Source organism: Lynx canadensis, chromosome B4, assembly GCF_007474595.2.
Source record: "Lynx canadensis isolate LIC74 chromosome B4, mLynCan4.pri.v2, whole genome shotgun sequence".
Taxonomy (NCBI): Eukaryota; Metazoa; Chordata; class Mammalia; order Carnivora; family Felidae; genus Lynx; species Lynx canadensis.
In genome coordinates this window covers 16,690,266-16,834,444 of record NC_044309.1, presented here as the reverse complement: position 1 = coordinate 16,834,444, position 144,179 = coordinate 16,690,266, and the positions used below count along the sequence as shown (strand labels likewise).

The 144,179-nt window shown below is 41.6% G+C and overlaps 1 protein-coding gene across 1 annotated transcript; it reads right to left on the bottom strand.

The window, feature by feature from the left end:
- Window positions 1–56,908: 56,908 nt before the first annotated feature.
- SLC39A12 (solute carrier family 39 member 12) lies at window positions 56,909–143,734 on the bottom strand. Its single transcript, XM_030323231.1, has 13 exons — window positions 143,677–143,734; window positions 142,211–142,557; window positions 134,125–134,406; window positions 130,064–130,271; window positions 117,494–117,666; window positions 111,824–111,995; window positions 106,648–106,820; window positions 103,600–103,752; window positions 101,611–101,721; window positions 97,964–98,030; window positions 93,750–93,908; window positions 91,524–91,711; window positions 56,909–57,485 (listed from the first exon to the last, which is right to left on the bottom strand). The coding sequence occupies exons 2-13, from the start codon at window positions 142,469–142,471 to the stop codon at window positions 57,357–57,359; spliced, it is 2,076 nt and encodes a 691-aa protein (XP_030179091.1). The 5' UTR covers window positions 142,472–142,557; window positions 143,677–143,734; the 3' UTR covers window positions 56,909–57,356.
- Window positions 143,735–144,179: the final 445 nt, after the last annotated feature.

The window sequence follows — 144,179 nt, the reverse complement described above, 5'->3', positions numbered from 1 at the left end:
TTAGGGGTTACATTAGAAGAGCTGTAATCGCTGGTCACAGCCAGAGAAGGATGCCGAAGTTTCCCTTCCTAAAATCTTTTCATTTTCTGCATCAGAAAGTACAGGCTGGGCCAGCAGAGGGCAGCGTACAAACTATGGAACTCATTTCCTGCAGGACATGATTGATAAAAGCCCCTAGGACAGCAAGAGGTTGTTGGTGTCTGAGACATCAGGTTATTGTCATTTGCCTGGTGCAGAATATTATCATCCCTCATTTTCCTTTAAAAATAGTTTGACACAGTGTGCCAGTATGCTCTTGTATGACCAGTAGGATGTTCCGGAAAGAGAGAACCCCCAGTTTCTGGCTGAATGCCCAAGTCAAGGGGAGGGCATCCCTTTCTCAAAGTGAGCTGGTTCCCCCTCAAGGGGGTGCACATACAAATAGCCATCACAAATCAACATATCGTAATACGGCTTTTTAACAGAAAGCATTCCCCAGGTTCTCAAGAGAGATTCCATGCTCGTGAAAACAGGACCAAAAATAGAAGAAGTTACTTCAAACAATCCTGAATGATTTAGTGTGTTTCTGACAAGGGGAAAGACAAAGGGCATTTATTTTGCCTGCCACGAACACCAGAAGGCATTAACGTTATTTTTGGCAATGAGGAAGAAAATGCAAATCATTGCCATAGTTTATCCTCAAAACCCTGTGTGCCCATTCATTTTCTAGAACCTGTGGAAGTATCTGGACCATTCTTCTTGGAACTAAGTACCAAAGGTCACTCTGAAAGCAACCATGTGCCTTAAGGTATTAATTTATTATAACTTCTAGTGATTATGCATTTAAAATTTACTTACCATCTCATTTTAATAATTATGGAAATGTTAAAAAAAAATACGGTTTGTTGGAGACCATGTACCTTTCAGAACACTCCTTAACACCCTCAATACCATAAACATTTACTTCTTATCTACAATGTGCGATGCAACTCAGCTGGTCTCCTTTGTTACTGTCTTCAAGGAATTCTATTTTCTTCACATCCAGATCGAGAACATAGACAACAGAAATTCAGCTGATGGAGTCCCTTGTCACCATCTTCCTCCCTCAAGCTTTTATTGTCCTTGGCCCTTAAGAAAAAGCGATTTCAGCAACACTTATTGATTCCTTACTAAGGGCCTCGCATTGGGAAGTACACAGAAGCTTAGGACTTGTTCAGGCTTAGGGAAACCCTGCAAAGTTGGGGGCCGAGAATTAGGAGATATGGTCTAAAGATGTCCCACTACAATGCTGGGAGTGTATTCTAATGGTGGATTTTATAGGTCAGCTTGACTGGGCCACATGGATTTTGTCAAGCATTATTCTGGGTGTGCCTGCGAGGCTGTTTCTGGGTGAGATTAACATCTGAATCTGTAGACTGAGTAAAGAAGGCCCTCCCTAATGTGGGTGGGCCTCACCGAACCAGCTGAAGGCCTGAAGAGAATAAAAGGACTGACTCCTCCCTGAAGAAGATCAAAGTCCTCCTGCGTGACTGCTTTTGAGCTAAGACATCATTTTCTCCCCCCTGCCTTTGGGTTTACACTGAAATATGGGCTCTTTTTGAGTCTCAACCTAGCTGACTTTTGGACTAGAATCACATCACTGCCTCTTCCAGGTTTCTAGCTTGCTAACCACCTTGCAGATCTTGGGACTTACCTATCTCCATAACCACAAGGGCCAATTCTTCTTCTTCTTTTTTTTTTAATGTTTATTTTGAGAGACAGCACGCACATGAGTGGAGGAGGGGCGGAGAGAAAGGGAGAGAGAGAATCCCAAGCAGGCTCCCAGATTTCGGGGCAGAGCCTGAGGCAGGGCTTGATCTCACACACCATGAGATCATGACCTGAGCTGAAGTCAGGAGCCTGATGCTTAATTGACTGAGCCACTCAGGCGCCCCACCTGGGCCAATTCTTTATGATAGATACCACCCCCTTTTTGTATGCTATATATGTACGCACTATTGATTCTGCTTCTCTGGAGAGCCTTGACTAATATATATACCTAGGCCAAGGCTGGAGGGATTAGCCCATTCACTACCCACCCGGGGAACTCTGCACTCTTGTTCTAGATTGAAATTGATAAAGGTAATGACTTGGGGAAAATGGGATGAAGTTTTCTTTCCAGAACCACCATAATGAACCTACTTAAATAATTAAGAATGCCATGTACCTAAATTCCACATCTATCTCTAGGTTCATCAATAAAATATAAAGGAGATTTTGCTCTATTAAAAACGGAAAGGATTTGAAATGGAGTCAACCTGGCTTTAGCAGGTTTTGTTGCATTTGGGTTTTTAAACCATCACAGATTTTAGGAGGCTGCTATTCTTTTTGTTTGGTGTAGAGAGGATGGGTAATTTTAGTTCGAGCAATGGAATGGGAAAACCGGCAGAGTGAATATATTCCACAAAATTTGCTTATGTCCCCAAAGTTGACTATGCCCTCTCATTAAAGTCAGTTATGCTCCCCATATTAGATGCCCAAACAAGATGTTGACATCTCAAGAAAGGATTGTATATTTGTGTGTGTGTGTGTGTGTGTGTGTGTGTGTGAAAGAGAGAGAGAGAGAGAGAGAGAGAGAGAGAGAGAGAGAGAATGTTGAAGCAAAGGTATTAGGAGGTTTTTGTTTTGCTTTGTTTTGTTTTTTCTTTTTCAATCAGCAGTGTCTCTAAAGATTGATTAAAGACATAGAAAATTATCTTAAACTTTACACTCTTCTTATTACTGGAAAGAACACAATATAATTCCAGCTCTTGATATTTCATGTTCTTCTAAGAGAGAAAAACCTTTATTCTTTTAAAAAATTAGTCCCTGCTTCTGAGAAGTTCTAGCTTTCTAAACTTTTCTTGAAAAGTCAAAGTACTCTAGCAATAGTTTTAGACTCTAGAATACGTGTCAGCAATTTCTAACCTTGAGGAATATACAAACATAAGGGAGGCCATACAGGCGGTTGATGAGTCCTGGCACTAGACAGACCTGGATTTTTTTTTAATATGAAATTTATTGTCAAAGTGGTTTCCATACAACACCCAGTGCTCATCCCAACAGGTGCCCTCCTCAATACCCATCACCCACTCCCCCACACCCCCCATCAACCCTCAGATTGTTCTCAGTTTTTAAGAGTCTCTTATGGTTTGGCTCCCTCCCTCTCTAACCTCTTTTTTTTTTCCTTCCCCTCCCCCATGGTCTTCTGGTAAGTTTCTCAGGATCCACATAAGAGTGAACACATATGGTATCTGTCTTTCTCTGTATGGCTTATTTCACTTAGCATAACACTCTCCAGTTCCATCCATGTTGCTACAAAGGGCCATATTTCATTCTTTCTCATTGCCACGTAGTATTCCATTGTGTATATAAAGCACAATTTCTTAACCATTCATCAGTTGATGGACATTTTTTTTTTTTAATTTTTTTTCAACGTTTATTTATTTTTGGGACAGAGAGAGACAGAGCATGAACGGGGGAGGGGCAGAGAGAGAGGGAGACACAGAATCGGAAACAGGCTCCAGGCTCCGAGCCATCAGCCCAGAGCCTGCTGCGGGGCTCGAACTCACGGACCGCGAGATCGTGACCTGGCTGAAGTCGGACGCTTAACCGACTGCGCCACCCAGGCGCCCCAGTTGATGGACATTTGTATGGAACCACAAAACACAGACCTGGATTTTAACTCTACTGTTTACGGTGTGCACCTGAGGAGGCTTCTTGAAGTCTGTGACCCTCAGTTTCCTCTTCTATAAAATGAGCTTATAATAACACACACCTCACAGAGTTGTCATAAGAGAGAACTGAAGTAATGTATCTATGTGTTTAGTATAGGAAGTGACATATGGAGACGTATTCAGAAGTGTTAATGAAGATAATGGTCATGTGCACAAAATCAAATTTACATAGAGTAAAAAGTAGACAACATTATCAAATGTAATAACCTCTCATTGTATATGGTATTCCCCAACATCTCCTTAACCTCAGATATCGCACACCATATTTCCAACGTTACTGTCATTTATTTAGTATCTTTAACTGACAAAGAAATTTAGCTTTGTCGTAAACAATAATATTTGTGGTATCACAGATTTAATGTACTGGTTGAATTTCTCTAATAAGCAACATAAAACCAAAACTATTAAGAATGTTCGTCTGGGGGTGCCTGGGTGGCGCAGTCGGTTAAGCGTCCGACTTCAGCCAGGTCACGATCTCGCGGTCCGTGAGTTCGAGCCCCGCGTCAGGCTCTGGGCTGATGGCTCGGAGCCTGGAGCCTGTTTCCGATTCTGTGTCTCCCTCTCTCTCTGCCCCTCCCCCGTTCATGCTCTGTCTCTCTCTGTCCCAAAAATAAATAAAAAACGTTGGAAAAAAAAATTAAAAAAAAAAAGAATGTTCGTCTGTACATCACTTAGAACCATCTCGTATCTCCCCAGTGGTCCACACATCCATTTTAGGAATCAGGGAAAAACAAGTAAGCGGGTATTAAGGCACACAAGATAAAGCTAAACTGAGGAAGGCTTTGGAGAGAAGGATGAGTGGAGCAAGGGCCTGAAGATAAATAAAATCAGAAGACTTGTACAAGAAACAAGTGATGAATGAACTCACTGATGTATCTATCACTAGGCCCATTAGACCGTCCTGTATGAATGAGGCAGAACACAAATGCTTATTGACATTCTTGACTTAATATGCGTCCCCGGGCTGATCAGAGAGTAACATGTGCAGAAAAAGTTACAGACATGTTACTCTATCCTTTTACGTGGGGTCGTTAAAAGTATCGCAAAACAAAGCAAAACACAACACCAGCCCCTAATTTCTTGTATCAATACTCTCCGACGCTGCCACTTTCTGGAAGCGTGGCCTGGGCAATGGATTTTCTCTCTCTAGGCCTTCGTTTCTTCAACTGTAAAATGGACCTATTCTCTGTTTCACAGGTTATCGTGAAGGTTCAATGAGACCGTGCATGTGAAGTCTTTCTTACTGGGCTGGCGAGTTCTCAATAAATGGTGGCTATTAAGTTATCAGAATAACAATGATTTATCACAAGAGCGCCTTTGAGTTTTGGCAATTAAGTAGGAAGAAAAATGACAAGGCTTCCATACCTGGCAAAGGAAATATTCCTATTGACTGTCTGTAGGTACGTGGGGATAAAACTAAGGGAACTCGGTTGCCTCTGAAAGAAACACACAATGGGGGCCCCCGGGTGGCTCAGTGGGTTAAGCATTAGACTCGGTTTCAGCTCAGTCTCAAAAAACATTAAAAAAAAAAACTTAAAAAAAGAAAATGAAAGAAACACACAATGGTTAATCTTCACACTTCTGATACATCCATGAAATATGAGCTCCTGTTCACTCTCTCTTCTCGAAAGGACCCCGGGCACTTTCATATGGAACTTTTGGTAGACAGTAATAGATGAGGCAATAGAGCGTGTTGGAATTTGCTTTGCCCCCTGGGGGTTCACTTCGTTATTATAACAGCAACACTATTCACTCAAGAAAGGAGCAGGGTGTGTTTCTCTAGAACCTCTCAGGAGCTAAGAAATCTGGGAGAAAGACAGGTGACTCACATGAGCTCATAGAACGATTTCAAGCAGACATCCGTACGTAGGTCTTTCCATTTGTTTGCTGTAGTGTAACAGCAGTCTTATTTGTGACTTGGTTTTACCGGCTGTGATTTTCACAAACCACCATAAACGTAAAAATTCACTTCAAGAGAATCGATCAGAACCAAGAGTGTAAGGCCTTAAAGTCTGAGAGAAATCCACATGTGCAAATATGGTTTAATAGAAAGAGTATTTTCCTAAGATGTTTAAAAAATAACAATCCCTTAGTATTTACAGAGCTTCTCTCTCGGAAGAACTCAAAATATTTTACAAATGAAAAAGCTTTTAATATTCTTGCAAGACAGAGAGGAGGACAGTACTCCCATTTGGCAAAGGAGAGCAATGATGTGATTTTTTTTTTTTTTTTGCAATCTTCACCTCCGTTCAGAGTTTAATAGTTTGAGCAATATGTTGCCTGTAACCATTGTTTAAATCTGAGCAACTTTTAATATTACCAGCAGGGCCTGGACAAAAGACTGTCAGCTCTTGAAAGGGGGTCAGAGCAACTTCCATCTTCTGCCTTCCAAAACCGGAAAGCACTCTGGGACTTGGGCTTTGACCCACCTTGTTGGTGAAAAACTCCTCCCACAAAAATATTGCTTAACATTCCTTTTTCTTCTTTCTTTTTAAAACAACCCTATTCAGCAGATTCCCATGATCACAAATCACTCATTTACAGATGAATGAATAGTATGTGGAGCTAAATCACAGCACTGTTTCAGAGTGTTTAAGGTATTGAGGGGCCCCCACAGCTCCAGTGGGCAGAGTTGTGTCATATTCCCAAATAAGGGGGGGTGGGGGCAGGGGCGGGGGTAGAGTGACCTTGCACCAGTGTTAAAGTGAAGGGTGAATGGAATTGAAATACTGAGTGGTCTTGCTCATGCCTGAAAATCCTTTTAAAATGGGACCGTCTCGTGAACATTCTGGAAATTCTTTTCCCAGCCTTGGCTTTGATGCCACTCTCTGAAATAGCAATGTGTTTACAGACAGTACTATGAAGAGAAAAGGAATGTTACCAGGGCCATGGCATCGTGCTATGTAAGTCAAAATTCAAGGAAAATAATCAGGGACAAAAAGCTCACACTGAGTCATCCTTACAGATTAGGAGGAGTGATTATTCCCAGCTACAGGCAGTCTTGTGGGTAGGAGTCAACCAGATGACTAGTTGTGGGGGTGACAGAGTCTCGAGGCCGAATCTACCTGCCACAAACAAATCCAGAATGTACTCGTGTTGAATAGTGAGTACAAAAGTCAACCCTTGCTCCCTCTTCATGCGTGCTGTAAAGGATGCTCGAAGGTGACAATTCCAGCATCCTGGCGTCTTGGCCAGAGACCTGATCAATAACCAATGGAGGACAGGCTATTGAGTAATCAGGATTCTTTTCTCACTGCAGTAGGGCCCGAAAGAGGCGAGAGAACAAGAAACCTAATCTACTGCCACTGAGAACCAACCACAGATCTGTCCCTAGACAGATCACAGACCTAATCACAGAAAGATGGAAAAACCGAAGCCCCAAACCCTTTCTCATCTTATGTCCCTGAAAAAAATTGTTTGGAAATCTCAGCTTTTTCTAAAACTTTTGTGGCCTCTCAGATCTAGTTCGTTCTCCTTCACTGGTGGTACAGGGGAAAGTGGAAACCACAATGAAGATCCATCATACACCAAGTTCTACGAATTATATTTGTTTGCCTACCTACCTACCTACCTACCTACCAAAAACTAGCCTCTAAGGTGAGCATGATATCTTAGTATTTCATATATGAGAAATATCTGGGGAAGTTAAGCATTTACACTTTGAAGAGTATGGAGGTCGGATGAAAAGTCAAATCTGTGTGACCTCTCACTTTCTGTTTTTACCTCACTACCAGGGCACCTCTGATTTTTGTGTTTGTGGCTGACATCCTCCTAGCAAGGGCTTCAAAAACTTGCCCCTGGGGCAGAGCCGACTGAGGGTGGTAATTCCCAGGGATAATTGAGTGAGGGTTGGACAAAGAAAGTGAGATGGTGCGGTGGAGACAGGGGCAAAAAACCCGAAGTTTTGACCTTCAGAGCAACACCCTCTCCTCTCCTTCCCTAGCACTGCCCTGACTGAGACTCCTCAGAGGACTGAAGCTCCTTGGAGAATGAAACCGTCCTTGCCTCCCTTTCTGGGTATCTTTCCTCCCAGAGGAACGACATTGCTAATTTATTTCCAAAAGAAACTTCTCATATTAGACAAGTGAAGGATTCTCAGCTATTTTGACAATGTTGGACTCTGCCTGGAACACAATTGCTAGTCTGTCCATCGAGGGATGGAGAGACTTACTCTGATAAGAAGGGTCTCCATAGAAAGATACAAAGATGGATGGGTGGATGGATGATTAGATAGATGTATGGGGAAAGAGCTAGACAGATATGGATAGATATTGATATTTCTTCTTTTATTTCTGAAAATTCAACTTGCAAACACGAATAGAAAACTAAATGAAAACTTGGCTGGCATAATCAGCGGGTTTAGGGGTCCTTGCTATGATTTCATGGAATTTGTAAACATCTCCAATCTGACAATTTATCACAGTGTGTTATAATTATGTGTTTACCTGTGTTATATGGTAGCATCCAGGTTTTCCACCTTTCTGGGGTTACTCTTTGTTTTAATATTCAAATAAACTATCTACGACACAATTCCTTTGTGAAAACCCTAACACATACCCCCAAGAATTCTGTGTTGAACCTCCAAATGAAGGATGGTTGTTTCATGGTTTATCTTTTCTTATGAATCCTAACTCTTGATATATTCTCTTTCTAAAAAATTTTTCTTATTTATTTATTTCTTTTAGTAATCTCTACACCGAACGTGGGGCTTGAACTCACAACCCTGAAATCAAGAGTTACATGCTCTACTGACTGAGCCAGTCAGGTGCCCCCCCCATATAGTCTCAATCCTTGCTTATTTACCTTTCTCTGTTGTTTACAATCTATACAGATTTTCTCAAAGTGTGGCCCCATCTTCTTCATATGCTCCTTCTCCTCCCCGCTCCGTCTCCTTTGTTAAAGGATAATTCTACATCTAACTAAGAAGCTTTTGCACCAGGAAGAAAACCATCATCAAAATGAAAAGACAACCTATTGAATGAGAGAAGATAATGGCAAATGATAAATCCGATAAGGAGTTAATATCCAAAATACGTAAAGAACTCATGCAACTCAACACCAGAAGAGACACCCTGATTGAAAAATGGGCAGAGGACCTGAATGGACATTTTTCCAGAGGAGACACGCAGACGGCCAACAGACACATGATACAGAGGTCAACATCACTAATCATTAGGGAAAGGAAAATTGAAACCACAAGGAGATGTCACCTCATACCAGTTAGAATGGCTGTTACTGAAAAGAAGAAATAAACATGTGTTGGTAAGGATGTGGAATAAAGGATCCCTCGTGCACTGTTGGTGAGAACGCAAACTGGTGCAGCCACTGTGGAGAACAGTACAGAGGTTCCTTACAAACTTAAAAAGAGAATAACCACATGATCCAGTAATTCTGGGTATTTTCCTGAAGAAAACAAAAACGCCAGTTTGAAAAGCTACATGTACCCCTATGTTCATTGTAGCATTCTTTATAATATCCAAGCTATGGAAGCCACCTAAGTGTCCATCCATAGGTGAATGGATAAAAGAGATGTGGCATACATATACACAATGGAATATCACTCAGTCATAACAAAGAATGACCTCTTGTCATTTGGGACAACATGGGTGGACCGAGAGGGTATTATGCTAAGTGAATGAAGTCAGACAGAGAAAGACAAATACTATAAGAGTTCACTTCTGTGTGAAATCTAAAAAAACAAACAAAAAAGAAACAGACTTATAAATACAGAGAACAAACTGGTAGTTGCCAGTAGGGGTGGGGGGGGGGAGGGACGGGAGGAATAAAGGGGAATAAGAGGTACAAACTTCTAGTTATAAAATAAAGAAGTCACGAGAATAAAAGCCACAGCATAGGGAATATAGTCCACGATTTTGTACTAACTCTGTACGGTGAAAGATGCTAACTATACTTACAGCGAGCATTTCATAATGTGTATAGATGTTGAATCACTGTGTTTGTATACCTGAAACTCATATAATGCTGTATGTCGACTATATTGAAATTAAAAGTTAAAATTTTAAAATTTTAAACATCAAAAATTAAATTGTGATGGCTGTACTAATGTGAAAGAAAGACTTGCCAAAGATTTTGTTTAACTCACCAATGATGAGGGAACCAGTGAAATGATCCCCGCTGCTTCAAATAAGAAGGTCTAAAAATACACACATAGAGGTGGAAAGAAACTGACGATCAAAGTAAAAGTGGTCAATACCACATGGCAATAATCAACAGCGTCTCTACATAATTTGCATTTTTATAAACAGAGTCATTTGTATCACTACAGCTATTCTACCTTCCAGATTTGTAAAATAGCCCAAAAGACAATGAAACCTGGGGGGGGGGCGGTCACAGAAGGGTACTCTCGACACTGAGTAATTTTTTTTTCCCCATTACAAAACCTTTCACAGTTTTTCTGGATATCTTTTTCTCCTTCATTCTTCAAAGAAAGTTATTTTAAACATAGAGTTATTGGAGTTTAAGATTATTAAAAACTGGGACAAAGTCGGACCACAGCACAATGTAGAAAAGCAGGGAATAACGTAGAATTGAATATTGGGTGTCACTATTACTCCCCAGTCTCTTGTAGCAAAGAGACTTTCTTACTGGCCATCTTCTCCTCGGAGAAAGGTCATCCTCACCAACCTCTGCTTTTCCCTCTATCCTTCTCTTACCTATTAAGAGGACAACCTCTCTCCTTCTCTCATCTGGACTGGCTCTGAAATTTACTCGTAGAACCTAACGGCCTGTTAGGTGTTTTCCCATATAAAGACCATTTTCCCACTGAAGCAGGATTCTGTCCCTCTAGGGAAGTGTGTCCTACACCGGGCCAGTTTTGACAGTAAGAGTATGTTCCCCCTGCTTACCCAAGCATTTAGGCTCTCTGAGAATATCCTTGGGATTTTCAACACTTAGCACACAGTGAGTCTTCAATAAAATCTTGAAATTTTACAATTTACGTAAACTGAACCAAAAGAGTTCGCACTGAACTCAGAAGCCTTCCTTCCTTATAGTCAAGATATTCAGTTCTGCACATCACAATCTGATCTGGTCAGTGACTCTTTCTAAGTCTTGTGGAGAGTGCATCATTCTTAGCCAGGAGAACTTACTCTTGATTAATGTGAAAAAAGACATCTCCTCCCATCTCAAGTAACCTTTCAGCAGCCCGTCTTCCCCACCTAGCCTATGGGTGGGGAAGGGTTAGATAAGAAACCTGGCTGATAATTTGAAATAATCAGAAGGCTAAAAAATAATTCAAACACAACGTTTCTTGTTCTTTAAATCATTGCCATTTGATGTATTTCCAAAATGTAATAAGCGTAACACTCAACTCTGTTATTGTAGAAGTTAAGCTTTCTATTTTTGTATTTAAAAAAAGGGCACCCACTTAGGACAAGATGAGTTCATTTGCAAGATAATTACAGCAAATACAGAGACATTCTTGATAGGAAGACCAAATAAAGGCCTGGTTAGAAGACCCACTGGGACCAAGGACAATAATGCTTCTAGGTTACAGAAGTGTGTGCCTTCATTGTTTTGCTTTTTTAGGTTGCAAACTCTAATATCTATCACGGTAGGGAAAAAGGCAAACAAAGTAAGTGTGCAAAGTGGGGCTCCAGAAAGGTAATTGTGAAGGGCACAGATTGTGTAAGTACTGGGATGATGGCATTGCAATGTGAAGAGCAAACGAGTCCTGAGAAGTCTATGGTGGGACTTGGCAAATCCACGGTCTACAACTTGGGACTGACCGTGCCAGGTGTTCTCCAGATTTGCGTGAGCTTCCAGAAGGAAGAAAAGGAAAGGGGTCCTTTATGCTAGGAATCTTCACCTACATTTAATCTTCACAACAACCTTAGGGAGCATTCTTAATCCTCACTAGCTTGCCCAAGGTCACAACACTAAGAGCCCAGGTTAGAACGTAGGCTCCTGTGATTCTCCACCATATATCCTCATTCTATTTTCTGTTATATGCCACAGCTAGAAGACTGGTTATGAAGATGTAACCTTCAATGTACTCAGGAATTCAGAAAACGTTATGTTTGAGGATATTTAGAGCATAAAATCATAGGGAGAAGGAAACACAAGAAATAATGAACCGTTCTTACATTCAGTCAATATAAAGGATTTCCTATTTCGTTTCAATGACCTGAGCTACTCTCCATTCTCATTGTTAACACCCTTGCCCAAGCTCTCACCACCACATGCCCGAATTGCTGTAGCAACTCCTCCCTGGGCTCCGGGACTCAACACAGGTCATGCATTCATGCCCCACCAACATGCACACGCTACTTGCCTCAGATTACTGGGCCAGCCTCCCCAAGGTACCACATTTGTTTTCATTCCATTCCTCATTCTACCATGCCCCAGCTCCAGCTCGCCATGAAGCCTTCCCAGACTGGCCCATCCCTCATGGATGCCCCTCTTCCTGATTTCCTGTGGCACTTTGGGCTCCCCTATGTGAGTTCTATTTCCTGAATTAGATGATAATCTCTTTGAAGTGACTGAGTCTCAAGACTGGGCACGTAGAAGGATCTACACAGGGGCCTGCGCAGTGCTGACCTCACAGTAGGCATTCGATATGTGCCAATGAACTCGATCATTAATGTCAGAATATTAACAGAGAGGATGCCTGGGCATCAGTTAGGCAACCAACTCTTGGTTTCGGCTCAGGTCATGATCTCACGGTTCATGAATTCGAGCCCCGCATCGGCTCTGCGCTGATAGTAAGAAGCCTGCTTGGGATTCTCTCTCTCTCTTTCTCTCTCTCTCTCTCTCTGCTCCTCCCCTGCTCATACTCTCTCAAAAATAAATAAACTAAAATATAAAAGAATATTAACAGAGGACAAAAAGCCTTCTAAAAGTAAGTAAGTGCCTTACGTGAGGGATACATAGGAAGGAAGAGAAATTTAAAAGGTGCTCCCAGTGTTGGTCAAATGCAACAATATATGAAAACAATTCTGGAACCACTTGACTGAATCTCAAGGATATCAGTATAAAACATCTTAATAAACTCCCCTTTACAATATTGCTTCTCAAAACATTTAGTCAGGGACTCTTCAGAGTTACTCTGTTCCCTCGTGGTCCCACTGTCCTCATGGTTCCCTCGTGGTTCCCTCATGGTTCCCTCCTTCAAGGGCCAGGGAGGGCCTGGCAATGCATGCCTTTCCAAGTCTATCCCTTCCCTCCAGGCACAGTCAAAGAATCCCCAGTACCGCCGATTCACTAAGCCTGATGGTGATGGACCAGAGTCAGTCCCTCTTACGGTAAACAGATGAAAAATGAAGCGTGCAGACCTGAACTAGCTCGTCACTGACTCCATGAGGAGACTCATCCAAAGTGGCAAATGGGACGTTTGGGCAGCACTCAAGCACCTGCTGGATGCAAGCCCACCCTAGGCTGCCTGGGTCTTCTTGGAAGAGCTCAGAGAGTTGATGTTTCCAGTTCAGACAGTCAAGGTATGAAAAGAGTGGGGAAGAGTGAATGCAAATTGCAAACCTGTCCAGGCTCGGGGTACCGGTGAGAGTAAGTTCATTTCCTAGGGATGCTGGGGGAGCTCTTAATAGGACCTTGAAACTCAAAGAGATGTTGACCTAGCCCTTAATGTACATTTCTACCCGTGTTTGCCAGGGGATGTCTGTAAAGTTACACTCACTGTATCCCAGTTGCCTTTATTTAGGAACTCTCAGTATTTTCTCCACTGTCAGAAGATCCCAGGTGACCCCCGCCCCGACCTATCCAATTTCCCACTTCTTGGATGGCCTAAATGGGCTTTGACTCGAGCTATATTGTGTTCTGTCTTTGACTGCTCACAGGTTTACCAGACGGTTTCTCCGTAAGTGACATATCTGAACTTCCTGAACATACAGCCTTTCCAATATTGTTTTAAATATAGTAAGGATTTCGTCTTATAAACCCCCAAAGATTATACTTTCTAAAAAACCAAGTCCCCAGTGTTTATTCCTTTGTTTATTCATTCATTTGTTCATTTAGTCATTCAACACATAGGTACTGAGCACTTATAACCCGTGAGGCACTATACTACGTTCTAGGGAAACCATCCAATAAGACATAGTAATTTTCCTCAAGGAGCTAACACAGTACCTACTGAAGGACTCGTCTTCACTTGTCTTATTGTATTCCTTAATTCTCACTGATCCACAAAGAATCATTCTTATTCCCTCAAAAATGACCCCAAGGTAGGTCACAAATTCAAAGCCAAACAAATTTAGTGATAAGAGATCATTATTGGGGCGCCTGGGTGGCTCAGTCAGTTAAGCGTCTGGCTTCAGCTCAGGTCACGATCTCCCGGCTCATGGGTCTGAGCCCTCCATCGGGCTCTTGCTGACAGCTCAGAGCCTAGAGCCTGCTTCTGCTTCTATCTCTGTCTCTGTCTCTCTCTCTGCCCCTTCCCCACCTACACTCTGTCTCTCTCTAAAATACACGTTAAAAAAAGAGATAACTATATTTTGCTTATCTTTAAAGAATGGTGGCAAGTTAAGGGAATCTCTGAAGACATCAAGTTAAAGTGGCATGAAGGAATTTTAGTTTGCCCCCTCCCAACTTGACACACATCCAAACCAGTCATCCAATCTGAAATCTGCATACGCACCAAGTCAGAATCCTATCATTTGGGGCAAAATTACGTTATGGGAGTTTATATACAACTGCTCCTTTCTACATAAAGCCTTTGTTCTACCCACTCTGTAATTTCTGAAGCTATGACATTTTGTTAAAGCCGCCCCCAAAATACAGCTTGGGTAAAGCTTGATGATTAAAGGCAACAGCCAGGGATACTAGGTTCAGGGAGACTGGCACATTCTGAAATACTTGGAGATCAGGCCACGAAGAGAAGCACCCTAGTCTTCTGGTGACGGCCTTTGATCTCCTGGGACTCGGAATCTGTTCAGAAAGGGAGCTTTGAACTCTGCGTTGGGCATGCTTCCCAAGAACTCCACATATCTTCCTCTGGCCAGCGGCCAACAAAGGACAGCTCCAGGAGGCCGGGCTGTGTTGGTTGGAAATGTTCTGAGCATTCTGGCTTCTCATTCTGGGGGTGTCCACCGTGTGCTGAGCTCTCTTTTCTGCCAATTGGAGGTCCTTCTTCTGAAAACGGCTTTGGCCCATGAACCAGAGTACACGTTCCAATTCTCCCACTTTACCTTCCTTAACAGTTCCTAAGACTTCCAGAGAAAGGAACAGCTGGGTTTCCACGTTAAATTAAGTGCCTGTGAGAAGTTGTCCTGCTTCCCGGTCAAACATTTCCTTTCGAAACAGAGCACATCCTTCAGGTCATGATCACCAGGCGCTACACTGTGAGATTAATGAGCAGTTTGGGCCAAAACCAAAAACAGTGCAGGACTCGGGCCCCCGCTCAAATCCTGAGATACTGGCTTTACAAAAATTAAAAAACAAAATGATGTTTGAAAAACTCTATACGTGAAATGCCAAATTGAATAATACTATTTAGGGCATGTTGTTATGAAGATCTCAGAACATCAATGACTTACTTTTTATGGAACTCTTACAAACAATGCCTCACGTATCAGGGTTTGGTCGACTCTAGAAAGTAAGGTTGCCGATGTTTTGTCACGGTGTCAGACTAGATCCCAGAGGAGGCCCAGGTCTCCGCAGGATTGTTCCCGGCCAAAAATTGCTTCCCTGTATCATCTACCAATTTGCTATTTGTTTGAACTAATAAAAGCTCAGCTTTTAAGACGCAAGCAACCTGCGTGGAGAATAATCATTGCAGATTTTTTACCTATAGTGCCTACAGATTTAACACCCAACAAATTCGGTTGCTCTGAGAAAAGGAGGTTTTGATGGGAAGGTGGGGGAGGGAGGGAGAGAGGAAAAGGGGGAGGCCCCTTTTTTTTAAAGTGTATTTTGTATATTTTGAGAGGGGGGGAGAGAGAGAGAGAGAGAGAGAGAGAGAGTGTGTGTGTGTGTGTGTGTGTTTGGGCGAGAGAGAGGAGAGAGAATCCCAAGCAGGCTCTGCACTGTCAGCTCAGAGTCCACGTGGGGCTCAAACCCACGAACTGTGAGATCACGACCCGAGCTGAAATCAAGAGTTGGATGCTTAAGCAACTGAGCCACCCAGGCATCCCCAGGAAGGCACCTTGGGAAACAGAATGTCTGGGAGGGAGTGCTGAGCCATAAAGCTTTGACTAGTCCAAGGGAGGCATCAGCACCTTGGCGTCCTTTCTTCTGGGAAGGGAGAAAGGGGCATGAGGAAGCAGAGGGGGAGGTGAGCTGTTCCACGGCAAAGTCTGTCTGAAATTCCCCTAAGCCCCTAGTAGCTGTCATCTCCTCCCGTAACACAGCAGGAAGACATCCTCCAAGATCGTTTTCTCTAAGCACAGAACTTCATTCTTTAAATTTTGTTGACTGATAGAGAGCTTCCTCGAGTTCACTGAGAAGGTGACTTCTGAGCCAAGGAGGGAGAGGGAGTGTACCCCTCACGTGGTGTCCTGGGGTATGAGCTTCCCAGGCAAAGGAAGGAGGGCAGAGGCTGTGGAGGGGACAAGCCTGGCAGGTTCAGGGATACGTGAGGAATGGAGGGATCGGGCTGCAGAAGGAAGGTCAGGTCTTGGAGAGCCCCGGATCTGATGATCAGGGCTTGGGTTTTCATTCTGAGTGAGGTGGGAAGCATTGGAGGGTTTTGAGCAGAGGCGTATCATGATCTGACATAGATTTTAAAAGGTTCTGGCTGCTGTGTTTACTTAATAACTGCTGCTTGTGAGCACTTGCGTTGCTCCAGTAAATCCAAAATCAGCTTACGTACACATGGACGATATTATTCTTCAGGAAGTCCAGAATGTATATCTCAAAAGCATCCCAAACTAAGTATAAACCATGTTATAAAATATCTACTTTTATACCTGTTGACTAAAATGTTGGGAACATTAAACACCTGTCATCTGCAGATAGCTAATAAAACCCAGCTTGGCATTATAGACACCTGGACAATAAACTGACCTCAGTTTCCTTAGCTATGAATTGAAGCATCTGAACGAGTGCATTCATTAATTTTATCAAATATTTATTAATAAATACTTCTATTAAGAGCAGGGATTATGCTGAGGGAAGATCCTCTTTCTTCTTAAGGAGTTTGTATTCTAGTGGTGACTGACCGGAAGCAGTCTTAAAGAAGGAAGTTATATTTTTGGTTTTGTTTTGATGGGTTGAACTAAGTATTTTTTTAATTCTGAGGGAAAGGAGCTATAGATAAAAATATATGGAAGATTCTAGAAAGTGGGAAGACTATCTGTAGAAGAAGGTGAGCTGCCCCCAGAGGCCAGAGAGAGAGGGTCGGGTGTTCCCTTGTGATAAAAGTTTTACTAAAGAAGGTCACAGGTTTGCAGATTGGAAGGTGAGAGAATTTTGTCATTAAAAAGGCTTCGATTTTCCTCCTGAAGTCACCTGCTGAGCCATGAGAAGGGTACTATGGGACAGAAGAATTGAAAAAGGCAGTAAAGTCTTAAGATGGCCACTGTGGAGAATGGGACAGGAGGGCCCTGGGACTAATGCCGAGTCGGCAATAGTGGTGCCAATCGGTACTTTTGGTGATTTTTACATCATAAGAGTACAAGTGAGTGGAGAACACAAACAATTCAGCTGGTGCGAGGTTGGGGCATTGATACACAGCATGATGTGGAGACCATGGTAGCCAAGGGCTGGAGGAAATTGGTAAAGACTAGTTGATACAAAGAAGGATTTGTTCTGGTTGGATGGGAAGGTAAGGGGAGGGCGGCAGGAGGAGAGGAAGGCAGGAGGGCGACTGGGGGCAAAGGGATTGGATACCTCACTGAGACAAAGGCAAGTATAGCGGGAATCATGAGAGCGCTAGAAGAGTCAAGGTGTGGTCAGCAAGGGCAAGGTTTGGATTTAAGATTTTACAAAGGAGCAATTTGAGGAGTATGGTACCTGGGGTCTGGTGGGGAGAGTGGACAGTGAGGGGGGTGGTTATTGGAGCTCAGGGGGCCTAAGAACCGGGAGATGGGTCTGCTTCATCTGCTTACATGGCGATGAAGGTGGCTGGAGGTCCAGTAGGGTTTCGGGCAGAGAGGATCACGGTCCCTTGTAGCTCTAACGTCATATTTTTTGGATTTATAAAAGTAACCAATAAGTAAGAAAATGGTGACTTTTAGTGAAGTTCAGTGAGCGATACTGGATAAGAAGTGGTTAAGAATTCCTTTATTTTACCAAAGCAAGTCAATGTTCGTCTCCAACCAAATATTATCGTGTCGTATGTCATCGCGGAAACGGGGTAAGTTTTGATTCAGAAGTCGATCTAACCCCATCACTTATCATCTGTGTGGCGTAACTTCTCCAAGAATCTTTTGTTATTTGTAAAATGGAAATCACAATATTGATTTCCTGTGGTCGTTGAGATTTTCATATACTGTGTCATATATGAAATGGGTCCCGAAGATGATTTGTTTAGTAACCCCTCTTTCAACCCCCTGCATGTCCTGCCCTGGGTCCATATGGGAGGTGCCACATGAAGAGACTATGCCTGTCCCTGGACACAGGTGATCGGTTCCAGGGTGGGCACCTGGCCCAGGGGAAGCCAACATGCCCCCCTCTAACATTTTGTACTCCAACCACAATGAGTATGGTTAGTCTCCCTACCACGGCTGAAATCGTGAGGTGTCAGATGTAAAAGGAATTTTTTTTTTTTTTGAGAAATGGAGCTGGTCTGTAGATAGGAGCCAAGCTATCCCCTCTTTTGCTTGAATGGCAGAGGTGGGTTTCTTAAAAATGGTGCCGACGCAGTGTGTGAAAGTTACCGGCAGAGGACCTAACCCAGTTCACGTGTTGCACAATGGCTTTTATTTTTTTCAAGCATGGCTACGTAGGAGAGGGATTAGGAGTCAAAAGTAACTACGTGATTTATCAGACACTGCAAACACACGCGTGCATGTGACAGAGACAGAGGCGGAGGCAGGACGGGAGGCAGAAGGCGGGCAAACGCAGGAGAGAAGAATATGAGAAATGACCCACGAGAAGGCTTTCCCAGCTACAGGATAAACAAGTCACCAGTGTCCGCCCAAAGTACTGAACATGCTTCCTGTCCCTACCCTCTCCATCGAGCAGCGCTCCTGGGGAAGGCACAAAAACATCAGAAGTCTTAAAACCAGAAGACGAGAGGAGAAACGCGGGTGATCTGGAGCCGAAACAGCCACGAGGAGCCAGAAAACGGGGGAGGGTGACTGTTCCACTGAAACGTGCAGCTGACAATTCGAAAAACTTAGTCACCAGCCTCTGAGAACAGATCACAGAGCGGGGAGGCCGGACTGAGGCACAGCAGGGGGACCATGTCCTAAGACTCCGAGGCGCAAGGCTCTGAAACTCACAGCCTCTGAAACCAGAAACCTAGAAGACCAACTCATGGGGAAAAGCGGAGAAATCCGCTTTGTGTTTCGACGCGCAAATATGACTAACGCCCCTCTGATTGAGGCTTTTGAATGTGGAGACAATTCCAAAAGAATCGTCTACCAGTGAGCATGATTATATTTGATCCTCCAAAAATTCACAAAATGTGCCTCAATTTTGAAAATTGCCATTTTGTGCCTAAATGGCCTTTTTAAAACAAAAAAACAAAAAAACAAACCCGCTTCACTATGTCACTCAACCTAAATTCCCTTATCGTTCTAACCATAACTTTAAGAAAAACTGCATTAATTTTTACCCGTTCTGTGGGGGACGAGCACACACAGAAACAAACGTGGATGGTGACAATGTCAGCACTAGGTTATGAGCGCCCAGATGATTCAATATTTATTTTAATTTTAGATCTCCTCATCAGACCAAAGACACGACCATTTTAAATGTTTATGGAGAAAGTGAGAGATCCCAGAGAGGGTATCACCAAACTCTGCCAAGACCGTGGACTCCAGTTTTAGGGACGGGGAGCCTGAGGGCCAACATGGTAAGATTATTTCTTGCTGGTTCTGGGTAGGGTGACCTGGTTGGGTGAGGGGGAAAGCTGGAAGCGGCACTACCCCAGGGGTCATTGCAACAGCTGAGGAGGAAGGTGAACGGGCTGAAAGACCAGAAGAAAAGGGAAGAAAGGATGGGAGGATTTCGAGAGAAAGAAGGAAGGCTCAATGGCTCCTCAAGGCTCACGAGAGGTGGAGACAGAGAGAGAAGGAACAGTGTAGCTGAATGTAAACCACATAATAGATATATTTTTAGGTCTCAAGGATCCTCTTCAGAACTATATAATGTGGCAACAAGTTTCTGTGCACACCTGACTAAACAAAACGCTCTAGAAGGTATACTTAGGCCCACGTCAAGTGGTGTTTGTAATTAGAACCCATGGGCCCTCTTCTCCGCTTGCCAATTTTGGGAAATTGAGGTCATCACGGTTTGTTCCCTGGTCTGTAAAATGGTGGGTGTGTGGGAGAGAGGACTGGATGTTCAAAAAGAATCACAGAACAGCCTGACAAGAACACCCAGGAGGAAAAAAAAATGGCGCCAGACAAAAATTAATTCTGGAAATCCTTTTGTAAATTGTACCGGCTCATGTGAACTTAGTCTTTCAACGAGAAAAACATGAAGGCAGAGGTAAGATTTTGAGAGGTAATTTCAAATAATTGCTGTGTTCTCTGCACACAGGAGTGAGCAGCCTGGCTTTCTGAATAAATGGCCATTTACAGCTGTCATCACCTGGCAAAGCCCCCAGGAGCATAGCCACCCGGATGGCCCCCACACAGACGAGTATGTTCAAAGACACAGAAGGAATTTTCATACAAAAGAACCTTTCTTCTGGCATTAGTAGCCATTGAGTCAGATTGTGATTGAAGAACAGCGCATTTGTATTATTGTCGCACCAAGGTTGGATTTTTGCACTGGCATAAAGCATGGAAAATCATCCCTTTTCCCTCCAAAGAGTCATGCTGATTTCCTTGAAACATGTAGCACTTTAGTGTTGCTCAGGGCAACTGACTTAATTCAAAGAGATCCTGCTTGTGAGTGACAGCTGAAGCAAGGTGAAGTTTATTTGTGATAGATTTGAGAATGGGTTCTAATAGGTATGCAGAGAGATATCAAGCAGTTAGGAGAACAGCAGCAGATTTCTGAGAAGTTTAGCTAGCTGAGAAGAGCCCGTTACGGAAGTTTGAGTTCTTGCGAGAATCTGCATGCAAGCTACTGGTAACTTCTAAGAAAAAGATTAACCAGAGGCATAGAAATACGTAAACAAATCTGGCTAATGCATTTTCACCCAGGGAACAGATGTCGCTACACAAAATTCCGTCCAAAACATTCTATCCAAAGCTCCCCAGACTGGGTTAGAAGTCAGATAAAGGTATTCCGGACACACATTAGTGAAACAGACAGTCCGAAGTCGACTTTGGAGATTGCACTGAATCGCCTAAGCCCTCCAATTTTATACATTCGTATGGTAATGTTTGACCGGATCTGAATGTAATGGCTGCCATTTTGTTGGTTTACTCTCCTCTAAAGAAAATAACCAACTAGTAAAACTTCCAAAGGCATGCATTTTTAACCAAAGAAACATCTGAAAATGAATTGTTTATTGAACACGGCGTCCGGTGAATTCTAATTTGCTAGCTCAGTCTGCAGCCTGACAGTAGTCATTACTGAGTCACAGAGTGACTGATTTCAGATTGTGCTCAGAGCTCGTGGGAAGCCATGGAAAGTAACTACAATAGTCATGTATTCCTGTATCGTTTTATATGCTTTTCCCAGACCAAAACAGACCATTTATCCTATCGTATTTCGCTGGTATCGCGTACTTATATTGCAGCACCTAGGGCATTATGTTTCACTTAATTTTCTTCCGTATCAGTCTCCTGCTTGTCTGAAATCCTTAAAGAGCAAAGAATATGCCTCATCCTTCTGTTTTTAGCTCCTGGCCAAGTGCTTGGCACAGCAGTATCCGTCAATAAAAATGTAGTGAATGAATGAATGAATGGATGGATAACTGCTTTCTTTAATTTTTATCAACCTTCACACATCAAAACCTAATACCGTTCCAGAAAGCCAATGAAGGGAATCAGAATAAGTCATCCTGAAGTATGCCACTTTGGCATCAAGATTATTTTGAGCTAGAGACAGTTTAAAATCGACAGATACAGGAAGAATTCTCTGCCCTTCCATTTTCTGCCTAAAGGTAGCGCATACGTTTCCATTGGTGATGGTGTCCCTCTCTCTTCCCCACCCTGCCCAGAAAGAGAAGAGCAACTCACATCACCAGAGACAGGGGAGGCAGCAACAAGGCTAACTTGCTTAAACAGATCTTACTAAAATAACCTTTATCTCTCTTATTTCCTAGTTACTTCCCCAATACACATGGGACCCTGAGGCCCAGCCCCTCCTGTTTTGCTAAAGGTGTATATGACCCCTGAGTCTAACCACTTCCTTGAGTTTTGCTTCTTTTTGTGAGCTCCCATGCATGTAAGTATTAATAAAAGCTATGTATCTTTTCCCTTAGGAATCTGTCTTTTGTTAATTTCATTGACAGGCTCTTAATATAAGAGGGTAGAGGTTACACTCTCCTCCCTGACACCATTATATTTCTTTCTTTTTTTCTTTCCTTTCTCCCTTTCCTTTTTTCCTTCTTTCATTCTCTTTCCTTCTTTCCTTCCTTTCTCCCTTCCTTCCTTCCTTCCTTCCTTCCTTCCTTCCTTCCTTCCTTCCTTTGTTCCTTTTCTTTCTCTTTCTCTCTTGCCTTCCTGCCTTCCTTTATTTTTTTCTTAGAGCGCATGTATGTGAGCCTAGGAGAGGAAGAGGGACGGAGAGAATCTCAAGCATAGAGCTCCACGCAAGGCTCAATCTCAGAAACTTGAGATCATGACCTGAGCCAAAAACAAGAGTGGGGTGCTCAACCAACTGAGACACCCAGGCGCCCCTATTGTCTTTATTTCTTATATTTAACATTATATATATTTATATATTTTAACATTTCAAACTATAAAACAAAATCAAAGTAACAAACTTCTACCTTGACCACATGGGACTCTTTTTAAAGACTTTTCCTTCCTGTTAACCTTTCAAGCCAAAAAATTAACTCAAAAGGTTTCCACTTTTTAGCCTCTGCCTTGATTTCTTATTCTCAGTTTCTATACCGTTGGCAAAGCAATTTTCTTCTTTCCAAAGGCCATCCCCAAAGCTCCTTTTTGTTAATGAAGACGCTCTCCTTGAGCAAACTTGAGTCAGGGGGCTCTGAACTCTCTTCTCAATGAGGCCTCAACTTCGGGACTCCTGTGCCCGTCTGTGCATTGCCCAATTTTAGCAAAAACCCTGCTAAGTCAGGAACAGAGAAATTCTCCCACTTGATAACTGATCACTTTGATGTTTGATCAAATTCCTGACCCCCTCCCTTCCCCCAGGTGATGTCTAATCACATGGCCTGCCTTTAGCAAAAGTCCTGTCAAGCTGAGTTAGCCAGAATCCCCCTTATCCCTATGTTTCCTTAGTAATGTCCCATCTGCTGACCCCACCCTGATCCTGGGCTATAAGTCTCCACCTGCACATGCTATCTTTAGAACCAAACCCAGTTTTGGAGCACCTGCGTGGCTCGGTGGGTTAACTGTCCAAAGCTTGACTTTGACTCAGGTCATGATTTCACAGGTCCTAAGATTGAGCCCCGCATCAGGCTCTGTGCTGACAGCATGGAGCTTGGTTGGGATTCTCTCTCTCCCACTTTTTCTACCCCTCTTCTCTTCCCTCTCTCAAAATAAATAAATAAACTTAAAAAAAAAAAAAAGAACTGATCCCAGTTCTATGTGAAGGTCTCTCTTCCCCTCTTGCAGTCATTCCTGAATAAAATCTCTTTCTTCCACTTTACTGTCAGGTTCTGATTTTAACAAGATGTACCGGGACCAGTAGCTCAACAAAGACCTCCAGCAAAGGATCCTCCCTCCATGTGTCGCTTGCTTTGCCCTGCTAGAGAACAATTTTCAAAAATTTTTCAACATGGCTCTCATTCCTTTCATCATCCATCTGGTAAGAAGCACCAGACAGACTAACTAAACTCATCATTGCTGTAACCAACGGTAGGCGGCTTAGTGGCCGTGCACGAACTGGAATCAAAAACAACATACACACGCTCAAAAAACCGAAATCATTAGAGAGGACGGAAGAATCTAAAGAACTGAGAGTCAGTAACAGAAAGTTACAGTTCTGCTTTTTGTTATTCACACTGGGAGCCAAGATGAGATAAGGTTGGGCGTATACATCCCCTAAGGCTTACTTCCCAAGCGGTGCATTTCTCCAGGCTTCCATGTCTAGCCCACTTGAACATCCTTAAGGTACAATGTTTTTAATGTCAACAACCTGCATCTGAGGCATATATCAAAAATGAACATGGGGCACGTGGCTGGCTCAGTCAGTAGAGCATGCGACTCTGGATCTCGAGGTTGTGAGTTCGAGCCCCACATTGGGTGTAGAGATTACTTAAAAATAAAATCTTAAAAAAAACCAACGTAATAATCAAAGAAGGAACTGGTAAGACATGAAGGCTATTTCAAAGAGATTAAAGAGAGCGCCCCAGTGTCACAGTCATAAAGCATCTGATTTCGGCTCAGGTCATGATCTCACGGTTTGTGGGTTTGAGTCCCACATGGGGTGAACAGGAGCCTCGCTTGGGGTGGGCCCCGCTTCTCTCACTCTCTCTGCCCCTCCTGGGATTCTCTCTCTCTCTCTCTCTCTCAGCCCTTTGCTCACTTGTGCCCTCTCCCTCTCTCTCTCAAAACAAAAAGAGAGAAAGAAAGAAAGAGACTGAAGAACAGACAGATACAGAATCAATTACGAATGCTGAAATAAATTTGTTAACAGAGGTAAAATGTGCTAATATCTAATGGACGATCAGTTGTAAAGCTTGAAATTATCTTTTATACCAGCGGGAAATGAACTGTTTCTCTAGTGGAACAATATTCATTTGCATCATTGCGGACAAGAATCATTTGTACGGCTATCAGTTTTCCACAAGCTAACTTCTTCCCTTACACAGATGTACAATTGCCTAGATAATAAGTCAAAGGTACACATCGCTACAGAATCAGATAATCTCCAAAGGGATTGCCAGCCCTTTGTTGAAAGGACACTTGGCAAGCTCTTTTACCCTCTTCAAAGTCTTGGACAATCTCTCCTGACATCCTTTTGGGATTTAATTATCTTCCCTATTCCTCTTTCTTTCTCATTATTATTTCTTTCCTTCTTTTCTCCTCAGGTATATACTGATCACTTAACTGTGTTCTAGATCGGCGCTGACGAACAGAACTCTCCCTGATAACGGAATTACTTTGTGTCCATGCTCTTAAGTATGGTAGCCACTAGCCACACAGGGCTGTTGAACAGTTGCAATGTGGCTAGTATGATGAATACATTTTAATTTGGCTTAAACTTGACTAATTTAAATCTAGATAGCCACACGTGGCCTGGGCCCTTTAAGGGAAGGCACAATTGCAGCTACTATGTGGGATTCATCAGTGTGTAAGGTATCGTACCCCCGATTCCCACCTTTTTTCCCTATAAGCTTGTGTGTTCATAGAGAAGTTCAGGCAGTAGGAAAACCACCGTTTTAGAAGATAGCAGGTGAGCACAATGATGGTGTGTGAATGCAGAGGAGAGACTACTTCTAGCTCGGTAGATCAGCAAACACTTTAGACAAGGTTGGATAAAACTTGCCAAGATGCTAGAGAAAGACATTCCAGAAAAGGGAATGGCATGGCACAAATAACGAGGTGAGTAGGTGCAATGGGTGTATTTAGGGATGTAGGCGTTACCCTGGTAGGCCAGGGCACAGAGCTCAAGTAGGCAAGCGGTGAGAGCTGAAGTTTTCTAGAAACGAAAAGGCTTTGAAAACAGACTACAAAGTCCTTTTGAAAATCACTGATGAGCTTAGGAGTTTGTCCTGTAAAAGTTATGGGAAGTCACTGAATGCCCTACACGGAGGACGGCGTGACCAGATATTTACTTTTTTTTAAGAATCTCCATAAGGGGCGCCTGGGTGGCGCAGTCGGTTAAGCGTCCGACTTCAGCCAGGTCACGATCTCGCGGTCCGGGAGTTCAAGCCCCACGTCAGGCTCTGGGCTGATGGCTCGGAGCCTGGAGCCTGTTTCCGATTCTGTGTCTCTCTCTCTCTCTGCCCCTCCCCCGTTCATGCTCTGTCTCTCTCTGTCCCAAAAATAAATAAAAACGTTGAAAAAAAAAGAATCTCCATAAAGGCACCACAGAAGACAGATTGGAAGGCAGGAGCCAGCAGTGTTTAGGATACCCATCGGAAGGCTGTCAAAACCATTGATGTGAGAGGTGATGGGGTCTGCACTAACATCATGGTAACCAATAACATCGGGGGCATTCATTCGACGTGGCTATAGCCCAAGATTTAGTTTAGTTTTTGATAGAATATGTATATATGCATGTATGTGTGTGTATGTCTATGTGTATATGTATGTATGTGTATACAGCTCTGTAGGCATATATACATATGTACGTGTATACAGGTACATATTTGTATACAGGTACGTAGGTGCATATAGTTACGTATGTGTATATGTATACACACACACACTTTCCAGGCAAAATGACTGTTAGGGGTGAACTTAAACATGGCAACTCTGACAAGAGGAAAAACTATTTTCATTTCTGTACCCAGCTCTGTGAATCCCTATGTGATTTAGGAATAGGCCTTCGATGACTTATACAGGGTCAACCTTGGACAAAATTGTGAAAGGTTTTAGAAGCATTCAGCCCCCCCTTTTCCCTATTTAGCCTGCATAGCTAACATGTATTTATTGATCACTTATTAGTACCTGGACCTTCATTAGGATCTTAAATTATTAGTTTCCTATGTCCGCTTTAACAAATGCACCAGTTTATTGGCTTGAAATACCGCACATGTATTATCCCCCACTTCTGAAGGTTAGAAATGCGACATTCTCACAGGGATACAATCAGGATGTCAGCAAGACTATGTTTCTTGCTGGAGGCTCTAGGGTAGGATCCGTTTCCTTGCCTTTTCCAGCTTCTGGAGGCTGTCTGTGTTCCTTGGCTCAGGGTCACTTCCTCTACTTAAAAGACAGTAATGGTGGGTCAAGTTCTTTACAGCCCTTTGACCTTCTCTTCTGTCTCCCTCTCCCACTTTTAAGGGTCCTTCTGATGACACTTGGACCCACACAGATAATTCAGGAGAAATCCCTGGGTTGAGTCCGTTGATGCGTACCCTTAATTCCACTTGTAACCTTAATTCCCCTCTGCCATTTTCCCATCCCAAGTTCCTTAACTGTAACAACCACGAAGTCCCTTCTGACATATAAGGTAACATATTCACAGATTCCTGGGATTAGCGTGGACATCTGGAAGGGGGTAATATTCTACCTACCACAAATACATTATTTCATCCAATTCCCACCACATGATTACTATGATTATTTCCATTTTAAGGGGGCTTAGGTCTCTAGCACTAGGTTGTAGATAATGAAACTAAAACTTAGGGAAGTTGAATTCAATGACCCAGTGGGATATTTTGAGCTTGAGGCTCTCACCGCACTTCAGGGGCATAGATAGTTGTCTACTTTGCTTACTGTAGGGAGAGCCTGGATCCCAGGCAAGGCTTTGAGGACAGGAGGGACAGGATCCGGAGAGTGTTGTTATCTCAGAGTCAAGTCAGACGGCGCCTCACTGCCTTTCTTGTCCTGGGAGCCATCCACTTGCGGGATCAAAAGACAAATGGGCCACGTACATTCAAAATTAGCTCTCCCTAAATAAAACATTAAGTTTATTTTTTAAATGAGAGAAAAGCTAAAATGTTACTATAAATTGTATACCAAATACGTGCACGGAGATCACATGTGGCCATTTCAGAAATCCAGAAATATCAGGCACATTCGGTGGAAGCTAGTCTTTGAAAAGATACGGTCTGGTTTTACAGCGAAAAAAATGTGTAATTCTATGGTCCCTTTGTTCGTTCTCTCGCCCCGGCCCCAGCTAAAAGTGCAACAAATCCAGCTGCGGGTCTCCTAGGTAGGGCTGGATTTCTTTGTTTGAAGCTGGTTATACACTTGTGTTCAGCCTGTGCAAATTCACGGAGCCGTGCACTTATGATTTGTGTCCTTTCAGGACGTACGCTACGCTAATAAATTTAAGAAGACACTAATACCAGAGAGCGAGTGCAAGGGGATGGTCTCAATGGAGGAAGCAGGACTGCTGGGTGGCCGAGGGCAATTTACCCTGGAGTTTATGCTCCAAGGCCCTCCCCGCTCTGGGTTCCCATGAACATGAGACATGCTGCTAAGGAGCAGCTGGGTGTTCTAGGTAGAGAAGGGAAGCCAGACTCCCATGAGATATCACCTCCAGAAAAGAAGGAAAGAAGGAACAGATTTCTGAGGATTCAGTGATTCCTTTTCTTTTTCAAAATGCATATGCACTTTTTGATTTTAAAAAGCAAACAAAAACGAACGAACAGAGTACTCACTCTCGTAGAGGTCATAGTGCCACGGCAAAGCATGCTGCACGGGAGAGCAGGAAAGACCACACCCAAATCCGTGGCAAGCAGGAAAGACCACACCCAAATCCGTGGCAAGCAGGAAAGACAAATGCTTCAAACTGCTGCTGTATTGACTCCCAAACAGTCAAGTTTCAAAACTTGTGGTCTGGTGCATCTTAACGTCTTTTGAATCCCTGCCTTCATGGAACTTACTTGCTGAAGTGGGGGTGGAGACAGACCGACCACAAACAAACCAAGTGCAACATAGAGTAATGGACAGGGGACAAGTGCTATGGAAAAAAATAAACAAACCAGGGAACAGGAAAGGGAGGGCCATGGCGGTGGTGACGAAGATAAGGCGTGATTTTTAAAGAAGGTAAAGAAGGACGTCCTCGCGGAAATATGGCATTTAAGCAGATACCTGAAAAATCAGCATCCTGTCGGCATCTGTGGACACGCATCAATGTAAGGGGAGCAGTAAATGCAAAGGCCCAGAGGTGGGAGGCTACGAGGAGTCAGTGTGGTTGGGGCAGAGCTGAGTGCGGGGTGAGCGGCAGGAAAAGTGTTTGCAGCGGGGAGGGGGGGTGGGGTGCAGACCCGGCAGGTGTCTTGAGCCACAGCAGGGAGTCTGGCTTTTACTCTGAGTGGATTTGAGGAGCAATTGATCACGGGAGGGATATAATCTGAGTTAGACTATAACTGGATCATTCTGAAACTATACTGAGAAAAGACAATTTGAGGGTTGTTGTAGAAGCAGGGAAAAGAGCTCGGAGCCTAAGCAATGATCCAGGTAAAGACAGGAACGCTGATGGAAGGAAGAGTAGATAAGGAGAAAAGGGATCCGGCTTTGTTTATCCTTGAAGTCAGACCAATATGACTTCCTGACAGACTGGATGTAGGTTAAGGGAGAAGAAGAGTCAAGAATGATTCTAAACTTTTTGGACTGAACAATGAAAACAGACAGCAGCCTCTCACAGTCATGGGAAAACTTGGGAAGTTTGGGAAAGTCCATGGGAAGGACTCAAAGAAAGTGAAAATACAGACCACAGAATGGAAGAGAATATTTACAACTTATATCTAATAACGGTCTAGGTCCCAGAATATATAAAGAACACTTATGGTTCATCAATAAAAAGACAAGTAATACAGTTAAAAATGGACGAAGGATTTGAATGGATATTTTTGCAGGGAAATTGTACAAATGGCCAACAAGTACATGAAAAGATGCTCAACATCATTAGTCATCAGAAACATAGAAATCAGGGGGCGCCTGGGGAGCTCAGTCAGTTAAGCGTCTGACTTGTCATTTCAGCTCAGGTCATGATCTCATGCTTTGAGGGATTGAGCCTGTGTGGGACTCTGCTGACAGTGTGGAGCCTGCTTGGGATTCTCTCTCTCCCACTCTCTCTGCTCCTTCCCTGCTCATACACACACACTCTCTTTCCCTCTCTCTCAAAATAAATAAGCATTAAAAATTTAAAAAAGAAAGAAACATGGAAATCAAAACCAAATGAGGCAAATCTCATACTTAGTAGAATGGCTGTATTCCAAAAGATTGACAGTAAAACAAGCATGTGGAGAAATCGGAATCCCCATACATTGCTGGTGGGAATGGAAAATTGTGCAGTCACTTTGGAAAACAGTTTGGGAGTCCCTCAAAAACTTAAATGTAAAGTTGCCATATGACCACCAATTTGACTCTTGGTATATACCCAAGAGACCTGAGAACTATGTTCACTCAAAAACAGGTACACGAATGTTCATAGCAGCATGATTTATGATAGTAAAAAATAAGAACAAATATCCATTAACTGATGAATGGATAAACAAAATGTGGTATATCCACACAGTGGAATATTATTCAGCAATAAAAATATTCAATACTACTGATACATACTAACAGACAAAACTTGAAAATGTTCTGCAAAGTGAGAAGCTAGTCACGAAAGATCATGTATTGTACGATTCCATTTATTTTTGAGAGAGAGAGAGAGAGAGAGAGAGAGAGAAAACAAGTGGGGGAGGGTCAGAGAGAGAGGAAGAGAGAAAATCCCAAGCAGCCTCCGTAATGTCAGCATGGAGACTGACATGGGATCGAACTCATGAACCATGAGATCGTGACCTGAGCTGAAATCAAAAGCCAGATGCTTAACCAACCGAGCCACCCAGGTGCTCCAGTATGATTCCATTTAAGTAAAATGTTCAGAATAGGTAAATCCATAGAGATCGAAAGTAGGTTAGAAGTTGCCAGGGGCTTGGGGAAGGCAAATGGGGAGTCATCACTAGTGGGTATAAAGTTTCTTTTTAGGGGCACCTGGGCAGCTCAGTCGGCTGAGCATCCGACTTCACCTCAGGTCATGATCTCACAGCTTGTGAGTTGGAGCCCCATGTCAGGCTCTGTGCTGACAGCTCGGAGCCCGGAGCCTGCTTCGGATTCTGGGTCTCCCTCTCTCTTGGCCCCTCTCCCACTCGTACTCGTGCTCTGTCTCTCTCTCTCTCAAAAATAAACATCAAAAAAATATTTTTTTTAAGTTTCTTTTTAGGGCAAGAAAAAGGTTCTGATCAGAGTATAGCGATGGTTACAAATACACTAAAAACCATGGGATTATACACCATTAAAGGGAACATTTTACGATAGGGTGAATTATATCTCAAATTAAAAAAAAAAAGAATGAACGTCTTTGACAGTTATTCTTAAAAGAATATCTATGAGCAGGACATGTATCAGTTATTCAGACTTAGCATAATAACAGTAATAAAAACAGTACAGTCTGGCATCAAAGTAGACTAATAAAATAGAAACTAGAAGTCAGGGGCAGGTCCATGTGTATAGGGAAATTTAATATATAGTCAACGGTACCACAAATCAACGGAGAAAGAATAGATTGTTGTATAGCTACGGTTAGCAAAGCAGACCTACTATCTGAAGCAAATAAATCTGAATTACTAGCTAACACCAGACAGATGGAGTCCACATGGATTAAAGACCTGAAGTTACTGGGAAATGGGATGTTTCTTGTGACTTTCGACGGGGAAACCTCTTTTTTTTAACTTATTTATTCTTTGAGAGAAAGAGAGAGAGCGAGAGAGAGTCAGCAGGGCAGGGGCAGAGGGAGAAGGAGGCAGAGGGTCCCAGGCAAGCTCTGTGCTGAGAGTGTGGCGCCCCATGCGGGGCTTGAACCCACAAACTGTGAGATCATGACCTGAGCCAAAGTCGGATGCTCAACTGACTGAGCCACCCAGGCGCCCCACGATGGGGAGAATTCTTCAAATGAATCTTCAAACAATAAATCTCAAACTTAATGAGTTCGATTACACTGAAGTTAAAAATGTCTGTTCAGCAAAGCACATCGTGGACAAAATTAAGACAGGTACAGAATGGAAGAGTGATCTGCAATGGTTAAAATCAACCAAAGGGTAATATCTGAGCATACAAGAGACACTTTCATATCAACAAAGAAAAAGTAACAATTCCAATATAAAGTCAACAAAGGATACAACAAGGTGATTTATAGCGGAGGAAAGTCACATGACTAAGGAGCATAAGAAACGATGATGTGATAGTGAACTGAGACAGGACACATCCCCTAATAAACAGGAAAAATTAGAAAGATGGAAAATGACAACTGTTGACAGGGAGGTAGGGATATCTGAATCCTCATGCACTGCTGGAGGAAATGGAGACTGATGTTGTCAGCTGTCAGACTGATGTTGTCCTGTTCCGGGTATACGTTCAAAGAAATCCTCACGTGGATCCGTAGGGAGAAGAATTTGAGGATAATTATTGCAACATTCATATTGGTTTTGGTATCGGGAAGCTATAGACAGTCTTGCAATGTACCACTTGGGAGAGGGGATAAATAAAATATATATACTTTCTAAAATTCACCCACCCCATGTGTGCACACATACATGCGTGCCAGATATAAATGCTCAATGGCCTTAAGAATAACTAAATCTCTATTTCTGCAAATCTGATTTGCCTGGGCCTGTTCCTAATTCTAACCACAGAGAACCTCATGTTTTTCTTGGGTCTCAGCTCACCTACTCACAGAGCTTACCATCCCAGGTTGGAATAACACGACTTCTAAAACCCACACTCTCTTAACCCTCAGGCCGAAAGAACGATGCCTTTGCATTTTTTCCATGTTCTGAATTCCCAGTGCAGGCACAAACTGGTTCTTCTGCTTATCCTGTGAGCCCTGCAGACACACTTGATCCATCTCTGTTTTCCTGCCAAGAGACCAGATCTTCTTTTAAAACTAAACCTAAGCAGGAGCTCTGGGTCCACTGTCAGATTCAGACCTCTTGCCAGCTCTTGACCTTGATCAGGAAACGAGCTTGTGGAGTTGTCTTAGACCTTGAGTTTGCCCTAGTACAACGAAGGATTACTAGCACCTGGGCACATTCTTCCATACCTTGCCATAGGGGCTCCCCTGTTCTTAGGTCCTGGCCACCCCCATCTGCCTTTCATTCTCACTGGAAGTGTAGACCATGCCCAATGCAGTAGGATGAATAACGGTCCCTGAGTTGAGTCCTCTTCCTGTTTCCTGGGACCTGTGAATCTTGCCTTGTAGGGCAAAAGGGACTTGGCAGATGTGATTAATGTCAAGAGATTTAGAAGAGGGAGATTATCCGGGATTACCCGAAGGGCCCAATGCGATCACAGCAATCCTTAAAAGAGGGATGATGAAGGAGTTAGAGTAAGAGGAGAAGGTGACCCGAAATGGAAAGAGACTGGAGTGATTGGCTTTGATCATCAGGAAGGGCCACAAGCCAAGGAACAGAGGTGGCCACCAGAAGCTGAAAGTACAGAGAACATCAGAGCCTTCGTGCTGGCACCTTGACTTTAACCCAGTGACACTGATTCGGGAGTTCTGACCTCCGGAACTTTGAGAGAATAAACTTGCGTTAATTTAAGCCATTACATTTGTAGTGACTTGTTACGACAGAAATAGGAAATAAATACACACAAGAAACACTCTCAACGTGTTATACTGAACACCTCCTAATCCTACAACTGAGGGCTCTTTTCCTTTTCCTCTTCCTTCTGAGCCTCTCTTGGGAGGCTGCCAGATGTAGCAACAGCAAAAATACGGGTTTTAAGGGGAAAAATCCAGATCTGGTTCCATGCAAGAATTTCATGGAACCATATCTGGTTCCATTGCAAGTGTTTCCATGCAAGAATTCTTTCTTGTCCTTTCTCAAAAAATTTGTATGTGTTTCTATATCCTGGGGAAGATCAGTTGAGAAATTGGGGAAAGGAGAAAATATAATTCTCCAGCAAAAATGAAAGCTTAGCCATCAACATAGAAGGGGAATATTTATGATCTAACCAGCCAGTCTTACTTGTAGCTGTTGCTATACGTGTGTGCTTCTGACTTGACCTGCTGCTAAGAGTGAGTCATTCTGGTCCATAAAATAAATATTAGTAGGTTTATACACATCGTAGGCTTTATTTAAGTCCTATAGATGATGTTCTAAGAAACAACAACTTTAGAAGCAAATAAATCCTTAAATTGGCAATGTCTACACATGAATTTTATAGTTATGTTCACCTTTTTGGGAGACCCAAATATTACATTATTTGAATACTAGCCAGTGCGGTTTTCTGGCATTTTCCAACATTTGAACATTTGCTGTGGTTTAAAGATACTACTCAATTTAATATTTCTTACTCATCAAACACGAAATTTTAGATACCAATACTAGTGAGTAAAGTGCATAAAGAATGCTGGAAGTATTTTAAGCATAACTTATAGTTTGGGGAAATTCCTGAGAAATCAGATAAATTATTATATCTCATTCTTGAACCCCCCACATTAGTATCTATTAGGAATTTGGATGCCCCAGTTCAAATTCCCACTCTATCACTTTACTAGTGGCACAATCTTGGGAAAATTATTATTTTAAGCTTCAGTGTTTTCATCAATCAAAAGGAGATAATAAATGATACCACATAGGTTTGCTGCAAGGATTAAATAAGATTATATATGGGAGGTGCCAGAGACATAATAAGTCTTCAAAAAAGTTCAAAAACAACATGGGGTAGATTTTTGTAAGGTTGGATTTGGCTATGGATACTGAGATAGACAACAACAACAACAACAAACAAGCAGCTAAAGGTAATGTTGAGGGGCATCTGGGTGGCTCAGTCAGTTAAGTGTCTGACCCTTGGTATTGGCTCAGATCATGATCTTGCGGTGGTGAGAATGAGCCCCGTGTCAGGCTTGGTGCAGAGCCTGCTTAAGATTCTCTCTCTCTCTCTCTCTCTCTCTCTGCCTCTCCCCTGCTCCTTCTCTCTGTCTGTCTGTCTCTCTCCCTCTCTTTCAAAAAAATAATAGAACTTAAAAAAGATTTTAAAGGTGAAGTCGATTCGTTGGACATCAGCAAAATTAAAAACTTGCGTGCATCCACACATATTATCAAGAAAGTGAGAAGACAACCAACAGAATGGGAGAAAATATTTCCAAAATATGTATCTGGTATATACCTGATCATATTTCCAGAATATATGAAGAGATCCTAAGTCACAACAACAAAGACACAAACTTGACTTCAAAAAGGCAAAGGACTTGAGTAGATACTTCTACGGTGAAGATACCCAAATAACCCATAAGTACATGAAAGGGTGCTGAGCGCCCTTAGTCATTAGGGAAATACAAAGGAAGAGCACAATGAGATACCATTTGGCACCCTCTAAGATGGTAATAAGAATAATAATAACAATAAAAATGGAAAATAGTAAGTGTTGGGGAGGATGTGAAGAAATTGAAACCCTCACATTGCTGGTGGGAATGTAAAAGGATACAATTGCTGTGGACAACAGTTTGGTGGCTCTTCAAACAAACGGTCAACACAGAATTGCCAAATAATCCAGCAATTCCGCTCCTACGGGTATACCCGAAACAAGTGAAAGTAGGGACTTGAGCAGACACTTGTGTGATAATATTCATTGCAGCATTATGGACAATTGGTAACATGTGGAAGCAATCCAAGTGTCCACCAGGGGGTGAGTGGATAAACACAGAACAGTATATGCATACCAGAGAATATTATTCAGTCATTAAAAGAAATAGATGAAGGGGATGAACAAGATACAAGAGATTAAGAGTACACTTATCTTTTTAAAAAATATTTAGTTATTTAAATTGTTTTTTAATGTTTGAGAGAGAGAGACAGGAAGAAAGAAAGAGAGAGGGGGGGGGGAGGGAGGGAGAGAATGAGCAGGGTAGGGGCAGAGAGAGAAGGAGACATAGAATCTGAAGCAAGTTCCAGGCCCTGAGCCTGACATGGGGCTTGAACTCACGAATCACGAGATCACGACCTGAGCCAAAGTCGGACGCCCAACCAACTGAGTCACCCAGGGGCTCCAATGTTTATTTATTTTTTGAGAGACAGAGGGAGGGGCAGAGAGAGAGAGAGAGAGAGAGAGAGAGAGAGAGAGGATCTGAAGCAGGCTCTGCACTGACAGTGCAGAGCCCAATGTGGAGCTCAAACTTACAAACCGTGAGATCATGACCTGAGCCAAAGTCAGAGCCTTAATTGACTGAGCCACCCAGGTGCCTGAAAATACACTTAACTTGATGAACACTGAGTAATGTATAGAATCGGTGAATCCCTAAAACTAATAATACACCGTGTGTTAATTATATTTAAATTAAAAAAAAAAAAGATACTGAAGTTCTGACACCTGCTACAACATGGATGAATCTTAAAAACATCATGCTGAACGCAATAAGCCAGACATAAAATGACAAATGCTGCATAATTACATGAAATACCTAGAATAGGCCAATTCAAAGAGACATAAAGTAGACTGGGGTCTACCCAGGCTGTCGCGGGCATGGGGAGTTACTGCTTGATGGCCACAGAGTGTCTGGTGGGGCGGTGGACCAAGTGGGACATGGAAGTGAGGACAGTAGCCATCCTGGGAATGTCATTATGCCTCTGCATTGTACCTCTAAAAATGGTTAAAATGTTAATTTTATATGAAATTTGTTTTGCTCCTTCCCCACCCCATTCCCATTCTAATGGGACTTCCTCATGAGATTGCGCTTGAGGGAAAGGTTTCAGTGGCTGGGAGAATGAGAAGTCACTTTCCCACTGGGTGCTGTCTCTGGGGTACTAAAGTGTCCCTTGTCTTCTAAAAATTTTTTAAGTAGGCTCCACACCCAGCACGGAGCCCAATGTGGGGCTCAAACCCAAGACCCTGAGATCAAGACCTGAGATGAGATCAAGAGTCAGATGCTCAACTGACCGAGCCACTCAAGCACCCCCTGAGTGTCCCCCGTCTTAACAGACATTTTATTCCTTTGCCAGATAGTCTCCTTCATTGTCTGATTTTTCTCATAACTAAAGACCTGTAAAAAGAGAGATGCCTGGATGGCTCGGTTGGTTAAGTGTCCAACTTCAGCTCAGAGCATGATCTCGCGGTTTGTGAGTTTGAGCCCCGCGTCGGGCTCTGTGCTGACAGCTCAGGGCCTGGAGCCTGCTTTGGATTCTGTGTCTCCCTCTCCCTCTGCTCCTCCCCTGCTCACGTTTGCTCTCGCTCTTTCTCTCTCAAAAATAAATAAACATAAAAAAAAAATTAAACACTGTGTGAGGCAAGAACATGACTCTCAGTCTGACCTGAAGTATGGCAGTTAAGCTCAGTGAAGTAAGAAGATGCCAGAAGGCAGAGAGGCTACCACTCTCTTAGTCTCTCCATGTTCACAAGTTACTCAGGACACCCTGGTTAGGGGCAGGAGTGGTAGGGAGTGGGGTGGTTTTGAGGTGGGCCTCACCAGGCAAAGACCACAAGCCCCAAACGCAGAGCCAAGCGAGATGACGTGTGGCCCGCCCCCGAAAGTTGACCGTCCTGTTGGCTTTTCCTGACACCGGACCCACTGCACCAAGAGACCCTGAGCCAGCATATCTGTCACCATAAAACACTACCACGAGGCAAGGCCTACTGCAGAGTTAACCTTATCTGAGAGGCATTATGCGATCAAGGAAGATTTGGCAAGCTTCACGCGCTCTGCTCCGCAGAAAAGGCTGAAGTGCTGATTTTCGCTTCTCCAGCTCATTTCCACTCAGCTCAATGAAGGAACAGCAAACACAGCGTCAGTGCGATGACTGGAAGGACACAAACCAGACACAGGCTTGCTAAGTTAAGTACATTCAAAGAAGAAATATTTATATTTTACATTTTAAATAGTCCCCGAGGGAAGCGCGGTATGGTTTTCATCTCGCTTGTGTTTAAGAACTTATCGTCCTTAAAAAAAGCAAAGCAGGCCCCGCGAGCTACGGATTGAAACGACAGTGATTTTCTTATCGTACAGATCAAAATAACAGGCTTGGAATCCAAAGGAGGCTTTCTGTGGAAATGCATGAAATATGGGCTACGCAGAAGAAAAGGTAAAAATGATTGTATTAACAATGAGCGAACGTTCGGACCGTCACACCACTGGCTGCCCGGACACAGGCCCCTAGGAGGTAATGTGTCCCAAACTTCTCCCGTATGGTTATGTAACACAAATGCACATTTTTAGGAGTGCGTCTTCTGAGATTTGGGGCAAAGAATATAGAGATTTGTGCAAAAGGGGACTTAGGAACATTCTAGAAAAACTCCGGGAAGAGGGCATGTAGATTTCTGATCTGGGTTGCCCTGCGAGATACAGTGTGGATGGAAAAGGTGTGGTCTCTTGAGGGAATGGAGACTTTTCAAGGTCCCTATGTGAGCGGAAAGAGCAAAGGCAACTCAACCAGTTTACGGAAGGTAACCCTCAGTTCCGTCATGGGGTACAAACGTCTACTCTGTGGGAAATGATAGTACCACTTGCTGTGACACTTCAGTGTGACGAATGAAGGAATTAGCTTGCTAGGCTTTGGGTCCCAGCTTCACCTCTTACTAGCCACGTGACTTGGGCGGAGTCACAGTCTCTGGGAGTCAACATCTCTATCTGATAAATGAGGAAAATAATAGTATTTATCTTCTTAACTTTAATAAACTCTTATAGCACTTACTCTACGCCAGTTCCTGGGCTAACCGCTTACTCATATTTACTCCTTGATTCTCATCATGAATTTTAGGTAGTAAAGGTGGTTGTAAGGATTAAATGAGATAATACGAGCAATTATTTATAAAACAGTGCCCAAGATATAGAAAGTGCTTGGCGAATGTCGCTAATGTTAATATCATTATTGCTTTTGAATGAACTCAATTTAGTCTTCAGCCATTTTCTTATATCTGGGCTGATAAAAAATATTATTAACAAAAGCAACAATATAATGGCAGCTATCATATGTGGACCGCTTATTATATTCTAGGGACTATGTTATGTTTCTTCCATATACCATATCAACCTTGCAAGGCAGAAAGTGTTACATCTGCCTCACATGGGAACTGAGGTTCAAAGCGGTTAAGGAATTTGTTCAAGTTACCACCACAAACAAGTGTCAGAGGCAGGCCTTGGAGCCCATGCTCTTTCAATATGCCAGGCTACGGAAGCCAGAATAAACAAATTTCATTATTACTGAACAGACAACATGAAGAAGTAAATTCATTTGGAATGTTGGATGATACCCACATGTGGCTATATATGTTGTCTAAACAACAGTGGACTCATGTAAGAATAACTTCCTCCAAGTAGTAGATCCCCTCCCCCCCCCCGCCCCACCACAGTGCCTGGTACACATGGGTACATCACAAATGAAGGTGGTGGTCCCAGGGCTGGCAGGGGTACGGGGGTTAGCTCTTCCCTTTATGTGATATGATGTAGATGTAGAACGATTCCCCCAAACCTCTCATGCTTTCAGTTATAGAGTTACATAAATAGTATCGTTAGTCCTTCTGCAAGGAAAGCTCTGGCTGAAGAAAGAGACAACGAAGGTCCCAGAAAGAAGACCATACCAGAACATACACTCAAAATAGACAGGCAGCGTGGATGACAGACGATGAGTCAGGAGAGCTGGGCTCTGGGCTCAGCCCTGCAACTCACCAAGTGCAGCACCCTGGCCAGGGTCAGGGTGATGCCCCAATCTCCATTTCCTGGATTCCCAAATCTTCTGATGAGCCAACCGTAGAGTGAGACTTGGGGGTGATGTTGAAATTCAGACACGCTGGTCTAATTCTGAGATGCAGTGACCCAGCCATCAACCTGATCAGAGCCTCAAACCCCAGCCTGTCTGACTCAGGATTCTTTAATGCTAATTGGAAAGAAAACGTCTGGAATTAGGATGGAGGCTGTGGCACCCCTTCCAACATTGTGCCTGGACAGCTTTCCCTCGTTCTTCCAGCTCCTTTCCCCCCAAAGCCAAGTCAGTTTCTCCAAACCTCTTCCTGTAGCTCTCTTTCCCTTGCTGCCAACACTTTTGTCTCCCCCAAACATACTTCTGATCACACCACATTATACTAGCCTCCTGGTATTTTAAGTTCTACCTTTGTAAAATAACAGATTGAGCTGGAAGCTACCAAAGTTTCCTTGCAGGCCAAGCATTCTCCGATTCTGTACGCGGAGTTGTATATAATCACATTACATGTCTATTTCAGAGAGCTCTGTTTAACTTTTAAGGCTTTGACATCAGATCAACAATAGCCCTGATGTAGGATGTAATTAGACAATCAGACAAATACTATTAAATGAGCTCAAATGTGAGTGTGTCTCCTCTTTAAATAAATCGTCCAGAATGAAATAATCTACTGTTTGCATAGATATTTACTGTTTGCAGACACTCTCAACTGCACTCTCTCATGTGCTTCTTACGTGAACCCTAAAAGATAGGTGTGAACCCCTCACCATACCTAAACCGTGATCTTGTCACATGTCTCACCTATCTTTTTCCGTGTTAGTCACGAAGGAAACTCTGAACAGGGGCACACCAACAGTTGAGTTCTGCAGCTAGATGCAGCCTGGGCGGTTGGCAAAAGAATCTCTCAGTGGCCCACTAGCGTTACCTTTCCTGAAAACCAAGGTGTCTTTGTCTGTTTGGGCTGCTAAAATAAAAGACTTGCAACTGGGTAGCCCATCAATACCAGAATTTTATTTCTCACAGTTCTGGAAGCTCGGAAATCCTAGATCAGGTTATGGGAGGATTTAGTGTCTGGTGAAGGCCCGCTTCCCGGTCAACAGATAGTTGTCTTCTTACTCTGTACTGCTGTGGTGGAGGTGAGGTGAGCTCTCTGGGGTCCTTTTTTAAGGACACTAATTCCATTCCTGAGGGCTCCACCCTCATCACCTAATCACCTCCCAAAGGCCACACCTACAAATACCATCCTTGGGGGTTAGAATTTCAACGTATGAATTGGGGGGGAGGCAGGGGGGACACACATAGCGTTTAGTCCATAGCACAAGGCTAACCATTTTATCCATCTAGTGACACTATAAGGATAATAACGAAAAGACTTTCTAAGTAATTTACAAAAACCCAAGGCTAATACTTGTACAACTATAGGTAAGTACTTTGAACATCTTACTTGTGATCCCGTCCAAAAGATTAGGCTGGGGTTTCATTAGACTGGTCTCTTCTACTCAACAGGTTTCCGATATGAAGGGTGATTTATAAATTTTATGCCAGGAGAGAAATTTAAGAGGTGATCCTAATCTCTTGATAATCGAAGCTTCCTCAAAGTCTTGCATTAAAACAATACTGAACACAGAATTATATACCATAAAAACACACACACACAAGAAAAACTCACACGAATTAATTCTTTGGAGCCTAAAGATTTGCAGATCTCCACCATAAATAGCTTTTAAAACAAAGTGAAGCCATATTTCTAGACACACCTCAGCTAACTTAGGAATCTATAAGGTAACCAGATAATCAGCTCGTGAGAAGCAAATGGAGATGGTTCCTTCCTTTCACTGCCATTTAGGCAAATTAGATCTGTTTCTTATTTGTGAAGACAAAGCAATATGGCATCTCTGTGAGGTTTTCTGTTGTTTTTCAAATAGACTTTGAAAACATTAAAAAAAGAAACAACTTTGAAATATTGGTTGAATTTTCAATTCAGTTGCCAAATCACTTTAATTGATTTATGTGCTTATTCACCAAATAGTTACTAAATGCCTTCTAAGAGCCAAGATCACGGCTCTGTAGATATAAAGATGATCAAAGTGTAGTATCTGTTCTCAAGAAGATCGCTGTCCGGTGGGAAGGAGCACTGTCTAAACAGTGATATATAATATGAGTCATGGGTACCATGATAGAGATTCAATGGAAGGAGAAAAGATGGTGATAGGATCCCACTGGATTTGGGGAGACTTAGGAGGAAGAACAAGGGAAGAACTTCTCAAGGAAGTCATGCCCAAGGCTTGCCAGATAGAGGGAACCACCTTGCAAACACATGGAGGTGAGACATAGCAATAGTACAAGGAAAATACACAAGCAGTCTGATTTGGTTGGAATGTAAAACACAAAGAGGGAATGAAAATGCGATGGGAGAAGTCAAAACAGAACAAATCACACATTTATTAAGTTATTCTGTGTTAAGTAACTTGGACGTTTTCCTGAAGGCAATAGGGAGAAACAAAATATTTCAAATAGGGGAATGACGTCCTCTGATTTGTTTTTTAGACGGTTCATTTTAACAAATTTTTAAATGCTAGGTTCTAAGAGTATAAACATGAGTGAGAGAGAGCGTTTTACCCTGGAAGAACTAAAAGTCTGGCAGAAAACACAGACAAGGAAAGTGTCAACTTCAAAATTTTTGCTGAGGGCTATGACAGTAACTGGATATTTGAAAAGACAGCACGCAGGTAGAGTTGGCAAAGCTAAAAGAGCTCCAGAAAGAGATGGGAAAGTGCTTCTCTTCCTTGAGTTGTATGTAGTATGAAGTTTGAGTCTTTGCAACACAAATAGGTTGTCGGCCTCCATTCCCTCCAACAAAATGCCTCTGAACGGCTGTCAGCTCCCAGTCTTGGGTGGGAGGCGCTTAAAGGTCATCTAGCTCCATATCTCCTAATAACAGCCTTGCCCAACTGGGGAATCACCTCATTCCAAAGCAGCTTGTTCCATTGCTGGAGGTAGATGTGTCAAAAAGGGGATTCCTGCAGAGCACATCACTTCTAGTAACGCCTTTTGACTCTTGTCATTCTTGTCTGAGGCAATGTGTGTGATGGGAAAGACCCAAGGCCATGGAATCACAGTGGCTCTGCATTTAGGTGCTGTGTCCTCGTTAAGCTGCTTGAACTTTCTGCCTCAAGTCCCTCATCTCCAAAATGGTCTCATACGGGACTTAAATGACAAGAGAAGCATTACAGGAAAGGCGGTAAGTGCCTTGTGTAAAGAAATTCAATTAAGTCATAGCTATCACCATCATTATTAAAGCATAATTCTCGATATGTCCTCTTTCCTCACTTCATTTGTTTTTTTTAAAGAAAGCAAAACTTCCTTCCATGAACTCTCTCCAAATGTTGGTCTCAGTGTTGTACTTGTTACCTGGGTTCATCACACATAATGCTATCATAGAATACTATGTCTCTTGGGTACAAAAAAGATTTAGGCAATTTCGGACATCTATTCCCACCTATTCTTGTATTGTGACTGTTGATCCGGGTGACTTAGCATCCACAAGAGCATCTATATTTTCCAGGGTGGCCTGATAGCCTGGTATTTCCCTCTGCATTTTTTAAAAGGGAAATGCATTTAAAATTCCAAATGAGACCAGTTTTTTAATGCATAATAAACGCATTACGTGACCTTGTACATCTAACATTTTGCAATTGTTTGCTACATTCCCCAAATCGCAAGATAAAGAAACAGCTTCTGGTTCAAGATGGCGATGTAGAAGGATCCGGAACTTATCTCTTCCCACAGATAAATCTATAGATACATAAGGAGTAATTTCCTCTGGGGGGGGGGGGCCCACACGAGCTGAGGTGATATGAGCTTCCATATCAGGTGCAAGAGAAAAAACCCACATCAAGGTGGGATGGAGAGGGTGAGACACAATTTGACCATAAAACCTCACCCCCAGCGTGACAACCCACAATCGAGAGGGAACTCAAAATCCTGAGCTTTTTCCTGAAGAATAAAACATTTGAAGCCCATATCCCGCATCCCAACTTTAAGGCCTCTACCTGAGAGATGAGCCCCCCAAAACATCTATTTTTGAAAGTCAACACGGTTTGCCTCCCCTTGACCCACGAGGCTACAGTGAGCTAAGAAACAGTTCTTAAATCGAGCCTCATCCATGCCAGGGCCCAGCGCAGAGTGCTGGATGAAACGTGCCCAGACTTTTCGTGAAAGAGACCTCTTTGCTTTTTTTCAAAAGCACCAGCCTGAGAGACAGGCATCCAATTTAACACACAGCTAGGGGCCTAGTGAAATGCTCTTCAAAGACAGAGGCTGGCAATCACCACCTTAGTATTCTCCCCGTCTCACTCCAGCACCAGTGTCTCCCAGAAAGGAGCTTCTATATTTATCTGGCGCCCTGATTTTTGCAGCTGCTGCCCAGGGCAAACCTCTAGATTGCCTGGCTCTGGTGCCCAGTGAGTCTTATGCTGGTAGGTCCCACAGGACGGTCGCAAACAGAGAAAGACTTCTTAACCAGCTCCAATGCACGGAGCACGGCAGAGAGGCGACAGACTGAGGCAACTGGTCTTGCTGTGTAAGTTGTCTTGAATTAGGTTGTCTTTAGAGCTGTGGTCAGAGGGGCAGCCATCTAACTTAACACACATACACACATATAAGGGTTGACAGGAATCTTCTTCAGAGACCTTGGAGGCTGGGTGCCATCTTTGTGTTCTCCCTCTGCTGCGTTCCGGAACACTGGGATATCCCAGAGAGAAGCTTGTGTACAAATCTGGAGCTCCAGTTTTACATCTGGCAGCCCAGCTTTTGTGTGTGCCACCCAGAGGACATACCCTTCAATAGCCTAACTGTGATCGGGGCGCCTGGGTGGCACAGTTGGTTAAGCGTCCAGCTTTGGCTCAGGTCACGATCTCCCAGTCTGTGAGTTCGAGCCCCGCATTGGGCTCTGTGCTGACAGCGTGGAGCCTGGAGCCTGCTTCGGATTCTGTCTCCCTCTGTCTCTGCCCCTCCCCTGCTCACACTCTGTCTCTCTCTCTCAAAAATAAATAAACATTAAAAAAAATGTTTTAAAAATAGCCTAACTGTGATGGCCAGTGTGGCTTGTGTTCAAGGTTCAATGGGATGGTGACAAAAAAAAAAAACAAAACAAAACAGTTCTCATATCGGGGCTCAGTGCTGAGGGAGCAGAAACACCTGCCTTCCACTCTTCCTTTGAAAGACATAAACTTGCACATTTAAAAAGTTACTACCTGAGGATCTAGCTTCTAATCAGCCTGAATCTAGGTGTTGATTGACATCCTTCCCTTTGGGACAGTGACAGACGTCGGCACACCCTCAACTGCTAGAAGTCGCTGAAGTGCAAAGAAGCCTCCTTGGACAATCACAAAAGTTTGAGAGACAACCAAGAGCTACAGCAGGACTGAACAACCTATTTCATCTCCTGCACAAGTCCACTCCTTCAAGACTGGGAGAGAGGACTGTTTCATCGAATGCATAGAAACCAACATGGCAAGTCAAGGAAAAATGAAGAAATAGAGGAATATGTTCCAAATGAAAGAATGAAATAAAACCTCAGGAAAAGGCCTTAAGGCAACAGAGATAAGTGATCTACCTGAAAAAGGGTGCAAAATCACGGCCATAAATATGCTGGCTGAGCTCAGGAGAAGAGTAGATGAACAAACTGAGAATTTCTTTTTTTTTTTTTTTCCAACGTTTATTTATTTTTGGGACAGAGAGAGACAGAGCATGAACGGGGGAGGGGCAGAGAGAGAGGGAGACACAGAATCCGAAACAGGCTCCAGGCTCTGAGCCATCAGCCCAGAGCCCGACGCGGGGCTCGAACTCACGGACCGCGAGATCGTGACCTGGCTGAAGTCGGACGCTTAACCGACTGCGCCATCCAGGCGCCCCGAGAATTTCAACAAAGATATAAAAAAATGTACCTGTAAGAAAGTACCAAATAGAAGTCACAGAGCTGAAGAATATAGTATTTGAACTGAAAGATACACTAAAGTTTCAACAGCACATTAGATGAAACAGAAGAAAGGATCAGTGAACTCAAGATACAGGACAACGGAACTAATCCAATCAAAGCATCAAAAAGAAAAAAGAATGAACACAGCTTAACAGACTTATAGGACACCATCAAACAAACCAACACACTAACATCTGCATTATAGGGGTTCAAGAAGGAGAAGGATAAAATGGACAATTTATTTGAAGAGATAATGGCTGAAAATTTCCCTAAAGTGGGGAGGGACACATAAATACAGATTCAGGAATTCCAGAGAAACCAAAAAAAACCCATGCGAAGATACATTATAATTAAAGTGTCAAATTCAAAGACAAGGAGAAAATCTTCAAAGCAGCAAGGGAAAAATAAGTTTTTGTGTACAAGGGAATCCCTACCATATTATCAGCAGATTTTTCCAGCAGAAATTTTGTAAGTCAGAAGGGAGTGACATGATATATTCAAAGTGCTGAAAGAAAAAAAATTGACAAGAATATTCTATCTGGCAAAATATTTACTCAGAATTGAAGGACAGATAAAGAGTTGAAGACAAATAAGAACTAAAGAAACTTGTCACCACCTGACAGGCCTTATAAAATTGTTCAAGGGACTTCTTTAAGCTGAAACAAAATGGTGCTAAGTAGTGAAAGGAAAACATGTGAAAGTATAAATTTCTCTGTTAAAGGTAAATATATAGTAAAATTACAACAATCTAATGTAAAGGTGATGGATTAATCATTTGTAAAGGCATATGAAGGTCAAAGACAAATGTAGTAAAAATGACTAAAACTGCAATAATTTGTTAATGGATGCATGAGATAAAAAGAGGTAAGTTGTGATATCAAAAATAAAATGTGGGGGAGGGGTATCTGAGTGGCTCATCAGTTAAGCGCCAGCTTCGGCTCAGGTCATGATCTCGTGGTTCATGTATTTGATCCCCTCTTCAGGCTCTGTGCTGACAGCTCAGAGCCTGGAGCCTGTTTTGGATTCTGTGTCTTCCTCTCTCTCCCTCTCTCTTTGCTCCTCCTCCACTCATGCTTGCTCTCTCTCTGTCTCTCAAAAATACAATAAATATTTAAAAAATTTAAAAAAACTAAAATGTGGGGAGGGGATGTAAAAATGTAGAGGTTTAGATACATTCACACTTAAGTTATTAGCAACATAAAATATATTGTTATAAATGTAAGGGTTTCTTTTTTTTAATGTAAGCCTCATAGTAACAGAAAGTAAAAACCTATAGTATATACAAAAAAGAGAAAGAATAAGGAATCTAAGACCCCTACAGAAAATCATCAGGTCTCAAAGAGATCAAGAGAAGAAAGAAAAAAAGGAATTACAAAACATCCAGAAAAGAATTAACAAAATGGAAATAAGTACATACTTATCAATATTTATTTATTTACTTATTTATTTATTTATTTAGAGAGAGAGAGTGGGAAGGCCAGACAGAGAAGGAGAGAGACAGAGAGAGAATCCCAATGCAGAGCTGGAACTCATGAACTGTGAGATCATGACCTAAGGTGAAACCAGGAGTTGGATGCTTAACTGACTGAGCTACCCAGACACCCCAAAAATTATTTTAAATGTAAATGGACTAAATGCTCCAATCAAATGACAGAGGATGGCTGAATGAGCAAAAACAAGAACTCCCATTTATATGTTGCTGACAAGAGACTCACTTCAGAAGGAAGGACACACATAGACTGAAAGTGAAGTAATGGAAAAAGAGATTCTGTGCAGATGGAAACCAAAAGGGGTAGCTATACTTAGAACAGATAAAACAGACTTTAAGACAAAGACTGTGACAAGAGACAAAGAAGGTCATTTTATAATGAAAAAGGGGTCAGTCCAACAAGAGGACATAACATTATAAATATTTAGGCACACAACATAGCAGCTCGTAATTATATAAAGCAAGTATTAATAGACCTGAATAGGGAAATATATAGTAACACAATATACAAAGATTGGTGCATTTTTATACACTGTAACAAACTATCAGAAAGATAAACTAAGAAAATAATCCATTTACAATTGCATTAAAAAGAATAAAATACTTGGGAATAAATGTAACTAAGGGAGTGAAAGTCCTGTACGCTGAAAACTATAAGACACTGAGGAAAGAAATTGAAGACACAAATAAGTTGAAAGATATTCCATGTTCATGGATTGAAAGAATTAATATTATTAAAATGTCCATGTTACTCAAAGCAATCTACAGGTTCAGTGATTTCCCCATGAAAATTCCCAATGGCACTTTTCACAGAAATAGAGCAAATAATCCTAAAATTTTTATGAAACCACAAAGACCCCAAATAGCCAAAGTCACTATGAGGAAGAGGAAAGAAGCTGGAGGCATCATGCTCCTTGATTTCAAACTGTATTATAAAGCTAGAGTAATCAAAACAGTATAGTGCTGGCAGACCTAAACATGAGACAGCAACCATCAAAATCCTAGAGGAGAACACAGGCAACAACCTCTCTTGACCTTGGCCGTAGCAACTTCTTACTAGACACGTCTCAAGAGTCAAGGGAATCAAAAGCAAAAGTGAACTATTGGTATTTCATCAAGATAAAAAGCTTCGGTACAGTGAAAGAAACAATCAACAAAACTAAAATGCAACTTATGAAATGGGAGAAGATATTTGCAAACAACATACCAGATAAAGGGCTAGTATCCAAAATCCATAGGGAACTTATCACACTCAACACCCAAAAAACAAATAATCCAGTGAAGAAATGGGCAGAAGACGTGAACAGGCAATTCTCCAAAGAAGACATATAACTGCCTGATGGACATATGAAAAAATGCTCAACATCACTCATCAGGGAAATAAAAATCAAAACCACACTGAGATATTGTGACACCTCACACCTGTCAGAATGGCTAAAATTAACAACTCAGGAAACAACAGATATTGGAGAGGATGTAGAGACAGGAGAACCCTCTTACATAACTGTTGGTCAAAATGCAAACTGGTGCAGTTACTCTGGAAAACAGTATGGAGGTTCCTCAAAATGTGAAAAATAGAACTACCCTCTGATCCAGCAATTGCACCACTAGGTTAATTATCCAAAGGATACAAAAATGCTGATTCAAAAGGGCACATGCACCCCAAAGTCTATAGCAGCACTATCAACAATAGCCAAATTATGAAAAGAGCCCAAATATTCATCAACTGATGAATGGATAAAAAAGATGTGATGTATGTATGTACACACACACACACACACACACACACACACTGGAAAATTACTCAGCCATCAAAAAGAATGAAATCTTTCCATTTGCTACGATGTGGATGGAACTAGAGTGTATTATGCTAAGCAAAATAAATCACTCAGAGAAAGACAAATACCATATGATTTAACTCATATGTGGAATTTAAGAAACAAAACAGGGGCGCCTGGGTGACTCAGTCGGTTGAGTGTCCGACTTCGGCTCAGGTCATGATCTCACGGTCTGTGAGTTCGAGCCCTGCATCAGGCTCTGTGCTGACAGCTCAGAGCCTGGAGCCTGCTTCAGATTCTGTGTCTCCCTCTCTCTCTGCCCCTTCCCCGCTCATGCTCTGTCTCTCTCTCTCAGTCAAAACTAAATAAAACATTAAAAAATTAAAAAAAAAAAAAGAAACAGATGAACATAGGGGAAGGGAAGGAAAAATAAAATAAGACAAAAACAGAGGGAGGCAAACCATAATAGACTCTTTTCTTTAAAAACTTTTTAAGGTTTATTTATTTTTAACAGAGAGACCGAGTATCAGTGGGGGAGGGGTAGAGAGAGAGAGGGAGACAAAGAATCTGAAGGAGGCTCCAGGCTCTGAGCTGTCAGCACAGAGCCCGATGCGGGGCTTGAACCCACAAACCGTGAAATCATGACCTGAGCTGCAGTCGGTTGCTCAACCGACTGAGCCACCCAGGTGCCCCCACAAGAGACTCTTAACTACAGAGAACAAACTGAAGATTGCAGAAGGGGAAGTGGTGGGGGGGCAGAATGGACTAAATGGGTGATGGGCATTAAGGAGGGCACTTGCTGGGATGGGCACTGGGTGTTATATGTAAGTGACCAATCACTAAATTCTACTCCTGAAATCATTACACTATACGTTAACTAACTTGAATTTAGCTAAAATCTTGGAAGAAAAAGAAGCAGTATAGTCCTGGCATAAAAACAGATACATAGATCAGAAGAACAAAACAGAAGGCCAGAAATACACCCATGCGTGTATGATCAATTAACTTATGACACAGAAGACAAGAATACACAATGGGGAAAAGAGTCTCTTCAATCAATAACATTGAGAAGAGTGGATGGCTACATGTAGAAGAATGAAACCAGACCACTGTCTTAAAACCATACACAAAAATCAACTTCAAATGGATTAACGACTTGAACTTAAGACCCAAAATCATCAAACCCTTAGAAGAAAACACAGGTGGTAAGCTCCTTGACACCAGTCTTGGTGATAGCTTTTAGATTGGACACCCAAAGCACAGGTAAAAATGGCAAAAATGAACAAGCAGGACTATATGAAACTAGAAGCTCTGCACGGCGAAGGAAACCATCGGCAAAACGAAAAAGGAGCCTACCAAATGGGAGAAGACACTTGCAAATTAGATATCTGATTTAATACCCCGAATATATTGAGAATTCATACAACTCAATGGCAAAACGAATGAACAAACAAAACCCCCAAAAAGTCCAATTAAATAGTGGGCAGAAGACCTGAATAGACATTGTTCCAAATAAGACATCCAAATGGCCAATACGCATCTGAAAAGGCACTCAGGATCATTCACAGTCAAGGAAATACAAATCGAAACTACAACGACCTATCATTTGCGTCACAATGGCTGGTATCAGAAAGACCAAAACATAACAAGTGTTGGTGAAGATGAGGAGAAAAAAGAAACCTCGGGCACTGTTGGTGGGAATGCAAATTGGTGCAGTCACTATGGAAGAGTATGGAGGGTTAAAAAATTTATAATAGCCAAGATCTGGAAACTAAGTGTCCATCAGTGGATGAAAGGATAAAGAAAATCTGAGACTTGTACTTTTACATATATATGGTAATATATATACTTCACCACCATTATACACACACACACACACACACACACGCACACATATATATGTGTGTGTGTGTGTGTGTGTGATGGAATATTATACAGCCATAAATAGGAGGAAATCCTGCCATTTGTGACAACATGGATGGATCTTAAGGACATTAAGCTAAGGGAAATAAGTCAGATGGAAAAACGTAAATACTGTATGATCTCACGGATAACTGGAATCTTGAAAAAAAAAAAAAACCCAAACCAAACACATAGACCCAGAGAACAGATTGGTGGTTGCCAGAAGCAGGGGATGGGGGTGGGAGAAATGCAGGAAGTTAGTCAGAAGATACAAACTTCTGGTTATAAAATAAATAAGTCATGGGATGTAAAGCACAGCATGGTGACAATAGTCAACAATACTGTGTTGTGTAGGGGTGCCTGGGTGGCTCAGTTAACTGTCCAACTTTGGCTGACTCAGGTCATGATCTCACAGTTCATGGGTTCGAGCCCCCCATCAGGCTCTGTGCTGACAGCTCAGAGCCTGGCGCCTGCTTCAGATTCTGTGTCTTCCTCTCTCTCTGCCCCTTCCTCTCTCTGCCTTTCTCTTTCTCTCTCTCTCTCTCAAAAATAAATAAAAACATTAAAAAAATTTAAATACTGTGTTGGGTATTTGAAAGTTTTTGAGAATAGATCTTAAAAGTTCTCATCACAAGAAAAGAAATGTGTTACTCTGTGTGGTGACAAATGTTAACTAGATTTACTGTGGTAAACATTTCACAATACATACAAACATCGAGACATGATGTTGCATATCTGAAATATAATGTTGTTATATTCAGTTATATACCAATTAAAAAAAAAACTTGCTTAGACTCCAAATCCTCACGGATTTCAACATGACTTGGGTAGTAAAAGCAACCTCAAAGGACTGAGATCTTGATTGGGCAGGACCAGGGGTGAATGGAGATATTTGTTAAGATGGCTGGACTACAGTCAGAGATCTAAATTAAGTCCTACGTCAACACCTTCACAGGGATGAGAATTCAGGTGATCATTCAGACTCTCCAAACTTCAGTTTCCTCTCTACAGACACTGTGTGATATAGGGATTAAGATCACAGATTCTGGAGCCAGCCTGCCTTGGCTCTCTAACGTTGGGCAAGTTTAACTGACCTCTCTTGGCCTCAGTTTCTTCATCTGTAAAAGGGCGCGTGAAAATAGTATTAGGCCTACATTCTCAGGCTCCTTAAGAGAATTAAATGACTCTCATAAAGCACTTGTCATTGCATGTGGCACACCGTAAATGCTATAAAAATGTTCGCTATTATGACACTACGCTAAGATCAGAGTTAAGTGTCTGACTGGGGTTTCAGCACCAGCCTTATGCGATGCTGGAGGCTGAGTCTACGGGCGCCCTGCATAACTTGTTATTTAAGGGAATTACTGAGACCATGAGACAACCTAACCCAGAAAACACAAGTCCTAGGTACTTGCCAAAATTTGGAGGGAATGGGAATCGGTGGGAGCCCAGGTGGGTTACGGCTGGACCAAGCATCTCTCTCTGTGGGCAGGGGAAGAGCAAGATCTTTTTTTAGAAATTTTTTAAAGTTTAGTTATTTATTTTGCAAGAGACAGAGATAGTACAAGTGGGGGCGGGACAGCAAGAGAGGGAGCGAGAGAGAAGTGCGGAGCTCAAACTCACAAAACCTTGAGATCATGACCTGAACCTAAACCAAGAGTCAGATGCTCAACTGACTGAGCCAAATCAGCCTCCCAGGGGCGCCTGGGTGGCTCAGTCGGTTAAGCCTCCGACTTCAGCTCAGGTCACGATCGCACGGTCCGTGAGTTCAAGCCCCGCGTCGGGCTCTGGGCTGATGGCTCAGAGCCTGGAGCCTGCTTCCGATTCTGTGTCTCCCTGTCTCTCTCTCTGCCCCTCCCCCGTTCATGCTCTGTCTCTGTCTGTCTCAAAAATCAATAAACGTTTAAAAAAAATTAAAAAAAAAATAAATAAAAAAACAAAAAAAAAAACAGCCTCCCTGAGGAAGACCTTTTTGATGTTGTTCAGTATGACTAGGGAGGTGGAGGGAGTTAGTTATATAATGAAAGGAAAGCTTCTGAGAAACAAAAGCCTTTGCGAAAAGGGTTAAGGGGTGTGTGCATCGGGGGTGGGGTGTCACAGAATGTGCAGGGGGAAGGTCCACGCGACAAATATCTGCCACTGAGATTTGGACATGGAGGCAGGGGCAGGGCGAGGTGGCTACAGCCAGTTGAGCAAACGCATTTCATAGGTAGGCCTTTCAAAGAAGCAATGGGTGTGGGGTAAGATCACTCTGGATTTGGGAAAGCCTCGTTAGCTTCTCAAACTCCCTACAATTTCCGTTGGGTTTTGAGAGTTGCCTCCGTAAGTAAAAGTGTGAGCATGTGGGGCTCATCGCGCCACAGCGAGGGGAGCTACGGCACTAGGGGGAGGTGCAGCGCCTGGGTGAGGTAGAGTGCCACCATCCACGGTGACGTCGGGGTCCAGCGCGGGCTGTGTGTGCTGCCAGCCAGAGGGCATCTGGCTGTTTAGACAGGCCAGGCCTCCAGCAGGCAGAGGCTCCGCTCACCCTGATGGGGCTGGACTCTTTTCAGACCTGGTTTCATTCCCTCAGCAGGTGCATGGTAACAGGGGCAATTGGTGGAACTACTTTTTGTCTCCCCGAGTTGAAATCAAGTTGTGACGATAGCCGTGGCCTCAGGTTTCTCTCCGTCAGGCTCCATCATTGAACCTCCACAGCCTTAGAAGGGTGAGTGGAGCAGAACATAATAGGTTTTCATTTATTATGAGAGAGAAAGAGAAAGGGGAGGGGGGCCGCCCGGCTCACACTGAGGGCAATCATGATGGTTGAAGGCTTCCCCGGGAGATGGGCAGAGTAGGGTCCACCAGAGGGGACCCCCATCTCTCTGGCTCCAGAAGTGAGTAAAGGTGAAAGGCAGCTTTGAAGGACCGGCGGGGGCTGGTTGGAGGTGTCACAAGAGGATTACAGAAAAAGCCTTGCTCCCCATTCTCCACCAAGACAAAACATTTCCTTGACCCAAAGCACAGCCCTGGGAGGTAAACCACAGAACCGACGACCAAGGGGGTACCGATGATAAATTCCTCTTTATGGATCCATTTCCATTCTGCAGGCACTGAGCTAAGGGCCTCATGAGCACTAAGAATCTCTTAAGGACCTCACCACAATCCTAGGAGTTACGTTCCCTTTTTAGCCTTATTTTACATGAGGAGAAATAGCTGTTCAAACAAGTTGCAAGACTATTGAGTGGCAGCATTGGTCTCTGAACCAAGATTCCAGTTTCAAAAAAGCCCGATTTTTTTAATGATCACACAAACCCCCCCACCTGATTAATCCCGTGTACCCTAGCGATTAGCAGCCAAATGGTAGGACCCTTCCCCTCAGCTCTGAAGGAGAAAGGAAGTGTAAAAATGCAGCGTCCTGACGGGTGCGTCTTTCAGCAAGAGGCACAGTCTCGCCTCCAAAGTCTGGGTTCTGGGCGGAGTGGTATTGGCCACAACGCATGAGCACACACGCAGAACCCTCTCGCCCTGAAGCACGCGGTGCTGGAACCATCTCCCCAGGCCCAGCACTTGGCATCACAGCGACATGGTGACGTCTTCCATAAAGATGGCTGTTCACATAAGATTTCTGTGTGATTTGCTCTTTTATTTTTCTCTTGGACCATTTCTAGCTCAGTGACGACAAAAGAAATCAATCACCAAGTAGAAATACAGCGGAATCCTAAATTTAGGCCTAGTAAACTAAATTAGGCCTAAATTTAGGCCTAGAAAGACTCTACGGTTATTGAGAAATCTGGCCTCAGGAAAAATGCCATTTACCCCGAATTTCAGGAACACGTGAATTTAGATAACTTCACGGGATGACGATGTGCAGCCATCCCAAATTGAGACTCTGCCCATATTTAGAAGGCGAAGAGTTGTCCTAATATTTTTATCATTACCCCTCAGTTTTGAGGAAAAGAGAATTGCTGGCAATTCCAAGATTGCTTGTGGCTGGAAGTCCCTCGCGGGCGACGGGATTGCTCAGTAGATCAGCAAAGAGCCAGCTCAGGGAGCAGAAGGAAGGAGTGCTGAGCCCAGAAAGGTGCCCCTCGGAAGTCATTACCCCCGTATCCTTCGGGTGACATCCTACAGATGACCTCTGATGGCCAGGACTCTGTTTACCATCAGGGCACTAGGTACAGGCTTGCAAAACGTTCACCGAGAACGTCCTTCCAATCACTCCAGCCCCTCTGCACCGTACCCACAAACTCATCCTAGAGGTCAAATTCAATTCACTCTCCCTGGAACGTTATGCTGTGAGTCGCTCACCCCCCCAAATTGTAATTTAGCTAGCCCCAAACTGCGCTAGACTTGAACTTGAAATAATTTACCCAGCAGAACTTTCCCAATTAAATTGGCACAAACTCAGGCTCCATGTCAAAATCAGAACTTGGGTCACAGAGACCAAAACGCAAATGGCGCCAGGCGCTTCTAGCACGCAACCTCCACACCGTGTTGACCACAAAGGTGGTTTTGTTCCGCTACAAACAAGTGTCTTTTTTTTAACAAAAGAAGGGCAAAGCTCTAGGTGTCGCGGCTGCTTACCTTTAAGGCGACTGTGAGTACAAGTGCAGGTCTCTGGACTCCTCATCCAGTAACTCCTGTAACTGATCCTCTGCTCCGAGACCAGGAGGCAAAGGGAAAGGAGTTTCAACCTAGGAGGCTGGCCTAGTGTGAGGTTTACAGAGTGGTTAATCAACTTCACGGGAATCACACAGCCCTTGGGCAGCGGGGCTGTGTGCCTGCTCTTTCTCGAAGCCAGCTGTGGCTGACTTCTACCGAGCGGGCGGAGCTCCAGGAGTGCCTCAACGAGCAGCATCAGGATCACCTGGAAGCCGCTCAAAATCAAAGTCTCAACCGCTACCCGGACTCACAGAATCAGAAACTCTCGGGACGGGGAGGAACAGTCCGTGTTTTAAGCGGTCCCCTGGTTGATCCTGATGAGGCTTTTTGGGGTGACAGTGGGGTTCACGGGGTCCGGAGCCGACGGCCAAAAGAGAATTCTTGAAGTCGTCTTTGGTGCAAAAAGGTGATTTTCTTAAAGCACGGGGACAGGACCCGTGGGCAGGAAGAGCTGCCCCAGGACCATGAAGAGAGGCTGGTTATATACTATGGAGTGGGGAGGCGAGGGAAGTCCAGGGGAAGTTTCCAGCGAGATTTTCATATGCTAAGGAAGACTCAAGGGATACTGGAGGCCTAGCGATTTGTCAAGCTAGGGTTGTTTTTCCCTTTAGCAAAGCATTAGCATTAAGGCACAGGGAGTTCCTGGAGGAACATCAAGTATTGGTCAATGGGCTGCAGGTTAGAAGGCAATTTAGTTCTATCTGCCATTTCCTTCTGCCTTTGTTCCCCACATCACTATGGAGGGGTGGTGGAGGCTTAGATCCTGCAGGACAATGATCTCTATCAGTTAACCATTTGTTTTTTCCCCCTTTCCTTTGTTCTTGGGCAGCCAGGAGTGCCCAAGGAATATCACACATCCCGCCTGCTTGGGGGGGGGGGAGGGGTGGATGTTTGCGGCCTATCAGCTTGCCTTATGTTCCCTCCTCACTCTTACTGGATGCCACCATTTGTGAACTGCTGTACTTTGTCATGAGGCCCCCTGAAATCAGGCTCTAGAGACAACTGAAGAAGAAACCCGCCTCACTTTGAAGTCAAATAACGGTGGTAGAAAAAGATCGAGTTTGGGTGGGACAAGGCAGAATATCTATTTACCGGTAAGAAAGGCAGGAGAGACGGATTGGATTGGTTGCTACGAGTCTTTTTGGCAGTCAAATGGGCCTTTTCCCTTGTCAAGATATATCATTAAAAAAATAAGAAAAATATTAGGCCTCTATTTTCCAAGAAAAATAACTAAAGCCGGGGTTATTTTCTATTTTAACAAATTGGCTAGGTTGTCAGTAACGTTGTTTGCACATTTCATGAACTTACCTACTGGAATCACGTTTAGATTTCCTCCCAAAAATATAAACTATATCACATTGTCAGTAATATTATATCCATAAGCACACTCTGTTAAAACCGTGACAGTTTAGGGGCGCCTGGGAGGCTCAGTCAGTTGAGCGTCCGACTTCGGCTCAGGTCATGATCTCAGGGTTTGTGGGTTTGAGCCCTGCGTCGGGCTCTGTGCTGACAGCTCGGAGCCTGGAGCCTGCTTCTGATTCTGTGTCTCCTTCTCTCTCTGCCCCTCCCCTGCTCATGCTCTGTTTCTCAAAAATAAATAAATGTTAAAAAAAAAAAAAAACTGTGACAGTTTATGCATTGATCTACGGCCTGACTTAAGCTTTTGTTATTTAAAACATTTTTTTGAACTTCCCTTTTTGTTTCCAGCTCTCCTTACCTAAAACAGGTTTCATTTAGTGATTAGATAAAATGTTCATGTATTATCCTCTAGGCTTCCCGAGTTTGCTGATGTAACATCACTTATGAGCCAGTGGGCAAGGCTTCTAGAACTATACGATATTGGTTTTGCAAGAGTTGGTTCAGAATCTGACACTCAGAAACAGAAGGTAATACAAATCACCACATTAACACTAGGCTTTATTACATTTGTCTGTCATTTAGTTTCCTTGGGGTTTGTCATCTTACAAGCAGAAAAATATTATTGACATCACAGAAGCTGCAGTCAATTTATCCCAACAGGCCTCTGTCCACTTCAAATACTACAAACAAACGTTCTTTATTAGCAAAACAATATTGTTTGAAAGTTTCCCAGAATTAATTTAGAATTTCCTAATTACTAAAAAAGATACGAGTTCCATCATGGTGCTGGGGACTAAAACCAGAATTTCAATTGAGGGCAACGTGATCTTTGTATCCTAAAACAAAAGTGCCTTATAAAATTAATAACTTAATGACCTAAAAGACACATACTTCGTCTAAGATAACAATAATTAATTTACAATCACTGTATAGAGTACGACAAAAGAAACAAAAGGAGGCCATATAAATTCGTTTTTTGAAGAAGTGTGAGACTCTTAACTTATATTTTAATATTTTGTTCATATATAGCCAACAGTAAGAGAGAAAGCCAACCTAGGGTCAATCCAAAGTTCTGCAGGAGAAACATCAACCAGGGTCGCCGTGTTTGAACATGAGTCATTTCAGGAAGCTAAAAAAAGAATAAAAAACCAGAATAAGATCCAGATATATTCACTGCTGGGAAAAGTTTGGTGGGAAAACATGAGACTGTTATTCAGAACCTAATAACCTTTCAAATTCCCAAAGCAGTTACAAAATGCTTAATACCTACTCCCAACCAAAATTTGAAAATGTAAGATAAATTAAGTCATTTGATTGCGGTTAGAGGAATCCTAGTGTTGCCAGAAGTCTTAAAATGACAGAGTTATCAACTGAAACCAAGCGCAATCCTTCTTATTTTTGTTTACTGTGAAGTAGATAATAGATGAAAAGTATTACTTTTGACTGTTCTGTTAGGTTTATGGAGCCATTAAACTTACTGGTTGTTACAAAGCACATATTTGTTTCCTTTCAAAGAGATCTTCAAGGTCTTTCTGACCTTCAGAACAGTAAAGGAATCACGCCCTAAAGCTACATTTTACTCTCCTAGAGGCTAGTGACAAGGGTTTTGTTTGTGAAATGGCTTTAACACCATTGACAGCAAAATGTTCCTGTGAACATCTAGGAACAGCACCTCAAGGTAGTATTTTTTCTTTCTTTCTTTTTTTCACTTGGCCTTTATTATTTTTTTTAATATGAAACATGGTCGAATTGGTTTCCATACAACACCCAGTGCTCATCCCAACAGGTGCCCTCCTCAGTGTCCCTCACCCCCCCTTCTCGCCCTCCCACCCCCCCATCAACCCTCAGTTTGTTCTCAGTTTTGAAGGGTCTCTTCTGGTTTCTTTTTTTTTTTTTAATTGAAGTACAGTCGACACACAACGTTACATTAGTTTTGAGCGTACCACCTAATGACTTACCACCTCTACACCGTATGCTATGCTGGCCACAAGTGAAGCTGTCATCTGTCACCTTACAACGCTCTTACACCGTGGACTATATTCCCTGTGCCGTATCTGTCCTCCCTGTGATGTGTCTTTGTCTCACATTCTTTCAAATCCCTCACCCCGGGAAGGTGAGTGGAGATCTCTCGTATGACATAGTCATTTCTATTAGAAAACAGGCTTAGGTCAGCCTGGAGGGGAGACTTAACTCACCCATGCCATTGTTCACATTTTGGGTTGGATAATTCTTTGTTACGGGGGTTGTAGGACGCTTAGCAGCATCCCTGACTTCTGCCTGACATATGTCAGCTGTACCTCTGACCCCAGTTGGGACAACCAACAATGTCTCCAGATGTTGTCAAATTTCCCTGAGGAGTAAAAATCACATCTGGTTGAAAACTGGGTTATTTACAGCAAGAAAAAGATAAAACATACAAAATGTGCGAGCGTTTTAGATTTACGGCAAGAGAAAACAGGTTGATACACTTTTTTTTTTTTTTTTTTTTACCTTGACATGTTTTTTTTCGGGCCTGTACAAGAGCATCTGGAATGTTCTATTTGGGTATGCTTGAGATGGATATTTCTCCCTTTTATTTTTTATTTTTTTTATTTTTATTTTTTTTTAAATTTTTTTTTTCAACGTTTATTTATTTTTGGGACAGAGAGAGAGACAGAGCATGAACGGGCGAGGGGCAGAGAGAGAGGGAGACACAGAATCGGAAACAGGCTCCAGGCTCCGAGCCATCAGCCCAGAGCCCGACGCGGGGCTCGAACTCACGGACCGCGAGATCGTGACCTGGCTGAAGTCGGACGCTTAACCGACTGCGCCACCCAGGCGCCCCTATTTCTCCCTTTTAAAATTAGATAAATGGACAGAATGAAGATTAGGATTATCGTGTCCTGCTATCTTACACCCTAACATGGAGCAGTGGACTGGAAGGCAAAGTAGGATCCAGAAATGCTGTCCTGGGTGGATGACCTTAACGAAATCATGTGTCCCGTTGGTTTGTCTCCGCCATGGTTAAACATCAGGTTAATCATACTACTTGAGACTAATACTATTTGGTTCATTATCTATTATAAACTCAAAATGAAATTTGAAAATCCATAGAATATTCCCAAAGAGCCAACAATTTATGGTAATCTGGAGGGATTAACAAGATACATGCATCAGAGTCACCCCATACATCTGATTCTCAATAGTTTGTAAGCAATTTCCAAGAGGTGACTCCAAGGCCAGACCACATGGGCCACCAGTTCCCTTCTGTCTCAATAATTTATGTTTCAGACCATCTTGGTGACACAATTAATTATGCCATCTCTGGTAACATAAAGGCTGAAGCTCTGACCAGCCTTATTTCCAAATACACTAAGGTACTGAGATATTGTGTAGTTCCCTCTCCTCCCTGTTTTTCAAGCAAGGTAATTAATGTTCATTTACAAGATGTGGATGAATTTACAGCTCATCTTATGTCCGCTGTGTCCAGCACTACCTGATTGTTCATCTCTGATGAAGTAGAAGTAATTTCTAAAAAGATTTTCTTGGTAAATGCTCATAAAATGTGAAAGATTTGCTGAACAATCATGCTGTTTTCAACGACGTGTTGAGAAAACTACTTCAGGCAAGACAGAAAGCACGGTGACGAACATGGTTCTGGTTCAATAGATAGAACTTGAGATTTATTTTCAAACCACCAGTGTCTTAACCTACAATTGAGAAAGCTCATTTTCTAATTTTCATCTTTGCCTCAAACTTCTAGTCAGGATCTTTCGTTGGAAAGAAGTAGGTCTTGATTAGGTAGATTTAATAGCCAAAAAGTTGTAGATACAAAAACACAGAAATTAAATGAGGGTCCTGGGACTTCCCACAAAATCTCAATCAGTTTCTGTCATGACTCAATCCAAAGAAATGCCACAATTTTTAAAAACAATTGTTTGATCTATTGTTTTCCTCACTAGCCTGTTGGTAGACCTGCTGTTTGCTTGTAGTGTGTGACACACGATAGAATTGAATAAATGTGTTTATAAGAGCTTCCAGACTCTGTCAGTGGCCCCATTCCCAGGAAGAAAACCAAGAATCCTTTATTCTGAGTATGCACATGGCATTGTCCACAAGAAAACATCATGAGGATTTTACAGCTCCAGGAGCCACCGTTCACATGAACTCAATGTCTTCTGGGAAGTTTTGCAACTTAAGATGACATTCTGAAAATCCATAGAATGTTCCCAAAGAATATTCCCCTGTGCGTTCAGAAAGGGGAGTGAGCATGTTATCTCTAACCGATTCATGGGAAGCCAAAGCAAGCTTCCCGCCATCCCGACCTTGGTGGACATTTCTAAGGCATGTATATTGATCTCCAAGGGGCCTGGAACACAGAGCCCCAAGAGAGTACACGGGGCAAACACGAACAAGACGGAGGGCCAAGGATGGAGTTGTTAGAGTGTACAATCCTCTGTCTACTACAGTAATGAGATGAGCGGGCTTCTTGTCCTAGTTCTGACATCACATTCATGTGACTTTGAGTAAGTCATTATCCTCCTTGAGCCATGGTTTCCTCAGAACCAAAAGGAGTTAATAATTTAGCTCTTGCAGGATTATGAGGAGTAAATGGGGTGCAGGATATGAGAAAGGGCATGATAAAACGGATGTAAATGAAAGTAAGCGCTGCATGAGACCTGTAGCCAGAGCATCGTGAAAGACTTCAAGGGAACGATGAGCTGCTAGAAGGCACACCCAAATGGATGGCAAGATATCATAGAGTCGGGGCGCCTGGGTGGCTCAGTCAGTTAAGTGTCTGACTTCGGCTCAGGTCATGATCTCACAGTTCACGAGTTCCAGCCCTACGTCAAGATCTGTGTTGACAACTCAGAGCCTGGGGCCTACTTCAGAATTTGTGTCTCCCTCTCTCTCTGCCCTTCTCTTGCTCTAGCTCTGTCTCTCTCTCTCTCTCTCTCTCTCTCTGTCAAAAATAAATAAACATTAAAAAAAAAAAAGACTAACCTTGTAAGCCTATAGAAATGGACAATGAAAATTGACATTTAAAAAAAGTTTAAGGAGATTCTCATCTTGATATGGATCATCTTGATTTGGATGGTCTATCTGAACTTTGCACGTTCGCATGTAAGTGGATTTTGGTAAGAAAATCGAGCTAAGCTTGCTTTTGAGAAAATACTTGGCTCTTTTTTGGGTGATTATGGATGAATATATAAATCGTAATATCTCTTGGATATGCACCAAAATACCAGAGAGTCTCACAAAAAGTCTTTCCAAAAGACACAAATGTAAAATGCCAAATCCCAACCATGTCTGATTACAACATTTCACTTTCTTTGAACTTACCCATATTTTTGTTATCATTTCAGTCAGTAAATTTTGAAGGGACATAAAGATATATATGCATTCATTTTTAAGAGTATATATTTTGTTTTTTCTTTTTAAAAAATTCCTGACATGAGTTTTAGTGCTACCCATTTTCCCCTGGATTTCAAGACAGAAAAGTCCCTTTTTCCTCTAGGGCAATTAGATTCCCTTATTGAATAATTTTACAGATCCTGATTATATCCTAAGACTAGAGGGGGTGAAATGATGGATAGAGTATGTTAACAATGAAGTAAAAGGTCAGGAAAAAAGAGAAATGTTAGCAAAACACTTTTGCCCGGAGATAGAGCTAAGAGATATGTTTTTTAGATTGCTGCCAGAAATTTGGAAATCTTGAAGCAGAAAGCAACTTTCTTTTTTACCTCCATGTTTAGCAAATTCCCCAACTCAAATCAGCGGATGCCAAAATATGACAGCCAAGGAATTGTAATGTTCTGGCAAAAAAGAAAAAGAAAATCTTTACCTAAAAGCCTTTTGACATGCTTTTTTTTTTTTTTTTTTCAAATTTGAATCAGACACTGGAGACCAATTCCCCAGATGGACCAAGTCTACATGGTGACTGACCTATCTGTAGATAATAGTCCCTATATTTCTATTAACTGGGGCGCCTGGGTGGCGCAGTCGGTTAAGAGTCCGACTTCAGCCAGGTCACGATCTCGCGGTCCGTGAGTTCGAGCCCCGCGTCAGGCTCTGGGCTGATGGCTCGGAGCCTGGAGCCTGTTTCCGATTCTGTGTCTCCCTCTCTCTCTGCCCCTCCCCCGTTCATGCTCTGTCTCTCTCTGTCCAAAAAAAAAAAAAAAATTCTATTAACTAACTGAGATGTAGGTATGGTGACCAAACCTCTGATTAGAATTTCTGGACATTTAGAAAGTGATATGAAGCACATGATTTATACTTGAGTCAGTCTCCATAACTGTATTCATAGTCTTAACTTTTTAAAGGGAATGCTCACAGAGAATGTTAGAACACGTGAGGAAAGAAAGTGGATACATTCTAATGGCATGTGCCTTGTAATAATTATATACTAGGGAGGACTCATCGCAAAGGAGGATGATCTATAAAACATTCTCTAGAACTAAGATTTTTTGTCTCTCCTTACACATCTAAGCTGCAGGATCTTCCTGTGCAAAGCCTTCTCTGTCTACTTCTATCTGTAATCTGAAACGGGTTTCTTGTGGGTATTAAAGATCTATTGCTACGTAGTTCAACATTTACTTTCAGTATAGATCATAAATGTGTGTACTGAAAAAGAAAGTTCAGCATCCAACGTGTCTACAAAACACCGAAAAGTCAAAGTCCTTTCATTATTAAAAATTTATAATTTAAATATAAATATTCAACATTCACTTATTTAAAAAATTTTTTTTTTAATGTTTATTCAATTTTGAGAGAGAAAGAGGCAGAGCGTGAGCGGGGAAGGGGCAGAGAGAGGGAGATACAGAATCCAAAGCAGGCTCCATCCAGGCTCTGAGCTGTCAGCACAGAGCCCGACGGGGGGCTCAAACTCACAAACCATGAGATCATGATCTGAGGCGAAGGCAGGCGTTTAACCAACTGAGCCATTCAGGTGCCCCTCACTTATTTTTTAAAAAGTTTATTTACTTATTTATCTATTTTGAGAGTGAGACTGAGAGTGTGAGAAGGAGAAGGGCAGAGAGAGAGGGGGAAGGAATCCCAAGCAGGCTCTGCAGTGTCACCACAGAGCCCGACATAGGGCTCGAACCCACAAACCATGAGATCACGACCTGAGCTGAAATCAAAAGTCAGATGCTTACCTGACTGAGCCACCCAGGCGCCCCTCAACATTCACTTAATTGAAGATATTTGGTGATGTTTTTTATGAAGGTAAAATTGTGATTTAAATGTTTTTCCTTTCTCAGGAATACGTAGTTTTTGACATTATTAACTTTCAAGAGAAATAATTTGCTTCTCCATTCATGGGGCTCTCTTGATAACTGACTTACACCATCTTCTTTTCAGAAAGACCCTAAAACCCATTCATTATGCACATGGAGTTAGGTATGTATTTGCATTTGCTAAAAGGAGCCGTTCTCGTTCCTAAGAAATATGATGAGAGAGAAAACCTCAGAAACGTATTTTGTAGGCTGTCCTAATAATACTTACCCTCACTAGGGGCACACATTCCATAGGTTGTTCTAACTGTCACATTTTTATTATTTTTATTTTTTTAAGTTTATTTATTTTGACACAGAGAGACAGCAAGTGAGTGTGAATGGGGGAGGGGCAGAGAGAGGGAGAGAGAGAGAATCCCAAGCAGGCTCCACGCTGTCTGCACAGAACCCAACATGGGGCTGGATCCCAGGAACTGTGAGATCATGACCTGAGTTGAAATCAAGAGTCAGACACTTAACCAACTGAGCCACCCAGGAGCCCTCATCACATTTTTAAAGAACTTAATTGTGTCTTTGCAGAAGACCCACATCTGAGAACAAGATGGAAGTCTGTTAGTGAAAGTCATGATTTGGCTTTTTTTTTTTTTTTTTGGTAAAAAAGATGAACAAACTGAAAATCAACAACTCTTCTCAGATATGACAGAAAAGTGAGGTCCAATGACTGACCCAAACGTTGGAAAGAAAGTCAAGTGAATATACAGAATCACAACTTACCTGAGCAGAAACCTACAGGAAGAAACTTTTGTGGGACCCAATAAGCCAAGGTAGGGAAAAAGAAACACACAAACCTGTAATTGACAAATTATTACAGGCTTAGTGTAGACAAGCCTAAGAATTAAAAAATTTAGGGGGACCCTAAGTCTCAGAGGGTTCCCCACACTTTTGTTGATTTTACTGCCAGGAGCTCTACCAAATTCTCACAGTGAATATTGGGGGGGGGGGGGATCCCCCTGTGCTTTTATCAGGAGGAAGATAAAGAAGCCATTTTGAAATCCTTTAGAGATTCTGATCTTAACAAGGATTTCCCTTATGAGAAACTATTTTATCAAAGTCTAACCTGCTAGACTTTTATCAGAGCTTATCCCACCTAGGGAAGGGAAGTCCTCAACTTCACCCCACTCCAGCCATTTTCTTCCACCTAAAGGGGGAGGAGGCAAGAAGTTCACAGTCTGGAAGCACAGGCTCCCCACAAGACCAAGACCTAATCAAAGAACTATGGAAGGCTCCCCTTCTCTCCGTGCCATACCACGACATTACTACAGGACTCTTGACCACACAATTCCTTTTACCCAGTACAACAGGTCGTGCTTTCAACCAAAATAACATGAATTACTAGAAGGCAAAAAAACACAGTTTAAGGAGACTGAACAACCTTCGGAACCAGAGTCAGATACAGCAGGAAAGTTGGCATAATCAGTCCAGGAATTAAAAAAACAAACAAGGGGCGCCTGGGTGGCGCAGTCGGTTAAGCGTCCGACTTCAGCCAGGTCACGATCTCGCGGTCCGTGAGTTCGAGCCCTGCGTCAGGCTCTGGGCTGATGGCTCAGAGCCTGGAGCCTGTTTCCGATTCTGTGTCTCCCTCTCTCTCTGCCCCTCGCCCGTTCATGCTCTGTCTCTCTCTGTCCCAAAAATAAATAAACGTTGAAAAAAAAAATTAAAAACAAACAAACAAACAAACTGTGACTCATATGGTAAGGGCTTTAATGGGAAAAGCAGACAATGTAAACAATAAAAGATAGATAATATAAGCAGAGAGATTCTTCTAAAAAAGAATCAAAAAGAAAAGTTAGAGATGAAAAACACTGCAAGAGAAAAGAACAATGATGGGCTCATTAGTGTACGGGACATAGCTGAGGAAAAACTCTGAGTTTGAAGCTATGACAATAGAAACTTCCAAAATTGAAAAGCAGAGAGAAAAAAGACCCCAAAAACCCAAAACATAATATCAAAACCATGAGAGAAAACGTGTAATATAGGTGTATCGGTAATATCAGAAAAAAAAAAAAAAGAGAGAAAATGGAAGCAATATTAGAAGCAATAATGGCTGTGAATTTCCCCCCCAAAAATATCAGGTACCAAATCCCAGCTCCAAAGAAGCTCAGAGAATAGCAAGAGGAGATGTGCCAACAAAACAAAACAAAACCAACCAACCAACAAGCAAACAAAAACAAAACACCCTTCACGCAGGCATATCATTTTCAGACTTTAGAAAAACAAAGGTAAGAAAAAACCTTAAAAGATGGCAGAGTAAAAAACAAAAACAAAAACAAACAACCAACCCAAACCCAAACCAAAACCCAAACAAAAAACTTATATAGAGAGGAGCAAGGACAGAATTATATCTGAATTCTCCTCTGAAACTATGGAAGAAAAAAAAAAGAGTGAGAGAAAATGTTTAAAGATTTGAGAGAGAAAATCACCAAGTTAGAATTCTGCACCTCCAAACTTTTCCAAGAGTGAAAGGAGGGAGCGCCTGGGTGGCTCAGTCAGTTAAATATCCAACTCCTCATCTCGGCTCAGGTCATGATTATACAATTCGTGAGTTTCAGCCCCACGTTGGGCTCTGTGCTGACAGTATGGAGCCTGCTTGGAATTTTCTCTCCCTCTCTCTCTACCCCCACCCCACTCATGCTCTCTCTCTCAAAATAAATAAACTTAGAAAACAAAAAGAGAGAAAGGAAAATAAGACTTTATCAGACAAACAAAACTTGAGTAAATTTGCTGCCAGTAAAAAATGTTAATTGAAGTTCTTTGGAGATGGGAAAATGATAAAGGTCAGAAACAGGTATCTACACAAGAAAGGAAGAGTATCAGAAAGTGAATAAGTGAAAGCAAAATGAAAACTTTTAGGTTTTAAAGTTCTAATTGATCCAACAGATAATGGTTTCTTCAAAATAATAATAGCAACAATGTATTCCATTCTGTATGCTTGTGTGTGCCTATGTATGTATGCTTATGTAATATTGAAATAATTGACAGAAATGATGCAATGGATGGGGAGGATGGATTAGGAATATTTTCTTATTACAAGGTACTTTTATTATGCATGGAGCAGTGTTATTTGAAAGAGGAGTTGGATAACTTGTAAATGTATACTGAAAACTCTAGAGTAACCACTTAAAATACTCAAAAAAGAAGTATAATTCATGTGCTAACAAATGAGTCAAGTGGAATTATATAAAATGCTCAATTAAAATCACAAGACAGAAAAGGTGTGGAAGGCAAAAAAAGGTAGCCATAAAGAACAAAAGGCAACAATTAGAAAACAGTAACAAATATAGTAGATTTTAATCCAACTATATCAATATTCACTCTAAATGTCAATAGACTAAATACACCAAAAAAAAAAAAAAAAAAAAAAAGAGGGATTTTCAGAACGGATCAAAACATGAGACCCAACTATATGCTTTCTACAAGAAGTCCATTTTAAATATAAAGGCACATATCAATTAGAAGTAAAGACATGGATGAAGATATATCATGCTAACACTGAGTAAAAGAAAGCAAGACTACCTATGTTAATTTCAAACAGAGCAGACTTCAGAGCAAGAAATGCTATCAAGGATAAAGATGGGCATTAAATAAAAACAAAAGACTCAATACTCCAAAAAGACATAACAATTCCTAATATGTGTGCACCTAACAACAGAGAGTTAAAAAATGTGAGGGGTGTCTGAGTGGCTTAGTCGGTCGAGCATCCGACTCCAGCCCAGGCCATGATCTCACAGCTCGTGAGTTCGAGCCCCGCATCAGGCTCTGTGCTGACAACTCAGAGACTGGAGCCTGCTTCGGATTCTGGGTCTCCCTCTCTGTCTGCCCCTCAACCCACTTGCATTCTGTCTCTGTCTCTCTCAAAAATAAATAAACATTAAAAAAAGATGTGAGACAAAAATTGATAGAACAGCAAAGAGAAAGAGACTGATTTTTTTTTTTTAATTTTTTTTTTCAACGTTTATTTATTTTTGGGACAGAGAGACAGAGCATGAATGGGGGAGGGGCAGAGAGAGAGGGAGACACAGAATCGGAAACAGGCTCCAGGCTCTGAGCCATCAGCCCAGAGCCTGACGCGGGGCTCGAACTCCCGGACCGCGAGATCGTGACCTGGCTGAAGTCGGACGCTTAACCGACTGCGCCACCCAGGCGCCCCGAAAGAGACTGATTATTGTTGGAGACCTTAACATGCTTCTATCAGAAATGGACAGATGCAGCAAAAGTTGATTCTATGAAAACATCAATAAAATCTATAAGCCTCTACCCGGTTAAGAGAAACAGAAAACATAAATTACTGATATCAGAAATGAAAGGGGTATCACTACAAATACCAAGGACAATAAAAGCATAATAAATGGATGTTATGAACAACTCTATACCCACAAATTCGATAATCTAGATGAAACACAAAAATTCTTTTAACAGACAACTGCTAAAACTCATACAAGAAAAAATATACAATCCGAATAGGCCTATATCTATTTTTAATATTGAATCAATAATCAATAACCTTCCAAAACAAAAGTACCGTGCCCAGATGAGTTCACCAGTGAATTCAACCAAACGTTTAAGGAAGAAATTATACCGATTCTCTACAATCTTTTCCAGAAGACAGGGGCAGAGGGAATACATCCTAACTCATTCTAAAAGGCCAGCAATATCTTAATACCAAAACTAAAGACATTGCCAGAAAACTATAGAGCAATATCTCTTATGAACAGATATGAAAACTTCTCAACAAAATATTAGCAAATTGAATCCAACAATATGTAAGAGAACTACACACCACAACCACATGGGATTTATCTAAATACATAAGACTGGTCCAACATTCAACAATTAATACAGTCTATATGACAACATTGACAGTCAAAAGAAGATATTAACAGATGCACAAAAAGCACTGTAAAAATTCCACACTCGTTTATGATAAAAACTCCCAGAAACTAGGATTATAAAGAAACTTCCTCAAATTCATCATGAACATCTGTAATTAAAAAAAACACACAAAACCCTACAGGTAACATCATGCTTGGTGAGAAACTAGACTTATTGCTAAGATCAGGCACAAGGCAAGGATGTCCCATCCCACTGATGCTTTTTCAACATCAAGTTGAAAGTCTTACTGAATTCAATAAGAGGAGAAAAGGAATTTAAAGGAATATAGAAAAAGATCATTTATGTATAAAATCCAAAAGAATCATCAAAAAGACTCCTAGAACCAATAAGTGCTTATAGCAAAGTTGCAAGATACAGTAATAGACAATAATATACAAAAGTTGACTAATTTTTTACATATGAGGAATGAACAACTGGAATTTGAATTAAAAACACATTAGCATTTATGTTAGCATCAAAAAATGAAATACTTAGGGATAAATCTAAAAATTATGTACACAATCTGTGTGAGAAAAAGTGTAAAGTTCCAAAAAAAGATATCAAGGAAAAAATAAAGAAGCATAGAGATAGTCCATGTCCATGGATAGGAAAAATCAATATTGTCGAGATGTCAGTTCTTCTATAGATTCAACACAGTCCCATCCAAAATCTCAATAAGTTCTCTCATGGCTGTTGACAAACTGATTCCAGGATTTATATGAAGAGGCAAGAGACCGAGAAAGGCCACCATATAATTGAAGGAGAAGAACGAAGTTGGAGAGCTGACACTGTCAGCCTTCAAGACTTAATATAAAATTGCAGTAATCACAACAGTATGGAACTGGTGAAAGGACAGAAAGACAGATTAAAGGAACAGAACAAAGAAGCCAGAAATAGACCTATATAAAAGCCAACCGGTCTTTGACAAAGGAGCAAAAGTAATAAAATGGAACAAAGATAGTCTTTTTTAAAAAAAACCTGCAATGAATCTATACACAGACCTTACATCCTCCACGAAAATTAAGTCAAAATGAATCATAGCTCTAAATGGAAAACACAAAAGTGTGAAACTCCTAGAAGATAACAGAGGAGAAAACCTACATGATCTTGGGTACAGTGATGCCTTTTTTAGATATAATACCAGAGACATGATTCAAGAAAGAAATCATTGATAAGCTGAATTTCATTAAAATTAAATTTTCTTCTTTGCAAAAGACATATCAAGAAAATGAAAAGACAAGCCAGAGATTTGGAAAAATTTTTGGCAGAAGACACATCTGATAAGAGACTGCCATCCAAAACATACAAAGAACTCTTGAAATGCATAAATAGGAAACAACCCAGTTTCAAATAATGGTTAAAAGACCTGGACAGACACCTCCCCCAAAGAAGGTACACAGATGGCAAGCAAGCATATTCAGAGGTGTTTAACATCATATTTCACTAGGAAATGTCAAACGAAAACAGCAACGAGATATCACTACACAACTATGACCAAGGCCAAAATCCAAACATCGATGACACTGAATTCTGACAAGGACCTTGAGAAAGAGGGACTCTCATTTAATGCTGGTGGGAATGCAAAATGGTATAATCACTTTGGAAGACATTTGGAAATCTTTCCTGGAACTAGACATATTCTTATCATATGATCCGGGGATTACACTCCTTGATATTTCCCCAAATATATAGAAAATTTATGTTCACTCAAAACCCTGCACATGGATATTTATAGCAGCTTTGTTTGTAACTGCCCAAACCTGGAAGTGACCAAGATGTTCTGCAGTGGGCAAAAGGATAAATGCACTGTGGTATATCCAGATATGACATGGTGCCAAAAAGAAATGAGCTATCGAGCCACGAAAAGACTGGGAGAGACCTTAAAACCATATCCCTAAGTGAAAGAGGCCAGTTTCAAAAGGTACATACTGAATGATTCCAACTACACTGCATTCTGGAAAAGGCAAAACTACAGAGATTAAAAAATATTCGTGGTTTCTAGGGGCTAATGGAAAGGGAAGAGGCAGGACACAGAGGATTTTTAGGGCAGGGGAACTATTCTACACATTACAAGGGTGGGTATGTGTCATTTGTCAAGACCCATAGAGCATACAACACCACATATGCAATAAATGTGAACTCTGGACTTTGGGTGATAATAATGTGTCAACAGAGTTTCTTAATTATAACAAATGTACCTCTGTGGTGCAGGATGTTGAGAGTGGGGAAAAGCATGCACGTGGAGGACAGATGTTATTTGGAAATTCTCTGGACTTTCTACTCAGTTTTGTCATGAACCTCAAACTGCTCTCAAAAATAAAGTTTTTTAACTAAAAAAAAAATCCATTTCCCAGTTACAATAACCATATTTCAAGTGCTTGATAAGACAGCCACACACACACACACAAAAAAAGTCACTAGATAAATTAAAGAAACACTTTGCGGGAAGTATAGTCCCACTGGGAGAAGAATTATAATGGTTATGGATCATTCTGTATTTCTTCTGCCCACACATTCCTATTCCTCTAAAAATAGGAGAAAAAAGGAGGAGAAGAAGGAAAGGCTAAAGTATATTTTAAGTTACTGGACTGTTTAGTGGCTTAGGTCAAACTAGAGAGTGCCATTTCAAAGTCTTCTGTTTATACTCAGAAGGATCTTTTTTTTCGCTAGTATTTTCCACAATCTTATACCTGTATAACATCTGCATATTATCAAATGCATGAAAAAAATGGACTTTAGAATATTCACTCATCTGGGTATTTACAACAAAGTTAATAAAGCATTCAGTTAATTTTTTCTTTTGATCTTTTGAAGGGTCATTTGATAATTACTCATTGATAACATGTTATCTAGAAAATGATTAAAAAGAGACATTGGTAACTTTGGAGAATTTTTTAAATTAAATAGATAGGTAAGTAGATAGTTTACTATGGTTCTTTTTTTTAATATGAAGTTTATTGTCAAATTGGTTTCCATACAACACCCAGTGTTCATCCCAACAGGTGTCCTCCTCAATGCCCATCACCCACCCTCCCCTCCCTCCCACCCCCATCAACCCTCAGTTTATTCTCAGTTTTTAAGAGTCTCTTCTGGTTTGGCTCTCTCCCTCTCCGACTTTATTTTTCCTTTCCCTCCCCCACAGTCTTCTGTTAAGTTTCTCAGGATCCACATAAGAGTGAAAACATATGGTATCTGTCTTTCTCTGCCTGACTTATTTCACTTAGCATAACACTCTCCAGTTCCGTCCACGTGGCTACAAAAGGCCATATTTCATTCTTTCTCATTGCCAAGTAGTATTCCATTGTATATATAAGCCACAACTTCTTTATCCATTTATCAATTGATGGACATTTAGGCTCTTTCCATAATTTGGCCATTATTGAAAGTGCTGCTATAAACATTGGGGTACAAGTGCCCCTATGCATCAGTACTCCTGTATCCCTTGGGTAAATTCCTAGCAGTGCTACTGCTGGGTCAGAGGGTAGGTCTATTTTTAATTTTTTGAGGAACCTCCACACTGTTTTCCAGAGCAGCTGCACCAGTCTGCATTCCCACCAACAGTACAAGAGGGTTCCCATTTCTCCATATCCTCGCCAGCATCTATAGTCTCCTGATTTGTTCATTTTGGCCACTCTGACTGGCGTGAGGTGGTATCTGAGTGTGGTTTTGATTTGTGTTTCCCTGATGAGGAGCGACGTTGAGCATCTTTTCATGTGCCTGTTGGCCATCTGGATGTCTTCTTTAGAGAAGTGTCTATTCATGTCTTCTGCCCATTTCTTCACTGGATTATGTGTTTTTTTGGGTATGGAGTTTGGTGAGTTCTTTAAAGATTTTTGGATACTAGCCCTTTGTCCAATGTGTCATTTGCAAATATCTTTTCCCATTCTGTTGGTTGCCTTTTAGTTTTGTTGATCGTTTCCTTTGCAGTGCAGAAGATTTTACCTTGATGAGGTCGCAATAGTTCATTTTTGCTTTTAATTCCCTTGCCTTTGGAGATGTGTCAAGTAAGAAATTGCTGCAGCTGAGGTCAGAGAGGTTTTTTTCCTGCTTTTTCCTCTAGGGTTTTGATGGTTTCCTGTCTCACATTCAGATCTTTCATCCATTTTGAGTTTATTTTTGTGAATGGTGTAAGAAAGTGGTCTAGTTTCATTCTTCCGCATGTTGCTGTCCAGTTCTCCCAGCACCATTTGTTAAAGAGACTGTCTTTTTTCCATTGGATATTCTTTCCTGCTTTGTCAAAGATTAGTTGGTCATACTTTTGTGGGTCCAAGTCTGGAGTCTCTATTCTATTCCATTGGTCTATGTGTCTGTTTTTGTGCCAATACCATGCTGTCTTGATGATGACAGCTTTGTAGTAGAGGCTAAAGTCTGGGATTGTGATGCCTCCTGCTTTGGTCTTCTTCCTCAAAATTACTTTGGCTATTCGGGGTCTTTTGTGGTTTCATACAAATTTTAGGATTGCTTGTTCTAGCTTTGAGAAGAATGCTCATGAAATATTGATTGGGATTGCATTGAGTGTGTAGATAGCTTTGGGTAGTATTGACATTTTGACAATATTTATTCTTCCAACCCATAAGCATGGAATGTTTTTCCATTTCTTTATATCTTCTTCAATTTCCTTAATAAGCTTTCTATAGTTTTCAGCATACAGATCTTTTACATCTTTGGTTAGGTTTATTCCTAGGTATTTTATGATTCTTGGTGCAATTGTGAATGGGATCAGTTTCTTTATTTTAGTCTTTCTGTTGCTTCATTATTAGTGTATAAGAATGCAACTGATTTCTGTACATTGATTTTGTATCCTGCGACTTTGCTGAATTCATGTATCAGTTCTAGCAGACTTTTGGTGGAGTCTATCGGATTTTCCGTGTATAATATCATGTCATCTGCAAAAAGCGAAAGATTGACTTCATCTTTGCCAATTTTGATGCCTTTGATTTCCTTTTGTTGTCTGATTGCTAGAACTTCCAACACTATGTTAAACAACAGCGGTGAGAGTGGACATCCCTGTCATGTTCCTGATCTCAGGGGAAAGCTCTCAGTTTTTCCCCATTGAGGGTGATATTAGCTGTGGGCTTTTCATAAATGGCTTTTATGACGTTTAAGTATGTTCCTTTTATCCCAACTTTCTCGAGGGTTTTTATTAAGAAAGGATGTTGAATTTTGTCAAAAGCTTTTTCTGCATCGATTGACAGGATCATATGGTACTTATCTTTTCTTTTATTAATCTGATGTATCACATTGATAGATTTGTGAATGTTGAACCAGCCCTGCATCCCAGGAATGAATCCCACTTGATCATGGTGAATAATTCTTTTTATATGCTGTTGAGTTCTATTTGCTAGTATCTTGTTGAAAATTTTTGCATCCATATTCATCAGGGATATTAGCATATAGTTCTCCTTTTTTGCTGGATCTCTGTCTGGTTTGGAAATCAAAGTAATGCTGGCTTCATAGAATGAGTCTGGAAGCTTTCCTTCCCTTTCTATTTTTTGGAACATCTTAAGAAGGATAGGTGTTATCTCTGCTTTAAATGTTCGGTAGAATTCCCCAGGGAAGCCATCAGGTGCTGGACTCTTATTTGTTGGGAGATTTTTGATAACTGGTTCAATTTCTTCGCTGGTTATGGGTCTGTTCGAATTTTCTATTTCTTCCTGTTTGAGTTTTGGAAGTGTGTGGGTGCTTAGGAATTTGTCCATTTCTTCCAGTTTGTCCAGTTTGTTGGCATATAATTTTTCATAGTATTCCCTGATAATTGCTTGTATGTCTGAGGGATTGGTTGTAATAATTACATATTCATTCATGATTTTACCTATTTGGGTCATCTCCCTTTTCTTTTTGAGAAGCCTGGCTAGAGGTTTATCAGTTTTGTTTATTTTTGCAAAAAGCCAATTCTTGGTTTCATTGATCTGCTCTACTGTTTTTTTTTAGATTCTATGTTGTTTATTTCTGCTCCGATCTTTATTATTTCTCTTCTTCTGCTGGGTTTTGGGTGTCTTTGCTGTTCTGCTTCTATTTCCTTTGGGTGTGCTGTTAGATTTTGTAGTTGGGATTTTTCTTGTTTCTTGAGATAGGCATGGATTGCAATGTATTTTCCTCTGAGGACTGCCTTCACTGCATCCCAAAGTGTTTGGATTGTTGTATTTTCATCTTCATTTGTTTCCATATATTTTTAAATTTCTTCTCTGATTGCCTGGCTGACTCATTCATTCTTTAGTAGGGTGTTCTTTAATCTCCATGCTTTTGGAGATCTTCCAGACTTTTTCCTGTGGTTGATTTCAAGTTTCATAGCATTGTGGTCTGAAAGTGTGCATGGTATGATCTCAATTCTTTTATACTTATGAAGGGCTGTTTTGTGACCCAGTATGTGATCTATCTTGGAGAATTTTCCATGTGCACTCGAGAAGAAAAGTATATTCTGTTGCTTTGGGATGCAGAATTCTAAATATATCTGTCAAGTCCATCTGATCCAATGTATCATTCAGGGCCCTTGTTTCTTTACTGATCCTGTATCTAGATGATCTATCCATTGTTGTAGGTGGGTGTTAAAGTACCCTGCAATTACCACATTCTTATCAATAAGGTTGCTTATGTTTATGCTTATTAATTGTTTTATATATTTGGGGCTCCTGTATTCAGTGCATAGACACTTATAATTGTTAGCTCTTCCTGATGGATAGACCCTGTAATTATTATATAATGCCCTTCTTCATCTCTTGTTATAGACTTTAATTTAAAGTCTAGTTGGTCTGATATAAGTATGGCTACTCCAGCTTTCTTTTGACTTCCAGTAGCATGATAGATAGTTCTCCATCCCCTCACTTTCAATCTGAAGGTGTCCTCAGGTCTAAAATGCATCTCTTGTAGACAGCAAATAGATGGGTATTTTTTTTCTACCCATTCTGATACCCTATGTCTTTTGGTTGGAGCATTTAGTCCATTTACATTCAGTGCTATTATTGAGAGATATGGGTTTAGAGTCATTGTGATGTCTGTAGGTTTCATGCTTGTAGTGATGTCTCTGGTACTTTGTGGTCCTTGCAACATTTTACTCACAGAGTCCCCCTTAGGATCTCTTGTAGGGCTGGTTTAGTGGTGATGAATTCCTTCAGTTTTTGTTTGTTTGGGAAAACCTTTATCTCTCCTTCTATTCTGAATGACAGGCTTGCAGGATAAGGATTCTTGGCTGCATATTTTTTCTGTTCATCACATTGAAGATTTCCTGCCATTCCTTTCTGGCCTGCCAAGTTTCAGTAGATAGGTCTGCTACTACCCTTATATGTCTACCTTTGTATTCAGAATTCTCTCTTTATCCTTGTATTCTTCCAGTTTCCCTATGATACGTCTTGCAGAAGATCGATTCAAGTTCCGTCTGAAAGGAGTTCTCTATGCCTCTTGGATTTCAATGCCTGTTTCCTTCCCCAGATCAGGGAAGTTCTCAGCTATGATTTGTTCAAGTACACCGTCAGCCCCTTTCTCTCTCTCTTCTTCTGGAATTCCTATGATACCAATAATGTTCTGTTTGATTGCATCACTTAGTTCTCTAATTCTCCCCTCATACTCCTGGAATTTTTTATCTCTCTTTTTCTCAGCTTCCTCTTTTTCCCTAATTTTATCTTCTAATTCACGTATTTTCTCCTCTGCCTCTTCAATCTGTGCTATGGCTGCCTCCATTTTACTTTGCACCTCATTAATAGCATTTTTTAATCATCATGACTAATTTTTAGTTCCTTGATCTCTGTAGCAATAGATTCTCTGCTGTCCTCTATGCTTTTTTCAAGCCCAGCCATTAATTTTCTGACTATTATTCTAAATTCTTGTTCAGTTATATTGCTTAAATTGGTTTTGATCAATTCGTTAGCTGTTGCTACTCCCTGGAGTTTCTTTGAGGAGAATTCTTCTGTTTTGTCATTTTGGGTAGTGCCTGTGGTAACTTCAAACTGCAGGGCACTTCCTCTGTGCTATCCAGAGAAACTTGTGTTGGTGGGCAGGCTTGCAGTCAGACCCGATATTTGCCCCCAGATATCACTGGGCCCACAGTCAGACTGGTGTGTACCTTATCTTCCCCTCTCCCAGGGGCAGGACTCACTGTGGAGTGGTGTGGCCCCTGTCTGGGCTGCTTGCACACTGCCAGGCTTGTGGTGCTGCATCGATGGGATCTGGCCAAGGGCGTATTAGACGGGGTCAATCCGCAAGGTGCACAGGGTCAGGAGGGACAGGCTTAGGTAGCTGTTTTGCTCTGAAGCACCAGGAGGGAGGCAGACCCGTCAGAGGGATGGATCCACAGAAGCACAGCGTTGGGCGTTTGCACGGTGCAAGCAAGTTTGGTGACGGGAACTGGTTCCCTTTGGAATTTTGGCTGGGGGGTGGGAGAGGGAGATGGCGCTTGCCAGTGCCTTTGTTCCCCTGCCGAGCTCTGTCCTTCCAGGGCTCAATAACTCTCCCTTCTGGCGTCCTCTCACCCTCCCCGCTCTCCGAGAGCAGAGATGTTGACTTTTAAAATTCCAGATGTTAAGTCCTGCTGGCTGTCAGAACTCAGGCAGTCTGGTCCCTCCGCTTTTGCAAGCCAGACCTCGGGGGGCTCTGCCTGGCCGGGCAGGCTGCCCCTCCACCACCCCGGCTCCCTCGCACTAGTCTGTGGAGTGCACACCGCCTCTCCGCCCTTCCTACCCTCTTCCGTGGGCCTCTGTCTACACTTGGCTCCAGAGAGTCCATTCTGCTAGTCTTCCAGTGGTTTTCTGGGTTATTTAGGCCAATGTGGGTGGAACCTAAGCGATCAGCAGGACAAGATGAGCCAGCGTCCTCCTACACCGCCATCTTCCCCTGTACCCTCAGTTTGCTATGGTTCTTAATGACACCCGAAAGTTCGGCCAGTGTTTGTAAAACCTAACACTCAGTCTATATGATCCTTTATCCATGAGCTGTCTCCAAGAAAATTTTCTGAAGAAGTCATCCATGAGATCACAACTTGCTGAAAAATTCATAAATTAGAAACACTGTTGGTCTTTATAAACCCAATACATAGGTGGACTAAGTTTTGTCTTTCTTCTCTCATCTGTTGAGTGAACAATATACTTGTTTTAGTAAGTCTTCAACCACGGAAACAATCACATGACCTTTTTGGTTTTCTTCGGGACTGGTGACAATATGAAGCCACACATAGGCTGGGTCTTCACAGCAGTGATTTTTTCACGCATTCAATTAACTTTAGATGAACTGAATTGTAAACAACCTATGTTAGTTTTTTTTTTTTTTTTAACGTTTATTTATTTTTGAGACAGAGAGAGAGCATGAACAGGGGAGGGGCAGAGAGAGAGGGAGACACAGAATCGGAAACAGGCTCCAGGCTCCGAGCCATCAGCCCAGAGCCTGACGCGGGGCTCGAACTCACGGACCGCGAGATCGTGACCTGGCTGAAGTCGGACGCTTAACCGACTGCGCCACCCAGGCGCCCCATGTTAGTCTTAATATGTAAACAAGACTGTATCTTGCACTCACTGTCACAGACTACATAAATCTACCAGGGAAGTTGGTCTAGTAAATGAAAGATCACACAAGGATCAAATTTGTCATACACTGTTCATTAAGAATTTAACAAAACATCATCCCTTCTAACTTCAAGGAAATACAGAGATTTCTTTTATTTACTTTTTCTCATGAATGCATGTTTATCTATTCGTATAACTTAAAATTAAAGAAGAAGAGGAAAAAAGTGGATAAAATTGAGTCAGATTTCTGTTTTGAGTGAGTTAAAAAAACAAAAGAAGAGAAATGACCTCATGTGATTAATAATGGAATCCTTTTGACTTGTAAATGTCTTTAACCTAAACAATTGTATTCACTAAAGCGTTATATTTTTTTAAAAAATACTGCTTACAAAACATGTCCTGATAAATAAAAATTTGTTATCCAGTACCAATATCTTTTTTTACTTTTGAGATGTTAAAATATATTTAAAATTTAGCAATTGTATGATACAAAATCAACACAAAAATCTGCTGTGTTTCTGTACACAAATAATGAACACTCTGAAAAGGAAGGATATTAAGAAAACAATTCCAGGAGCGCCTGGGTGGCTCAGTCAGTTACATGTCTGACTTCAGCTCAGGTCATGATCTCATGGTCCTTGGGTTTGAGCCCTGCGTCGGGCTCCGTGCTGACAGCTCAGAGCCTGGAGCCTACTTTGGATTCTATGTCTCCCTCTCTCTGCCCCTCTCCTGTTTGGCTTCTGTCTCTCATGCTCTCAAAAATAAGTAAACATAAAAAAAACTTTTTTAAATAAAACAATTCCAGCTGCAATATATCATCAAAAATAATAAAATACTTTGGAATAAACTTCACCAAAAAGACACAAATAAAGGGAAAGATGTCCTATGTTCATGGATTGGAAGACTTAATATTGGTTAGATATCAATACCAGGTAAAGTGATCTACAGATTTAATGCAATTCCTATCAAAATCTTTATGATTTTTTAATAGAAATAGAAAAATCTATCTTAAAACTCATATAAAATCTCAAGAGACCCTGAATAGTCAAAACAATCCTGAAAAAGAACAAAGTTGGAGGTCTCACACTTTCTGATGTCAAAATTAACTACAAAGCTACAACAATCAAGAGTCTGGTCCTGCCATAAAGACACACTATAGACCAATGGAATACAATAGAGAAACCAGAAATAAATTCTTGCATACATAGGCAATTTTGACAAGAGTGCCAAATCTATTCTTTCAGAACAGTCCTTTCAACATAAGGTATTGGGAAAATTGTGTATCCACATGCAAAAGAATGAAGTTGGACTCTAACCTTATACCCTATACCAAATGAACTCCAAACGGATAAAAGACCTAAATGTAAGACTTAAAACTGTAAAACATTGAGGAGAAAACATAGTGAGAAATCTTCATGACAGTGGATTTGGCAATGATTTCTTGGGTATGTCTTTAAAAGCTCAGGCAAGAAAACAAAAGAAAACAACATATTAAATTTGGGTTTACCAACATGTAAAACTTATGCATCAAAGGACATTATAAACAGAGTGAAAAGGCAATCCACGGAACGGGAGGAAACATCTGTAAGTCATTTATCTGATAAGGGATTGATATACAGAATATATAAAGAACTCCTACAACTCACACTCACACGAAAATCTAAACAGAATGATCCAAGGACTTTAATATGCATCTCTCCAAAGAAAATATACCAGTGTTCAATAAGCACATGAAAAGATGGTAAAGAACATCACTGAACATTCAGGAAATACAAACAAAAACAACAATGAGATACCACTTCACATCCATTAGGATTGTTATTTTCAAAATGGCAGGCTATAACAAGTGTTGGCGATGATGCAGAGAAAGAGGGTGGGTAAAATGGTGCAGCCACTATGGAAAACAAGTAATTGAAAATAGACACTCTATGATTCCGCAACTCTATTTTGGGATATACACATAAAAGAATTGAAAGCAGGGACTTCAAGATATATTTGTATACCCATGTTCACAGCAGCATTATTCATAATAGCCAAAAGGTGAAAGCCACTCAATGTCTACTGATGGATAACTGAATAAGCAAAGTGTTGTACAGACACAAATAGAATGTTATTCGGCATTAAAAAGGAAGGAAATTCTGACACATGCTGACACAGGTCAACCCTGAGGACCTTATGCTAAGTAAAATCAAACAGTCACAAAAAGACAAATACTGTGTGATTCCACTTATATAAGGTACCTAGGGTAGTCAAATTCAGAGAGACAGAAGGTAAAAAGGTGATTGCCAGAGAGTAGGGGTCGGGACAATGGGGAGTTAGTGCTTCAGGAGTATGGAGCTTCAGTTTAGGAAGATGAGAAAAGTGCTATAAATGGATAGTGGTGATGGACGCACAAGAATGTGAATATACTTAATGTCATTAAGCTCTACACCTCAAATGGTTAAAAGAGTAAATTTCTTGTTTTGTATCTTTTACCGTAATAAACACCACACATGCACAAACACACACACACACATACTCCAAGCTCTGTTTTGATTAACTCTAGCTTATTATAATAACACAATAAGCAGCATTTAATTACATCCAAGAACGTAGGTGATAGGAAGAGGGTCATTCACTGCCTTGTAAGGATTCATTATCATCACTTTGCAGTGAGAAACATGTATTATGTTTAGACCTCAAAGTCCTGGAGCATAGATGTTATGGATTGAATGTTTTCTTTCCCTCAAAATTTGTATGTTGAAACCCTATGCCCCAGTGTGATGGTATTAGGAACTGACACCTTAGATGAGGTCATGGGAACAAAGCCATTTGGGATGAGTGCCCTTATTAGAGTCCTTTTTTAGAGTCTGAAGTGTGGCTTACTTTGAATTTCTTTGTGATTGTCAGCTATAACATGATGGAGGGAAGTCTAAGTTTCTTTTCCTTAAAGCAACCTGGCTGTTTCCTGGCTATAACTGGTTGGGGAAGATTGCCTATCCACAGAATGAGGTTTTCTCAACTACAAAATCTCAGGAGGGCTTGCTGGAGTTCTCCTTCTACAATGTTCTGGAGAATGAAAATTTTCTCCGGAGTATTTGCAGAAAAATCTCGTATCAATTTGTGCCTTTAACAGTCTCCTAAGACTTGATTCAATAAAAGTTGGTGTGTGGTTTCAACCTAATCTATCCTTCTGTCCAATCTATCCTTCTGGCCATCAAGATGGCCAAGAGACACAGGAAAAGATCCTCAACATCACTGTCATCAGGGAAATGCAAATCAAAACCACAGTGAGGTATCACCTCACACCTGTCAGAATGGCCAAAATCAAAAACGCAAGAAACAACAAGTGTTGGTGATGGGAAGAAAAAGGAACCTTCATGCACTGTTGGTGGAATGCAAACTGGTACAGTCACTATGGAAAACAGTATGGAAGTTCCTCAAAAAACTAAAAATAGAATTACCATATGATCCAGTATCCTACTACTGGGTATTTATTCAAAGAACACCCCTGTGTTTATTGTAGCACTATAAACAATAGCCAAATTATGGAAGCAACTCATCCATTGATAGATGAATGAGTAAAGAAGAGGTGGAATATCACTGGATATCAATGGAATATCACTCAGCCACAAAAAATAATGAAATCTTGCCATTTGCAATAACATGGATGGATCCTAGAGGGTATATGCTGATAGAAATAAATCAGAGACAAATACCACAGGATTTTACTCATGTGTGGCATTTAAGAAACAAAACAAATGAACACAAAAAAGAGACAACCAAAAAAACAGACTCTTAAACAGAGAGAGCGAATGATGGTTACCCAGGGGGAGGTGGGTGAGGGGATGGGGGAAATAGGTGGTGGGGATTAAGTGCACTTGTTGTAATGAATACTGGGTGATGTACGGAACTGCTGAATCACCATATTGTACACCTGAAACTAATATAACACTGTATGCTAATTGTACTGGAATTTTAAAAAAATTCCAGGGGGTAAAAGCAATGGCCAGAATATTGTCTTGAAATAAAATTCACAAGTTCTATAGGACAAAAATAAGAGAAGAGCATTCTATTTCAGCCCCATATTTGATTACGAACAGTAACATCCTCAACACAGATTACTGTGTTGACTCAACGATACCTTAAAATTGGGAGATTTGTTCCCACTGACACAAATTCTGCTTTGAATGTAGGTCTTTTTAAATTAGTAGCTCTGTTCACAAAACAATTTAATACAGTAGTTGTAATTTTCCTCTGCAAGCAAGAAAGTAAGGACCACAGTCCTCCATGTATCTGGGATCACCAAAGTGAAGGTACCAGAGAGGAGGTCTATCTGAAGGTTATTATTATTTTTTTTAATTCAGCATTAGATATTTTACTTAAATATTTAAATACAGGTATTATAGGCTTCTAATTTCCCAATCTAATCTTCCCAAGGGAATTTATGAAGCAGTTTGCATTGGAAAACAAATGAAAATTTCCTCTTGAAAATTGAGCTGTAGAGCAAAGACCTCATCGTTGTCACACATGATTCAGAGAGACAAAGATGTTACCTGCTTCTAACTTGTCTCTAACAATTCACTTCTTCATTTATTCCTTAGGGGGATGATTCAGTTAGACAAATTCTTAATTATATAGCCCAGGAAAGAGAGCCATTAGCCATCTTTAGTATTTTCCTAAGAAATGGATTACTTTGGAAGATGTGGGTGTGCACAGGTGCATGGTTTGAGAGACTAGCTAGAAGGAAAAAAAAATACAAGGAGCAGAAAAAGGTCAACATTTCTGGTAGTCACATTTTAAAAATTGCAGAGCTCAGCATTTATCAAAATTGGGTTTATTAATCATTTTCTCGGTAGAAAACACCTAAGTGCAGAGTTCGACTAATGTATAAAGGAAGAAAATAAAAGTCTTTCAAAATTGTTGGCAAGAATGATTCATACTTCTTGTTTTGGGGAAGAAATAATTGTGAATGTTAAATTATATTAATTTTGCTGCCTGACATGGTTTTTAATTTTTTTTTTCAATGTTTATTTATTTTTGGGACAGAGAGAGACAGAGCATGAACGGGGGAGGGGCAGAGAGAGAGGGAGACACAGAATCAGAAGCAGGCTCCAGGCTCTGAGCCATCAGCCCAGAGCCTGACGCGGGGCTCGAACTCACGGACCGCGAGATCGTGACCTGGCTGAAGTCGGACGCTTAACCGACTGCGCCACCCAGGCGCCCCCTGACATGGTTTTTAAATGCTTGTCATTTTTCTCCCCCCAGAGAAAGAGTACTTTAAATGTCAGTTGCATTCACTGATTTCAAGTGCAATATTTGTTGAAAGCAAGTATGTATATCAACGTTATTTTATATGTCTTTCAAATAAAATATCCCCTTTCTATGGGTGGATTTTGTTTAAAGGGCATGACACGTAGGTATTCTCAACCTTCAAAGAAACGATAGCTTAATAGTTTTCTTGGAGGGAGCAAGGACTCTTTTATCAGAACCAACTTGGTGATTATCGATTACTGACTTAAGTGCATTGGACATAACTAGATTTCTCTGAGAAAGCAAGACCCCATCAAAATCAATAAATTGGAGGATAAAGAATAATGAAGAGGAAATAAGATCAATATCCTAAAAGTGTAGGTTCGTTTTGGTTTAATTTTGTAGTCATGTGATTAAGGAAAGATGAGAAGCCTTGCTAGAAAGGTGGCTGTTTTATCAGTCAACTTATGTTCTTTTCACCCTTTGTGAAAACTATTATGAAGCTGTTAAATCTACTGAGCTAAAATAAATGTAGAGAAGCCAATGAATGCTCATCGTCTGATGATCTATAATCCTGTTTATTGACTGGGTTTAATACGTAGATTTTATTTTTGTGTGTTTGGGTATATATTATATATATGTATATATATGTGTGTGTGTGTGTGTGTGTGTGTGTGTGTGTGTATAGTTTAAAAAAATTTTTTTTAATGTTTATCTATTTTTTTGAGAGAGAGAGAAACAGAGTGTGAGCAGGGGAAGGGCAGAGAGAGGGGGAGACACAGAATCTGAAGCAGGCTCCAGGCTCTGAACTGTCAGCACAGAGCCCAATGCAGGGCCCAAACTCGTGATTTGTGAGATCATGATCTGAGTTGAAGTCGGATGCCTAACCGACTGAGCCACCCAGGTGCCGCACATGTATGTATGTATGCATATGTGTGTGTGTGTGTGTGTATACACATACATACATACATATACACACATATATACATATGTATATGATATATATATCATATACATATGTATGTATGTATGTGTATATATATACACATATATTCAAAGGTTATTTATTTATTTTGAGACAGACAGAGACAGTGTGAATGGGGGAGGGGCGGAGAGAGGGAGAGAGCAAATCCTAAGCAGGCTCTGTGCTCCCAACACAGGGGCCCAATATGGGGTTCAAACCCATGAAACCATGAGGTCGCGACCTGAATGGAAACCAAGTGTCCCACGCTTAATGGATTGAGCCACCCTGGCGCCCCTTGGTATATTTTAAAAGCAGAGGATCTTGGGATAGCTGACTGGCTCAGTCGGTAGAGCATGCGACTCTTAATTTGGGGATGGTGAGTTTGAGGCCCACACTGGGCATGGAGCCTATTTAAAAAATTTTTCTTTTTTAAAGTAGAGGATCTTAAGCTCAAAGGAGTCTTTGCCCTACCTTTCACATCTGGAAATTTGAAAATGTTCCAGGCAAAATCTGGCAGCCATATTGCTTCAAGGAGACATTCACAGAAGTGGGTAGATACGCAAAGTCCTCTAAGTGACTGCTCTTCAGTCTTGGTGTTTCCTCCCCCATGGTTATGTAAGTGAAATCAAGACTGAAGGAACATGAGTAATAATCTTGAACAGGAAGAGAAATTTGAAAAGAGCATCCCCTCAGGGCGCCTGGGTGCCTCAGTCAGTCAAGCATCTGACTCTTGAATTCGTCTCCGGTCATGATCCCAGGGCCGTGGGATGGAGCCCCATCAGGCTCTGTGCTGAGTGTGTAGCCTGCTTAAGATACTCTCTCTCTCTCTCTCTCAAGAAAAATAAAGAGAAGGAAAAAAGAAAAGAAAAAAAAGAGCAGCTGCTCAAACAAACAAGCAAAAAGTGCAGAGGGGAGGGAAAGAGATCCAGAGAACTGTGTAGTTAGGGAGATTTGTAGCCGAGAGGGCTAGAGATAAGGTCTACACTCGACTGGTTGGTCTTGATGTGCACGGAGGGGGCACCTGAGTTTGGTTTCATTTTGTTTGGGCATGAACTGGTGAATTCAGGGCTCCCTTCTCTACTACCTACCTCTAGGAGCTACAGCTTGGAGGCTATGAACGTATCGGTTCCTGGGCAGTTGTCCAGTTCTGCCAGTTCCAGGGACATCTCTCGTTACATCTGTGGTGATAGCCCCTTGGGGTTTCCATGGGCTTGTTGTTATGGAAACAGTTTTGCAGGATCTAAAACTTTAGGGAAAAAAAATGCTTCAAGGTCTGAAACCGGTTTCATATCCAAAATAAACCTTTCCTTGCCATGGTGTCTTATGTTCTCTAAAATGAGTTAATTTATGATTTACATAATAAGTCCTATTTATTAAAAGAAAGTCTCTCTTATCCAAACAGCTAAAAAAAAAAAAAAAAAAAAGAATACTTCTGGGCTTGTCTTTTCCTTCTATTTGAGAAAGTCTGTAAACTTTAGAGAAGGTGAATATGAGAAATCCTCTAGACCTTTTAGTTCTGAGAATTTTCTTAGAAGGAACTCTCAGTTCCCAAGCAGAACAAGAGAGTCCTACGTTGCTGCCTCTGTTCTCAAGAACATCTCAACCAAGGTTAGTGGCACGGGGATATATTAGTTTTCTCTGGCTGCTGTTAACAAATTACCACTAATCCGGTGATTTAAAATGATACAAGTTTATTATCTTACAGTTGTATGGGTCAGAAATCTGGCAAAGGTCTCATGGGGCTAAAATCAAGGTGTTGGTTCCTTCTGGAGGCTCCAGGGGAGAATCTGTTACCTTGTCTTTTCCAACTTCTAGAGGCAACTGGTATTCCTTGTTCCTTGGCTCCTGGCCCCCCTCCTCCAACTCCACACCCGGCAGCTCCAAATCTTTCTGACCCTCCTTCCGCCATCACCTCTCTCTCTGACTATAGCTGGGGAAGGTTTCCTACTTTTAAGGACTCTTGTGATTAAAATGTGACCACCCAGATCATCCAGGATAATCTCCTTGTCTCAAAGTCCTAAACCTTAATCACATCTGCGAAGTCTCTTTTGACATGTAAGATAACATATTCACAGGTACCCTAGAATAGGACAAGTATATCTTAGGGAAGAGGGCATTATATGTATAGAGGACAAATCTCATGAAATCTTTGTAGCAAACATGGAAGTACCAAAAAAAACCCCAAAAAACCAAAACAAAAAACAAAACAAACAACAACAACAACAACAACACAAATCAGTCGATCTGGTTATAAATACAATTTGGATAAAGTGAATAAATAAGATAAATGGACACTAACCTATTAATCCCAGGGATTGCTGACTACATCAGACATTTCTGTTATGTGACACTTCAAATACTCTGTCAAGACCCCACCACTTACTTTCTATAGCCAGGAGAAGACAAAAGGATGAAAGGAAATATCCTGTGCAAACAGTAAGCAGAAAAGCAGATGTGACTTTATTAACATCAGACAAAGGAGGCTGCAAGACAAAGTTTTATCAGAGGTAAAGAGAGGGAACTTTCAGCCTGATAAAAATATCAATTCCATCAGGAAGACAGGACAAACCTAAATACACATGCATGTAATAACAGAGCTTCAAATGCATAAAGCCAAACTGACAAAACCAAGAAAGAAATAGGCAAACCCACATACCTAAGTCTATATTTTTAATGCCACTCCCTCATAATTAACACAAGTAGAGAAAAACAAGTCAGTATGAATTGGAAAACACGAATGAAACCATCAACCAGCCTGACTTAACCGACATTCACAGAACTCTAATACCCAACAGCTGCCATACTTGTGTACTTTCCAAATGCATGTGAGGGCATTTACCAGGATAGACCACTGGGCCATGCAACAAACCTCAAAATATTTCAAAGAACTAAAATAATATAGAGTATATCTGACAATGAAGGATTAAGTTAAAATCAGTAACCAAAAGCTACTTTTACAAGTTACAGATACTGAGAAATCAGGCACCCTACTTCTATATAACATGTGCCAAATAAGAAAAAAGTTATGTGAGAAATTGAAAGACATTTCAAGGCGATCAGTATTGAAAACACCGCATATGAAAATATATGGGATCCAGCAAAGCAGTGCTTAGAGGAAGATGCATAGCTTTAAATGCTTAGATCTTCTAATCTAAGAGAAGAAAAGATTTAAAATCAACGATATATCTGGGGCGCCTGGGTGGCGCAGTCGGTTAAGCGTCCGACTTCAGCCAGGTCACGATCTCGCGGTCCGTGAGTTCGAGCCCCGCGTCAGGCTCTGGGCTGATGGCTCGGAGCCTGGAGCCTGTTTCCGATTCTGTGTCTCCCTCTCTCTCTGCCCCTCCCCCGTTCATGCTCTGTCTCTCTCTGTCCCAAAAATAAATAAATGTTGAAAAAAAAAAAATCAACGATATATCATCCCATCTCACAAAGAAAGAAAATAAACAGAAAATTAATGCAAAGTGAATAGAAGGAAGGAAATCTTAGAGATAGCAGAGAGAAAATCAGGAGGCAATGGTAGACCATCACTGCTGGCCCTTCCATTGGTAGAATTTGTACTAGCGTTATGGCTACACAATGGAGGAACCCAGGCACACGGCCAGAAACTAGGAGTTTCCTGAAGCATCTCTTGAGGCTTCCATGCCTGATGACGATGGTGAACAGGCAACCACAGGAAGCATGACCCAACTAGGATAAAGTAGACCCGTCAGTGAAGATCTGGGCTGCCCCACCAGGAAAGAAATCTGGATCAGCGCAAGCGCTGCCTGAAGGTGAGGAGAATCAAGGTTGGGTGCTAGAAGACAGAGAGGGTTGAATATCAAATAATTGCCACAAGACCAATGGGCGGGTGTCTGGGTGGTTCAGCCGGTTTAGCAACAAACTCTTGATTTTGGCTCAGGTCGTGATCTCATGGTTCATGAGATTGAGCCCCACGTGGGGCTGCGTGTTGACAGCGCAGAGCCTACCTGGGAGTCTCTCTCTCCCTGCCTCCCAAACCGCACCCCCTCCCCTGCCCCATTCACGTTCTGTCTCTCAAAATAAATACAAAAACATTAAAAAAAAAAAAAAAAAAAGACCAATAGGGTTTGAAGCTTATTCCACTCTCTTGTATTAAGTCTCTATGGAGTTTTTGGCTGGCCTCCAACCCTGAAGGGACTTCTCATATTCTCTCATCTCTGGTGCTCAGCCACTGCTGCAGAGACCATTTCCAAGCAGGTGTTAGCAAGTTTTGCAGAGAAGCTTCGCTTTAGTCCACACTGCATTTCTCTTTCTCCTGCCCTGGGCTTCTCTAGTGTTTTGGCCTGAGACCATCGCGGGAACTTCCCAGGTGCTCAAGCATGCATAGCCTGAAAGGGGTGTGTGTTGGGGGGGGGGTATATTTGTGGGTCTAGCTTTGAACAACGGGGACAGGAGTCCCCACAGAAGGTCCGCGGTGGTGGGTCCCCATAGTGGTGGTCACGTTAACAAAAACACATCAGTGTATTGACTTTTTGTCATTTTCTGCTTCACTCCACCTGCCCTTCATTCCTCTCCTGGGTTCACCTCCTAGGAGGTGAACTGCCATCACACACGCATGCGTCTTTAGTCTCTGCTTGGGGCAAACTCAGCCTAGCACACTGATCTTTCTAAAGGAGCATGAATTTCCTCTGGCCGCCCAGGCCCGCATTCATTCTTAAATTTCTTTAGAAACCATTCAATGCCACCAAGAGTTAGTGTGCTTGGATGAGGCAATCCCACTTTGGAGAATTTAGGCTGGCAGATTTCCCTAGTGAAGAATTTCTGCTTTGCTGACTTCATTGCTAATGGCCCCATTTTTGCCCCTAGTTCCTTTTCTTCTGGGATTTGAAAGAACACGCCCAATTTCTTTGAAACAAACAAGCAAGGCAAAAATGTAGCTAATCTTTCCACATTAGCCCAACTGAGAAGGTGCCTGGTAAATTTCCAGCGTTTAGTAAATAACCAGTGTATGGAAGGATTCCTGCCCCCTTCCCTCCCACCGCCCTTACCCTTTACTTACTGTCGTTTTTTTTCTTTCCTGTTTTACACAGTCTTGAAAACTTGTTTTCTTCCCTTTAAATGACAAAAGACTATTTTCTCTGGCACAGCCCCAGCTCACAGAAACAGTTAAAGTTGCTGCTATGTGAAAGAGTCCTATTTGTTTAGAAGTTACTCAAAAGGCCGTGAGAGCAGGCGACCTGGATTATAGCAAGTCGCCCCAGGAAACTCCAGAGTATTTTCTTTGCTGTCTTTTTGCCAGGATGCCGGTTTTCCCTTGGCCGATAGTAATTTGCAACAAGGTCAAGATTCATTCTAGTTGGAATCTCATAGGATATCTGCCACATTTCTTACAAGCAATCGCCTAACCTTGCAAGACCAGGAGGAGAAACCCTAAGGGGAAATGATGTACCCAGCTTAGGGTTCTACGGGACAAATGGTTCTTGATAATGTCCTCAGGTCCATTTTGGGAGATCAGACTCACGAACAAAGAGAAAGCATTAACTAGATAGATAGATTAACTAGATACGTATCCATCAGAGTTGAAGAGAGATACAGACTTGAAAAAAAAAAAAAGCAAACCGGAATAACTAAATAATACAGCAACTGCCCCCAACTCAGTCATAAAGGGAAAGGAAGTTAGAAGCAGAAAACTGACCGTCAGGAGATCCAAGAGTGAATTTCAGGACTGATATACAGGCATTTTACACAAAAAGTAGCTCACGACATTCAATGATGAGTGACAGTGTGCTTTTGAAGTCATCACTCAAGGCTAGCAACCCAGACTTCTCGAACTGGAAGGATCATGAGATTCTGTCATACTGACCACGGCTTGAGGATTGGGGTTCGGAAGAGGTGGGTTGAACTTGCCCCACAAGTCTGTCTTCATCATCAAGATTAGGAAATTCCCTGAGTATCGTAAATTACATGTAAGAACGTTTCCAAACACGGAAATACCCTTTGGTGTTGACCTCATCTCTCTGAATCTCATAAGAATTAAGAAAAACAACCAAAAAGTCAAACGTATTTAGACTGGGGTTTAAAATGGCTGTGTTCACTTCAAGAGTCCCCTTATCGAATTCTTCAAGATCGTTCGTTTTACTTTTCTGCTCCAGGATACAGGTCATCACATAATTTTACTTCCATTTGGATTGGCTTTGTATTGGTTTTCACTCTTAAGTATTTCTTTTACTCATGTATGTCATTTTTATTTGCATTATTCATAATTCACATAAGAAAGGATAGGTTCATTTTTTTGTTTTGTTTTGTTTTGTTTTGTTTTTAAGTAGGCTTCATACGCGTTGCAAAGCCCAACGCGGGGCCTGAACTCACAACCCTGAGATCAAGACCTGAGCTGAGATCAAGAGTTGGATGCTCAACTGATTGAGCCACCCAGGTGCCCCAAGAAGGGATAGTATTATCCACCTTAATACATTTAAGTCATAAAAAGTCCAGTAGAGGGTGACCTTAAAAAGTCTGGTTTATTTTGCAGTTTCCAGAAGCAAAAACAGGGTGAAATTTCCAGCTGTAATTCCTTTATCAGATTTCTGAGGATGAAAAGTGATGAGTGAGTCACCGTTAGCATTAGCAAGGCCCTCTCGAAGAAAGGTATGTTGCAATGTTAGAGACTCAACACTATAACCTTTCTCATTTCACCAGTCTGATAGCCCTTCAGCAATTAAAACTTAAATCATTATTTTTAAAAATTACCATTGGTTGGGCACCTGGGTGGTTCAGGTGGTTGAGCACCTACTCTTGATTTCAGTTCAGGTCATGATCTCAGGGTCATGGGATTGAGCCTCAAGTTGGACTTCAGGTTGGGCATGGAACCTGCTTAAGATTCTCTCCCTCTGTCTCCCCTCTCCCTCACTCATGTGCTCTCTCTCTCTCTCTCTAAAAAACAAAACAACCCAAACTATAGTTGGTTAATTAAACCAAACAGCTCATTAATGAATGACAAATTCGGACGAACTGTTTTCCAATGTATAAACAAAATAGCCGGCTGTTTCACAGAACTTTCCATTTATCAGCCAGAAGGACAGGCCTCATACAGAGATGCAAAGCTAGAGTAGGATGAACTGATGATCACTTTTTGGCAATTTTAAAGGTTTCGTTCATTCCACTTAAATTCACTAAAAGGATGTCAATATTTTCTGTATCTCCAATTATGTTTCCTCTGCCTACAATTTACTTTCTTGGATTACACAGACTATTTCCTTAGCCTTTTATATTTTTAAACATATCCTTCTTCCCCTCTCCCCATCTATCCTTCCATTTTATGGCTTTGTCTCTGTTTTACATTTTCAGAGTTTAGACAAACAAAATAGAAAAGCCACAATTCTTACCATTTCCACCAAGGATAAATATAAGAACATCCCCGCAGTAACTGTTAAGATCCAGTTCTGCACACATAGATCAGCTGATACGGAGAGACCAACGTACAGTCCTATGAAGGCAGTTAGCGCGCTTATAAAATTCATAAGGATGGCAATCTTAACGGGAAGTCCAGAGCTTAAGAGCACAGCAAAGTCTCCTGAGATTTAAGGGCACAAGAAAATATAATCATTATTTAACTGGGGATGCCTCTGGTAGAGGAATGTGCTATTAGGTTGTTCCAAATTTCAGCAACTGGGACCGATTTTACAAGTAAAGTTGACTGACCAGTTTAACAAAGCCCTTGCCTATAGTTCTCTGGGATTCGTAGCCTTCTCATTACACTATTAGGAAGTTACATTTCCAGAGCTGTCTTCCTTTTCTGTTCCTGAAGATCGCATAGACCAAGAGAACTGTGACATATTCTTCAGTTCCCAATGCCCTGTGACATTTTCAACTTAGATAAATGCAGAATAAAGCACTTGCTGTTCCAGGGTTTTTAAACCTTTTTGCCTGGAAACTTGCCAGGCTAAATCACGTTAGGTCGGCTTTTCTTATTTGCTTATGTAAGAACTGCTATGGAGAGAAAACTACTTAATAGGAGATTTAAAAATCATTGCCAAAGTTGGTTAGGAAAACAAATTTTTCCTTTAGAAAATGTTTTACTGCCTTGATGACTATAGAAACATGACCTTATTCTCTCCACACCTTTCCTCCCAAAGAAGAATCACCTTTAAAAAAAATTTTTTTTTAATGTTTATTTATTATTGAGAGACACAGAGCATGAGCAGGGGAGGGGCCGAGAGATGGAGAGACACAGAATCTGAAACGGGCTCCAGGCTCTGAGCTGTGAGCACAGAGCCCGACGCGGGGCTCGAACCCGCAGACCGTGAGATCATGACCTGAGCCGAAGTCGGATGCTTAACTGACTGAGCCACCCAGGCGCCCCAGAAGAATCACCTTTTAATCTGCGAGCCTCTAGTTCTTAGTCTGAGAGATAGGGAAGAGGCTGAAAATTCAATGAATAGTCTGGGGACTCAGTTTCTTAGTTCCACGGCATAACTGGTCCTATGAACGGGTCTTCAACCGTCATTGCTGGCCTGCCCCAGACTGTCTGGCTCCTCTGTGGTTTTATTATAATAGTGAGTGGGGCGCCTGGGGGGCTCAGTTGGTTAAGCATCTGACTTCAGCTCAGGTCATGATCTCCCGGTTCTTAGGCTCAAGCCCCCTGTTGCCTCTGGGCTGACAACTCAGAACCTCGAGCCTGCTTCAGATTCTGCGTCTCCCTCTCTCTCTGCCCCTCCCTCACTCGCACCCTGTCTCTCTCTCAAAAATAAACCACCACTAAAAAAATAGCAGTGAAAAGCAGGACCATGCTATATGGCACCCAGACCAGGGACATTTTAGTGGATTCAGGAAGGGCCTTGGATAAACTGCTCTAAGAAGGACCGGTGACAGAATTATGGGCAGTGGACCCTGAACACCAGAGGTCCCGGTGGCCCAAGGGGACAATGTAGACCCGGAAATGGGGGCAGCGAGACAGGCAAGAGCCCCCTCTCTAGGGCACATGTGTGCCGGGGTCAGCCTCTGCTCTTTCTGGGCCTGTTTCCGAAACCTCTATTCTGTCTTTTCTCGCTTCCTGGGAGGCAGAATTTGAATTACGGGGCTATTAAGATTATCCAGAAAAAGAGCCTCATGTGCCTCTGTCACCATACGCCCGTCATTTCAATTTTATGCTTGGCCTTAGACATTTTATATAAATCAAGTTGATGAAACCACGGTTTGGCCTTAATTTAAATGTTATTTTATCTCATTGGCCTGTTTGCTGACATAATGGGTAAAGTTCCCCTCGTAATGTTTTTCCCACATTTAATACGCAGATTTTAAAGCCTTTGCCAAGGCCTTTAACGGCGAGGTTTCTCTGAGTGACTTTCTCCCACATAGAACTCTCCAGAATCCAAAAAGAGTGACTTATGACCCTGGGAAACATCATAAAGAGTCTAGCTGAATTTTCTCCCAAGGTACAGCATTTTTTTTTTTTTTCGAGTTGTGCTATTCTTACCGTTTAAATAGATTGTGAACAGAAAGTATTCATCTTTCAATGGTGCGCTGGAAAAAGACACCTCGAGGCCACAGCTAGAAATAACACTACGGGGTGCTCAACAAGCAGGAAACAGGGCCCCTACTATGTGACTTACCCATTTCATGTGGAATTTCATGACACAAGATGGCGAGTGTTGTGGTGGCTCCCGACTCAGATGAAGATGAGAAGGCAGCTCCTATCACGAGGCCATCTGCAAAATTATGCAGGCTGTCCCCAACCAGTATCATGATTGCTAACAAGCTAATGGTTTTGCCTAAAGGACGAAACAAAGGTGTGAGAAAGCATTCACAGGGCACTAGATATTTCATGGAACCCTTCACACACGACCACCTTTCCCTTCCATCCTGTCGTTCTCAGTACGTGTGCTGTCGAAGCGAGCACAACCCTTGACATTCTTAGACTGCCTCAAATTAAGCGGCCCCACTTTCTTTCCGCGTTCCAAATAAGTCAGGACTGGAGATGCCAATCTGGTAAGGGACACATTTGGCTGCGTGGCCATTGTTTTTCTAACAGATCTGACTAGTCATGAGATAAATTAGGCCCTGGCATTCACTATTCTCTCACCTTGTTCAGCTAACCCCAAAGAAAAAGAAAAAGAAAAATGTTGCTATAACCTTCCCAAATCCCACCAATGACCTTTCCATGTGCGTCTTCTGCAAAGCACTTTAAAATAATTTAAGACCCTCCTTGCAGAATGTCATTAAAATGGAGGCTGTTTTCCAAAACTATCTCCTCTGGGTCAGACTGTTCCTGGCGCCTATCTGCTGGAGTGCACTTTGCCATTTTCTGCTCCTTGCTCCCCTTTCTGGTTGGCGCTCACGACCGTCCCAAGTTCTCTGGTTCACTTTCCAGCTCTGTGACCATGACAGAACCACTATCGACTCGGCTGGCCACCAAATTAGCTTTGGAACAATTAGCTAATGTTCTTGTCTTTCTGGAAAGTAACTTTCAGTACTCGACCAGCTGGACATTGAACAAAATAAAGAGAAGCTGCTTTCATGGGATTGTGTTACATAATACACATTATCTGATTAGTAGAGAGTCAATGAAATAATTAATGAAATATTTTGGATCATAATTGGGTTCAAGTTTCTAACGGACAGAATTCTTTTTTTCAAAAACCTAAAATTGCATGTTAGTACAGCCCCGTCATGAAATGGAACAACTAATAAATTCAAAAAATACTGGGGGGATAATACCTACTCTGACGGTAAGCCATGTAGGCATACCTTTTGAGAAGAAGGGCCATTCAAATCAATTTCCATGGTCTAAAATTTCACTAATTTCTCAGTGGCTCTCCACTGCATGCCTAGAGTAAGAAGTAGGTGTTGCTGCTGTTAGAACCAAACACGGTATTCTAACAATTTTACCCTCAGTAAACAGAAAGAGGTTATCTCCTGGTTTCTGTTATGTGGTCTTAGACTACGGGGGCACCGTAGTATACTATGGTTTTCTATTTTGGTTGGGGAATACAGCTTGACTCACTCATTCCACATCCCACACCGTAAGATAAGTAACTTCAGGCAAGTAATCGGCAGATGTAGTCCAGACTATTGGGCAGGAAACGGACTATGGACTGCTGTGCAAAGATGTCTCGCGCATTTCACTTGCAAAAATCCTGCTTTGTCTATAGCTATCACTGTTAGACTAACTTGTATCCTTCTTGTGGTTGACTAATTCATTCTATTCTCTGTTAAAAATGAGGAGATTTCAGGCAACTGTCATGAAAACAGAATAAATATCAAATTATTGAATTCAGGGAGTTCTTACTGGCATGGCCTAGAAGCTCTCAAAATTTAATAATCCTACCAGGTTGTGTTGCTGTTCCTGCCAATTTTCAGAAATAAAGCTCTTCTTTGTGAAAATAAAATAATTCAAAGCAATACACTTGGCAACATCACAGCACGCAAATAAATTGTGATTTCCAAGTGCTTATATGTAGCTTTGATATGAGTGGCATATACTCAAATGGAAATTTTTTTACTCAGTTTATACTCTGCTAAGAAACAGTGTGGCCTATTTTTGTTGTCTATTATTTTATTTTCTCTGATTATGGGTTTCTAAATGTCAGATCATGGACATGTAATAAACCACAAGGCAAACAGACGTATTTGCGTGTAAGCCCCAAGGAACACAATGGTACACATTGTTTAAGGCAACTTAAATGTTATTCAGAGGGAGATAAGACAAGCCTTCACTGGTAATCTAATGTACTTATTACAGAATTATCAATAATATTTTATCTTGGCTTATGTAGCTGGCAGTCCTATTCATTTCTACATTTCTAACTTATCAGAGGTTTTCCATGGTGAGACGTGGGCCGGACCTTGTATCATGTTGCTTTTTGTTTATTTAAATCAGACTGTGGGTAGGATTTTCACATCCTGTCTTTTGAAACACAAGCTGAGTCCCACCAATGAGGTAATGTGAAACAAGTAATCAAATATTTGAAGCTAATTCAATATGTCCCTGGCAAAAGGGCAGTGGAGTAATCAAAGTTGGATTTGTTCACTGTTCATTCTGAAAGCCAAGCCTGATATCTGAAGTGGAAAGAAAGATATGAGGCCTCCAAAATACTCGAATCGGACCATCATTACTCCTTCATCTAGCATATGTCACCCCACTCCTAAGTTGCCTGGGCGTTTCCTTCTTTCCTCTTCCTTTCCTTCCAAAACAATAAATGAGGGGCACCTGGGTGGCTCAGTCGGTTAAGCACCCGACTTTGGCTTGGGTCACGATCTCACATTTCGTGACTCGGAGCCCCCCGTCGGGCTCCGTGCTGACAGTTCGGAGCCCGGAGCCTGCAGCCTGCTTCCGATTCTGTGTCTCCCTCTGTCTCTGCCTCTGCTTGTGCTCTCTCTCCCTCTCAAAAATAAACATAAGAAAATTTTAAAAAATAATAAATGAAGAAATGTCTATTGCATCCCTACTAGTTGCCTGGCATTCTAAAATCTCTCCTGGAACTAAAGATTTAGAAGGAAAAAGATTAGTAGCAATGTTCTGAAAGCAGAATTGGCCAGACCACGTGATTACGTATTTTGAATCAAAGAAATAAATTACCGAGGTTAATATATGTAACACGTTTAAAATGGTGATCGTCGCAATTGTGTTTGTTGTTTTAGTATTTATATCCCCAACCACATTGCAAACCAGGGATAAAGACCATTCTTATTTTATTCTCCAGTGTGTGCACAGTGCCTGAAACATGGTACATGTTCAAACGTTTCTTCAATGAATGAAAGAGCGTGAGAAAAGACATCGAGGCATGCATGCATGAATGGCCATATAGAAACCGTCGGCCCGTGGGCATTCCTTAGTTCCTCAGTACCGAAGCTTCCTAGTTATGTAATCCTGGGCAGGAACTTACCCTCTCTAACAATTGGTTTCTCCGTTTGTTTAACTAGGCTAATAATTGTTCTTACTTCATTAAGTTGTATGAGTATTAAATAAAATAATCCATGATCCATTGAGCACTATGCCTGGCATATAATGTTAGCTATTTTTATTAGTAACTAATCTATTAGGGTAGAATGGGAGTAACTAATCATGACTGTGTAATATAAAAATATTGAGAAGTCTGTGCCACAAACGGGTAATATCAGTGAGAAAAGTGGGGCAAAGATTTGGAAGCAACTGGCAAAAACCAGAAGAGAGCAAAAAAATTTGGAAAAGTATTCAGAAACATAAATAAAAAGGAAGAAAGCTGTATACAAAATGGGTACATTAAATTCAGAAATAAAGAAACCACAGAAAAAAACCAGTTGGTTACAAATGTTATGAACAAGCCGTCTCAATGACAACATCACACATGAGACAGACATTTGCGCTCAGGTTCAGTAGACTGTGATAGAAGTTTCCAGGCTTCATAGAGAAGCGAAAGGCTCAATTATCATGTAAGCATGGATTTTTTTAACTGACATTTAATTGACACACAACACTACATTAATTTCAGTGCACAACATTGTGATTCCACAAGTCTATACCTTATTAGTACTATGCTCATGATTTTAAAGGAGCCTTGATATAACTACACATGAATCTACACTAATTGAAATTCTCAGAAGATCAGTTTCAAACCGTCATCTGAAACCATTGCTTTTAAAGTATAAAGTTGATGGTAATGTGCAGTGTGTGTGAAAGACGGATAGGAATGAGTATTAAACATATTCTTGTAGAGGCTGTAATAATGCAAAACAAACCCAATGAGAAACCTACGTGATTTCGGCACATTGTTCCCAAACAGACATAACCTTTCTTCTACAACACTTTTCTTCATTTTAAGTTTAGCTCTTTAACATTGGTACTCACATTTTCTGTTGGAGGCTGTCATACTGCCTACAGGAATTTCAGCTGCCTGTGAATCTTCTGGGCCTTTCTATTTTAAATGAAAAAATAAGTGATGAAAGATTAGCCATGGCCACCATTTCATTGTAAAATTGAAATATCTGGACAGTTATGCTGGTTTTTAAACATTTTAATACTCCAGAGTAGAGCAGAACTTTTAAATTTCACAGGGAAGCATAGAACGTAAAGCAGGAGGTCTGTGAACAAACTTCTGGCACTGTGCGCCTTGGGGCGAAGATAGCACTTTATGTAGATCAGAATCTTCCATACAGAGCTAGAGGCTGCTGGGACAGTCTGTAATCCAGGCTCTTAAATTATGTAAACCTTTATGAAATCCAAAAGCCGTAGAAACAGTTCTTGATTCTTGACCTAATTTGACAACTGTCCTGTGTGGTGGACTGTGGATGTAGGATTCATTTCCTGATGTCTAAGTACATCGTGTATTGTGGATAGAGAACAAAGCCATGCAGACCCAATGCCTCACATTACTTGTGATGGAATATTCTGTTTTGGGGGCTTTGCCGGCAGGTAAAAGAATCAGAAAGCAAGTCAACAGGGGTGCCTGGGTGGCTCAGTCGGTTAAGTGTCCGACTTCAGCTCAGGTCATTATCTCATGGTCCATGGGGTCAAGCCCTGCAGCAGGCTCTGTGCTCGGACCCGGGAGCCTGCTTCAGGTTCTGTGTCTCCCTCTCTCTGTCCTTCCCCCACTTGCACTCTGTTTCTCCCTCTCTTAAAAACAAATAAACATTAAAAAAAGAAAGCAAATCGACAGACTTTACAAAAGATAAATACAACAAATTAAACTGTTTCTATCCTTTCATATGACAGGTCAGATTCTGAAATTGACTTCTGTGAGTTAATATGATGTGATTTCATTTCAGAGACTGACTCATGGATTAGTTTCCCGGAAACGTCATCCTCCGTCCCTGTGCCTCGGATTCTCATTCTGTTATGTGAAAAGAAGACTTTTCACAGGTAGTCCTTGCTTTTCTTAAGTTCACGTCACGCCATGTCGCTTTTAGCAAAAACCTACATTAGTACCTGTTTTCACTAACTGAAAGAAATCCAAAGAGGATTTTCGCTTTTTATGAAAAAAAAGCCAAGAGCACAAAATAGCACTCAGCATTCGTTTTGCAGCAAGCCTAAAGTGGTGCCATGTGCCCCAACACTGAGTGGCTCCCATAGGCTTGTTCCCAGCATCTCAGCATCAAGCCATCAGAGCTTGGCTCTGTATCTGGGAGCATCTGGGGTTTTTTTGTTTTGTTTTGTTTTGTTTTTAAAGCAGGTCCACACCCAGTGTGGAGCGCAACACAGGGTTTGAACTCACAACCCTGAGATCAAGACCTGAGCTGAGATCAAGAGTGGGATACTTAACCAGTGGAACCACCCAGGTGCCCCTGTGCTTTATTTTGATTTATTTCGTGCACCTCTTAGCAAAATGTGCCCGCGAGGTATCAAAATGTCCTAAGAGAGGTTATTTTGGGGGACTGGGAATACTCACAAGTTTTTCCACGTAAAGGAATGGTAATTGCTTCTTCACTTTATACCATTTTGGCTTACAAAAGTTTTCATAGAAATGCTCTATGTTTGGATAGTGAGGGAAAACTATCCTATTGAACATGTCCTTTTAAAAGCTTTTAAAAGCATATTTACCGGGGCGCCTGGCTGGCTCAGTTGGAAAAGCGTGTGACCCTTGATCTCAAGGTTATATGTTCAAGCCCCACGTTGATTGTAGAAATTACTTAAATAAATAAATAGACTTAAAAAAACTAAAAGCATATTCACATCATTCTATCACCCAAAGTTGTGAAAATGTTGAGCCATATTTCACGTGAAGCCTAAGCACCTTTTTTAAAAATGTAAAACAGAGAAAGTAAATGTATATCTCACATAGTGGAACAGTGGCCACTACTCAAAAGATATGATGGGCAATTTTTGGATAAGGGGCTGAGAAGTAAGGTAGGACCTGAAGGATATAGGATAAAAGTGAACAAGAAAACAATGTGATTTTTCTTTACACTATATCAAAGGCCTGGTTACCATAGAAAGGTTCTATAGATCTAGTAAAAGGCAGGAGTGCAAAAATTTATGCTAAGGTTTTCCCTCCAAAACCATATACTGTGTAAAGGGATTTAGAGGCAAGCATCCAAGACTCCTTGACGGGTGAGAATTACGAGTTTCCCTCCTCCCTGAAAAACCAGGAACTTGAACCAAACAATCCTAAAAGTTCATATTATTTCTATCACTTAAAGTTGATCTTGCAGCTAAAACAACCAGAGGAATAGTGAGTATAGTATTAGTGAACCGGCATATTCAAATAGTTCAAAACTCACAAGGTTAGCTAGCATCGGACATTTACTTATATGGGTCTTGGGATTCCGAACCCTTCATTGAAACAGAATAAAATCGGCATTAAACTGATTATAAAACTAACCTCAGCCTGAAATTATCTTCTTCCAAGCCATATGTGAAGCATCTAAGCCATAAACATAATAAAGGCTTTGAAAGTCACTTTTTTAAAGGGATGGTTTTGTTCCTAATTGAGTTAGCTCTAGATCTGTGATCTACCAGCAGACTTCTATTTGCTGTGGCAATGTCCCAGGCACGGCTTACTTATTTCCACTCGGTCAGGAATCTATCCTTGAACTGTAAACCCTTCCCCCAATGGCCATGGTTAGAGGAGACAAGTGTTCTGTTACATGTCACTTTCAGATTCTTCCTTGTCCCTTTACTTGCTACTTTAAGAATTAGAGTAGGAGCATTGTTTTCAACCTGATGGGAGGCTGTGTTTTGCAAATTTGCGTGGAATATTTGTCCCGGAAAACTCAGTGTAACAGAAGCCACTTACGAGACATCTTATGGGGCAGAATCAATTATCTTCTGCAGTACAAAATGATCACCCCACTCCTAGAGTAGCAGGATTCTCGAACAGAGTCATGACACTGAGGTTTTTCTTTCTAGGAAGCAACTTTATTCCTGCTGGCACTGCTCAGTTGGGTTCATACCTGAAGAACTGAGCCCTGAACGTCGTATGGCATAGCTTTCTATATATTTCCTATTTATTTGTCTCCCATATATGGTAACACACAGAAACATGTGGTCTGATTAAGTGGTCTCATGTTACAAGGTCATGAGGGATGTTGTCACGTACGCTCATAGCCGGTTACCTTGAGGTTTCTTTCTTTCTTTTTTTTTTTCTTTTCTTTCCTTAGGGAGGGGACCCTACCACACTAGCTGCACTAATTCCTTGCTCACAATTTATTTGGCCCCATCTGGTCATGGCTAAGGATTCCTCAGAATGGAAAACCTGGAGGTCAACGGGTTTATGAAACCCTGTAAACAAAATGATCAAGATGTATTTTATGCAATCTAATCATATATGCTTCAACGTGGTGCAGATACCAAGGATTTGAATCCGTGGGGAAAAAAGCTTTTTATTCTTTAAAACAGCTTTCAGGTGCTTGGCAAAGCTTCCCAAACTACTTATCATGGTTCAAAACAGGCAAATCACAAATAGATATTCATCTAGCCTACTGATTTTCATCTGTTCATTAAGGAACAAAGGAAGGAAGGTAATCAGATCAGTAGAATACCTCAGATCGGTAACCTACCAACGGGATAGTGGAAGCAGATTTGCCTCTGCCTGACTGGTCACTTAATTCGGAGTTGAGCGCAAGATGGTGGGAATGTTCCACGTGCCCATTAACCAATGACATGCCCTGCTGGATGAGGATGGTTTAAAATTAGTGCTGAAGCCAGAAGAACACAGGTGCAGCCTTTGTGAATTCCATGGTTCTATTTAACATTTTGCGTATTGGCCAAAGTGGCGGGCTCGTTGTGGCAAATACTAAAATGTCTCACCTTGGAGAAGCACAGGCCTGTTCTGAAACATTGTGCATATTCTGAATGCCCTAAGAATGAAACTTTAAATACGTCTAGTTGTGATTTTAAGAGACTTGAATAGTGGTTGTTTTGATATTGTCTTTTGTATTTACTGAAAAAGTATATTTACTATGAAATTAAATTTGGAATTCTTTCTGCTGGAGATACCAAAAGGATGATAATTGAAACTATATCACACCCTATAACAATGAAATTAATATCTTCAGAAACGTATTCATCAATTAAAGCACTTATACCTTCTAAAATATTCACATTCCCTTTATTTTACTCAATATAAGGAGTCTTGAAATATGTTCTTAAACCTTATTGTAAGTTCTCTGACAAGTCCAAGGACAGTCTGAATAAACTTTTCATTTTTGGATGCCCAGAATTTATTTCACTCACTTCCACCCTGGCTAAACTTCTAATTGTCACATACAAGTTGACAGGCTGGCTTTGTAATTTAGTTTTCCCAGGCTAAGAACGCCAATCTATTGTGTACAAAGGGGATCTGATAGTTACTTCTGTGCTTGAGATGAGAACCCCTCCTGAGGAGGTTAAGTTGTTGAACGTGCAGGGTGGGGACTGTGGTCAAAGATGGTTTGACCATCAATTACTATAGCCTCCTAGCGTGAGCTCCAGGACAAAGAAAAACTTGCTTCATTAAAAAAGAACATTTCTACAGCGTTTTATTTACTGTGAAAAGTTTCCAATACACAGAAAAGCTGAAAGAAGTGTAAGGTGATCACTCAGATATTCATTCCCAAGATCCACCATTACCATTTACTAAAGCCATTTTACCACCTGTCTATCCATCTATCATCCCTCTGTCCATCCATAAAACCATCTTAATTTTTGACACACAGACTTTGTGCCTCAAATACATTTAGGAATCGTAATAAACAAGTGCTGATATTTTACATGACTGCTAATGTTTTCCCTGAGCACAGACATTATGAATTACGTGCACAAGTAGAAAGCCAGAAAATACGTAGAAAAACCATAGCAGACCGCAGAGCCCCAGGACTTTGTAAGGAAAATTTACTTTATTTTAGTCTCCCACAGTTGTTTGTAAGCATTTACCTTTTTAACCATCCCACCAGACAGTTAATCTATTGTCTTATAGGATAACGTGTAAGAGCAACGCAAATCCATGAAAAAAAACCATGCTGCATTTTATATTTCATCACAGACACAGAAACTGATCAAACAAATACAGGTACAATGCAAGCAATTATTCAAGCCACAAAAAAAAAAAAAAAAAAAGATCTGCCACAAACCCCATTTCTGAGCGCCTTGTTCTTATAATTTTCAGTGGTTTTAAGATAGAAAATGATGGGTAATTTTGTGAATTTGCAAAGTTTTTGTCTCCATGTTTATTTGTTTCAGGTTATGAAAGACATCCAAAACACTCATTAGTGCGTAGGCCTTTCAGCCCCTTCATTCCCAGACATGAAATGGTCTCCTGTTTCTAAACTAGCCATGAAGGTCAAAGAGCAGGTTTTAACAAGTACCTTAACGGGCCAGCAACAGATGTTTAAAAAATTAAGAACCATACTTAGAGGGAAGCTGCCAGTCAGCGTGACTGGAGATCAGAGCCCCATCCCTCACATAGAGAGCATCACGAAGACGTCAGTCACTTTTGAACAAGTACTTTTGAAATAAGGGAGGAATATTATGAAGCCCTAAAGCAAAGATAAAGAAAATTTTAAATATACCTTGGTATTTGGTGATACGAGAAGAATAAAACATTTTTCGATCAAGAAAAATCCATGGATGCCTCCAATTAGGCCTAACAGTTTCCAAATATGACCTTTGCTCTCATGGACATGTCCAAACTCTGAGCCTTCCTGCTTGTGTAAACCAAGAACCTTTAAAAAAAACAAAAGCAAACACAAAAAGGAGACACAAAGAAATGACTTATGATGGCTTAAATGTTAATTAATAGGCCCGGTATTAAATATATTCACCTTTCATTCTGGGGAACCCCGTGACAACCGCTGGAATCATTGAAAGACACGTTTGCTTTCAGTTGTACGAATACTTCCACTAGATGATTTAATCAGGGTCAAATAAAATGTGCACAAGGGAAAAGAAAGGAGAACTTTAACCCTAAATTTTGAGATATTCTCAGTCCCTGTCTTTTCCTAGGAGTTCAATCTATACCTGTTTGCCCAGCAAGTCTTTAATAACAGATGAATATATTTTATACCCAGAAGAAATATAAAGATACACTTCATCCAGGGTTTACTCTCTCCACACCCCATTGCAATTAAAGAAAACTTTTAGGGGCTCCTGGGTGGCTCAGTCGGTTAAGCGACCGACTTCAGCTCAGGTCATGATCTCGCGGGTTCGTGAGTTCGAGCCCTGCGTCGGGTTCTGTGCTGACAGCTCAGAGCCTGGAGCCTGCTTCGGACTCTGTGTCTCGCTCTGTCTCTCCCCCTCCCCTGCTCACGCTCTGCCTCTGTCTCAAAAATAAGTAAAACATTTAAAAAAATTTTTTTAAAAAGAAAACTTTTATTAAATATTCTGATACGTAAGAAATCCGCCTGAACGATATCTTCCATTGAGTGTATACCCAGCAGTACTGTCCGCTTGGAGAAACAAAAGGATACATGAAATGCATTAGGAATTTTCCTCTAGTTGACTCATCCCATTGGTTGACCTCATGATTTCTTGTGAGCTAGTAAATCATTATGTATCATATTCCTTCCCCAGGAGAAGGCAGTTTGGCAAACAGCTCAGTGGTTTCTACATTTAGGATGTTAGTGACCATCAAATTTAAAAAAACAAAAAAGGAAAAAGATTCTATGCATACATATTGTATGTGCATGTGTTCATACGTCCACGCGTAGATTTAAGTGTGTATGCGCATGTGCACATAATGTACTCACATGTGTGAGTAAATGTGTGCATCTAAGTGTACACGATGAGTTTATGAACCTAACTAAAATCCAATATACAGTAGGCAGCTTTTCCTTTTGGTAAAGGCATTAGGAAGGATACCTATCTAATATTCGCAATTACCATTATTTCACAAAACAGGGGAGGTGGTAAGGTCACAAAACAAAACAGAAGCAGACCCCACAATCTCAGAATCAAATGCAGACCTTTAAGTTGAATAAATTTTGCTAGTCAAAAAAAAAAGAAAAAAGAAATCCTGACAGTGGTATTTTTCTCATTTCCGTGTGGCCTTCTGAACCCTGGCCATGGATCTCATTCAGGAACCACTGATTTTTCTAGCTTTCCACCACACTGGTACCGCATTGTTCTTCCTTTCCCCGGTAACGTTTGTCCGCATCTCTTCCCTCAAGTAAAACACTTGCCTTCCAATTTTCGTGAAACCTGGCTAATCTTTTAAGCTCCTCTCCGGAACGTGTCTCTGCAGAACCCGCTGACGGCCCCCCAAACCCCAAGCCCATGCCCTGCTGCTGGGAGATGTGAGCCCCCCATTGGGGGAGGCGCGGGAAGCCTTAAGACCCTCTAGCTGTTTTGCAGTGAACAGCCCTGAAACCGCTAAAGGGACCTAGAAAAAGGCCTCGGCCGCTTCCTCAAGCCAATAAGCCCTGAAATATTTCCAGAAAATTAGATTACGAGGGAAATTAAAACAAATAATGGTTTGTTTCATTTTCCAATGCTCACTTTGTGATTTTTCAAAACATCTAATAATCATTGAGCCTTTAAGCAACAAGAGTGACCCTGTAGGAAATTGCCAGAGGCTTGTGGAAATTTTTAACATCTCCGGCTTTGCAAGAAGAGGGCTCATTTGCCCATCATTGTCCAGTCTCAAGAGATTTCAGAGGGAAGAAATAACCTCATCTGGAGACCCTTCCGTCTGAACTCTTGCATGTCAGGTCCTGGACCTTTCATTTTTGACAAATAAAGAGCCTCAGAAAACTTCAGCCAAGAGCCAGCTTCCTGAGGCTTACGTTTTTCTTAAGGAAAATCTAGATGTTATTAGCCCAACAAAAAATTCATTTCGATGGTTCAGATGAGGAGAGCTTAATGATGGTGTAAGGGCAGAGGTGTAGGCAGAAAGGCAGGTACAAGGGGTAATGAGACACCCAGAAGCGAGTAACCCCAGAAAACCATTTCCACTCTTGGGGCAGAAAGGGCAAAGATTGGAAATAATGTTTCTGCAGCTCAGTGGGAAGAGGAGTTGGGGAGAAGGGCTCCCACAGGAGGAGCTGTAATATTGTAGGAAATCAGCTGCTTCTAGAGCAGGTGCAGAGCCAGGAGAGAGTGAGGAAGAGATATCTCTGCTACTCTCTCCTCCTACCCTGGCTTTTCTGTTGTGCCTTCCATTGGCTCAATCCAGACAACAACGCAGCCTGCAAGGGAGCTGCAGAGGCACAACTGTCTGGGGCGGAAAAACACAGCAGAGAGGGCAGAGACGGGATCTGATGAGAGTTGGGGGCAACTGGAGAAAACTCAATGCAACATCTGGCAACCCATTCATTTTTATTGGCAGATAATTAGTGAAAACTTCCTGAAGTTTTCTTCATAGGAATCTGCATCTGATCACCTTTTTTTTTTTTTTTTTTGGTTTATTTAAAAAATAAGAATAACCCGTGGTAAACCTAAGGCTTGGCTATCTCTTTTCCTCTGTAAGTGCTTTGGGGAAATAACACTTATTTCCAAAGACAACTGGAAATGGCCACTGCATTGATTCATCCAAGTCCCTTTGAAATTCTGCATCAACACCTCCAGTGACTAAATGGAAATGGAAATGAGAAACACACCATTGCAAACAGGAAAAGAGTTACCTGAGGGATAAGGTGGAGCAGAGCATCCCCGGAAAGCGTCCCGACGGCCAGACCCACAAACAGCTGTAAAATAAGCCTGTAGTTCTCCTCACAGTTGTGGAACAGAATCAGCGTTGTCCCAAGCATGGAGCCTAGTGTGAGCAGGGCCACGGCCACTGTGCTGTAGCCATATTCTAAGCCAAATGGAGATTGCAAAGCAGTCAGTGCTCCTCATTTGCTAGGAGTGCCCTGGCCAGTGAAAATGCCAGAAGAATCCATCTTATGATACAGGTGGTCGGGATACGGAATTGTTTTATGAATGTTATAGCGTGTAAAAGGTCTTAAATTTTCTTTCTTTCTTTCTTTCTTTTTTTTTTTTTTTTTTAATGTTCATTTATTTTGAGAGTGAGCTCTGAGAGAGAGCCGGGCAGGGACAGAGAGATGGGAGAGAGAGAGAATCCCAAGCAGTCTCCTCCACTGTCCGCACAAAGCCCGATGCGGGGCTCAGTGTCACAAATGGTGAAATCACAACATGGGCCCAAATCAAGAGTCGGATGCGTAACCGACTGAGCCATCCAGGCACCCCTAAAAGGTCTTGATTTTTAAGGAAAAGAATGAAAAGACTTTCACCGTTAACCTTTTTGCTTTGAAGTTACCCTGACTACGTCCTACTAAAATCACTACGGCAAACAAGGACCTAGCTCATCTCCCACCCCCAAAGAAATTATTAATTTCCCCCACTTTAAACTACAACATATGCTGCCATAGACTGGTGGTGATTTCCTTCTAATCCCATCTAAATCTTTTGACGCCAGGGAAGCAGAGTGGCAGAGGGAGCACACAGTTTGGGGCCACCGGAGACCTACGTTTCTGTACAAGGTGAGTACCTTCTTCCAAAAATTTTCAAAATTATCTGTAATGTCGAAAGTGTTTATTACTCTCCGTGCCTAAAATGAGCGATCATATCGGTAAAAACCGATCGATGAATGTGTGATGGTTGATAATATAAATTTGGACAGCCTAGGTTTTAAATTATTGCAATAATCTTCTAGAACCCCTAAGTTGATCCCATGTTGGCAGGTTTCTGAATTTTCAAAAAATGTTCAGGGGGTGCAATTTTTAAGATTATTCAAACAAGAGCAAATATGTGTGAGGGAAGAAGAGACAAGGAAGAAAAGAAAAGATTAAGAGAAAGGAAAAAAGTGGCTTTCAGTGTCATGCAGAGTTGATCTTTGAAAAATGCAAGAGTTAAGCTACAGAGGGGCGCTTGGGTGGCTCAGTCGGTTAGGTGTCTGACTTCTGTTCAAGTCATGATCTCACGGTCCGTGAGTTCGAGCCCCGCGTCGGGCTCTGTGCTGACGGCTCGGAGCCTGGAGCCTGCTTCGGATTCTGTGTCTCCCTCTGTCTCTGCACCTCCCCTGCTCATGCTCTGTCCCTCTCTGTCTCAAAAATAAGTAAACATTATCAAAAAAATTTTAAAAGCTACAGAAAAGAAAATTTTACTAAGAAAATCATAAAAATAGTGTGCCTGAGTGGCTCAGTTGGTTGAGCTTCCCAACTCTTCATTTGGGCTCAGGTCATGATCCCAGGGTCATGAGATTGAGCCCCCCATGCTGGGCTCCACACTGAGCATGTAGTCTGCTTGAGATTCTTTCTCTCTCTCTCTTCCTCTGCCCCTCTCCCTGCCTTACTCTCTCTCTCTCTCTAAAAGAAAAAAGACAAAGAAAGAAAGAGAGAAAAAGAAAATCATGAGAGAAAATACATTTACAATACTCTATTATACATAAAAAAGCTGCATATAAGTGGACCCCTGCCATTCAAACCCATGATGTTCAAGAGTCAACTGTATAAATAAATGATTTGGGGATAAAGGGTTTTTCGGGCCACCATTTTCCTTTGGTTGCAGATACTCAGAGCAAATACTTGTCCTACTTTTTTAGAAATTACTAACAAGCCATGGCAAACTGGTCTGTAAACAACGAAGGAAGTTAATTACAAAATTAAACTATCCTTACTGACTACAGATAAGTTAAATCAAACAATTCAATTACCACACTACTTGAGGCCTATTGTAGATTTTAAGAAACGATCATCTTAAAATTTGTTATAACAGAAAACATTCTATTCTTCCCATTCTGGTTCTTTTCTGGAAGGTTCGCCCTCTACACTAATTTGTGTCAATGATAAAAGCTGGCAACATGATAATAGACTTGTGATTTTAAGAGCACTTTTATTGAATTCTATGTTCTAAATTAGACAGGAGTCTAATATTAAAATAGAGTTGGTAGTGTACTCAAAAGAAGCAAAAACTTGCAATTTTTAAATTTTTCCATTCTTATCACTACCCCTTCACTTCTAGGGAACCTCTCCATAAAACAGTTGTTGTTCAAAGGATAGAGAGGACTCTATACTTAACAATGGTTAAATTTCATTTCAATTTCAGTTTGTTACCACAATTAAAAAATTTTAAAAATATGGGTACCTGGATGGCTTATCAGTTAGGCATCCGACTCTTGATTTTTGACTCAGGTCATGATTTCAGTTTGTGGGGATCCAGCCCTGTGACAGGCTCTGTGCTGACAGCACGGAGCCTGCTTGGGATTCTCTGTCTCCCTGTCTCTCTGCCCCTTCCTCTCTCTCTCTCTCTCTCTCTCTCTGTCTCTCTCTCTCTCGCCCCCCTCTAGATAAATAAGTAAACTTAAAAAAACTAAAAAATAATAAAAATCGTTTGGAATGGTCATATACCTACCTAGAGGTTTCACTTTGTTCTGTCATAATAAAAATACCTATGTTATAAAAACATCCCTGGAGATATTTAACCAAGGTTCATATCATACTCTTCGACAAACAGACTGTATGGGGGAGTATCATTCTTCTCATCAAATACATAAATTAAAGACAGCTGAAGTTTAACATGAGCACCTGGATGTCTAATAAGTTTCAAAGTTGCCACATTTTTATGAAAGCTACAAAAGGTCAGAAAATGTTGAGAATTCACAAGGATAAATTAGGGCGTGGCATTTCCCAGGCAAAAGACAAAGTTTCCAGTCCTTTGATTCTTCTTCTACTCCTCTCCCCTTTGTCCTGAGGGCAACTACAGCTGGTATTGGAGGGGAATGGACGCTTCCTTTTCTAAAAAAAATTTTTTTAATATTTTATTTATTTTTGATAGAGAGAGAGAGAGAGAGACAGAGCACAAGTGGGGGAGGGGCAGAAAGAGAAGGAGACACAGAATCCGAAGCAGGCTCCAGGCTCCGAGCTGTCAGCACAGAGCCCGATGCAGGGCTTGAACTCACAAATTGCAAGATCATGACCTGAGCCGAAGTCGGACGCTCAACCGACCGAGCCACCCAGGAGCCCCTGGAATGGACACTTCCTAACTCTAGGGCTTAGAAACGTTCAGGTCCTCTGTGAATCAGATTTCACCTGCTCTCATGTGGCAAAGATCGCCTGAAAACCATAAAATCTGACGTTTGTGGCAATAGGACTCTGCTAATTACCCCAGGTCCTCATATAGGTGTCATGACGTCTTGACTGGAGTCAGGCAACTTATAGAGTTTCTATTTAAATGTTTCGCATCATTATAATAGAACTTGACCTAATAATTAAACACCTAGCCATTCTTAGGCAGCTGCTTTGAACATATCTGAAACCTGATTTATACGTGGTCATAACACTGTTTCCTGGAAACTCAACCCAACCTGGAACTTTGGGGTCAGGTCCCAGCACACCAAACACTACTCTTAGTAACGTCTCCTATGCCTCCTTCCTACATTTTCTGATATTTAAGCCTTTCCCTTAAGTCACATAATGCAACACTTTAAATCGAGCACAGTAATGTTTGGCTAGGTTCCATAGTGAGTGCGATTTCTCTGAATTTTTCTCAGGAAGACTAGTCCCTAGAAGGATCTAGGTGTTCATGAGAAAGAAAAACAATTCGCAGCTCTGCAGTTCAGAAACCTATTTTGTAGCGGCCTGTTTGAAGCAGACACCACGGGAGGTGGTGGGAATGTAAATGTAAACTTACTCCTGGAGTCTCCCAGGTGCCCGTGCTTCTGTCCCTCTTACCCATTTCAGAACCATCACTGCTCACCAGGTGCTGAATTATGTAGTTGCTCACTTTTAATGAGAGCTCAGTTTTAATGAAATTCTTTTCCTTTCAGCGAATGTGGTAGATATTTAGGTCTGGCAAGGTTTCTGTTCACATGAACTCTTCAAATGAGCCACTGAATGCGGCACAATTCCCTGTGAGTTAGGAGTGAGCAGCTGGACAATTCATCCCGGATGGGCATCATGAGGCTATCGCAAAGAGAAAGCAAAATGCTCTGAAAAAACCATACACAAGGCCCTGGGATCACTGGTAATATTTGGAATGGTGCCTGCATTCACGGTCACATTTTTGCGGTCCATCACGAATGTTCTCAGGCCACTATTTCCTTTTCTTTTAAATACACAGTGCTTTAAATTCCACAACACAGTTTCGTACCCGTTATCCCATTTGAAACTTACAGCTACCCCAAGAAGGCATAGAGCTCACCTACCGCAGTAGGGCTACAGTGAGTAGCACTGGGCAGGAAAAAAAAGACAGGCTCAGGGAAATAAAGAGATGGCTTAAGATCACGAGAGTGGGCTGGGGATAGAAGGCATGGCCCAACTTTGCATTTCTGACCCCATCGTTAAGGTTCTTGCTCTCATATCATGCCCCTTCTCAACTATGAACTAAGTTGGTCTATGACTCAGTCATATACATGGGACAAAAATCAATTTATGTAACGTACATACAAACTATAAAATATTCAGTGAAGGGTACTGTAGCATAGTGGCTGACAACAATGACTCTGGGGCCAGCTTGCCCGGGTTTGAATCCCAACTCCATCACTTACCTGCTGTGCGCCCTCGGGAAGGTCACGTAACCTCTATGTGCCTGTTTCTCTATCTGTAAAAGGGGGACATTGATAGTATCTAGCTCATAGCGTGCTTGTGAGGATGAAATGAGGTGAGACACGTAAAATGCTTTGAACGGCGTGTGGTATATAGTAAGTATCCATCCATTCACTGGTATTAGTGTGTACATTATATGCACCAGCTTTCTGTTCACTGTTACTATTACGTACATTATGTGCACCAACTTTCCATCAACTGTTATTATTATGTACGTTATAGGCACCAACTTTCTCAGGGAAGAACCACAACTTACTCTCCAGAGTGGTTGGTGGGAGCTTTGTGTGTTGGTCCTCGGGCAGCTGGCAAGAACAGTGGAGCAATTGCTGGACGATTCCCGGACTCATTTGTTGAAAGTCTTCCCTCGAAATGGGCGAAAGGCTGTTCTGTAGAAATATCTCCACCAGCTGCCCGGCAGAGAAGCAAGTCTGTTTGGGGGAAAACGTCACCGTTACTAATCTCAGCAAACAAACTTACCACCATCAGTTGCCATTCCCAAGGAGTCAGGGCTAAACAGAATGGCTAAAAAGGACACATGAAGCCATGACTTCATTTTTTTCTTCCCTGCGATCTTTGTGCATATGTAATTTCCAAGGATTCCTTTTCATCTCTGATCAAAGCCAGCTGTATCTCACTTTTATTTTGAGTATTATCTAGTAAGAGTTTTGCACACTTTTTTCCTTCCTGAAAACATGCAACCGTGTTTTACAATGTGTGGCATGGTTTGCTAGCCAGCAGGCTAAGGAAGCCTCGATGCTTTTGTTGTTTTTTAGTGGGGATGGCTTTGTAGCAACAAAACCGAGACTCCAAACGATAAACAGGTGCTCTGCGGTTATAAGATCATTGTCTTTAATATTCTCTGATTTAGTAAGCCCGTGTAGGCAACATGTATTTTCAAAAGCAATCAAAGTAAATATTTTAAAAAGTGAATGCTGTGTCAACCAGCTCGTGTGTAAACACTAAATGATACGGCTACCCTTGTAAGGGATGTCCCTTCTCCACAAAAACAACCGAAATCATTACGATTGCCTACTGCTGCTCCTCTATCTTTAAAGCCTTTCTACGTTGTTTAGGCATATTTATAAGACATCAGGATCATAGATAAAGAACAAATGCAAGACGTCTCTAAAAGCTGCCACAAGGAATTGGTGCATCTCAGAAGTGTTAAGGGCTGATTTTGTGTGTCAGAAGTTACACTTAAAGGTTTCAATGTGTAGAGTTCCACCAGCACAAATGGATGACCCTCGTGCAGAATCTTTGGGGTCTGAAGTCAGACCCTCGTGCAATATCTTCGTGAGCTCCAGTCACAATCAGTAAGGTATTTTAAGAAACTCATCGACTTGCGAGGCTTTCCTGATTTGCCACGCTGTAGAACGTAGGGATTTTTAAGAAGGCACATTGCTAATCAGGAAATAATGATCATATTTGCTGGGTTTTCCCACATACAATTTTTGGGGGGAGAAGATCCCGTGAATAAAAAATGTCCTATCTTGATCAGGAAATGTTTGGTGGCAGGGATGAGAAGCCACTTGAACCAGCAAGAACCAAGAGGAGATCGTATTGAAAGGACACTAAGGATCTCCAAGATTGAGAAGATAGCCACACCTCAAAAGGAACTCAATCTGAAGCTAGGAAATCAGAACCTAAAGTTGTTTTTTCTCTCTCTCTCTCTCTTCGGGACCAAGTATTTTCTCCTTTCTCTTTCCCTCTGCATATATTTATTTCCTTTTACAGTCCGGTGTTTTCTCTTTCAGGAAACACATGGCCATATAAGCCCCAACTCTGAAGCGACCTCTCAGCCCACAAACCCAAGACTGAGTTGAGTCTGCAAGTCCTGACAGAGACCTGATTGCTACAGCAAAGCCACAGATGAACTCCCTTGGGTCAGACAACCCTCTGGTTCAATCAGTCTTGCCTCGAGATAGGAGGTGGGATCATTCCATTCGGACATGGCTGCCAGCCTCAGGCCTGTGGCTGAGGCAGGCATTTCTCAGAAAAAGGCTGGGCAAAACTCCAAAAGGCTTCTACTACAAAAAGCGGCAGCAGAAAACTAAACTTGGGATTTTTTTTTTCTCCTTTTGTCAAAATAATTTATGCCAAAGACAGTATCTTCTGTTGCACCATTTGTTACTAATGGGATACAATGACTTCATCATTAAAGCTACTGACAACAGAAAAGGGAAACGAACACCAAACTTTTGATGACGAATCCTTCGTAATAAACATTCTCATTAAAAAGTGCTCGACTGCTAAGTAAAGCAGGGGAGAGAGGAAATGAACAGAATGCCATGCGTCTTTCCCCAGTTCATTGCCAAGAAATTGAATAGTTCTGGTCTTAGACTACCTTCTCCTAGAGTACGGATATTCTATTATAAGCTTCTGTGCCCTTGATCTTTATTTGCTGTTCCTGTACTATTCAGGTCCTTTGTTGGTTTTAAATTTCTTTTTGAAATCACTAACATAAATGGCCTTAAAGGTGATTCATTATATTCTATAAAATTTTAAACCCCAAGATGTTTAAATAGTTTTTTTTTAAGTTTATTTTTGCGAGAGAAAGAGACTGAGTGAGAGCAGCTCTCTCTGGAGGGGCAGAGAGAGAGAGGGAGACACAGAATCCGAAGCAGCCTCCAGGCTCCGAGCTGTCAGCACAGAGCCCGACGCGGGGCTCAAACTCACAGACTGTGAGATCATGACCTGAGCCGAAGTCAGCTGCTTAACCGATTGAGTCACCTAGGTGCCCCGAACCCAAAATATTTTTAATAAAGAATAATATAGAATGAAAATTTAGATTATCCAGCCAATAACTTTTAAACTATCTTTATTTCCTGGGGCGCCTGGGTGGCTCAGTCAGTTAAGCGTCTGACTTCAGCTCAGGTCATGATCTCACGGTTCGCGAGTTCGAGCCCCGCGTCGGGCTCTGTGCTGACAGCTCCGAGCCTGGAGGCTGCTTCGGATTCTGTGTCTCCCTCTCTCTCTGCCCCTCCCCTGCTCATGCTGTCTCTCTCTGTCTCTCAAAAATAAATAAATGTAAAAACAAAAATTTTTTTAACTAGCTTTATTCCCTTACATAAAATTTCAGTATATGTGTATCCTTGTGTTGATGTCATCAGACTCCTATGGTAACTTTACAAACATATTCTAAAGCAGTGGTTCCTGAACTTTAGTTTTGAGAATTGCTTGGATGGCTTCCTAACAGGCAGAGTGCTGGGCTCTACTTCTCAGAGTTTCTGATTCAAAGATGATGGGGTGGGACCTGAGAATTTGCATTTCCAAGAAGTTCCCAGACAATACTGACAGTGCTGGTGGAGGGACAAAACTTTGAGAACCACTGGTCTAAATAACATACACAGGTTCTTCAGATCTAGTCTATCGTAGTGTCCTATCAAGAGTCACAAGCAAAGTGACATGTTGGGACAAAGAAGAACCATTGAAAAGGTTGGTTTTGTTTACTTGGCATTGGTAGCACAGCAAATGACTCTTACTGTTCTTAGAAGTCACATGCTTGGGGCGCCTGGGTGGCTCAGTCAGTTGAGCGTCCAACTTCCGCTCAGGTCATGATCTCGCGGTCCGTGAGTTCGAGCCCCATGTTGGGCTCTGTGCTGACGGCTCAGAGCCTGAAGCCTGCTTCGGATTCTGTGTCTCTCCCTGTCTCTCTGCCCCTCCCCTGCTCGCACTCTTTTTCCCTCTCAAAAATAAATAAAAACATTTTTAAAAAACTTTTTCTTAAAGCCACGTGCCTTAGGTAGGTAGTTTCTAAATTTTAGGAAACAATCTGCATTTGTTATGAAGATAAGGTCTCCATTAGGCAAATTTGCCCCCTTCCCCAGAGCCAGTCCTGAAGAAGCATCTAAAAAGACTTCCCAAACAAAGACCAACACAGGCTTCAGCTCTCTTCACCTTGGGTTGAATACGATAAGCATGAGTTTGAAAGAATCAACTTTAATAAATGTCTTATATATACCGCACAAGTAACAAAAATTCACTTTTAAAAATATCTAATATTCTAATTAATAATCTGGTTTTGTCTCTAAAAAAAAAAAACCTAGTGAACAAACAATAAAAAAGAAACAGACTCTTCGGTATGGAGACCTAACTAGTCGTTGCCAGAGTGGGGGGTGGGGAGGGTTGAAGGGGTTGGGCAAAACAGGTGAAGGGTATTAAGAGATACAAACTTGGGGCGCCTGGGTGGCGCAGTCGGTTAAGCGTCCGACTTCAGCCAGGTCACCATCTCGCGGTCCGGGAGTTCGAGCCCCGCGTCGGGCTCTGGGCTGATGGCTCAGAGCCTGGAGCCTGCTTCCGATTCTGTGTCTCCCTCTCTCTCTGCCCCTCCCCCGTTCATGCTCTGTCTCTCTCTGTCCCAAAAATAAAAATAAACGTTGAAAAAAAAAATTAAAAAAAAAAAAAAAAAAAAAGAGAGATACAAACTTCCAGGGGTAGGGACGGAATCTATGGTACTGTGCAATCATGTATTCATAACTCACAGGAAAAACGTTCCGAATTGTTAGCAATCTGTAGGGGATTTTGCTCTTTTAAGGTACAAATTGTACCTTGCTCATCTGAGATACAAATAACAAAACTAGTTTTATTTAAGTCAACACTTCCCCAAGCAATAGCACAGTTAAGAGCACAGAATATGTTTTCAACCTCTGTATATATCCTCAGTTTCTGTAAACATTAAGCAATTACTTATTAGCTCCATGCCTCAATTTCCTCATCTGTAGTATGGAAAAATATCTATAGTATGGAATAATAGACCCCGATCTCATACAGTTGTTATAATAATTAAATGAGGCAACGCAGGTGAAATAGCGTTATGTCTAACACATCATACGTACTCAATAAGCATAAGCCATGCTCGTGGAACATCAGTTTCTCAGGATTTTAAATGGTTAGGGCAGGGAAGGATTCTAGAGTCAAAATTTGAGAATTGCTGGATTCAATAAGATCAAAGAAGTTTATTTGCTGAGAGACCTCCCAGATACCCTAATATGCCACAGTGTAATATGTATTTCTAGTATTTCCCACACCAATTTAATCATAGGACCCATTTCAAGAAATACCAAGACAGACAAGTGAATGTACTTTGGGGCATAACTTTAGGAAATATGGGTATAAATATGTTCATAGGTTCATACATCACCTTTTCTCAAAAACCTTCTCAGTGCTACCCACTATACAAATATTTCTCTGTTGCTCACAGCCCAAAGTAATCTCTTCAAAACCTTATCTAAGTTTAAAGCATTCATTCATCATTGTAAGTATATATGCAATGTCTGTGTCCTATTCCTACACTGTAGGTTCCAAAGGAGTTGTGCCTATTTTTTTTAATGTTTATTTATTTTAGAGAGAGAGAGAGAGAGAGAGAGATAGAGAGAGAGAGAGAGACAGAGCATGAGTGGGGGAGGGGCAGAGAGAGGGAGACACAGAATCCGAAGCAGGCTCCAGGCTCTGAGCTGTCAGCACAGAGCCCAATGTGGGGCTCGAACTCACAGACTGCAAGATCATGACCTGAGCTGAAGTCAGATGCTCAGCCGACTGAATCACCTAGGTGCCCCGCGTTGTGCCTATATTTTTCAACACTGTATACCCAATGACCGTGATGGTGACTGGCAGGTAATAAATGTTCAGTATGTTTGTTGAGTTAATTATTCATGCATGCGATATAGATACAAGAGAGGAAGTATATCTGTATATCTATCTATATCTATCTACATCTATTGTCTTATTCTCCTACATGTCTTGGCCTCACATTTATGTCAGCAGAGACCCATTTGTAGAAGAAAACAACCCATGACCACTCCGTACAAATACAATATTTTCACATTGAAGGAAATACACATCATCCCTTAAGTTTTTCACAACTCTTACAGAACTTTCACCACTTTGACAGTAGCAACTGGTGGTGTAAGAAGAAGAATAACGATACCTTATCCCAGGAAACTGAACTGTCTTCTGACTCTTGGTCCATGGATACAGATAGATTAGGGTATCCCCAGTCATAGACTGTTAGGTTGTTTTGTTTCCTTTCAAGGCGATGGATTTTATCTTTTCGGATACAGGTACTTTTGGTCCAGAGAGTGTTGAGGAGTTGGTCTAGTTCTAGAAATTTCATACAAAATCTGGTGTCACATAGAATAAAGACAGGTCAATCTCAGGATAAGTACAATTTCTTATGGCCACAGCATAGATAGTTTGCTAAATAAATGTGGTCCTAGTGAAAAGTCAAGACATTACTCTGAAAAGTAATAAAAGAACACTTATACTTCACGTGAATGTTAATCCCCTCACAAGATCTTGACTAAGCTTTGGGGCTGAATCAGTCTTACAAAGATGTTCCCACCACTTTTAACTCCTAGGGATGATACACTGGGCAATTCCTCCAAAGAAACGCCTTCTCGTGAGCCAACTCTTTCTTTTTCTAGATGTTCCTCATAAAAATGCACACAAAGGATAGAACTGGCCTAATCCATAGGAAATTCATTTCCTTGAGGTATTACATACATCCTCCATAGGTAAACTATGATATGTTTAAGTCAATCAAATTATTTTCCTTTTAAGGGTTTGTTTATGCAGAAACAAGAAAGGAAATGAAAGAGATCTGAGATTATAGAGACAACTGACTTTGTCGTCTAATACTATTGTAGTATGGTTTTCAGTTTATAGATTACAGTTTAGCTTCCCTTGGTACAGCTCGAGGCTCTTAAAAACTGACTAGTACAGGGGCACCTGGGTGGCGCAGTTGGTTAAGGGTCCAACTCTTGATTTTGGCTCAGGTCATGATCTCAAAATTCAGGAGGTCAAGCCCCACGTCAGGCTGTGCACTGACAGCATGGAGCCTGCTTGGAATTCTCTCTCTCCCTCTCCCCCTCTGCCCCTCCCCATCTTTCAAAAATAAATCAATAAATAAAAATTTTAAAAAATTAATTGGTATGCAGAAAAATTAAGTATAGTGGTGAATTTCTTTGGATTTATCCATCGGCTTGCTTGGGAATACAACGTCCCTGGTATTTTCCTGAATGTCATCATCGAGGACAAGAAAAATTACAAACTAGAGTTACTACAACATCTTATTTTAAATGACTGGCTTTCAGCGAAAAGAAAATTAGAAGACTTGCAAAAAAATGGGAACGTGTGACCCAGAATCAGGGAGGAAAGCAGTCAATAAATATGTCTTTGAGTATTCCCAGATGTTGGATTAAGCAGAAAAAGACTTCAAAGCAGCTATTATAAGTGCGCTGAAGGAACTAAAGGAAATCATATTTAAAGAATTAAAGTGTGACAATAATAAATCAGCAAATAGAAGAAATAAGAAAATCAAAATTATATAAAGGTCCAAATGGAAATTCTGGTGTTGAATATAGTGAGTGAAATGGAAAGTTCACAAAAGGAGCTCAGCAGCGTATGTGAGATGGTAAAAGGAAAAATTACCGAAGACGAAGAAAGAATACCAGAAATAATCCAGTCTGACAGTTCATGCGCTCACACCGATAGCATGCAGCCTGCTTGGGATTCTCTTTCTTCCTCTCTGTCTGCCCTCCCACTCTGCCACTTGTGTGCTCTCTCTCAAAGTAAATAAATAAACTTAAAAAAAAAAAAAAGAATTGATTCTTACTTTTCTTTACAAACCTCAATAAAATGAAATTGTGACGAGGGGAAGTTTTCCATTACAGAATTATTACTCTAATAAATGAAGAAGAAAAGAGTCAATGAGAAGAACACCATTTCACAAGCTGCAAATAATCAATATAGACAAGTATCATCAATACCTTATGACTTCTCAAAAAGAGAAAACTAGATGTTATGTACCTTCTGGTGGAAGGTACTAACTCTAAGACAGCATCCTCCAAGTAAACAAACCACCTAATCAAATCTCTACAACATCCAATATACACGAAACACAGTGCATAGAAATGCATATTGGATGACTAGAAATGCAATCAGCAAAACCCAGATGTGATAAACAGTCCCCTTTTTTCTAACAAAAAAACCGTAGCGAAATAGAGAAGGAGTCGGGGAGAGGCATGACATCTATAAAGGGAAATTGAAGAGATATACCAACAATCTGCATTTTATGAACATTATTTAGATCCTGGTGTGATAAAAAATAAAACATCTTTTTTTTTTTTTAATTTTTTTTTTCAACGTTTATTTATTTTTCGGACAGAGAGAGACAGAGCATGAACGGGGGAGGGGCAGAGAGAGAGGGAGACACAGAATCGGAAACAGGCTCCAGGCTCTGAGCCATCAGCCCAGAGCCTGACGCGGGGCTCGAACTCCCGGACCGCAAGATCGTGACCTGGCTGAAGTCGGACGCTTAACCGACTGCGCCACCCAGGCGCCCCAAAACATCTTTTTTTAACAATCAGGGAAATGTAAACATTAATGGGATTTTTTTGTGATATTAAGGAATCAATATTAATTTTTTAGTTGTGATATTGGTAATAAGGTGCTTTTAAAAACGCTTGTCTATTAGAGATTCACACAGAAATATTTAATAATCATTTGCTGCAAAATAATCAAGTGATAGGAAAGGGTGGAGGCAAATAAAAAATAAGATTATCCAGTTGCTGGTAAGTGTTGAGGCTAGATACTGTGTGCCTGGGGGTTGACTATATTACTGTTTATATTTTTGTTTATTACATTTTTATTAGATATCTACTTTTAATATTCAGAATTTATATAACGACAACAGCAACAACAACAACAAAAAACACTTAAAACTGACTTCTGGGGAAGATGGCAGAGTAGGAGGACCTTAAGTTCACCTCGTCCCATTGATACAACTAGGCAACAATCAGTGTAAAAAACCCAGAAAACGACCTGAAGACTGGAAGAACAAATTCACCACAGCTAAATGTAGGGAAGAGGCAGCTTTGAAGAGGGTAAGAAGGGTGGAGACGTGGTGAGGAGTGAAAAAGACTACAGGAGAGTCTGGGGGAGGGTGGACCCACAATCCCAGAAAGGGGAGAGAAGTAGATTCTCACACCAAGGAGCCCACTCAGGAAAGACAAATCTCCATAACATTTGGCTTTGAAAACTAAACGGACGAAATTTCACAAGGTCTTACAATGAATGAGGCTTAAAATCTGGAAATTTAAAAATCAGTGGGGTTGGCTCTGAGAGAACCAGGAGGGTGAGAGGAAACTGACTCCCAGTCCTTAAAGAAACATTACAACAGACAGACCTGCTGTGATACAAGGTAGAAACAGCAGTTTGAAAAATACCAGGAGCATACGGGAGAGAGATGTGTTTACTAATCTAAGAGCTCCAGCTAGAAGGGCAGGGATCAATGGGACATTTTTCCAGGAACAAAGATGATGGTGGGTGCCATTTTCCTTCCCTGTTCTCCCAGCCCAGACACACAGACATCGGTGGGGCCCACTGCAGCACCTACACTCACTGCATAATTTACAAAGAGCATGCCCTGCCCCTTCTTCCCCTGCAGACACATTCCCTCCAGCCAGGCCTCTGCTTCACGTCCCCTCTTGCAGCAGACCCAGGCAAACCTTGCTAATACCATTCCTCTGACCCCACACACTTCTGAGGATCTGCCCCCTCCAATACATTCTTGGGTTAGCTAATCCAAAGTGGTACCACAAGTCTGGCAGTGTGCAAGCATCCCAAACAGGAGCCAGTATCACACCAAACTGAGTCCTGCCCCAGGGAGAGGGAAAGAACCACACACAACCATCAGGGTAGAGGCTTAGCAGTGGGACAGACAGCTGGTCTTACTATAGGTCCCACCCACCAATGAAGGCTTCTTAGGGTACAATACAGGGAAAGTGTCCTGCACTAACCCCACAGGGACCAAACCTTGTCCACAACAGGCAAAGAGAGCCATTGCAGATTACTGGACTGAAGGAAAAAGTGTTTCAGCCAATAGCAGGATGCATGCAAGAGACATAGAAGATTCTCCTGATGCACCAGGTTCTGCTGAACAGGAGACACTGAACTGCAGGGCACTACAGGACTTCTTCTTCATAAGGGCACTACTATCAAGAGCAGGAGACATAGCTGACTTTCCTAACACAAAGAAACAGACCCAGAGAGTTAGACAACCTGAAGAGACAGAGGAATATGTCCCAAATGAAAGGACAGGACAAAATCACAGCAAGCAACCTAAACAAAATGGGGATAAGAAATATGCCTGCTAGATAATTTAAATCAGTGGTTATAAAGATACTCACAGGACTTGAAAAAAAGACTGAAGGACATCAATGAAACCCTTAACAACGAGACAGAAAAAGAACCAATCAGAGTTGAAGAATGCAATAAATAAAATAAAAAATACACCAGATGGAGTAAATAGTAGACTAGAGGAAACAGAAGAATGGGCCACCAACCAGGAATACAGAATAATAGAAGGAAATCAAGCTGAACAGCTGAGAGGAAAAAAAAATTCAAAATGAAAATAGACTTAGGGAACTCAGCAATATTCACATTATAAGGAACCCAGAAGGAAAGGAGAAAGAAAAGGGGTAGAAAATTTATTTGAAGAAATAATAGCTGAAAACTTCCCAAATCTGGGATAGGAAACAGAAATCCAGATCCAAGGGCACAGAGAGCCCCCCAAAATCAACCCAAGAAGGTCCACAACAAGACACATAGTAATTGGGGCGCCTGGGTGGCGCAGTCGGTTAAGCGTCCGACTTCAGCCAGGTCACGATCTCGCGGTCCGTGAGTTCGAGCCCCGCGTCGGGCTCTGGGCTGATGGCTCGGAGCCTGGAGCCTGTTTCCGATTCTGTGTCTCCCTCTCTCTCTGCCCCTCCCCCGTTCATGCTCTGTCTCTCTCTGTCCCAAAAAAAATAAATAAACGTTGAAAAAAAATTAAAAAAAAAAAAAGACACATAGTAATTAAAATGGCAAAAAGAAGCAGTAAAGAAAGAATTTTAAAAGCACCATGAGAAAAGAAAATACTTACATACAAAGGAAACCCCATAAGGCTATCAGCTGATTTTTCAGGAGAAACTTTGCAGGCCAGAACGGAATGGCACTATATATTCAAAGTGCTGAAAGAAAAAAACTTGGAACCAAGAGTACTCTATCCAATAAGGTTAGCATTCAGAATAGAAGGAGAAATAAAGAGGTCCCCAGACAAACAAAAGTTAAGGGAATTTATGATCACTAAACCAGCCCTACAAGAAATGTTAAAGTGGATTCTGTGTGGCAAGGAAAGACTGTAAGTTAGAGTAAGAAAAGTAGGAACCATGAAAGCAATAAAAATAAGTATATCTATAAAAATCACTTAAAGGACCCACAAAATAAAATGATGTAAAGTATGACACCATGAATCTAAAACATGGAGGTGGGGAGAGGTTTAAAGAATGGGTTCAGCCGTGAGTGACTATCAATCTAATATACAAAATGAATGGAAACCACAAATCAAAAACTAGTCATAGATACACAAAGAATAAAGAGAAAGGAACCCAAGTATATCGCTAAAGAAAGCCAACTAATCATGAGAGAAGAGAACAAGAGAAGGGAGGAAGAGAGAACTACAAAAACAATCATAAGACAAGGAACAAAATTGCAATAAATACTTACCTATCAATAATTACTTTGAATGTAAATGGGTTAAATGCTCCAATCAAAGACAAGATGACAGAATGAATAAAAAAGCAAGACCCATCTATATGCTGCCTATAAGAGACCAATTTCAGGCCTAAAGACACATGCAGATTGAAAATGAAGGAATGGAGAAGTATTTATTATGCAAATGGATTTGAAAACCAGGGTAACAATACTTATATTGGATAAAATGACTTTAAAACAAAAGATTGAAATAAGAGACAAAGAAGGACACTGTATAATCATTAATGGTGTGGGACTCTTGGGTGGCTCAGTCAACTGAGCAGCTGACTGGCTCAGTTCATGATCTCATGGTTTGTGGGTTGGAAACCCACGTTGGGCTTTGCATTGACAGTGCAGAGCCTATGTCAGAGTCTCTGTCTCCCTCTCTCTCTCTGCCTCTCCCCCACTCATTGTGCATATGTTCTCTCTCTCTCAAAAATAAAAGCATTACAAAAAAATGTTTTGATGGGGACAATCCAACAAGATGATATAACAATTGTAAATATTTATGCACCCAACATGAAAGCACCTGAATACATAAAAGAGTTAATACAAACAAAAAGGAAGTAATAAATAGTAATACAAAAATAGTAAGGGACTTTAATACCCCACTTACATCAATGGACAGATAATCCAAACAGAAAATCAACAAGGAAACAGTGGCTTTGAATGACACATTGAACCAAATGGGTCTATATATTCAGACATTCTATCCTAAAACAGCAGAATACATATTGTTTTTAAGTGCACATGGAAGATTCTCTGGAATAGATCACACATTAGGCCAAAAAACAAGTCTGAACAAATTCAAAAAGATTGAAGTCATACCGTGCATCTTTACTGAACACAAAGCTATGAAACTAGAAATCAACCACAAGACAAAATCTGAACATAAATATTTGGAGGTTAAATAATGTACTATTAAACAATAAATAGGTCAACCAAAAAATCAAAGAGGAAATTAAAAGATAAATGGAGACAAATGAAAATGAAAACAGAACGGCCCCAAATCTTTGGGATGCAGGAAAAGCTGCTCTAAGAGGGAAATTTACAGCAACACAGGCCTACATCAAAAGCATGAAAAATCTCAAATTAAGGTGTAAGCAAACCTTAAACCTAAAGGAGAGAGAAAAAGGAGAACAAACAAAACCCCAAGCCAGTAAAAGAAAGGAAATAATAAATATTAGAGCAGAAATAAACAATATAGAAACAAACAAACAGAAAACAAGATCAATGAAACCAGGAGCTGGTTCTTTGAAAAGATCAACAAAATTGATAAAACCTTCAGCCAGAGAGAGGACCCAAATTTTAAAAATCAGAAATGAAAGAGAAGAAATAAAAATTGCAAAGAAATATAAAGGATTATAAAAGAAAACTGTCATATGCCAACCAATTGAACAACCAAGAAGAAATGGATAGATTCCTAGAAACATGTGACCTAACAAAACGAATCAGGAAGAAACAGAAAATTTGAACAGACTGATTATTAGTACTGAAATTGAATCAGTAATCTAAAACACTCCCAACAAACAAAAGTCCAGGACCAGAGAGCTTCATAAGGTGAAATATACTAAACACTTAAAGAAGAGTTATATCTATTCTTTTCAAGCTATTCCAGAAAAAAGAAGATGAAGGAAACCTTCCAAATTCATTCTATGAGGCCAGCATTACCTGTACCAAAACAAGATAAAGACACCACAAAAAAGAGAGCCACAGGCCAATATCTCTGATGAACATAGGTGCAAATATCCTCAACAAAATATTAGCACACTGAAACCAACAATACATTAAAAAAAGTCATTTACCACGATCAAGTAGGATTTGTTCCTAGGATGCAAGGGTGGTTCAATATTTGCAAATTAATCAGTGTGATACATCACATCAACAAAAGAAAAAATAAAAAAACATACGATCTTTTCAATAGTTGCAGCAAAAGAATTTGACAAAATACAACATCCATTCATAATAAAAACCTTCAAGAAAGTAGATTTTGAGGGAATATGCTTCAACATAATAAAGTCCATGTAAGAAAAACCCACAGCCAATATCATCCTCAATGGAGAGAAAAACTGAGCTTTTCTTCTCAGGTCAGTTACAAGACAAGGATGTCCACTGTCACCACTTTTATTCAACATAGTACTGGAAGTCCTGGCCATAGCTATCAGATAAGAAAAAGAAATAGAAGACACACAAATTGGTAAGGAAGAGATAATACTACACATAGAAAACCCTAAAGATTTTACCAAAAACCTACTAGAACTAATACATGAATTCAATAAGATTGCAGGATACAAAATCAGTGAACATGAATCTGTTACTTTTCTTTTTTTTTTTTTAATTTTTTTTTTCAACGTTTTTTATTTATTTTTGGGACAGAGAGAGACAGAGCATGAACGGGGGAGGGGCAGAGAGAGAGGGAGACACAGAATCAGAAACAGGCTCCAGGCTCCGAGCCATCAGCCCAGAGCCCGACGCGGGGCTCGAACCCACGGACCGCGAGATCATGACCTGGCTGAAGTCGGACGCTTAACCGACTGCGTCACCCAGGCTCCCCTCTTTTTTTTTTTTTTTTTTTAAGTTTATTTGGGGGAGAGTGAGAATGTGTATGTGTGTGTGTGTGTGTGTGTGTGTGTGTGTGTGTGTGTGAGGGAGAGAGAGAGACAGAGAGAGAGAGAAAGAGAGAGACCAGGGGAAGGGTTGAGAGAAAGGCAGAGAGAGAATCCCAAGCAGGCTCTGTGCTGACAGCACAGATGTGGGGCTCGAACACAGAACCGTGAGATCATGACCTGAGTTGAAATCAAGAGTTGGATGCTTAACTGACTGAGCTACCTAGGTGTCCCTACTGCATTTCTATTCACTAATAATAAATAAGCAGAAAGAGAAAGTAAGAAAACAGTCCCATTTACAATTACACAAAAATAATAAAATATCTAGGAATAGACTTAACCAAGGAAGTGAAAGACCTATACTCTGAAAATAATAAAACATTGGTGAAAGAAATTGAAGACACAAATAAATGGAAAAACATTCCATGCCCATGAATTAGAGAATAAATATTGTTAAAATGTCTATAATACCCAAAGCAATCTACAGAGGTAATGCAATCCCTATCAAAATACCAACAGCATTTTTCACAGATCTAGAACAAGCAATCCTAAAATGTGTATGGAACCACAAAAGGCCCCAAATAGCCAAAGCAATCTTGAAAACAAAAAACAAAACAGGAGGTATCATAATTCTGGACTTCAAGTTATACTACAAAGCTGTAGTAATCAAAACAGTATGGTACTGGCACACTATTCTGGCACACTATTCTGTTCCGAATAGAAAGCCTAGAAATGAACCCATGATTATATGGTCAATTAATCTTTGACAAACGACAAAGAATATACAATGGGGAAAAGACAGTCTCTTCAACAAATGGTGTTGGGGAAACTGGACAGCAACATGCAGAAGAAAGAAACTGGACTACTTTCTTACACCATACATAAAGATAAATTCAAAATGGATGAAAGACCTAAATGTGAAATGGGATACCATCAAAATCCTAGAGGAGAACCCAGGCAGCAATCTCTTTGACCTTGGCCAGAACAACTTCTTACTAGACACATCGCCAGAGGCAAGGGAAACAAAAGCCAACATGAACTATGAACCTCATCAAGATAAAAAGCTTCTGCACAGCTGAAGAAAACAATCAAGAAAACTAAAACACACCCTACAGAATTGGAGAAGATATTTGTGAGTGAGATATCGGATAAAGGGTTAGTATCCAAAATCTATAAAGTACTTATCAAACTCAACACCCCCAGAACAAACAATCCGATTAAGAAATGGACAGAAGACATGAATAGACATTTTTCCAAAGAAGACATTCAGATGGCTAACAGACACATGAAAAGATGCTCAACATCACTCATCATCCGGGAAATACAAATCAAAACCATGATAAGATACCACCCTACACCTGTCAGAATGGCTAAAATCAACAACACAAGAAACAACAGATATTGTCAAGGTTGTGGAGAAAGGGGAAATCCCTTCCAATGTTCATGGGAATGAAAACTGGTGCAGCCTCTGTGGAAAACGGTATGGAGGTTCCTCAAAAAGTTAAAATTAAAATTATTCCATGACAAGTAACTGCACTACTGGGTATTATTTACCCAAAGGATACAAAAATACTGATTTGGAGGGGCACATGCACCCCAGTGTTTACAGCAGCCTTATCAACAATAGCCAGATTATGGAGAGAACCCAAATGCCCATTGACTGATGAACGGATAAAGAAGATGGGGTGTGTATATACACAATGGAACATTACTCAGCGATCAGAAAGAATGAAATCTTGCCATCTGCAGTGATGTGAAATCTTGCCATTCGTAAGAGTATATTATGCTAAGCGAAATGAGTCAGAGAAAGACAAATGCCATGAGATTTCACTTATATGTGGAATTTAAGAAACAAAACAGATGAACATAGGGGGAGGAGAACAAAAAACAGAGAGGGAAGCAAACCGTAAGAGACTCTTAATTACAGAGAACAAACTGAGGGTTGATGGAGGGAAGTTGGGTAGGGGATGGGCTATTAAGGAGGGCATTTGTGTTGAGCACTGGGTGTTATATGTAAATGATAAATCACTAAATTCTACTCCTAAAACCAATATCACACTATATGTTAACTGACTAGAATCTGAATGAAAATTTGAAAGAAAAAAAAATCCAGATGGCCAACAGACACATGAAAAGATGCTCCACATCACTCCCATCAGGAAAATGCAAATCAAAACCACAATGAGACATCACCTCACACCTTTCAGAATGAGTAAAATCCAAAACACAAGAAATAACAAATGTTGGCAAGGACGTGGAGAAAAAGGAACCCTCGTGTACCATCGGGAAGAATGAAGACTGGTGCAGCCACTGCAGAAAACAGTATGTAGTTTCCTCAGAAAATTAAAAATAGAACTACCATATGAAGCAGCAATCGCACTACTAGGTATTTTCCCAAAGAATGCACAAATACCAATTCAGAAGGTTCTATACACCCCATGTTTATGCAGCATTCTTTACAATAGCCAAACTACGGAAGCAGCCCAAGTGTCCACCAACAGATGAATGGGTAAAGAAGATGTTGTATATATACAACGGAATACTCTTCGGCCACACAAAACGCAACCTTGTCGTTTGTAAGAACGTGGATGGAGCTAGAGAGTATAATGCTAAGCCAAATGAGTCAGAGAAAGACAAATACTGTATGATTTCACTCACACGTGGAATTTAAGAAACAACACAAACAAAGGAAAAAAGCAAAGACAGAGAGACAAACCAAAACACAGACTCTTAATTGTAGAGAACAAACACATGATTCCTGGGGTGGGGCGGGGGGGCAGGGGGAGATGGGGGAATAGGTGAAAGGGATATAGAATACATTTATCTTGATGAGCGATAAGTTATGTATAGTATTGAATCTTTATATGGTACATCTGAAACTAATATAACACTGTATGTTAACTCTACTAGTTTTAAATGAAAAACAACACTTAAAATGAGCATACTGTCTTCTATGATACCATCAATATCAGCAGAGTCCTAGCTCAGGGCAGCTGTGAGAGAAAATGTCTCATGGCTTCTGAAACAAACACCTAATTGTGCTGACACGAAATGGCACTTGGAAACGGAATTGTGACTTCTCAGATGCAAAAGTGACTGGTTTTTGCCCCAAGAGGCGATACTGTAGATCGCTCGTGAGCAGTTACTTGGGCATTTTAATGAAGGTCCACAATGATCCATATCTACCCAGCTTGCCTCTAACTATATTCTGTATTGCAGTCTGATCACCTCCCATTTCTTGGGGGCGATAGAGCCTTCAAGTGGCCTACATCTTGACATTATTTGGAAAGTGGAGTCACGGCTCTCCTCCAGTTGCAACGGGAATCGCACCGCTAAAATTTCCCAACCCCCGTTTCCCACCTCAAAATTGTTCTCGGCATAACATGCCTTTCCCTGGCTTGTTTCCTGTGTATGACAGCCAGGTAACATGATTTAATTACATTTCAACTTTTCACAGAAAAAGAAAATAAACTGCAGAAACCCGCATCTGTCCTTCAAATGGTTGTGCTAACAGGTCCAGGGAAAGTTCAACACTGAATGTATGGCCCCAGACCCCAATCCCTTCTTTCAGAGTTGGGAGGTTTACCCAGATCACGGGCGTTGTCGGTCCCTTGGTAAACTCACATCTCCCTTTTTCTTGTGACTTCCCAAGAGGAAGGGTGTTGGCAGCAGCAACAGCTATTACGCGACATTCCGAGAGCCCTCGGTGTGCAAAACAGGGCCTCCTGGTACAGATTTTTTAGACGTCATTTCATTTTTAATGCCTTGTCGAGTACAAAGAAATGTGCAAAACAAACATTCTGGCTCCGTCCCTGGCATCCCATTTCTTCTCGGAGTTCCAAAAAGCTGGCAGTCACTAATATAACCAGGACGGAGAGCTCACACGCCTTTTATTTAAAATTAAATAATAGATCTTTACGGCTACAAGCAAACACCACCAAGGCTCTTGCGCCATTGGGCTTTCCATGTCTTCATTCTAGGCAATAGTTCGTGACCCCTCGCCCAGGACTACGTACCAAACAGACAAGCGTTCCTCAGCACTTACGGCAGGTCATAAAAATCTCTCCCTTGGCTCTACGTCCATAATATCATCATCATGGCTGAAACGGACCGAGTCCCAATTTTTGCCTCATCGCCACAAAGATACGATAGCACGTTTGCCTTAAAAGGGCCGCCTGAGCTGTCTTACCACAGGCTATGATAAAATAGTGTTTAGAAAATACCTGAACAAATTTAGTCATCAAAAAGCGTCACTCTTTTTGGCACAGTTTGTTTAGTAGGCATGACTTGGTAGTTACATTCATGAAAAGCATCCTTACCTGACAGGTGGAGAGTATTTGTACTATTCAAAAAACTGAAAATATATTCCGTAAAATAGTCTGGAGGCGGCAAGTCTCTTTGCCCCAGACAAACACCTTGGAGGGACAAAGTGATGATCGTCGCTGCCAACCGAGGGAGTGTGTTTTCATCAGCGCCATCCCCGCTCAGTATTCCGGACTTTTTCTGCAGCATTTTGGTGTCCATACACTGAAATCAGATGCATAGTAAAAAGAAAAAGCTTGCACCTCGAAAGCCATTTTGATTAAAATATCTCTAGGATCTCCCCAAAAGACAAAGAAGAGTTTTTCACCTTAAAGAGGTCTGAGCTGTTTGTAGGAACACGACTATCAACATTCTCTAGTCTCAGATAGAATTCTGTCTGGAAAATGCTTGTTTCTTTTATCTGCCCGGACACTGTATTTTCTAACTCCCACCCTAGTGGTCCTCGGTTACCTAACCTTTCTCACTATTCCCTCAGAGATGTGTCTTCTCCAAAGAGATCTCTCGCTCTTCTTGTTCACAGGCTTCCAGGTGGTGACTTGTTTTTCTCCAGCTTCAAGTCCAGCCCACAGTGTAAGGACTTTCAAATCTCTGCTCCCGACCTTGACTTCACACCGGCCCTGCGGCCTCGTGTCATCACAGAGCACTTCCTTTTTAACGCCTGCCTTTAGTCTCAGGCTCAATGCATGCTAAGTGATGACCAAAGCTGGCACAGTCTCTGTGTTCTTTGAACTCCCATAGGACATGGGATCTTTTCCATGGGTACCCTGAGTGGTCTTCAATTAAATATGAGCATCTGAAAGGCTAGACTCTAGCCTTACGTGCCCCTAGAACGCCCATTCATAAAAATCTCTCCCTTGGCTTTACATCCATAATATCATCATCATGGCTGAAACGGACCGAGTCCCTGTTTTTGCCTCGTCGCCACACCGACATTTACTGAGTACCTAGTGTGTGCCAGACGCCATGCTAGGTCCATGACACTATGTTCTCTTTTCATTGTTCCAGAGCTCTGTGCACAGGATACCCTTTTCCCAGACCACCTGGCCAGTGACAGGTAGAGTCCCGATGCGCACTCAGATCTGACTCCATAGCCTAATGCTCTTAAATACCCTTCCTTTTGTGTAGAGAAATAAACCGAAATCCAAGCTGCTGATGGGCCTTTCCTATCATCAAAGTGAGTTCTGTAGCATCGTGCTTGGGACAGACAGATTAGGTTTTAAAATTATCTCTGCTGTTTGTAACTGAGCAAACTTGGGCCAAATGATTAACTTTGCTCACTCTCATATTCTTATCAGTAAAAAGGGACAAAGCTGCCTACCACAAAGGTTATTAAGATTAGCTCATGTGTGTAAAATACTTAATATGGTAGCTGGTGCACGGAACACGGTCAGCGAATCTTAGCTACTATTCTTGTTGGTCCCAGTGTCCAGTGGGTGCACCTGATAGACAGGAGGCTGGAGAAGGTAGCAAGAGCCATCACGAAAACTTTTCCCTAAAGGCTCCAGAGGAGCCACTGATGCTATAAACAAAAGAACAATACAATATGGTATGTTCTAGAAATATCACTCTGGTGGCAAAGTAGTGAAGACATTGCCAGGGATAGAAACTAAGGGCTGAATGTCTAGTTCGGGAGTTATTTATTAGTCCAAGATACTGCTCGACCTAAGAGGGTAGCACCAGAGACGGAAAGAAATGGACGTATTTGAGGCACATTACAAAGGACTTGTAGGAAAATGTGAAGGAGTCCAAAGAGTTAAAAATGGCTCAGGTTTCGGGGTTTGTCAACTGTATAATGGTGATACCAACCCATTATTCCTCCACGTAAGAGTCAGGGCTAGCAGAGAAGTCTGTAGAGATCCCTGCTTATCTCCCATGGAAACAGCAAACAGTGGGGGGAAAAAACAGGGAGAGGTGGGAGCAAGAGACTGAGCCAAGAAGATAAAATAGTAGTTGGATAAAAGAGAATGAAGGAATAGAGGGATGTTTATACTCTGGGTCATCAGGGAGGGTGGCTACGTTAGCGTATTACGGGGTAAAGCTGTTTCTTGGTGAGCTGGTTAAGGCCCCCCTGGAGTGGCTGTTAGTGGCTTCACCTGCAGAGGCTGAGTCCTGTGCAGACCAAGACCTGGAGCTGCTGGTAATGGCGGGCCTGGTCTGCCAGCACCGTCTGCGGCCTCACGCTCTCTAGTCGGAGACAGCGGCATCCTCCGGTGAGATGCCCAGAGGCCTCCTGTACAAGTCTGGATCGAGTGACTAAGGATTCCTAAGGGAATTCCAGCCCAAGCGAACAAAGGACCCTTCCCAGGAACTGGAGACAGTGCTCTCCTCCAGAAGATAACCGTCCGAGGCCCAGCAACGGTTACGAGCTCTTAATTCTTCTTGACTGAAGAGGAGGAAAAAGTACGTCTACACATAATCTTGAATTATTTTATTCTGTTCTCGGAATGTTGGCTCTCACATACGCTTGGAGGCCCAGGTATTTGCGGCCTGTGTTGGATAACCAGAAATCTGCGTCGAATATGTACACACCATCTGCTTCGAAGTGGCTGACCTGAACCGATCTTGTATCATATGGATGTTGCACTGAAGAAACTGTATGTGGGCGTACTTCCTTATTGAAGCAGAAACCGAATTCTAGAAAGGAACCCGTTTTCTCAGTTGGAAGTGGACACAAAAATACGGCCTTATTTGGAGAGTCATGAGATGAGAGTTACCAAAATGATGCCCACAAAGACCTCAGGAAACAGTCTTTCCATCTGTGTGCCAATCGCAAGAGAAATTAAACGTTTTTGCAGCAAGTTGGAGGACGTGTCGGCTCGTCGTTGAGCCACAGCATGAATGCACAGACACCTTTGGGCTCCTGGAAGCCAGAATTGAGGCCAAAAACCAAATACGTCCATATACAACACTAAGGACTGAATGACTGCGTTCCCCCAAATTTCAAATGTTGAAATCCTGCCACTTACTGTGATAGTGTTAGGAGGTGCGGCCTTTGGGAGGTGATTGGGTCATGAGGGTGAAGTCCTCAGGAATGGGATTAGTGCCCTGAGGAGAGAGACCTCAGAGAGCTCCTCTGCCCCTTCTGCCATTAGAGGACGCAGTGAGGGGATGGTCTCTGAGGAATCAGGATGGGGGCTTTCACCAGATATCAAATCTGCCCAGTACTTTGATCTCAGACTTCCAGCCTCCGGAACCATGAGAAATAAATTTCTGTTGTGTAGAAGCCACTTTGTTACAGCAGCTCAAAGACACACGTCAATGAAAAATTCAAGAGAGAAAAATAAAACAGGTTTCATGGCACTCTTCAAAATGCACTGGTGACTGTTCAATCAATTCTTTAAGAAAATGTGGCTTTAAAATTTTTCCTACGTCCAGAGCGCTTTATCTGCTCAAACTCCCCACCGCAAGGCAGAAAGCATAAAGTTAATTGAAAGGCCAGCTCTTGCTGGAACAGTAACGAAGGCCGGAAGGGACCAGGTGCCTGGTTCCTCACAGTGGGAGCCACGAGGAAAGCAAAGCACTTCGAGAGACCCCTGAACATGTGTGGCACAAATCAAAAGCTACAGAAGAGCTATTGTCTGTGCTGTCATGAATAATGCTTTTTGCAAGCTGCGTCTTCGGTGAAGCAACGAATGATAAATTCACCTCTCTCACACCGGTTCTGTCTTCTTTTTCCCTGGCCGGAAGGCGAGGCAAAGAGCATCGCGTCCTCCCCACCGTGGGTCAGTTCTTGGAGATCGATCGGAAGCCATGAATCACTCACTTTCACGTTCAGGAAAAGAGAGTTGTCCTGTCACCTGGCTTTCCTGCCCACCCAACCACCCACCTGCCTTCTGGCTAGAACTCCTTTTACAATCATTAGTCATCACCCTTCCCCCTTTTATACTCAGAATTTCAAATGATGTCACTTAACATCCCATCACTAAAACCCACAAATACCTCTCTTAGACGTCCTTGACTGTCATGGGGATAAACAAGTGACAGAAAACAGGGCTCCAAGTCTGCCTCTTAGCAGCAGAGCCAGGTGCCCTTCTTACCTGACTTGTGCCCTTCTTACCTGACTTCGAGAGGTGTCAAAGTATTGCCTGGTGAACGCCAAGATATCTTCCGTCTCATTCTGTGAAAGGAAATAGGAGTCTTCATCCTGCCTGAGGCTGAGGAGGCTGTGCAGGTAAAATTTATACTCTTTATTACTCATGTTGAGCTTAGAAGAACAGATCTCTTCCTGATGAATAATGTAAAAGAGGAGGAGAATAGACACTCTCTGGACCACTTCTTCTCTGAGCTGATCCTCAAAATCTCCTCCAGCTATTAGCAACAGGGCATCTGGTTCAAAGCACTGTGCCAAAAACAAAACATAAAACAACAAAAGTAGAAACAAAGTTTAGCAAAGAGTCCTAGAACACTAACGACCGCCAGATCTCCAGTGCTCATTATTGTACGAATAGGGGGGGAATATGGGTAGGTCTAACAAGCCAGTTTCAAATAAGGTAGTCGTGGCTGGACTTCTACACATTGATGTTGCCCTCCCAGGGAGCCCTTATTCCCTGAGAGTAATCTCTCTCTCTCTCCAGATGTCCATCTGCTGCCTTGAGTAAAACCCGTTGGCTCTTTGGCGTTTAAGGTAATGACCCCATTGCATTTAGATTGAAATCTAAGCTCCATACAATTTTCTCTTTGGTCTGGCTCTTGCCTGCCTACCTCTCTTGTCTTACCTTAGCCTTTCTCCACATCGCTCACTAACCTTCCGCCCCTGTGATTTTCCATCAGTTCCACCAAGCTCTTTCCACCATCTCTCGGGTCTCCTTCCCCCTCAATTCTCCGATCTCAGCTTAAAGAGATACCCCGTTGAGGATCCACACCCTACCCAAAGTAGAAAGCCCCGACTCCCCCGTCCCACGTTCTCCAGCACAGCACTGTTCGATGGAAACACAACCCTCGCCACAGAGGCGAGTCACACATCGCTTTAAATTTTCTAGTGGCCGCATTTGAAAAAGCGAAATTAATTTTAATAATACATTTAGTAATGTGTCTTACTGAAACCTAGATATGCAAGATATGATCACTTCAACTTGCAATCACAATTTTAAGAAGTTATTTGTGAGCCATTTGACATTCTTTTCGTCGTGCCAAGTCTTCAAACTCTGGTGCGTACTTTACACTTACCAGCACGTGTCGATTCAGATGAGCCACGTTATCAAGTGGCCCACGGTCACACGTGGCTGGTGGCAGCTCTAACATATGTCATGTTTATTTTCTCCATAGCACTAGTGTTCTAAACTTGCTTTCTCCCCGTGTTTATTTTCGCTCTTCCTTCAAGAACGAGTGGTCCATTAAGGCCAGGTTCTGTCCGTGCACGGTTCTATCCTCAGCATCCAGCACAATGCCTGGCACTTACAAGGTGCGGAATGGAATGAACGAATGCCACCTGCCTCGCCTTTATCCTACCTAAGAGAACGGCTAAAAAATACTTCCACGACGCTTTACTTGCTTCACACCCACAGCAAGACGTCCGGCTCATCTAATCTGGGAAGTCTGCATGGCAGAAGGTGTTTCAGGTAACGTAACGGGACAATGAGAAAAAGATACACACAGGGCTATGGAACGGAAGCCCTCCCCACAAGACAGGAGCTGCCTTCCTTCAGAGACAGTGGGGAGCTCCTGACAACTCTCCTAGGATCCCAGAGGCACAGCCACAGAATGAAGGCATGGAGGGATGCCTGTCCTGAGCCCCAGAAGGACTCTTCCCAATGTGGGACAATGTACGATGGTATCTTTTAATCTATTCTCTGAGGTGGAAATTTCAGGCGTCCTAATTCCATGTATGTTGTGTGTCCCACCAGATAACATCTGGGACATACTGTCTGAGTCAGGAAGAAACATGTCATCTGTCTCCAAAGCAAAGCATTAATCACATTCTTCACAAGCCATACAGGTTCTGTTCTCTCCCCAACTCAACTGCGATGGGGTAAGAGTTCGGCAAAAAGAGAGACATCGGCTTCCCATCAACTCACTCAATGAGACTATTAAGCTCCACCACTGAAACCACCCCAGCACATTTCTGTTTCTTGAGTAGCAGATGAGAAAAGTCCATGGGTTGATAGCTATTGGCGGGGCTGACACCAAGACTCAAGGAGGTTAGTCAACTGAAACATAGTGTCATCAAGCCTCTCTTTGTAACATACCGCCTCCTAGATCAGACGAGATCGGGCGCGTTCAGGGTGGTATGGCCGGAGACTACATACCACCTCCTGAAACCGAACTATTGATAGCATTAGCTAGCCTTTACTGGAAGCCAGGTGCCCAGGATTGTGCTAAACACCTTATGTGTTTGGGCATTCCTCAATCTAATCGCTTCTGGAAAAAGTCAGATAATGAGTTTTTTGATGGTAAGAACATGATTCCAAAATTTCAAATAGAAAACAAAATGGCCCCAGCCTATTTGATAAGTCACCAACTATTTCTGCAATGATGTAAAGAATTAGAGTACCAATTCCTCAATTATTTGGTGCCTCGTGAATTAAACAGTGGGTACATTTGTGTGCACAGGATCCAGCATGAGGTATGTCCTCCTTGTACAAGGAAGGTATACCTATAGCATATGTGAAAACCAAGTCTACAAAAGGGTAGATAACGTACCTAAAATCACAAAGCTAATAGTGGTTGCCCAATCTTAATTCCCACTATGCCAATGATTCGCTTTATTTGTTTATCTCTTTGCTTTGGGCCATGAAGAATTTGAGCTGTAGACCCACCTATGTACTGAAAGTACAACCCCTTCAACCAGTAATTTTCTCTCCCTCCTGTTTGATAGAAAAAGAGGTCAATGGGGAGGCCAAGTAATTGGTAAGGCTCTAATATAAATCAATGAGAGAACATAGTACCACTTGAAGATTGAATGAGTGCCTGTTGACAGACTTTCAAATGCTGTCTAGGCTGTTTGATGAGGTTGAGTAGGTAGGCAAAAGGTATCAGTGACATGAGAAATGGGACCTCTGTGAAGCCACCAGACCAGATACATGTGGCCGGAGCTTGGTTGATAGCACACAGCAGAGTATATGGCTACACTTCACCCATCCGATGTGCCTCACACTCCTGTCCATTTGTGGTTCCTCTTCAATGTACCTTTCTAGGATTGGAATAGGAGGGATGTGGCCTGGGGCAGCAGAGGAGAGGGTAAGATCTGAAATCATACTAATGTTCGCTCCAGAAGTGGTTTCTAAAAAGCATATAACATGGAAGGTCAATTGCTTTTGACTGAAAATGTTTTAAATACCTGTGGAGCATCTCATTTTGTCTGACTAGAATTTCAGTCATCTTGAATGAACAGAAGTTGCCCAAACCTTGCTTTAAGTTTCTGAGACCTGCTGGAATAAAGCTCAATTGCGAATCAAATGACCATGAATTGAAAACCTTCTGCCCTTTTATGATATTTGATTCTTCTTTTAAACGTGTATTTATTTTTGAGAGCACACAAGTGGGGGAGGAGCAGAGAGAGAAGGGGATAGAGGACCCAAAGCGGGCTCCGTGCTAACAGCAGCGAGCCTGATGTGGGGCTTGAACTCACAAACCATGAGATCATGACCTGAGCCGAAGTCGGTTGCTCAACCGCCTGAGTCACTAAGGTGCCCCCGAGACATCTGATTCTTAAAGGAGTTACCTTTGTACGAAAGACAGTGGCTTGAGGAAAGAACACTGTAGGAAACACCAGAAAATCGAACAGACATTGACATGACAAAAAGCACCATGGGGGTTGATGGTGGACTGCACTTTCCGGTTCATCATCACAAGATTTGTTTCAGTTGTTAGAGCTGTTAGCAGTGGCTGGGTTGTTTTGAGGGGAGGACGTTTAGTCCAATTTTGCAAATACTTACACCTCACAGGCATCAAGACCCATCCAAAGCACTGACCCTGGTGAAGTGATTCTTTGTTAAAGAAGAATGGACTCATTCAGGAATAATCCATCGATTTTCCTTTTAATCTTGTCATGTGGGGCCTAAGTTTTTTGGGGAGAAAAGCACAGATTCTGGATTCCAATAGCCAAATCAGATCACCTCCCCCAGCTGCTGCATTCAGCTTTGTTCATTGCTTATGCGAGGAGAGAGTCTCGGTAACAAAAAGCAACAGGAAATCTTTCTTCTATGTTAATAGGAGTTGTCAGACTTGATAAACTTTAAAATTTTTAGATCCAAAGATGCTTAAAGTTGATTTGGGGTTCTGGATAAGCCCACTGGCCTTTTTCAAGTTCTTAGGCTTTTACAAGGTCTTCTGGGGGGAGAGGGTTGTCTTAGAATTGATCATAAAAAGGAAATTATATTTCTTCCTTTTCCTGCCAAAGAGTTGGAGGGGTGTTTGCTGATGGCAGGCACTGGCTTTTTGTGGACCCATGACCAGATTTTGTGGCATTTCTGACCGACAAAGAGATAAGTCTTACTGAGAAGGGTTAAGAAACCTGTTAGATCAACAAGTTAAGATAAAGCTCGATGCTGTCCACTCTTCAACGCAAGGCAGGTTAAGACAAACTCGGGAGGGAGGTTGAATTAAATGCAGGACCTTAAAGCAGTGGTTCTCTACCTTGAATGTGTCTGAGAATCTCCTGGAGGTCTTGAATAAACACCCCCAGCCCTGAACAGTTGGGGGAGGGGTGGGGGGGGGAGGGGACAGGAGGGGGTGCTGAGGAGGATCTTATTTCCCAGAAGCGCTGCGTTGGACATGTCCACAACATACAGGGAATGTGAGGGCACAGAGAGAGCTGGCGCTCTCGTGACCCAGCTAGCTCACATATGGCCCTGCGGTCCTCACAGAGAGCTCCCCGGGGAGACGACCGGCACTTTGGTCTTACAGATGAGAAAGCCAAGGTTCAGCATGACCTAACAGCTGGAAAGTGCCAGAACAAGGATTTGGGCCCAGGGCTGGCTGACTCCAGATACCAGGTTCTTATCCCTTCACCGCTTCTGGAACTCATGTAGGGTTATGGTTCTCATCATTACTGAAGTGGAATTTGTTCTCTTAGAGTTACTTAATCCCTCATTAAATTCATTAAAACTGCAGTCTAGCCCTTCTCATTGAAAAAAAGAAACCAGGCCACGATCAGGCAAGACTGTCCATTTTCAAAGGCTGAAGTTTGAATGGATTTAAGTGCACAGTGCTTTCAGATAGTTCAGATTGATTTACACACACACACACACACACACACACACACACCCATTCAGTTTTTACCTAAGCCTGAAATAAAATTGGAAACTTTTCTTCTCCCCCCCACAAATTTAAGACACTCACTTCCCTCTTTTTTTCAGACATTTAGGGATATGAGCTCATCCCCTTGCCCTCTTTTTACCACAGAATTTCTAATCTAAACCCTGCCTCTAACTGGACGAAGTTCCTAAAAAGACACAAAAGATCCAATGACAAGCTAAGCCCTGTGGCTTGTGCCAGAATGCAGATGCTTGTGAAATCAATAGGACACTGTTTCTCCCCGGCTTTTTATGAATGACGGACGTGGAGAGATTTCATGCAATCCTTGCTTATGGGTGATTCAGGTGAATTGTAGCCCTCTGAGCAAGTAAAGCTGAAATTTGCATTTATTTTTTTTAAGGTTTATTATTTATTTTGAAAGGGGAGCCAGAGAGAGAGAGGAGAGAGAGTATCCCAAGCAGGCTCAGCACTGCCAGCACAGAGCCGGAGGCGGGGCTCAAACTCGTGAACCGTGAGATCATGACCTGAACCGAAATCGAGAGTCAGACACTTAACTGACTGAGCCACCCAGGCCACCCCATGACTTTTTTTTTTTTTTTTACCTCAGTCTTTTACACAAAGAAATAGCAGCAGCAAGAGGGCGAAGCTACTAAAGACTGTGTTTCACTTCATAGGAATAAAAATAGCTGAAACGGAAGCGAAATTGGCCAAAGTCTCGATAATGTCACAGAAAACAAAAAGTGCAAAACAGCGTCTCCCTCTGAAAAACAAAACAAAACAAAACATAGAACAATTTTGCATGTTTACATTCCCCCTAGCTTGACTAATATTCAAACAGCCTTAATAAGGCACTTTATGTCATTAGAGGAGAACATTTCCCCACAGCAAATTCTCAGAGGACATTAATAAGACATGGCTCCTACTTATTTCCATGGGGAAGTCTTATGTTGCTATATATATAAATTAATGTCATCACAGATGAGTTGCCTATTATAACACATGTTTGCTCTGGGGACCCTTGGGAATTTCACTAATTATTGAATTATTCACTGTTTGCACAGAGCAGAGACAAATTCTATTAGCAGACCCTTCTGTCATGAAAGAAAGAAAAACTAAAAAAACAAAAAAATAAAAAAACAAAAAACACAAAAAACAAAAACACTTGGCCAGGAAATGTTTTCCCTAAAACTAAGCACGATTGAGAAAGTCTGCCAAAATTTTTTTGCTGGAGGCAGTTACTAGATTTATTTATTTATTTATTTATTTATTCATTCATTCATTCATTCGTTCATTCATTCACTCATGTCTTCATTTATTTATTTGTAGGTTCATTCTGGGAAAAAAAAAATCTCGCCAGTCAGGAAAGGGATGGTGAAGAGTGTTTTTGTCCATTTTGGGGTATAATTAAGACATGGGCTCCGACCTCTGGTGAGGCTCCTGTCAATTCCCCTACCCTGACAGAGACATTCTGATTCTACCTTAAATGCTGAATTTACCTTAATGTGGATGTTACATTCATGTGACCTGCAGCGAATTTTTTTTTTTTTAATTCCATCCCAGGCAAGTTAATTCAACCTCATCTATGGAGGAAGAAGTCTCCACATAGTATTTGGTGAGAGCTGCCCAGACAATGCTGAGGTGCAGCCAGGGCGTCAGTCGCCTGGCAAACCGGGGGTAGGCTGTGGGCCCAGGCCGCAGGAGCCACAGACCTCATTTCAGCCCAGATACCTCATTTTTAAGAGGGTGATCACCCAATTCATTAACTGCCCACCATGCAAAATACTAGAAAACACCAATCAACAATCAGGCTAAAGTACTTAAAAATCCGACATTAAGGGTGCTTGGGTGGCACAGTTGGTTGAGCATCTGACTCTCGACTATGGCTCGGGTCATAACCCTACGGTGGTGGGATCGAGTCCCCAGAGGGACTCAGTGTGGAGTGTGGAGCCTGCTTGGGATTCTCTCCCCCGCCCCCATCTCCCTACGCCCCTCCCCTGCTCATACATATGCATGCTTTCTCTCTTAAAATAAATCAGTAAACTTAAAAAATTCAACATTAGACAAATATAATAGTACTATCATTGTGCCATCAAAAACAAATCGTATCTAACCAGTGACGCACAAGTTCACGGCAACCACAAAAGAAAAGGGGGGGTAGATTAGTGAATCAGAAAGAAGAAAGAACTGAAAGTTCATGCTTGTGGGCACCTGGGTGGCTCTGTCGGTCAAGTGTCCAACTCTTGATTTTGGCTCAGGTCATGATCCCAGGGTTGTGGGATCAAGCCCCACACTGGGCTCCGCGCTAAGCATGGAGCCTGCTTAAGATTCTTCCTTGATCTCTTTCCCTCTCTCTCTCTCTCTCTCCCCTCCTCGGGCATCCCCCCCCCCCCCCCCAGTTTGTGCACGCACGGACTCTTTCTCTCTCTTAAAAATAAAACGTTCACACTTACAGGGGCGCTTGGGTGGCTCAGTCAGTTAAGTGGCCGACTTCGGCTCAGGTCATGATCTCACGGTCCGTGAGTTCAAGCCCCGCGTCGGTCTCTGTGCTGACAGCTCAGAGCCCGGAGCCTGTTTCAGATTCTGTGTCTCCCTCTCTCTGACCCTCCCCCGTTCATGCACTGTCTCTGTCTCAAAAATAAATAAACGTTAAAAAAATTTAAAAAAAAAGTTCACACTTATAACTAAATACCTCTGAACATTCACAAGGGTCGTAGAAAGGCTTCTACAAACATTACCATTTTACTACAACAAGATCCTCCCTGTTTTCAAGTACTATTTGTAGAACGCTAAATGACTTTCCGTATCCTAAATATGGGAGACATGATATCACAAGGCACAGCCCACTTGGGTACTGCATTTGAGTTTGCCTTACTGAAGCAAACGGCTAGAGAAGCCACTGCTCTTTCTTGAACGTTCCCTGGTACCTGATCCCATTCTGTCACACTAACCAGATGGCAATCTCCTTGCATTCCGTTTGTCCTCCGTGGGCAGCCAGTTTTCTCCATCAGTGTTTTGAGGAGGCTTCCAGAATGGTTCAGGGGTGGGGGATCGCCAGCAGAGAGAGCTCGTAGCACTTCCGTCAGGTGGCCCGGACTCCAAGTGCTGCCGCTGTCCTGGGTTGAGGGTCTTTCTGTCTCAGTAGAGGGAACAAGGCTGAGGAGAAGGAACAATGGCACCCAAAATACCGGAAGCTTTGTCCAGAAGCACATTTCCACTCTTCCTTTACCTCAAGTCAGTGTCTAAGGGAGTTGGGTGGCTTGCTGTTCACGGTGTAAACTTGTAATGGGAGGAATTTCTGTGGTAAAGGAGGAAAATAAAGGCCTTAATTACCGTGGCTGCAACGTGTTTGAAAGGATTCATTAATTGGGTGGCTAAGCTGATTTGCAATGGCAAGCTGTTTCTGAACAGTAGGGGGTCTGTAGGTCATTTATAACTGCGAACAGCAGGAAACTATCATGGCTGGAGACTTTTGAACTGTAGAACATCCAAGAAGTTTGTCACACTGCCTCCTTCTAAAATAAAAAAGAGTAAAAAAAGTCAGGAAGAGTAAGTTTCTCTGTTTATCTTGCACGGGGTACAAGTCATAGGAACCAGACAGGAAATACCCTCATTTTATCCCATCCTAATGTAGAACTCTGTGAGGTGTGGTTCTCATCACTCGAGTAAACAAATAAAAATAAAGAGAAAATCAATTTCTTTTTATTATTACTATTTTTTAAGTTTTTTTAAATGTTTACTTTTGAGAGACAGAGAGAGACAGAGTGCGAACTAGGAAGGGGCAGAGAGAGAGAGAGAGACAGAATCTGAAGCAGGCTCCAGGCTCTGAGCTGTCAGCACAGAGCCCGACCGGGGTTTGAACCCACGAACCGTAAGATCATGACCTGAGCCGAAGGCGGATGCTTCACCGACTGAGCCACCCAGATGTGCCTGAGAAAATAAATTTCAACAAATTACGTACATCATGCTGAGTGAGAAGGTTTTAGATAAGAAGGGTACTATGGAAGAAAATTGTCACGTCCAGAAAACACTGGTCATTTTCCAGTTTTTAATTTATTAAAAGTACGAGCTAGCAGAAAAACAAGAGTGTTTCAAGACCGCAAGAGCCACAATAAATCCACAGACTCAGTGGTCACTAAAGGCATAAAGGACAATGTTAGAGCCAATCAGCTTTCTGAAAAAAAAAAAAAAAAAATTAATCTCTTCAATCTGTTGCTTAAGGAACACAAATTGTTAACAGCATCTCATGTCAGATCTTGGCCCAGAAATGACCTAATAATGACTGTGGGGTAGTAACAAAGATACTGGGATTACTTCCACAATTAAAAAAAAAAAAGAGAGAGAGAGTTTAAGATTCTTATGTTAGCCTTAAAAAATGACAGAAGATGCTACAAACATTTCTAAACGCAGTGCTTACCGTTAGAAGAAAGATAAATGGCTATTTCTCTGGAGCTCTGTGGCCTTCTAAATCTCGGAGAGTATTTTGTGATTACAAAGTCCTCTGGTTTTAAAATTCCTTGACTGTGCATTGGAAGCAGGAGAGGATTATTTCAACCCAGAGACGTTTTCGGTTGCTGTGGAGAAAACTGCTCCGGGGATACCAATGAAGGCGGGTAAAAGTGAGAACTTTCTGTCTGGCTGATTTTCAGGAAAATCAAATAAAAGTTGGCTAATGAACCTAACGTTTTAGATCAATATTTACCAGTTCTCTTAGAAGTCTAAGAAAAACCTAGAATTTCTTACAATCACGTGCCTTTGAAGAGACAGATCTAGGTCAAAGGATTCCACCTTGCAGGACGGAAAGGCTTTAGTGTTAGATCGAGATTTCTTTTTTTCTTTTCAGTTGCTTCTCTGTTTTATCAACCCTCAAACCAAAGATTTATTGAAAAAGTAAGCTCTTTAAAGCCTTAATTTTATCAG

Excerpts from the sequence above, each read along its gene's own strand:
- SLC39A12 (XM_030323231.1), bottom strand. The coding sequence starts at position 142,471 with ATGTGCTTCTGGACAAAGCTTCCGGTATTTTGGGTGCCATTGTTCCTT. Across the intron at positions 103,753-106,647 it reads TGCTCCACCTTATCCCTCAG|GTTCTTGGTTTACACAAGCA; the intron begins GTAACTCTTTTC and ends TTTTTTTTAAAG. Across the intron at positions 91,712-93,749 it reads TGAAATTCCACATGAAATGG|GAGACTTTGCTGTGCTCTTA; the intron begins GTAAGTCACATA and ends CTTAAATCTCAG.